At 49.4% G+C, this 131,567-nt stretch overlaps 2 protein-coding genes and 1 long non-coding RNA gene across 9 annotated transcripts; 2 read left to right on the top strand and 1 right to left on the bottom strand.

The window, feature by feature from the left end:
• The first annotated feature begins 10,168 nt into the window (after window positions 1-10,168).
• MYH10 (myosin heavy chain 10) lies at window positions 10,169-98,220 on the top strand. Its single transcript, XM_058852127.1, has 41 exons — window positions 10,169-10,234; window positions 12,677-13,054; window positions 25,649-25,805; window positions 42,116-42,143; window positions 51,942-52,044; window positions 60,463-60,555; window positions 62,608-62,671; window positions 64,415-64,513; window positions 65,410-65,553; window positions 65,866-65,961; window positions 69,341-69,459; window positions 69,895-70,047; window positions 70,417-70,590; window positions 71,863-72,036; window positions 72,749-72,863; window positions 76,313-76,506; window positions 76,734-76,855; window positions 77,179-77,248; window positions 77,347-77,507; window positions 78,034-78,142; window positions 78,228-78,359; window positions 79,149-79,355; window positions 80,359-80,496; window positions 80,925-81,048; window positions 83,261-83,432; window positions 84,147-84,359; window positions 84,457-84,601; window positions 85,658-85,864; window positions 86,778-86,882; window positions 87,868-88,020; window positions 88,332-88,580; window positions 89,117-89,329; window positions 89,967-90,179; window positions 91,323-91,484; window positions 92,092-92,220; window positions 93,341-93,429; window positions 93,716-93,839; window positions 93,924-94,132; window positions 95,057-95,165; window positions 95,408-95,580; window positions 96,621-98,220. The coding sequence occupies exons 2-41, from the start codon at window positions 12,710-12,712 to the stop codon at window positions 96,763-96,765; spliced, it is 5,931 nt and encodes a 1,976-aa protein (XP_058708110.1). The 5' UTR covers window positions 10,169-10,234; window positions 12,677-12,709; the 3' UTR covers window positions 96,766-98,220.
• A 1,172-nt stretch (window positions 98,221-99,392) lies between these two features.
• Window positions 99,393-122,958, bottom strand: NDEL1 (nudE neurodevelopment protein 1 like 1). Of its 7 annotated transcripts, XM_058852138.1 has the most exons (10): window positions 117,810-118,270; window positions 114,264-114,361; window positions 112,773-112,926; window positions 111,494-111,642; window positions 110,378-110,514; window positions 108,212-108,385; window positions 107,377-107,468; window positions 105,205-105,356; window positions 102,416-102,450; window positions 99,393-100,720 (listed from the first exon to the last, which is right to left on the bottom strand). In XM_058852138.1, exons 1-10 carry the CDS (start codon window positions 117,834-117,836, stop codon window positions 100,713-100,715), a joined length of 1,026 nt encoding a protein of 341 aa, XP_058708121.1. In that variant the 5' UTR covers window positions 117,837-118,270; the 3' UTR covers window positions 99,393-100,712. The 7 variants fall into 7 exon arrangements, with proteins under 7 accessions (XP_058708121.1, XP_058708115.1, XP_058708120.1 ...); XM_058852132.1 differs by lacking the exons at window positions 102,416-102,450; window positions 117,810-118,270 and adding an exon at window positions 122,877-122,958; XM_058852137.1 differs by lacking the exons at window positions 102,416-102,450; window positions 117,810-118,270 and adding an exon at window positions 122,382-122,531.
• Window positions 118,547-121,424, top strand: LOC131585735 (uncharacterized). Its single transcript, XR_009279029.1, has 2 exons — window positions 118,547-118,683; window positions 119,034-121,424. It is a non-coding gene; the product is annotated as an uncharacterized LOC131585735 (long non-coding RNA).
• Window positions 122,959-131,567: the final 8,609 nt, after the last annotated feature.

Here is a 131,567-nt window from a genome sequence, read left to right as displayed (position 1 = left end):
CATCCATGTGCCCAGCTGGGGGACAAATATCTCTGTTGCAGGGACACTGTCAAAGTGGGGTCAACATTTCAAATACTCCTGTGTTAGTTGTTTTTTTTTGGTTTTTTTTTTTGTTTTGTTTTGTTTTTTTGTTTGGTTTTGGGTTTTTCTTGGGTTTTTTGGAGTTTTTTATTGTTGTTTGGGCTTTTGGAGTTTTTTGGGGGTATCTGTTTTGGGGTTTTTTTGGTGTTTTTTTTTTGTTTTTTGTTTGTTTGGGGTTTTTGGGGTTTTTTTGATGGGGAAACAGCCCTTTTCTGGAGTTTGCTGTAGCCACAAGCTGGGCAGAAGATGGTTTCACACTCTGTGCTCCCAGGTTTCCAGAGGAGGCAGCTGCAGGTGCTGCAGAGGGGGGTTTCCCTAGGCTGGACCCACTGAGGGCTGTGGGATTGGCGTGGCTGAGCCTGAGCAAACACTCCGAGCTCTCCCCACAGCATCTGTGTCCCCAGTGCCAGGAGCAGGGGACAGGCTGCCCTGCAGGGGGGTCAGGGCACAGCCCCTCAGCCCCTGAGCTCTCAGAGCTGGGCACAAACCCGGCAGATTTCCAGCAGAGGGGAGGGGCAGCAGCCAGAGATCCCCTGCCTGGGAATCTGCAGGCTGGGACGGGCACTGGGATGTGCTGGGAATCACATCCTGCTAAAGCAGCCCCAGGGAGCCCAGGGCACGCTGTGGCTGTGAGGACAGGCTGGCACTGCCTCCCTGCCCAGCTCTGCAGCTCCTCCGGGGGAAATGCTGAGCCCTGCATGCCAGCCCAGGCCATGCCAGCATCCACACGCTCCTGTGCTGCTGCCCTGCCTGCTCCCTGCTCCCAAGGGCTTTTCCCTGCCTGCCCCTGGCTCCCAGCACATCCCGGTGCCCAGGGTGTGCCTTCTGTCCCCACAACAAAGCAAACAAACAAAAAGGGCACCAAACAAACGCCCTTGACCCCCTCAAGGTGGCAGTTTTAAATATGAGAAACACATAAATTGCATTCTGCCTCCCAGGCTTTGAAGGGACTCTTGGCTCCAAGAGAGCCCATCAGCCTTTCCCTGTCTGTGGATCTGCAGCTGAGGGTTGTGATTGCTCCTGGAGTGGGATTGTCTCCCAGACATCCTGCAATATCTTCACCCCTGTCAAGCTCTGCCTTTCTCTCCTCCAGCGCTCGGGTCTGGCCAGGAGCCAGGGCCTCTTTAAACATTACCAGAAGGGCTGGCAGGAATTCAGCCCTAACTCATTACAGGTCCTGCAGACGTTCAGCTGGGGGTGAAGATTGGCCTCTTTTGGGACCCTGACAGGGAATTTAAATTGAAACTGGAGGATGGAGGGGAAAGAGCCCTATGGAAAAATGAAATTCCTGACAAGGATGTGTATGTGAAACCCCCACTGGCTGCTGTGAATCACGAGCTCTGCTCCCTGCTATCCATTCCAATGCTCAGGGGCTGTCTGGATGTGGCACAGTTACCCTTTTACACACCCTAAAAGAGTGGCTTTGCTCCCCCCCTGGGTATTTCCAGGCCCCCAGAGCTGAGAGTGCAGTGGCCCCGTGGTTTTTGTCAGTGATTCCTCATTGCCTTGCTGCAGGGCTGGAATTGGGGGATTCCTTCACCTCGGAGCTCGGCTGGCTCCTCCTGTGCTGCTTCATCTCCTTTGGTGTTTTTTGTGCCATGCAAACCCAGCATTGCTCAGCACTATTCAAACACAGCCCCTGTATGAACACTCCCCCTCTATGCTGATTTCCACATGATTTAACATTGAAAAATCCCTTGACTCTCTGCCCTTCAGGCACAGCAGCACCTGCAGAGGCTGTTCCAACAACCCAGAAAAAGGGCATTTTATTCTTTCTAGAATCAGGTTTAGCTTCCACCCTGCTGGTGATTGAGTAACAGCACACACATAAAATGGCAACTAAGAAATAATTAATAAATAAACCATGACAAAGAGCTGAGCTACCAAAGAGACATTCACTTCAGCCTCTTAAAACCCTGGGGTGGAAATGCAGGCAGAGGAAGGCAGTCTGTTAAATATGCAGCACCAGGATCCCTCAGCAGAGGTGGGGAGGCCCCAGTGGCTCCATCTGCAGATGACCTTAAATTCCTGTGCCAGGCAGGCTCATGGAACTGGTGCCACTGGGCTGTGTGGGCTCTCTTCCATGGGGCTGTGGATGGGTTAAATGGGTTAAATAGAGGTGGTAGCTCCTGTGCTGATACACAAACTCCTGCATCAGCACTTGGCCACTGAACCCACCAGGGATCGTCCCTGAGGAGCAGCACTCCTTCCTCCAGTGCCTTCCAGCCAAGGTTAGCATCCAGGATAATTAATAGCCTGTTTGTTTGTTTTACAAACATCCCTTTCAGAAGCTCAGACCAATCTCATCCATCTTAAACAGGTGAGGAAAGGCACGAGTCCAATTAAAAACTAAAGCATTGAATCATTTGCAAATCACCTTTGTCTTCTTGATCCTAAAGCTCTGCTGAGCATGGCCCCTATGGTGCTGAGCCCTCCTGTGTTTGGGAACAGTTCCTGAGGAGCAGGTGAGCTCCTCCATCCCACTAGCACAGGCTGTGCTGCTGCCAAGGTGGGGTTTGGGAATGCTGCCTGCGTGGGAGCAGGGCAGTGCTCATGGGAATGGTGAGATGCCCACAGCAACAGGGACAGGCCCATGAAAATGTTCCCAGAGGAGCTGGGAAGTCACCAGTGGGGATCAGGTGATGCTGATGAGAGGGGTGGGATGCTCATGTTGGCAGCACCCTGATCCCAGGTGCTCTGCCCTGTCAGCCCCGATGTCCCGCTGCAGGAGCTGTACTCTGCATTTCTGGCACCCACTTCTGTGCTACCCAAGAGCTCCAGGCTCTGGGCTGTGGTTTTCTCCCACTCCTCCCATGGCAGCATCTGCATTTTCCACCAGCAGAGCTCAATTCAGTGCCATTTGCAGGGTGGGAACAAGCACTGAAGATATTTTAGAAGTCATCCCGTGGCTGAGCTGCTCCTGCTGGGATTGCTGAGGGAGTGCTCTGCCCTTTGCCAGTGCTGGGTTGCTCAATGGGTGGAGGGGAGACTGAAACTTTCCCCACCCAGCCCAGGCAGCTGCTGCAGGTCCCTTTCTGCCAGCTGGGGACTCTTCAGCACCTCAAAGGCTTTTGAATCTCACCTGGATGAGTTCCCTGCTCAGGGTGACCCTGCCTTGGCAGGGGCTGCATGATCTCCAGAGGTCCCTTCTAACCCTGATGATGCTGTGATCCTTTGAGGGCTGTGGCCTGGGGACAAGGTAAAAATTCACAGGGTCTGGAGAGGAGCAGACGCTGCCAGCAGGGTCCCAGGGCTCGGGCCACAAAGAGGGACTGGCCCTGACAGGGACACCGAGCCCCTTTTCCCTTTGGAAGCCCCCATGAGGCTGGGGCTGGGCTGATGAGCCGTGTGTGCTGTGCCAGGGGTTAACTGCTCCTCACCCTGCTCATCCTCACTGCCCCAGGCACCCATCGGCTGCGATTGCTGGGATCGATCCCCAGCCGGGGAAGGGACAGTGTGTGAGTTACAAACTCACCCACAGCTGATAGCTGACTATTGGCTGCTTAATTAACCCTGCAGGCTTCAGTCGATCATTAAATCAGATTGAATGAGGTTGAATGAGATGGTGGCTGCCATCCCAGGGCGAGTCTGGCTGCCAAGGGAGCTCCCGGCTCACGGCCATGGGAGCAGGAGCAGGGACATCCCCAGCCAGAATTTATCTCCCAGCTCACAGGCGCTGGGTGCTGCTGGGTTTCTGGGAGGAGGCTTTCTCCAGCTGGCACTAACCAGTGTCTGGAGCTGGTGCCCACCAGACCCTCCTGCTTTCAAGCCAAGGATGAACAACCACAGAGGAGACTCGTGAAGATCGATGGGCTCCTTCAGAACATGGTAAAACTGTGTTGGAGACCACCCTGCTCCCTCTCGGGCACTCTTCATCACAGCCCTGCACAGAGGAGAGCTGGAGCAGGACCCTGCGTGCCCGTGAAACGCGGTGCTGCCACGGATGGGGACTGAGCTGCAGCCAAAGACACATCCTAAAGCCTCTGTGCCTGTCACAGTCTCTGCTGGACACAGGAGGGTGACAGCAGCTGGCACATGCTCCTCTGCCTCCTCTGAGCTGCGAGTGACCCGGAGCTCCAGCCTGGAGCCCATCTCCTGTCCCACAGCTGCGTTTCGCACCCTGGGAGGGTGAGAATCTCCAGGCAGGAACCTCGAGGCCAGCCTGGCAGGTCAGAAAAGCCACGAGGAGCCCCAGAGCAGCGGCTGAGTGCTGGCTGTGCTGCAGGAGCTGTGAGCAGGGCTGATCCCTCAAACTCACACAAACCCTGCCCGGTGCTGGTCAGCTGGCCCCGAGGGCACCGTCAGCTCTCCAAAGCTCAGGGAGGAGCTCTGGTGCCAGGCTGCAGCTATAAAAAGCCCCGCAATTGCCTTCCAAGCTGGTGATTCAATAACAAAATGCAAAAGTAATATTAAAGCTGCCTGCTGTGCCAACTGCTGGCTGTCTGCAGCAATAAAAATGCCGTAAATCAGCTCCAATTAAAGACTGCAGAGTCTAACAGGAGGCTCCAAGTGGAGCTGGGAAAACCCCCAGCACACTGGAATTGCCTGGGCAAACCCTGCACGCCGTCACTTGCCACTTGCAGGCCACTGGAGCTGGTCAGAGGCGCAGGGCTGGGCAAACGCACACTTGTGAATTGTGAGAGGCTTGTACAGGGTTAGGGGAGCTGGCAGTGCCTGTGCCCGTGTCCAAACACGAGGCAGGGCTTGGGAATGTTTCTCTGTAGTTCTTCAGGCAGACACAAGCTCCTGTGGTCAGGTCTCAAGGAGCTGAAGGTGCTGCTGGCCCTGGACACTGCTGGTGGTGTGCTGGGACCTGCTCAGGACAAGCTTCCTGAGGAGCTCACGCCTTCTCACAAGGCAGGGAAACTTCCCAAAAGCATTATTTGTATGTAAAAATGGGGCCCAGGCTTCCAAGGCACCCCAGCAGCCATCAGATCTCCATTCCTGGGATTCTCCTCTGGGAGAGGAAGAATGGAAGCTGTCCTCGCTCAGTTCTTGGGTGTTTGCTCCTCAGAGGGGTTTTTCTGAAAGGGTTTTTCTCCTTTTTGGCATATTTGGGCACAAGAAGAGCCTCTGCTGGCAGGCGGGAGATGTGCAGGGGGAGGCTTGGCTGGCAGTGAGGTCCCCTCAGGCCCGAGTGTCCCCTCATGGCTCAGCATCCCACGGCCCCCCCAGCAGAACATTCCCGTTCTCCTTGTCCACAGGGCATGGCCAGGGCTCCCAGCACGGGCACTGACAGGAACCTTTCCGCACTGCTTCCTCTTTATTGATCCCTTCACTGGCTCAAAAATGGATGGGTTCAGTTAAGGCTTCTCCACAGAGGAGTGGCTGCTCTCGACTGGAGGTTCTGGCTCAAGAGGAAGGATTTGGTCCCTTCAGCCCAGCCAAGGGCCACTGCAGGGTGGTGAGAAACCCTGAGCCATGCAGGGGCTCCTGTGCCTTGGCACCACGTGTGTGTTTTTATGTAACAATTTCAGATAATCCTGCTGGGAGTGCCCAGGTACAAACGGGACATTTCCCCCCATTTTATGGGGCATTTGTCTCCCCCAGCAGTGTGGGCAGAGGGACAGGGCACAAATGGGATTTCCAGCGAGGGTGGTGGGTGCTGGACCAGGACTGAGCCCTGCCTGTGGGAACTGAAGATGGGGCACGAGAAACCAGGCTACAAACAAACCTCACAGCCAAAATGTGAGGTGGGGAATCTTTCCCATTGGGAGAGCTCTGCATGACAGGCTCATGCTGCTGGCATCCACACACCTAATCCTGCACTTGTGCTGAGTAAAGGCCAGTTCTGGCCATGGCAGAGATCCCTGGGAAATGTGCCCTTTGCAAGTGGATCCATGGGAAACTTCCACCATTTTCTTTATTTAAGTCTGCAAAATCCTAGTTAGGTTGAACTCAGTGATGTTGGGATGTTCATTACAGCTCAATTTACTCTCTAAGATGCCAAATAAAACTTCCTTCTGGCCTTTCTACTGTGTAATAAGTAAATAATTTCCCCTAAAAACAATATTGCAAGTGACGAGTGCTTCACAGTGCAAACTGGTGTAACTGGGATGAGAGCTGAAAGCCCTCAGTCACACACAAGCACCAGGGCAGCTTCCCAGACCTGCCACACGTGGTTTTCCTGGGACATTTCCAATCCCAGGCTATGGGGAGGGCAGATCTGGCGGACAAATTCTTGCTGTGAGGGGAGAAGGGAGGTTCAGATTTCTGGATGGGTTTAGGCCGAGATTTGAGAATGAGCCCTCCTTTTCCTTGAGGGAAGAGCCCTGCACGCCAAACCCTTGTGCTGAGAGTGGAAGGCACTGCTGTGAAAATCCTGCTCTGCTTTCCCAGTTTGCTCCTTCCCAGTGTGATGAGCAGAGAGGAGGAGGAGGACACAAAGCAAGGAGCAGCTGAGCACAGGTCCCCCTGCACAGCCAGGTCTTGCTCCAGCATGACTGATCCAGGATGGATTTTAGTCCTGTCCTCTGCTCCAGCCCTTCCTGCTCCAGCAGGCTTCACGGAATTCCCTTGAGGAAAGCTCTGCAGGGCTGCTGAGGTGTGCTGGGAGCCAAGGCAGACCCCAGCCCCGTCCCTCTGGAGCTCTGTCCCTGTGCAGGTGGCTATTTCTGCTGCTGTGACATCAGGCCCCTGTGCAATCCCCCTCCGAGAGGAAGGGCCAGACTTTCCATTCCTGATTTAGAGAACTTTTAAAACTCTCCAGGACTGAAATATATGCTGGGTGAGACAATGGAGCTCGTGTTTGGTGATGCCTTCTGTTTGGGAACGTTTCCTATTGAAATAACCGGTGTGGCCCTGGAGGACAGTCTGCTGCAAGAAATAAATGTAACCTCATCTTACTGCCATTTAGAACAGCTCAGGAAGCTTTGAAACTCAAGCATCAAGCATGAGGCTTGAATTTCCCATTCCTTTCAAGCTTCTCACACAGAAATGTTTATTATAAAGTAATTTTCTCGTGGAATAATTTATCTTTTATCCCTACACCTCTCTGTTTTGATCCCACACAACAAAGCAGACGGTTTGTACAGGAGCAATTCTGCCTTTTCCCCCACCTTCCTTCGAAGGAGCCACAGCACCCAGTGCCTCAAACGTGACCTCAGCTGTGACATGGCAAATGGGAGCAGTGACATCTCCTCCCTGTGGCAGGGGAGTCTCAGCAGGTCAGGGTTTGAACTGGGAAGTGAATTCACATGGAATTAATTTAGGTGTCCTCTCATCACTGCTAAGCACAAATCTTGTTCTCTGCATATCCAACTCCTGCATTTAAATACTGAATCTAAACCCTGGCTCAAAATTGTTCAGGGCTTGAAGTTATGGGGGACAAATCTGACCCTGCAAGAGGCCAAGATGTTCTGCTCTGCAGGGGCTCCTGGGGGGGCCAGACCCAGGTCTGAAACTCCTGGGGATGCATCCAAGAGCTCCTGCAGATAGAAAGGGAGGACACCATCCTCTGCAGGAAGCGAAAGTGCTAAATAGTCAAGGAACGAGTTTTTTTTTTTGCAGATTTGTGGATGCTGCAAGGACATGGGACAGAGCAAGCAGCTGTGGGGTGTCAGGGGTGTCTTCCCCTTGCAGAAGTTTGTCCTGGTGCTGTCCCAGGCAGCCTGGGGAGGGAGGGGAACATCACCCAGCATGGAAAGGAGCTTCACAGGACATGCCAGCAGTAGCAAGACCTCTAAATTAGAAACAAATGGAGCATTTTTTGCTTAAATTCTCGGTGTTGTTTTAGACACATCAAGTGCTGCTTCAGTGTTTACCTGCCTGGTCCCAGCTCTGGAAACACCCATGGGACAGGCTTTGCCTTAAGCACGCCCTGGTAGCCACGGTATCAAGGGACTTCTGTGTAAAGATACAGGGGCAATTTTAGGATTAGTGACCAGCTGAGCTTCTTTTTAAATAAAAATCCTATATGTAAGATATTTCTCTCTGCTTCCTCCAGCCTCTGCTCTTTCCAGTCTCCTGGGTTAGACAGAAATATTATCTTTCCCTCCATGGGTTAAGGACATTGAGTGGATTTGGAGAATTCCTTCCTAACAGGAGCTTGGATAAAAATAATTGTGTGATAAAAATAATAACCCAATGCTATACCCTGTCACGCTCCACATGGCATCCACAGGATCCTCAAAGATTTTCCATGAAAGTAATTTCCTAGAAGAAACTAAACTCCTCAAACAGCTTGTGCCTAGATTAATGTTTTCTGGGTGGTGTTTCTGTTTCTCTTTTAAACCATGCTGAATGTCTAAAAATGGAAGTTTTCTGGAAGCAGGGAGATGTGGAGGTGCTGCCCTGGGGTGTGAGGGAGTTGAGGTTTGGATGCTGCACCATCCCTAGGCCTTGGCTGCCTTGAGGGGTGACCACAACTGGTGATGCTGCTGCTCCTGGTGCTGCTCCTTGTGCCCGTGATCTTTCCAAAGGGAGCAAAACACTCCTCAGGTTTCTCTGCTGGAAAGTTCTGGCGCTGCCAGGGAGCTGGTATTGCTCTGTGAACACCGGCTGAGCCTCTCATCTCATGGAGACCTGATGGCTGAGCAAGGAAAAAATGTAAATCTTGGGACATGGCCGTATTTAGGCAACCCGAAATGCACGTGGGGTTGCCTCGCTCAGCTGCCTCGGGCTGCTCGGGGCAGTGGCCACCGAGCTGGGCTGCCCGGGAGTGGCACAGTCCTTGCACAGCAAAACGCAGGGGAGGAACCAGTTGAGCCTTTTGGCTTTCATCTGCCTGCGAGTCAACACCCTGATTTTTCGGAGAAACAGGACGTGCAAGACCTCCCACTGCAATGGTAATTACGGGGAGACTTTCAGAGAAAAGCTCTTTCAGGAGCTGCTCTGGGGCCGATTTGAGCGCAGCCATGGGCTGGGGTGACCCGGTGATTCCCAGCTCTGTGCCAGCAGCCTGGCACCCCCAGTTTGTCTCATTGCCTCCCTTTAAAGCCTGCAACCCGTCCAAAAATGCTGAGTTGGATTGTAATGGCAGGTGTGATTTGAAACACTTCCGTTTGAGATCGTAGAAAGTCCTTCTTCCTAAGCACATGGAAAACGGGAGACATCGCTATTCCTGCCCCCAGCCAGGCCCAGCATCCCCCAGATTCCAGCTTTGATGCTCCCTCCTGCCACAGTCAGGAGGATCTAACACAAATTCCTGTCACCAGAGCGGCTTTAATTCCCGAGCCCCGGCTGGGTCCGGATGGGGAAGGCGGGAGCTGCAGCAGCCCCGGGGGCAGAGGCTGCGCCCACCCCGCCGGCCTGGAGGCACCACGGGGAGCTCGGGCAGGGAGGAACCAGGGGAAGGGCTCAGGAAAGGTCGGGAAAGGCCGTGGAGCCGGGAAGCTCTCCCGGAGAGTCCAGCAGTCCCCCGCGGCATCCCCTAAGGCCCGGGGGCGCTGGCAGAGCTCAGAGAGCCCGCGGGGCGCTCCGAGGCTCCGGACGCCTCTGTCCCCCCGCGGCAGCTCCCGCATCCCCGGCTGAGCCGCGACCTCGCGGTGATGCCTGAGGACGGGAAAACAGGAGCCGGGCCGGGCGGGCTGCGGCAGCGGGGCTGCAGAGGCGGCACAGGGACACTCGGCCGGGGCACCGCGTGTCTGCGGCCGTCCGGGGAGTGACCCGGGGGCGGTCACCGAGGGCTGCGGCCGGCTCCGCACGGCCCGGCTCCGATGGCGGTCGCATTCCCGGTGGCGGTGCCTGGGACGGGGATGGGCGGCGGGGGCGCGCGGGCGGGTGCGGGGGAGGCGCGCTCCCGCCGCTCGCTGCAGCACCGGGGACGCGCCCCCGCCGGCCGTGCTGCAGCGGGGGGCGGGGTCCCTCCTGACGGGCGTGGCCGCCACCCAATCAGCGCCGCGCTGCGGGGTGACGAGAGCCAATAGGCGCTCAGGGGGCGGGGCGCGGCGTGGGGGCGGGCCGGCCCACGGCGTGCGGAGGTTGCTATGGCTGTGGCCGGAGAGCGGCCGGGGCGCAGACCAATAGGAGCGGGGGTAGCCGCTGACGGACGCGGCCGCGGACCAATGGGAGCGCTGCGCGCGGCGGCGGGGGCGGGCGGTGCGGCGGGGGGCGGCGGGGCCGGCGCGGCGCTAAAGGAGCGCGGCGGGCGCGGGGCGGAGCGGGCGCGGCGGAGCCGGCGGGCGGCGGGCGGGCGGCGGCCGGCGCTGCACAGGTGAGACGGCGGGGCCGGCGGCGGGGCCGGGGTACCGGGTGGGGGCGGCTCGGCGGGGGCCCGCCCGCCCGCGGCGGGGGTGTGGCGGGGGCGGCGGGCCCGGCACACAAAGACCCCCTTGTTGGGCCGCCCGCCTGCCCGCGCCGCCTCGCCGCCCCGGTGCCGGCCGTAAGAGGAGGGGGCCGTTTTCGGCCATTTTCTGCCTTCCCCGCGGGCTCCGGGCGGGGGGCGCGGGGCTGCGGCCGCTCCGGGCGCCGCCGGGCCGAGCCGCGGCCGCCTCTTTGTCCTTCGGGCCCGGCGAGGGGCAGCGCGGCGGCGGCCCCGGGGCGCTGCTCGGCCGCCCGAGGCCCGGGGGATGCCCCGCTGGCCCTGCCCCGCCGCGCCCCCCGGGCCGCTTTTGTTCGGAACGTGTGCGGGGGGTTTTTTTGGGGCTTTTTTTTTGCCTTTATTCGCACGTCGTCTGTTGGGAGTGCTGGATTCCTGCATGATAAATGTGCTCATTTGTGTGTTTCATTTGAATGCCATTGTTAGCGGAGGAGCCCTGGGTAGGGTGAGCTGCAGCTTGCTTTGCCTCTGCAGAGGGTCTTTTGTGATGGGCTTTGTGGGATTGGAAGCCCGAGTGGAAGAATGACCCTGAAGGTGCTTATGATCCCCCGATGTTTCGGTTTATCATCAGGAGCTGCTCTCAAGTCAGTTACACCAGCCGTGGATGACTGGTGCGTGCACTGGTGTGTGAATGCGATCATTTCACTCGTCACCCTTTCATTCCGCTGAGGAGCAATAATGGTTAATTTTGTCGTATGAGCTTTGTTTGACCTTCAGGTTTCGCTGTCTCTTGGTGTGTAAAAACGGAGTCCTGGCTGCCTTGGGCTGTGTCTCACCTGCCCAGGGAGCGCTGGGATCTTACACCGAGGGGCATTGGCACGCCAGGGTGGCACTGGCGTTCCAGGGCTTTGTTGGCGCTTGGGCTGGAGCCTGGCAGAGTCACCTTTCTCACTTGGGGTTCAAAGCTCGGTTATTTAATCTGTGGGCTTCTCCAGCTAAATGTGGCATTCATTGACTAAACCTTCATTTTCCTGGCGGAGGAGTTCAGCTAGCACTTAAGGTGTCCTCTTGACGATTCCATCTTTGTTCATGGAAATTTTCTCTGAGAGGCTCTTCTAAAATACTTTAAATGTTGAGTCATCATATCTTGATTTGAATTGAGCCATCTGTGCTACGGGATCTGCTCCTCACACCTCTGAAGGCTTCAGTGACTTCACGCTTGCTTTGCACTAAAGTTGGACAATGTAACAAATCTCTCTGCCTTAGATGGAGACACAATTATGCTGTTTAATTACGTGCCCTTCTCGGGAGGGTTGGGTTGCAGAACTTCCATCAGGGCGCGTGCCTTGCTAGGAAAGGTGACAGATGCAGTTTGGGAACCTCCCTGGCTTTATTCCCAAGCTGACCTTTGGGTTACCTGCTGGAAAAGGATTCCACAGCCAATGTGAGGTTCTTCAGCAGGGAAGATCTTGAGTGTTACAAACCAAGTTATTTAAAGTCCCGAGTACGAAGGGTCAGGCTTTCCCTTGGTGCTCCCTGGGCAGTTCAGATGGATCTGCCAGCTCCAGGAATCCTGGCTGTGATGGCAGTGCCTACAGAAGGGAGAGGGGCCTCTCTTGGGTAGGGCAGACAGGTAAAATGACTGTGCAGGGGCTCTTGTCACTCAGTGGTTTTTCTTTCTGCTTCAAATTACCCGTGGAGCTGTTGGAAAATCCAGCATCATTCCTTGCGGTGTTTTGAGCCGTGAGGTAAACTTGAGATCTGGAGACATTTTTTGGAATATGATGATGTCAGCACTCAGGACTGAGAGCAGGAGCAGGCTGTAGAAATGCAAAGCTTTTCAGGAAGAACATGAGCAAGGTTTAGCTGCCTTGATGGCTTGAAGAAACCCCAAGCATCCCAAGTTCTTGTCTGCATATGAAAATCCACATTTTTAAAACTCGTCCTGTCCGCCTTCTGGTTTCTGCAGCAGAATCCACTGAGCAGAGTTATGGGTTTGTATCTGTATTTTTGTTTTTCGCTGTTCCATCACAGCTGAGTTTAGTGCCAGGCTTCTGCTCTGTTTGCTCTTGTTCCTTATCTAAGTCCAGCACAGAGGTGCGTGTTTTTCCTGCTGCAGCTCTTGCTGTGATGTCTGTCCCTTGCTGCACAGCTGGAACCAGTCCCTGCTGGCTGTCCTGCACTGGCTTTGGGTGACACTGGCCAGGTCACTGAGCTTTTGTGTGGCAGAGGTGTGTGAGCAGGGGCTGGGCTGTGCAGCAGCTCCTCCAGGTTGGGAGCAGTGCCTGCTGCCGCTTCTCCCAGGGAAGATATTGGTGCTGGATCGTTCCAGTGCTGTGGCACGGCTCGGGGTGAAGTGGTTTAACATTCTCCTTGCTTTTCCCTCTCTGCTGACAGGGTGACTGGCAGTGGACACCTTCTCTTCCCGGGATGGCGCAGAGGTCGGGGCAGGAGGATCCGGAGCGGTACCTCTTTGTGGACAGGGCTGTCATCTACAACCCTGCCACCCAGGCTGACTGGACTGCTAAAAAGCTGGTGTGGATCCCTTCGGAGCGCCATGGCTTCGAGGCAGCCAGCATCAAGGAGGAGAAAGGGGATGAGGTGTTGGTTGAACTGGCAGAGAATGGGAAGAAGGCGCTCGTCAATAAAGATGATGTTCAGAAGATGAATCCTCCCAAGTTCTCTAAAGTGGAAGACATGGCAGAATTAACCTGTTTAAATGAAGCCTCTGTATTGCATAATTTAAAGGATCGCTATTACTCTGGGCTCATCTATGTAAGTACTAATTATGGAATCCATTCTGGGTGCTAATTCAGCTGACCTTACCTGATTCCCATCCCTACTGTTTGAGTAGGTCTTTGATTTTGGCAGCCTAAATACTTTGTATCCCCAGCATTTACCTGAGTCCAAAGTCTTTTCCCATGCTGTGTACAGGTCAAGAACTCTTCCATAAGATAAATGCCACAATTCTGTGAGCATCTTTCAGCCACAGAATGTGAAATGGCAGCTTGGGGGCTGTGCTGGTGCTGCTCCTTGGAGCACTTGCCTTCTGCTGAACTGATCCAGTGAGCAGTGGCAAAGGGCTTCCTTGAGCTGAGGGAGGTGACAAACCCTCACTTTGCTGGATTGCTGTGTTTAACTGCTCATGTGAATGAGCACATCTCTTGTTTTAACTTGCTGCATGCTAAAAATGGCAGTAAGAGGCTCTGCTGGTATTTAAAAGATGAAGTTTGAGAGTACTGGGAGTGCAAAATGTCTTTTTGGAACTGAATATCAGCCTAGTGGCCAGGAAGGGATGTGTTCAAGTGCTTAAAATAAACCAATAAGATAAAGCTTTTTTTTTTCTCAGTGGTTTTGAAGCATTAATTGAACATCTGGCTTATCACCATCTTACTCTGGAGCTGGGAATCACAGCGCCCTTGGTGCTGTGTCTGACCCTGCTCCTTCCTTGGGCTCTGTCCCAGGTCTGTGCCTGCAGTTGGGAGCAGCTCCTGCTCTCTTGGCAGACTGATTGCACAGTGACTTGGGTCAGGGAGTCAGGAACAGCTACAAGGAGACTTTGTGTCTCACAAGACACTGGAACATCTGCTTAAATGCTTGGTTCACTTTAAAAACACTTAAAGCTTAAACCCATTTTATTTAGTCCTGATAGTTGGCTTATTTTCTCCTCCATCTGGGGATTTGGGTGTACATTTTTAGCTTGACCCTTGATAATATTTGGACTTATTAAAATTATATACAACTGCAAAGTGGTTTTTTGTATTTGTATATCTTTGTCAGCTGCCTCTTCCAAGGCCTTACACCATGGTACTCACAGCAGAGCTGTGTGAAAAATGCTTCTGGAATGATTCCTGCATTAAGAAACTAATTGGATAATTAATGGGGACTAGATTGAAAACTAAAAGTAAACAGGTTGATAGGTCAAAAGCTTTCAGTCTGTGTATCAATCCTAATTATGGCTGTTAGGAAATTCATTACAACTATTATAGCCCTTTTCATTATGAAGGTTAAAAACCTTCAGGCCTTAAATGTCACAGCAAGCTGTAGTGCAGGGACTGCAGGCAGCAAACACAGCCAGGGGTGTTCCTGGGGGTGGTGCCAGAGCCTGTCCCTTGTGTGCACACAGGACTGTGTCACCCTGACAAACCTCCCTGCTGAGAGACTGGCTGCTCATGGATGTGGAGTTTGTGACATCCCACAGGTGACTGAGCTTTGTTCTCTTCCCAAAAGGATTCATTGTTCCTTGGCTTTGTGATGCTGCTGCCATGCAGGGGGATCAGTGCATGTGGATTTTGTGGCAGACCTCTCTGTCCCCAGCTGGCAGAACTTGGTTGGGGTTAAGAAACTCTGGGATTTGTTGGGATTTGCTTTACTGGAGGCTGGAGTTCCAGGGACATTGCCAGAGGATGCTGCCCTTCCCAAGAACAGTGGTTCAGTGCAGCTGTAAGAATTGGCTTCTGGGCTCAAATTCAACCTGGCTTACTTGGTGAAGGTGTGGAGAAGAGATGTGTTGAGGACTGAACCCTGCAAAGATTCACAGGCCAGAGAGACCCTACAAGAACTTGAGCTGGTGGGGTTTTAGTGTCGGGGTCTCTGTTGGGCATCCCTAAACTTCATGAATGTGATGCTGCTGCTGGCACAGCCCAGAGCCATTGCCCACCATTCCTGTTTGCCTGGTGTCAAGAAAAGAACCAAAGCAAACTGAGCTGAAGTGAGTTCTGGTGGTTTGGTCATTGTGATAGGAGCTGCTTGAAGTTCTGTTTTTATTTCCAAATTGTGCTCCCCTAATAACCAAATGAGAGTTGTATATTTTGGTGTTGGTCTCAAGCAGTTGAGGTGCAGGTGGTGAATCTGATTAGGTCTCCTGGAATTTCCCAGCAGGCAGCATGGAGTGCTGCCTTTCTAGGAAGTGGAAGATGTAAGAATGTCAGCTGAAATAGACCTGTTTCCTTTCAATCCCTAGAAAGGAAACAGACGAGTTGAGGGATTTGGTGTCACCTGTCTGTGATTTCCATGTCCAGATGACGCTGCTGCAGGAACAGGGAGGCTGACTAAAGCCCAGAGTGACCTGGGCAGTGATGCTCACTTCCAAGAGTTTCATGTAGCATCCAAGTAGGGATGGCCAGCAGTTTCTGGAACTTGCAGCATCTCTAATGCCTGCCAAGTGACATGATCTCAGGCTCTGAGCATCACTGCTGAGCTGTGGGAGATGAGCACAAGTGAAGAATGTGGAAGATCAGGGGTCTGTAAAGACATGGTGTCAGTGCTTGGTCCTGTCTTTCTGGGCTCTGGTCATGAACAGGACACGGAAAGGAGCAGGAGTTGTACGAGAGCTGCTGGGAAAGGTGGTTGGAGTTTAAATTATGGTGACCCCAGTTTTGCTTTGGAGATGAAATAACTTTAATTTCTTGCCCCACTTTTAACAACATCTATTCCATTGATTGCCACAAGGTTTATTTGGAGTGTAAGTGCTGGTTCTGTGAAGGTGCAGCCACCTGCAGCAGGTAGTTTAGTTTATTTGTTGCTTCTGCCTTTGCTTGGAATTTTCACTCTCCCTTGTGTTTCGTAGCTGAACTTCCCCAAATCCTGTGCTTTTCTAGGGATATCAATGTTTCTTACTTACCATTTGAGTCACTAATGCTCTAAATTAATCCTTCATATCCTGCTGGAGTGGGTTTTGGTTCCTGTAAATGCTTGTGATTGTTGATTCTCCAGCTTCAAAACAGAACTGTTGTGGCTGCCCTGCTGTGGAGGGGCCAGCTGTAATCCTGGCTTCAGGCTGCATTAGTGACATCCTTCAGCTGCAGATCAGGAGCTGGAGGTGGTTCACTGGGAGGGCACCCAGGAGGAATACCCACAGGCTTAGGAGGTCCTTTGAAGATTTGGAATAAACATGATTTTGCTCAGACTGGTTTTCTGGTGGTTCTTGAATATTCTTACCCTGTGAACTGAGTTCCAGGTGACTTTCTGGGGGTGTTGGCTTAAGAAAGGAGTAGTTCTAGTCAGAGGTTTTGGGTCACTGAGATCTGTACCCTGGGTGAGGAAACATCTCTATTCTTAGAAGACCTGCATGTAAAATGCCACTGTGGAGGCTTCTGGATATTAGCCTAGAGTTTGGTGTGTGCTCAAGTTCTGTGTGCAAAATACGATTTCATGGGGGGAAGAAGTCTTTGAATCAAACAATGAGATGGAGAAATGAAATCCACTGGGAAGAGGGGATGGTGAGGGTGCCTTAGCCCTGCATGCTGCTTTTTCAAGATCACACTTACTTCTTTGTCATAAGCTGTGATAGGCAAAATTACTGCTCCAGTAATTTTCCCTTCATGAGGTTTGGGGTTTTTCATGAACCACCTTCCAAACTTGTCACGTTAATCCTTTTTTTCACTTTAAGAGCAAAATGGCATTCTTCCTTTTCAACTCAATACAAATTTTAACACAATCTATGCTACTTTTAGAGCTGTAAAAAGCAAAGTGGTTCCTAATCATTCTAAATAATGTTTCAATGCTTTGTTAAGCAGCACTCTGGTTGTAAGTTTTGTAGTATTTTGAAGTCATAAAACTTCAAAATTGAGTGGATTGGGTTGGAAGGGATCTTAAAGCTTATCTTGTTCCAAGCCCTGTCATGGAAGAGACAACTTCCACCAGACCAGGTCAGAGGCCCCATCCAGCCAGAGTGTTAAAAAAAGTATGAAAAGCACTTCTGTTGATGAAAATGCAGGTAATTGTATGGATAAGGAATGAAAATACCTCATTCCTACTTCCATGGAAAGCAGCTTGTTCTTGACACTGCAAACCCTGGCTGGAATTGGAATGAGGAAACTGCTGGCTGTTAATGCTTCTAAGTCAGGGCTAGGTGACACTTTACCCAGCAGTTTAAAGCTCTTTTGATGGAAAGACTTTTCAATCCTACTTTTAAAGCGTATTTTAAATTTAGAAACCTCACCTTATGTACCTCTTGTGGACAGAAATATTCTGTCAGAACCGGTGGGTGTCTCCTAACTGTGCAGGTTTGCCACAAAATTCTGATTTTCCAGGGAATCCAACCCCTGAGCTGCAGATGGCTGTGTTTTCATGGTCTGACTGGTGAGTGCAAGTGAACATCAGAACAGTTTTGGGATGAATGGCATTTTTCTCACTCGGTGGGTCTGTAAACATTTGAGTCTGAGTGCCATTTCTAAGATGCTCTGGCAGGGCCAGAGTTGTGTGTTGTGCAGTCAGAAGTTCCCAGTCCTGTGCCCACTGCAGTAGGATGGGATGAAGGAATTGCTCACTCAAACGTAGGGTGTAGTCAAGCTGCACTAAAAGCCAAGGTATTCCAAATTCAATGGCCTTTATAGTAATTTGTTTTAAAAAATGTTGCTGTTGTATGCCCAGCTTTCCTGGAGGAAGGCCCTAGCCCACAGGTGTGGCTTTCTGATACCCCCATAAATCATTGCAGCTACTCCTGAACTGCTTCCTGACCTCATTCAGTCAGAAGGATTAAAATGAACACAATTTCTGGAACGCTTGGCTCTGTGCCAGTATCCAGACCCTGTGCCTGGTGGGGATGTTGGGGAGCCCTGGGTTTGGGGGCTCAGGTGGGCAGGGCAGGGGGGACAGGTACCCACAGTGTGTGTGCTGTGGGGAAAGTCAGGTTACTGCTGACAAGTTCTGCTGTTCCTTGAGGAAGGACAAGAAGCTGGTGGAGCTTGAGGAAAGGTTTAGATTCAGCTTCAGAGTCCCCCCAAACTCCAGTGAGCTGTGCATTATCTTCCCTGCCCACTCCCCCGTGTTTTTTTAAGCCAAGACTTTTGAAAAAGCGTTGGAAGCTGTTTATGTGAGGCTTAGAGTTCCTGGAAGCCTCCTGCTGGTTCTGCTCTCCTGGCACAGGGCTGCTGGGTTTTCTTTCCACCAGTGAAGTAGAAAACGAGCTCACTGTTGTGCAAGTAAAATACCACAGCAGGTATTTGTTGATAATTGCAAGTGTTACCTCTGTAATGGGTCTGCAGCCCTGTTATTTCGTTTTTGAATGTACTTTCCATTCTGTTGGAATAGAAGAGGGAAAGAATGAGAGCTATGCCATAGTCCCCAGTTCCAGAGCCTGCAGTGGGTGGCAGCTCCTACAGCCCTGCACTGGAGGAGCTGTCTTTAAGCTGTTCCTTCTGTTAAGCTGCTGCCTCCTGTGAGGCCTGAGTGTAACCTAGAACAATCTCTGGTATTATATAAGCATCTGTGTTCTAATTGCTTTAATTTTCCTGCTGGTCCAGTTGGGAATGTTTCACGTTACTGAGTGTCAAAGATTGGTAATAAAAGAAACCTGCAAGAAATGGAGTTTGTTATTTAATTCTGTCTTTTTCCTACCACAAACCAGTCACTGGATCTAATACCCAGCAGAAGTGCTGGGGCTCACATTGGTGGAGCTGCTTTGACACAAGAACTTTTTATTATATTGACTCTGATTTTTGGAAGACTCATAAATGTGATCAAGTTGAGGGAACTCTGTGCATGGTTAGAAATGTCTGAGGGACTTCAGGGAAGTGAATCAGGCAAGCAGAGGGATGAAAAGTGCTTGTTCTTGTCAAGCTCTGTGTTCCCAGAAAAAAGGGTGGATTTAGAGTGTAAGAGGAGCAGGAGTTTGCATTGTTCCCTGGTGTGCAAACACTCACTGTGCTGCAGCCCCGTGCCCGTGTCAGAGCTGGGTAGAGCTGCTGTGCCACGCTCTGCCACCCTGCTCTCCTGGAGCCTGGGCAAGGAGATGAACACTCCTCTGGCCCTGCTGCAAGCTCAGCTCCTGTTTTAGCTCTGAGCCCAGGCTGTGACCCTGAGTGTGTCTGTCTGAGAGGAGGAGCTGGCAGGGCATGGCCCAGGGGGGGTTCTCTCTAAACACGTCACCTGAAGGCTGGGAATGTGGAAATTCAGCACATATTTACTAGAGCAATGGGTATTATCAGTTCTTTCAAAATGAAAATAACTTGGAATGCACATTTTACTGAAGGGGTTGAACATCAAAAGGTGTCCATGAAAAGCTTCCTTAAAAAGCTGCTCAGTTCCAGCTGTGGAAAACATTCACAGACAAATCATCTCTGTGTGGGCTCAGCCTTTCCATTCACAGCTGGTGTATTTGTTGTGCTCCTTCCCTTTCTCATTCTCCTCCTGAGCTGCCCTGAGTGAATCTGTGAATCCCCAGCCTCTCTGACCTGAGCTTCCCAGGCTGTTCCTCACCCTTGTTCAACACCCTTTGATTCCAATGTTGTCCCCAACACAGCCTCACCTTCATCCCCTCTGAGGCTGAAGAGCTGCCTGCCCTTCTTTAAGACTTGAATTGGATGATTTCAGGGAGAAAAGGTGCTCTGTGAGAAAACCATGGTCAGGGAACTCAGGAGGGCTTGGAGTGTGAAAGGTGAGCCTGTAACCTCAGGAAAAGAGGCAAATAAAATGCTCTGTTGAGGCAATTTATCAATTGGAGAGTGTGCTCCAGTCTATTAGGTATGGGACACTGGTTAAAACATGTATTGCTGGCTGGGCTGGGAAGGGCTGGTGTCTGTTTCAGGTAATAATGAGAGCTGGCTAGATGCTTCCTTCAGCTTGATTATTTAGGTAGTAATAGAGCGGATCTGTCACTTTTTATATTTGAAGAATTGGAGATAAACTTTGAGCCTGTGTTCTGGGGGGGATGCAAATTGTTACAAGTGCCCAAGCTGTACCTGCAGCTTGCTAATGTGCTCTCAGGTGGTGCTTTAAAGAGGCCTTTCCATGGCATGGCAGAAGAGACCAACCCAACAGCCACAACAGCTTGTTCCTGGCTACAGGAACTGTTAATCCAAGGTTTAGCACCAGGCTTTTTACCCTAAACTCCTCTGTGTGGGTATGCACAGGGAAGGGGTGATGTGGTTTTAAGGGAAGACAGGCCATGAAAGCCACAGTCCAGATGAGGAGCCTGAACTCCTGAGTGTGTTCACCTGGGAATAACTCACCCTGTTGTTCACTCACACCCACCTCCCTCCCAGGGTGGAGGGATGGAATGGAGTTTGAAACAGGCCAGTGCCAGGATCCTGAACGCTGCAGGTTGGGACAGCTTACCAGAACCCAAATTAATACATGATAAACTACTGGATACAGGCTGGAAACATCTGGAAACCTTCAAACTGCACACTTAGTGTCCTGAAGGGGAGCTTGTATAACCAAGCTCTCCTTTACTGTTTGTGTCTGGAGCTCTGCCTGGAGAGTGCATTCCAGGGTGTCCTGTGGCTGTGGGTTGCTGCTTTCTGTTCCTGGGAAAAGCAGGAATGTGTTCAAACAGCTGATCCATCAGCTCAAGGTGAATCAGCATCTTTGCTTGCCTTTCAATTCTTAATGTGCACATCCACCTCTGTCAGCTGAAAAATGAATGAAGGCTGGTTCTCCATCCAGACTGGGCTGTTACTGGAGCTCACCAGTGCTGATCCCAGCTCTTATTCCCATCTGACAATTCCATGGGTCCATGTGCTGCAGGATAGAGTTCATTAAATGGGGTGTCCATTTGTTAAGCAGGTGTGTATGTATTGCTGATAATTCCTCCTATGGCTGCTCACCAAGAGCTTTTTTGAGGGATTTTAAACAATCTCTACTTTTCATGTGTTTGGTTTCCATGTCCAAAGCCTTTTCCTGCCTTCTTAGGCACAGTGATGCACTGTGGGACTTGCAGTTATAAAACAGCTGTGAAAGATTTTGGTACCATTTGCCTCCCTCCCAATTAAATTTGGCTCATTAGAAGCATCCTTTCTGTGTTTCTCTGCCTGCCAAGCCATGAGGACAGCCCACCAATATGTTCATACATTGCTTTCTGCAATAAATGACAGTCAGGAAATTGGGAAAATTCAGTTCCATCTTCCTATGAATAAATTAAGGCTGTGCAGGGTGGTGCTGGTTTGGAAAAGGTCTAATTTTGATATTCTGCAGGGAAACAGCAGGAGAGTGAAGTGGGTAACATTTGGGAACCCAGGGCGTTGGGGTTCCAGGTGCTGCATGCAAACAGCTGTCATGGCACAGAGGGAATGGTCTGGGATAAAAGCCTCTCCTTTAGGATAGGATCAAATAAATGAACCCCAACACTGGCAAAATGTAGAATTTTGTGCTTTATAACTTCTAATTTGGTTCTATTCAACCTGGAGCTTCTTCAATTAACCCTTTCCAGTTGCCCAGGATATTTGTTGGCCTTCTTGGGATTGGTTATGTTGGGCTTTGCTTTTTCTGGTCCTTGCAGGTTCACAGGTTCTTCCAACTACTGCTTCAGGAGATAGCCTGGAAAGGCTTCCAGGTTTCCTATTACCAGTAGAGGTTTGAAGGATTGCTGAGTGTGTTTTTCTAGGTTATTAATTCTTTATGTAGCAAAAATGGTAACATTTACTCTGTGTCTGTGCTGGGGAAATAAACTGAAGATGCCAAAGCAGCTGGGGGGAGGAGAGAAGGATAATCTGCAGAGAACTGTTTTATCCCAGCACTTCAGATTAGTTTTGTTTTTAGTTATTTACTAGATTGATTTATTTATGTCTGGGGAAGGGCAGTGATTCTGGGGAAAAAAACAAGAGTTTTCCTTTGGGAACATAAAATGCCAAATCAAAGTCAAAGTTCTGGGTGAACTTGCAGAGAGATCAAGGTGTTGCTTTGAAAGGGGGTCTCCAGTGTAGGTGGGTTTTGCAGTAATTCCCTTAACCAGCCTCTGGTCTGGGAGTTCTGTCCTTGCTCAGGTGAGGAGCAGCAGCCCAGGGAGGGAAATTGGGAATCTGTGAAGCTGCTGGGTGAGGAGCAGGGCTCAGCTCTGCTGGGTGAGGAGCAGGGCTCAGAGCTGTGCTGGGTGAGGAGCAGGGCTCAGAGCTGTGCTGGGTGAGGAGCAGGGCTCAGAGCTGTGCTGGGTGAGGAGCAGGGCTCAGAGCTCTGCTGGGTGAGGAGCAGGGCTCAGAGCTGTGCTGCTGGGTGAGGAGCAGGGTTCAGAGCTGTGCTGGGTGAGGAGCAGGGCTCAGCTGTGCTGGGTGAGGAGCAGGGCTCAGCTCTGCTGGGTGAGGAGCAGGGTTCAGAGCTGTGCTGGGTGAGGAGCAGGGCTCAGAGCTGTGCTGGGTGAGGAGCAGGGCTCAGAGCTGTGCTGGGTGAGGAGCAGGGCTCAGCTGTGCTGGGTGAGGAGCAGGGCTCAGCTGTGCTGGGTGAGGAGCAGGGCTCAGAGCTGTGCTGGGTGAGGAGCAGGGCTCAGAGCTGTGCTGGGTGAGGAGCAGGGCTCAGAGCTGTGCTGGGTGAGGAGCAGGGCTCAGAGCTCTGCTGGGTGAGGAGCAGGGCTCAGAGCTCTGCTGGGTGAGGAGCAGGGCTCAGCTCTGCTGGGTGAGGAGCAGGGCTCAGAGCTGTGCTGGGTGAGGAGCAGGGCTCAGAGCTGTGCTGGGTGAGGAGCAGGGTTCAGAGCTGTGCTGGGTGAGGAGCAGGGCTCAGAGCTGTGCTGGGTGAGGAGCAGGGCTCAGAGCTGTGCTGGGTGAGGAGCAGGGCTCAGCTGTGCTGTTGGGTGAGGAGCAGGGCTCAGAGCTGTGCTGGGTGAGGAGCAGGGCTCAGAGCTGTGCAGGGTGAGGAGCAGGGCTCAGAGCTGTGCTGGGTGAGGAGCAGGGCTCAGCTGTGCGGTTGGGTGAGGAGCAGGGCTGGGCTCTGCTGGGTGAGGAGCAGGGCTCAGAGCTGTGCTGGGTGAGGAGCAGGGCTCAGAGCTGTGCAGGGCTCAGAGCAGGGCTCAGAGTTGTGCTGGGTGAGGAGCAGGGCTCAGAGCTGTGCTGGGTGAGGAGCAGGGTTCAGAGCTGTGCAGGGCTCAGAGCAGGGCTCAGAGTTGTGCTGGGTGAGGAGCAGGGCTCAGCTCTGCTGGGTGAGGAGCAGGGCTCAGAGCTGTGCTGGGTGAGGAGCAGGGCTGGGCTCTGCTGGGTGAGGAGCAGGGCTCAGCTGTGCTGGGTGAGGAGCAGGGCTCAGAGCTGTGCTGTTGGGTGAGGAGCAGGGCTCAGAGCTGTGCTGCTGGGTGAGGAGCAGGGCTCAGAGCTGTGCTGCTGGGTGAGGAGCAGGGCTCAGGAGTGCAGGACCCTGCTGGCCTCAGCATGCTGGGCTGCCCTGGCACTGGTCAGAGCTGTGCTGGGACAGGTCAGGGCTGGACTCTGCCCCTGGGAACTCCTCTCCAGGCCCAGCTCTCCCCTGCAGTCAGCAATATCCAGCTCTCTGCTGAGCACTGAGGAGCACAGGGGAGGTGCTGCCGTGGCTCTGAGCTGTGATTCTGTGGTGTGCTTGGCAAACGTGTCCTTTCTTCTGGTTGCCCTCATTCGAAGCCTCGACTGGAAGGCAGGCTTGTGGCAGCGCTCAGAGCCTCAGTGTCACTGCTGGTGGTGACAGAGGGACGTGGGTGCCCTCAGCTGAGCGCAGGGAAGGTGGCTGGGAGCGGGTGCCCGCTGTCCACAGTTAATTGGCTTCTTGGATGCTTGTACCAAGCTGCTGAAATAACTCTCCTGCCTTGCCTCCCTTCCAGTCTCACCAGTGACCGTGAATGAGTTTGGGCAGGGAGCTGCTTCTGTTCCCAAGCAATTGTGTTTGACATTTGTCTGCAGGAGTATCCAGGTCAGTCAGTGAGGGCAAGAGCATTGATGCTGGCAAGAGGGACAGTGGTAGGAGAGGAGGCTGGGGAGGAGCTGCCCACTTGCCAGCAGCCCCATGTTATGTTGAGTTAATGACTGATAAGTTGTTCTTTATGCTTGGGTCAGTTGCCCTGATAAGATCTGTTTCCTTTCTCTTGAGAAATAAATACCTCGTTTGGGTGGTAAGGCCCTGCAGTTATCATCTAGCAGATCTGACCAAAGCAGAGAGAGCATTTTCCTACAAGGACATAAGATGTCCCTATGTCAGGATGTCTGGCTTAAAACCAAGTTCTTTTTCTTTGCTGATGGTGCTCCTGGACTCAGTTCAGAGAACACCTTCTGCCTGTCTTTCCAGAACCTGGTGGAGGTGTAGAAAGGACAAGGGGGCACCTTTCCCTCCAAATAGAATCTTTCCTACTTACAAAAGATAAAAAAGGCTGATTTTGACTATCAGCTACTGTGTTCATACCAATGCAGCAGAAATACTTTTTGAAATGGACAAATGTTACATCCTGAGTGACCTGTTGAGTACTCTGGGTTATCAGCAGCTGTTAATCCATTCTTTTTCTCCTCTCAACCTGCAAAGGTAAGAAACGTGGCTCTCCTGAGATTCAGAAAGATCCTTCCTATTTCTGCCAAACCTGGTCTCTCTTGCTCACTTCCTGAGCTGGTAAAATGGGAATTTCAGTAAAGACAAAAGGAACCTACTGGCCATGTGAGCAGATAAGAGTGAATGGAGAGATTCTGCTTTCTTAAAAGCAGGAAATTTCAGTTGTGGTTGGTGCTGAAAGGGCTGGAGCCAAGCAGATTCCTTGGATAGGGAGCACCCTGGGAGAGCTGTGGGGTGTGCAGGGAGCAGTGGCTGGCTGAGCTCAGTCTCTGATCCTGAGCCAGGCCAGGCTCATCTGTCCCTCCCTCAAAAGCGAGTGGCCGTGGCTGCCTGTGCTCCTTCTCCTGCCAGGGATGTTCCTGCCAGAACTTCCTTAGGAATAACTGCTGGGGAGCAGGGATGGAACTCACTGGAGGAGTCTGTGGTACTGGGATCCCAGGGGAATGCAGCCCTGTGGGCATTGCTTCAGTGTGGGCTCAGCCCTTGAGGCATTTTGGCTGAGCAGAAGTGTCTCAGTGAAATCAGCAATGTACAATTTGTGCCGGTTCCTTGATATTCTGGTCGTCCACTTGTGTGGGGTGTCAGCTCTGAAAGGAGAGTGTGGAATATCTGCAGGGCTGGGTGCCAGGCTGTCCCTCAGGAATGACCCCTCAGTGGGACTGCAAAGGGCTGAGGAGCAGGGAAGATGGACAATATGAGACAATAGCAGGAAAGCAGAAATAGTGGGGGTTTGAAATAGGCTCTTCCCTCATCTAGACTATTTACTAGAGCAATGGATATTATCAGTTCCTTCAAAATGAAAATAACTTGGAATGCACATTTTACTGAAGAGGTGAACATCAAAAGGTGTCCATAAAGCTGGAACTTGGCAAACGGAAGAGAGATTTAAATGTCTGTGGGAAAGAGATCAGATACTCCTCTTCAAATTTACCTACACTTATTATCTTTAAATTACTTTTTATGCAGGTAATTAAAGAGCCTTTTAAGAGAACTAGAAACCAATAATTTGAATATAGCATGTACTTTGAGCTGCTCTACGAAAAGCACTTCAATTTTGTTTTAAGATAAATATTAGGGAACCTGTGAAAAAGCTTTCTGTTCTTTACGACTTTATTTCAATACTGTTTACTAACAGAAATGTTTGTTATTTTTTTTTTCCAGACCTATTCAGGGCTGTTCTGTGTAGTCATAAATCCTTACAAGAACCTCCCAATTTATTCAGAGAACATTATTGAGATGTACAGAGGGAAGAAGCGCCACGAGATGCCACCGCACATTTACGCGATATCCGAGTCTGCCTACAGGTGCATGCTGCAAGGTAAGGAGCAGTCACTGGGATTTCACAGCTACCTGGCAACTCCTTAATGTACCTGCAGCTTGGGCTTTCCTTATCCAGCTATGTGGAATCAGAATTTTAAGGAGGGAGGAAGGGAATCGTGTTTGTGTGACTCGCTGAGGCGCAGCAACAAAGCCAACACAGCTGTGTTGGGCCATGGGTGCTCTGGAAGTTGTGTCAGAAATACTTTGTTCCTAAAAAACAAAGAAGAGCTAAGTTGCATGTCAAAAGATGTTGTGCACTGGCTCTGGATGAAGGAAGGGTGAAAGAGTGAGATTGAAAAGGCAATGCTATAAAAATGTTGGCGTTTTGGCAGCTGAGAAATAATCTGAGGTGACAATGGAACAATGGTGTGTTTGAGTTCAAAAAGAGGTCAGAGAAATACTTAACCTGGAGGAATTTCTTTTTTTTGCTCCTAATTGATGTATGTCTGTAGTAGAATAGAGTGAGTTTATGGAGGGCTCATGGTTTGAATTTTGGCTTTAAGGCTGTGCTGGACAAACAGGAAAACTGACATGACACAAATTTGTTGAAATGAGCACATGTTGCTGAACTTGCACAGTTGCATTTCTGACACAGTATTTTGGAAGCACAGCTCATTCTGTCCAATACTGATTCATGTTTAGGGGGCTGTTAAAGATTGGGACAGCAGCATGTTGTCTCCAGACAGGTGTGTGGAACCAAGAGCCAGGTCTGCACACCTTGCTGTGGGTTGTGCTGCAGCTGTGGATGGGCTGGAAGGAGGGGAAAAGCTGTTCTCAACTTCACACAAACTGAGGGAAAGCTGTTTCTGCTTAACCAACCATTTAAATGTTAACTTTTTTTTTTTTTTTTTCTGATGTTTGGTATCTTTAAATACATCACAGAAGCCTTTGCTTCTTGAATTGTGACTTTGTCTTTAGGGGTGCTTAATAATCAACTACAGGTTGCTGAGTGTCCTTTCACCTCAGGAGAACTGTGCCAGCAGAGTGGGGTGATGCAGGGACAGGCAGGGGAAGAGCAGAAAATTGAGGCCACCAAAAGTTGTTTTGCTTCCCAGTGGATATTTGGGGCTCCATTTTCACGTGTATTTGGGAAAGAAATTCTGACTTCTTGACCAGAAAAGCAGCCTCTAAGAGCTCAGATCAGAGGACCTAATAACGTGGAATAATAGCAAAGCAAACCTTAAGATTTATTTTAAGGAGTTTATTGTAGCAGTCTCAAGTGGCTTGTGATTAAGTGCTTCCCAATCTGAAAGCACCTCTTGAAATGGTCCCAAGAATACACTGCAATGTTCTTGAGACAAATGTCCTCTAATAAAGTAAGTCAATGTCAGCAGTTACCACACCCCGGCTGCTCCATATATTTGCTCACATACCCTGCTGGTACTGATTTGTATCTCTGGAGATCTTGCTACATGGACAAATGTTACTATTTTTGGAAGATGGAATTAAAAAAATGCACCTGGTGGTGTATGTTTGGTTACAGTCCTCTTTCCTTCTGATGCATGGAGGTTTATGTTTTGTATCAAATCTCTCTGTGCTTGCTCTCTTTTTGGTTTTAATCGTCTGACTTTTTGTGTGAACAAATGAAGGCATAGCTTGGAATAAGAATAGATGAAACCCATGCAATGAGATCCATTATTTAGGGAATAACTTGTTTAAGGGTAACTAAATCTGTGTTCCCAGTGCCCTTCACCTGTATGGAGCCACTCCCTGTTTATTTTAGGAGGCATTTTTAGGAGTTAGTGAATTTCCCATTGATGATTTGTTTGCACAGCTTTGTTGCAGGGATAAATAAAAACTCCAGCACAGGCATTAGTGCTGGTGAGGGTGAGCAGGGAGTGTGTGTCAGGTGGAGTGGGGAGCTCTGGCACTGACCCTGCAGCTTCTGTGCTTCCAGGGCCTCGGGGTGCAGAGACACACTTCAGGGAACTGAGTCTGTCTCCATAAAAATAAAACTTACAATTACAACAACCAAGGTTTTGTAGGCATTAGAGCACCAAATAATATTTGTCTTAACAGTAGCAGATTATTACATTATTCCGTTTGTTTTCTGGTTATCAGTGGCAGCACAAGGTCAGCTACTGAGTGTGCCCAGGATTTGGTGAGGATAGGTTTTCCCTATCAAGTATTTAACACAATGTGCAAAATGTCTTTAATCTTCTGACTCTGCCTTGTGTTTTAGCTGGCATTCAGTCTTCCATGAAACAGAAAATACATCTCAGAAAGTTCTGCCTGGTAGAAATATGTCTCTAACCAAGAACTAGCTGGCTTAATCAAAACACTTCAGATTAATCATCAGAGGTCTCTGCAAGCATTTGTTTGCAGCAGAATCCTTGGCCAGGATGCTTTTGCTGATAAGTTACTGACACATACTTATAAAAGTGTTGTTCTGCACTTCCTGTCTGTGGCTGTGCACGTAGCTGCTGTGGCAGATAGAGCTGGGATGGCAAAGAGAGGGCTGGGGAGAGGAGTTTTTCCAGTATTATTGCAAGTCATGCTTCTGCTGTTACAGCATATCCATAGGTTTCTTTTGATATGAATGACTGCTGCGTTTCCAGTATTTGACGTCTGGAGTTTAATTATTAGGATTCAAACCTGAAATTGAAACCGTAGGAATGCAATTCCTTTGGAGACTATGACCTTCCCCTAGTAGAAATATCCTGGCCACTAATTTAGATTAATGAAAGTGGTTGGCTGGATTTTCCTGGCCTGTTCAGTGGTATTTTGTGCAGTATAATCATGTTTATTTTCCTTGCAGCTAATTACAAACTACTCATTTCCAGGTGTTTGTGAGCTGTTTACTGTGATTAACAGGATACCTGGATCTGAGCTGTGACTCTGAGCAACCTGATTTCTTAAACCACAATTTTTCTGTGCTGAGAATTGGGCACAGTGAGTAAAGTGTTACTCAGTTTCTTAGTGCTTTCATGCCTCTAATTCAGAGCATGGACTGTCACAGCTCAGCTTCCAGTTTCTGCTTTGCTGAGGTTTTGTATGTTTAATATTTGTGCTTAAATAAGAAGAGATTTTATTTAAATTTTCTGGTGCATGTGCATCTCCATAGTTATTCTTTGTCTTAAACATTGCTGGAGCATTCTGAATTTTCCTAAACTGGGGATACAAACAGATCCCTGCAGTTCTCCATGTGTGCTGTGGTGGGAAAAGTCTGTGTGGAAGCATTGCTGACTGCCAGCCATCAAACCCTGCTCTGTTCTTGGCCCCCTGAAGAATTTCCTGTTTGGGGGGACCTCCTGCCCCTCTGGCTGCCCAGCTCAGCCCTCCCTGTGCCCTCTGGGGAGGGAAGAATGGGCTGGAAATGTGGGTCAGTGCTCGCCAAACACAGAGGGCAGAGGGTGGGGGAAGAGCCCTGACACACAGAATAGGTCTGAGAGCCCAGTTTGGAGGGGAATGGATTCCCCAGGGAGACAGAAAGAGCTCTGGAAGCTGCCACAAGAGAGGGAGGTGCAGAATTGTTCTTCGTGGCTGTGTTGCAGATGAACGGGTCAGTGGTGGGGATTTGGGGCCAGTTCTGCAAGGAAAAGCAAAATTCAGGCAGTGCTGGATCTCCTGAGTGCTGCCTTTGCTGCAGCAGCTGCAATAAAGATTGAGTTGAAGGTCCTCTTTGAGACAAGCAAGACTTGGGCTGCATTCTAGTTATGCCAGTCAGGATTTCTCTTCAGGAAAAGACTCATTACCCAGTGCCTGACCGCAGAAGATAATAACCTGCAATTCAGCTTTCCAGACTGGATTTCCCCTCTCTTTCCCCCAGTAATTATTTTTCAAAGTGCTGTGGTAGCAGGGTGTTACTTCACAGGTGGTTTAGTGGATTTCTCCTGCACTTTCCCTTCATTTCCCTGAGGAGAAGGTGAAGCAGGGAGTACCCAAATCCCAGGGGTGATGGCCTGAAATGAAGCCAAGCAGTGGGGTCGGGCTGGTGGCAGCCCCACAGAGCATTGCTTGACATGATCATAAGGAATTGCTGTCCTAATCCCTGTGACCATGTTGACCTTAATTCTGTTTGGTTATACAATTTGCAAGCCTTGCTAGTGTTCTTCAGTCCTGCTAAAAGTTATGGGCCATAAAATTTTGCCACAGACTAGGATTTTCTTTAAGAAAATGAATTTTCTAGGGCTGTGACAACACTTTACCAGCAAGGGAGATTTGATTGTGCAAAAGCAGCACTCATAAATTTTTCTCTAGTGCTTTTTCCACAGCTGACTTTCTCTTTTCCCTCTTCCCTTCCAATTTTCCCAGTGGATTTCTAGAGGAAGTATGGCTTTGTTTTATTGTTCCTCTTTATTCAGTGACGTACAAGTGCCTCGGAAGAAATATTAAGAAAAACTTGTTGACTTTTTGTTGCTAAAGCCCAGCTTGCCTATTAATATTACACTTGTATAATTATGCTTAGTCTCTCCTTTTTATCCTGTTTCCCTGAGGACATCTTGATGAGCACCAAATTAGCACTGATATTTTAGGCCTGCCTTTAATCCTGTTGCAGAGAAGGTTTATCGGAAACAGCGTAAGACGGGAAGGGAACACTTGGTGTTGGAGAAGCCAGAACTGCATACAGGTGCAATACTTCTCTCTTAAAAACATCTTATTGATCTATATTTGTAGTTAATCTTGATTTAAATCCGCCCTCAGGGGCAGATCCACCTCCAGATACGGAAGAAAAGAATTGTAACTAAAATAAGACTTTTTTTTCTTTTAAAAGTCTGTTAAATCTTGAAATGGAAGAGGGAAAAATTGCTCTGAGACTGAAAAACTTGGGAGTGATGGTTGGTGTTCTCTGTTGTGAGGGGCAGGTGGAACCTGATAAATGTGCCATTAATGTTCTTGGTATTTTCATTATGTCTGGACTTCCCAAAAGAGCCCCCAAAGGCCTTTTAAAGAGTTACAGAATGCAGGATGATGATCCCAGCAGAACTGGCTGCTTGGTAAATGTCATGTGAAGGATTTATAGGTCCCTTTATTGTAATATTGAGAATTCTGGGGTTTCACTTGGTTCACTCAGGCAGGTGTGGAATATAAATACTCAGGTGACAATACTATTAACATCCAGATTGCTTGTACACCTCCAGGAGTGGCACAGGCAGTGTCTTCACAGCTGAGTGCAGGGAAAGAGATTCTTGAAGCAAGAAAACTTCAAATCCATCATGCTGAAACATTTTCCTGCCTCATTATTTTTGAATTTGAAGTAAAATGATAAATACTTCTGTCAGCTGAACTTGTTTTGCAATATTTCATCTGCTTTTGTGTTCTGTCTCTTGATATTAAACCTGTGTGATTCAGGGACTGGGAGTTGTCATGGCTGAAGTTATTGCACCTTGCTTGGCCAGCTGTGAATGGCATCAGTAACAAGTACTTATTGAACAAGCTCAGTTGAGCATACACAGTCTAGTTCTAGAAACTGCATTTTAAGCTTTTTTGTTATTGTTGGAAAAGTTTTAGTTCTTTACTGACCTTCTCTGTGTCGAAATGTGACTGGATCCCTGTTTATTGTTCAGCCTCAAGGTTGGACACTTAATTAAGAATTATGATATTTACAGTGAACAGCTCTCTCTTAAGGCTCATTTGCTTAGAAGTTGACACCTTTTTTTAATGTAATTTCAGTAACTTACTTGTATTTACAAATGAGACAGGAGTGACAATTGTTACATAAGGAATTTTTAGTTCCTTCAATGCCTTGATTTTCTTCCCCCTTCTGAAGTGAAATGCTGCAGTAGATGAACCACTTCCATGGGCTTTTTTGGTTGATATTCTGAGCAACCAGAGATGACTTTAATTTTAAAGCTTGCTATGCAAGCTGGCCTTATAATTGAATTGTGACTGTGCCTACAGACAGGAATTCAAGACTAAGTGCATCCAACTTGGGAAATCATTCATGAGATGAATCATTTCGTGCCATTACTCAGTCAGCACCTGCCTCCTGCACTGAAGCTTTAGTTTAAATTAAACTCCTTTTATTTCTAGGTAGTTGTGAAATGGATAATTTGCTCCTGCTTGGCTCAAGCCTGGAGATGACAGGCACAAGCAGTAATGCCTTGATGTAACAAAACCTTCAATGTGTTCTAATCTCGAGAGCAGCGTGAGAGCCGGGCCGGGCGCTGCGTGCTGTGCACAAAGCTGGGTTTGTCAGTCGTTCTTGCATTCCTCTGGGCTGCTGAACTAAGAGTGCAGCTATGCCATAACTGCCAGCACTTGCAGCAGCTCCTTTTTCCTCCCCCTTCCTCTTGACTTAACATTTCTTTGTTATCCTTTGGCAAGGAAGCAACAAGCAGCAGAGCAGGGTTTATCCCTGCGAGTGGGGAGAGGTGAGGGCTGCTGCTGTCCTGCTCCTTGGCTTTGACCTCAGGCTTCTGCTTCACATCAGCAGCACAATTGCCAATTTATATCTTGGTGTATCTCCAGTCTCCTTTCACTTGTCCAGGCTTGATGTTCTCAGGTACTTGGCTGCTCAGGAATTCCTGGCAGACTTTGTCAGCCTTCCTCAGAATTGCAAGGTGTTGTGCATCTGTTTCAGAGAACAAGGTGAATAAAAGCTTACGGCTTTCTAGGGCCTTCAAATTCATCCTCTTCTGGGGCTTTGTCAAAGTGGTGGTAAAGCCATCAGATGGTATGGAGAAAGAAAATGCAAAAGAGAAAGCAGGAGAAAATAGATGTCTACCTCTTTATGTATATCTGCTATGAAGCTGCTCAGGGAAGTTCTAGTGCAAAATAGCAGGAAATCATTCTCTGAAGGGTTAGTAAATAGAAAATGCTGAAAATAGAAAATGTTCAAGAACCAAATCCTTAATCTCAGAGATGGAATAGCTGATGGACTGTGCTGCACAAAAACACTTGGCACAAAAACACTTGGCAGCAGAGCAGCCAGATGTGAGCTATTGGTGCCATCTCTGAGGGTCCTGCTCGGATCTGGAAATCTGGAGACCACTGTACTCATGATCAGCTTTCCAAAAGGAATTAAAACCAGTCCTAACTAAAGGGGGATTGTAAGCAGTGTGAAGAAAGACCTTCATGTGGGCAAAGGACTGGTTAAAGATTGGTCAATCTTGCCCATTGTTTGGTGCTTTTTATGGTTTGGGAGTTGCTGCTGCAAACCCTGGAACTTGCATTCTTCTGTTTGTGCTTTTTGTGCATAAACATCTTGGGAAAGATGAATTCCCTTGGTGTAATGCTGGAGCTGCTGCTGCTTTAGCAGGAGCTGCAGGGATGAAGGGGCTGTGGATTTAAGTGCAGCTCTCAGCTGTGGTTGTAAATCAGGTAGAGAATGTGAGGAATAAGTGGAAAAGGGATCAATCTAGGAAACATTTTTGCCATAGACTCGGCACATTTTCTTTCTATTTTCATAATACATGTAATCAATCTATAATAATGTAATACTTTTATAATGTATAGACTTGGAGTACATCCCAGTCACAAACACAGGTGAGACCCCACCTGCAGAGCTGCCTCCAGCTCTGGAGCCCAGCACAGGAAGGACGAGGAGCTGCTGGAGCCAGGCCAGAGGAGGCACCAGGATGATGCTCTGGAACTGGAGTTATTCAGCCTGGAGAAGAAAAGGCTCTGGAGAGATCTCAGAGCCCCTTCCAGTGCCTAAAAGGGCTCCAGGAGAGCTGGAGAGGGACAAGGGATGGAGTGACAGGACATGGGGGAATGGATTTAAACTGAAAAAGCAGAAGTTTGAAATGCAGGTGAAGAAGAAATTGATCCCTGGCAGGGTGGGCAGGCCCTGGCACAGGGTGCTCAGAGCAGCTGGGGCTGCCCCTGGATCCCTGGCAGTGCCCAAGGCCAGGCTGGACACTGGGGCTGGAGCAGCCTGGGACAGGGGAAGGTGTCCCTGCCATGGCTGGGGTGGGAGTGGATGATCCATTCTGTGATTTAATCTGCACTTTGTACAGCCCAGGGCTGCCCTGCTTTGGGCAAAGAGGAAATGGAACAGGAGACATTGAAAGAACAACCAGAGTGAACAAAACTGTTCAGTAAGGAAATGGCAATTCAGGTCAGATGTAATAGAAGTCCAAATCTGAAGTGGCACAGGCAGAGGGAATAGGGAGCTTCCTCCACCCATCCCTTCCTATGCAGGAACAGTCATTACTTGATATTTGCAGTTAACATGTTCAAAGTAGCAAAAAGAAGCAGTTTTATTTTAACAGCAGAGCTAAACTGTGGTCGTCTGTGCCTCAGGATGTAGTGGGGGCTTGAAGGCTGCATGAGGAATGCATGAACAGGAATACATGGATCAGGAAACCACAGGATTTGATGAAAGTACATGGCTGGCTTTGCTTTGTGGGGTGATGTGGGAGGTGATCTGTGCTCTGTGCGTGGCTGAACACAGCACCAAACCATGCCCTGCTGTGTCACTGTTGTCACACTTGCTGTCTCTTCAAACTCGTGGAGTTGGGGCATGATCAAACAGCTTGGGAAAGAGGACACTGCACTGAGAATTGCCAGCCCATTTTGTTAAGTGGTTTGTGCTTGATTGTTTGTTTGGAAAGGAGAAGAGCAAAAGTGAAATGAGTGAGCTTGCATGGCAGATCTTACAGCTGAAGGGCCTCCTTGAGTCATTGTCTCAGTTGACAGTGTAATCTTTGTCTAAACAAAATTATTCTACGTGGGAAGTAGAACAACTTCAGCAGGATTGATGGAGAATGGAAACCACTGCTGTGCTGAGTGCTCTGCACTCCAAATAAACCATGTCCAGCCTGTGGCTTGCCAGCTCCTACTAATCTTGGGTTACTGCTAAGCAGAATGCAAATAAGAACTGGAATCTAAGTGTAGGGATGGCCTGTGTGGATTTTCATTTCTCCTGGGAACGCTCCTTGGGAGCCACAAACCAGGGAGGCAGAGCTCTGCTCCTCTGTGTGCCAGCAGCTCCACGGGCACTGGGAGCAAGTCCTGGCAGCTCTGGCCAGGGCAGCTGGAGAGATTTTCCCTCTGGATTGCTGCTGCCCTTCAGCTGAGCTGGTGAAATCCTCCTGCGTGCCCAGCCTGGCCCCGAGCTTGGCACCGTGGGCATCAGGAGCGCTCGCACAGCACAGGGAGTTCCCCCTGATTTTCTCCAAGCTGAAGCTGCCTCGTGTGCTCTGCTCATTTCCTGAATTACAGCAGCCCCTGTTTGAAAAGGCTGGATCAGTCAACCCAGAGCTGTTTGAGTTTGTTAGGGGAGCAGCACCTCACCTATGAACTGCTGTTCACAAATGTGGCAGCTCTGTTGTAATTCCTAAATTAGATCTACCAACGCTTCTCTTAATGATGATGCTTAAAAAAGGGAGTGAAAGACTGATAGTCAAAACCAAACAATATTTAAGGATCTTCCAACTTAATTTGGGCTAAAAAGTAAAAGAAAAGCCCAGTTGTCCGTGGTCTGCTGTGGAGAAGCTCCCCCAGTTGCACAGTGGGCAGGACAGAGTCCTGTTTGTTCTGTCCCCTGGTGCTGACTCAGCCCTGGCTGGCAGCGCTGAGCACGTCACAGTTTTCTCCTCAGGAATTTGGGGAATTTCAAGCTAACGTTGCAAATGCCTCACTCGTGATTTCTAAAATAGTCTCAATTCACAGCTTGGCTGAGTCCTCCCAGGCTGGGGCTGTGCTGGGTGAGGGAATAATGAGCGTGGTCACTTGGTGTGCTGCAGACACGCAAAAAATCCCTGTATCCAGTGCTGTGGGTCACTGTAACAAGTGGCAGGGTAAGCCATGACTGGGCTTTGGGTGACCTCTGCTATGTATCACTGCTGATTATTAACTTCATGTACTCAGCCAGCAGCAAACCTGGAGCGTGCCTGTTGTCATTAATCTCCAGTGTTCCAGAGGAAGGGATACAAACACTTTTTTTTTTTTTCTGTTTTAATAAAAGCTGTTGTTATTTTAACTTCACACATAGCAGGAACACCTAGAGTGTTTACATCAGTGCTGCACCCCACAGCGGTGTTTTATTGACCCTTCACTACAGGCCTGGAGCGCTCCTGCATTGAGTGAAATTCTGGTTTTTTACGAGTGTTTGTGGCAGCTGGAGCTGACAGCTCTCAGGCAGGCAGAGGAAATGCAGGAGACACTGGCTGTGTCTGTCCTGTGTCAGGCTGTGTGGGAAATACCAGGTGAACACCCAGAGCTGGGATTTAAAGCAGCACTGTTGGATTTGCCTTTGAAGCTGGGCTGGGTTGATGTAATTCTCCATGGAGTGTTGTCTGAGCAGTTTCAGTGTTCTGAGAGAAAAGTGTCTGAGCACTGATGAGGCAGAGCTGATAAATGTTATTATTCTAAGAATTAAAACCACTGGATACCCACGAGGAGTAGGCTGCACCTGAATTTGATCTTTGTTCTGGTATAAATTAATGTGACACCTTTTAGGACAGAGAATGAGAATTTCTGCAAGTTCATTGCTTGACAGTTTCAAAGAAATGAGAGTTGGATGTAAAACCTGGCCAATATATGAATGAGCTGATGATGACAAGGCAAGAAGGAAAAAAATAAATGCAGTTTGAAGGTGCACCAAGAGAGACGGCTTCTCCTGAAGTGTCCTTGAGAATTTTTGACTTCCAGAGGTTCCTTTCAGCTTTTGGAGGGATAGTGCAATGATCCTGCTCACCTTTCTTGGAGATTCCTGTGATGTTTCCATCCTTTAGACACCTGAAACCTCCTGAGGAGGGTAACCTGACCGTGCTGCTGTCCAGCACTGCTGCATGTGCCGCAGCAGGTGCTTTGGGCATGTGTAGGTTCAGCTTCTTTGAAACCTTAAACAGTTCTAACCTGGTGAAATTTAGGTGTTAAAACTTGAAATATCAACTTTGTATTGTTGGCAAATGTCCTGCTTCCTGCCCAGTTCCCTGGGGTGTTGGATGGCTCACTGGGGGCACAGTGCTGATTTATTCCTGCAAACTGCCCTGGCTTTGGGAAGCTGCACACCTGCACTGAGGAGGGAGTCAGCTGCCCATGGAGGGGAAATGTAGGATAACCAGAAATCTCGTGGTGCCCAGAAGTGTGTCAGGGCACATTTGGCCTGGTTGGTGCCCAGCAAACAAACTTGTGCCTGTCACTCTTCTTGCTGGCTCTGGGGAGAGGTGTTTGTTGCAAGTCACTTCACAGTGCTAAGTGTTTGATGATAGTTTAGGGAGTAACCAGGCAACATTTTAAAGACAAACACAAATTAAAAAGGCATGCTTCATCTCTGTAACCAGATCTCTTCCCGTGCTTATCAGCCCAGCAGGAAAATAGGAAAAAGAAAATAATTGGAAGCTTGAAGAGTGGCAGGTTGTGGGACACCTGTGTGCTTTCCTTGCCATGGAGCATTCATGGACCAGTCCTGTGAGTGCTCTGGCAAGAGTGAAATCTGTGCTGGTGGGCAGGTCTCTCTCCCCCAGGCACTGACCCGTTTTCACAGAACTTGTCAGGAATGCAATTTTTAAATGACCTTGGGTAGATTGATATCTGAGCCTGTTCACCTACAGCACAGGGCACATACACAACAGATCCCTGGAGCCTGCATCCACAACAAACAAGGCGTCCACCAGGGAGCTTTCCTGGGTGTGCTCCGTGGCACCTGAGGATGAAACACCACCTACAAATAAACAAGAGCCCTCTGTTCCCCTACACAGGGCCTCTTCTTAGAAACCCAGTGATTTCTCCTGTTTGAGAAACATTGAAGAACTTGCCTCCTCCACCTCCCAAAAAAGCAGGATTTTTTTTAATGTCTGCTCCAGAAATGGATCTGGTATTTTATCAGTGCTCTGGACAGGGAAAAGGAAAGGCAATGCCAAAGTTAATGATCCACAAGAATTTTGTGCTTGGATTTGAGGAAGGACAAATAATAACCTGCAGATAAGAACCATTTTCCTCTGCATGGTTTTCTGCTGGCTGGGGGTGTGGCAGCCCATTGCTTTCTCTACAGCCTGAGCTTGGAAAGCAGACTGAACTTCTTTCACCTTGGCACACTTATTTCATGTCCTTACCTTAAATAAGGGGATTGTGAGACCAGGCAGTGTCTGTATGAAAGTTACTGTTTGATAAGAATTGTAATCAGACAGAGGTTAAAGCTGAAAGCAGGTAAGGCACCTGTGGAATTGTTTTCATAGCTCTGTGGATGAATGCTAATTCATAAAATGCCTTTCTGGCTGGGCAGTTCTCTCAGGGATAGCTCCAGATGTTTTCTCCCATTCATTCCCAGTCAAATCGTGAGAGAGAACTGGACATTTGCAGTACTGAAAATATCAGTATAGTAAAGGGTAATTGGAGCACAGCCAGTTGTAGAGGCTGGGTATGTGTGTGCTTGTAAACTCCGTTCTGTGAGAGTTCCTGGGCTTAAAATGTTGCTGCCTTGGCATTTCAGTGGGAAACTTGAAGGCAGATTTTTGCTTTTGTGTTTTACTGTCTTATATCAGTTTATAAATGACTACAGTGTGACCAGAGCAGAACAAAGTCACGCCTTTGAGAAAAACTGCTTTTAAAATACTCTAATTCTTTTGTAGACTGAGTCTATAACTTTGAAGTAGAACTTTTCAGAACATCCTGCCTGAACCAATTACCCAACAAATGTTTAATGTACATCCAGAGCCTTCCCCTGGACTTGACAGGGGGTTTATTAGTTCTAGTCTGTTTTGGGAAGATACAGCTGGTGAATGAAGAGCTGTAGAGTCAAATGTTTTTGTATTCTGACAGTCAAAACTTCCTGCATTTTGTTAGAACGTCAGGGTCTCTTCTGACTGGGTTTTTAAAAACCCTTTTGCAGCTGAGCACCAGGTTTGTTTGAGCAGCTGCCAGCTGCTGTCCCCAGAGCTAATTCCTCTGTGTGGGGGAGAGCAGAGTAGGTAAAAATGATTTTTAGAGCTGGAATTCTTCCTGTGCTGTGTTCTGGCAGTTCTCCTTGGCCTCCCTTCCAAGGGTTTGTCCTGGTGGCACGGGGGGTTCAGGGGCTGCTGCTGCTCCTGCTCCTGGCTCCAGCCTCACCTGGGGCTCAGAGAGAGGGCTGGGGGGAAAGGCATTCACTGCTGGGGCTGGGAGGAGGTGGAAGCTTCTGCTGGGGATGGTTTGCAGCTCACCTGAGCCAGGCAATGTGCTTTCCACAGTGGCTTTTGGGTAACCAGAGCCTCAGCAGCTGGCACAAGAGGTGGTTCTCATTTTCCATATGCTCATTCCAGTGTTTGGCTCTGTTACAAACTCCACCAGGGAGCTGATCTGGTGGAAAACTAAATTTTGCCATTCCATCAGCTACTGTGCATGTGCCCAGTCAGCTGCTGGTTGCAAGGGAGGAATGGGATGGGACACGGGGCAGAGGAAACACAGACATCATCAGCTGCTCCAGCTGAATTACAGCAGCAGGGGAGCTCCAGCCTAAAGCTGGAAGCTTTTGGAGTATCAGGTTATATTGCCTTCGTGCTTCCAGATCCTTCTATTCAAAAGGATATCCTAGTCTATAGAAAGTGTTACTTCATCAGCAGAAAATCAATCTTACTTTCTATTCATAAGCTCTGCATAACTTTAACGCTGATTTTCAAATTAGGGATATTGTAAAAAACCTTTTGTGTGCAACTTGGATGTTGTGGTCTTCAGTGTAGCTTGAAGACCTTGGGTTATATTTAAATCCAAGCTGCATAAGGGGTAGATTCCAGTGGGACTTGCCTGTTTTGGTTTGTGATTGAAACCAAAGGGTTTGTCTCATGATGTTACTTAAATGAAGAGCTTGGTGTTATTTCATTACCCTTTAAATGTCCTTATCCTCCTGCTTCTATTCACCTGATTGAGCTGCATTGATTTCCTGAGCATCTTTGATTAGTGAGCTGCTTTAACCCCTGATCAGCCAAGCCCTGCAGTCTGCTCAGAGGAGTTCAAAGCTTCTTCCTCACCCCAGAGAACAAGTCTGGCAAGAGGCACACACGGGCTCAGCCCTTGCAGACAGGCTGAGGCAAGGGTAGGTGCAGTTCTGAGGAGGGGAAAGCCCTGCTCAGAAATCAGGGCTGCAGACAAACTTTGTGTTTGTGTTCTTTGGGGGAAGACAGGAGCTGCAGAAACCAGCCATAAATAACCCCTCCACACCAGTCATTTTGTCAGAGGCTTTTTCAGGGTGACTCTGGGGAGTTCAGCTCTTGCTTGGGCCAGAGGGCACCTGGCATTTGATGCTGAGTGAGGCTTCACCTGCAGCTTTGGGTGTTGCCACTTCAGTGCTGGATGCTGGAACTGACCATCACCATAAGGAGGGCATCACCAGGCAAAACTTGAAGCTTGCTGCTGTCTTCCTTCCACTTTCCTGGTCTGTGAGGTTCAGAGTCCAGATGGACACAGAGAGATGGATTTGGAGTGGCAGATTTGTGTGCAGATAATTGACTTTAGAAGGGCTGTGTCAATTCAGGCTCCTGAATAGAGAAAGTTAAAAAAAGTTAAAAAGCTTGGCTGCACTTGCTGGAGCTTCTGGCAATGACAAATAAACACAACTTTCTGGACTTGTAGATTTTCTCTAGGACTAATTGGGTAAGAAAATTCATTTGTAGTGTGCCTTGTGTGTTGTGGCACATGGTAAATGCACAGGTAACAAATGTCATGGTACAAAGCATTGACAAACTCACACTGTCTTTAAATAAATTAAACTTCAAGGCAAATGCTAGCTGTGTTAACTTTTTTGAAGTGCTAAACTGAAGAGGTCTAGCTTAGAGGAGGCTGTGTTTTCTGAGGTAATGACCCAGCTACAGTGCCAAAATTAGAGTGAGGTTATTCCTGGGAAGTAAGAAAGGGAAAAATCACCATGTCACTTTAAAGAAATGCTTCAGTAAATACTAAAGCTAAGTACTAACTTTGAACTCTACTCACGGTAGCAGCTTGGCTTTCATTCAGCTGTTTCTTCTGAAAGAACGAATGATCTGTGCTGTCCTGCGTCACCTTGTGCCGGTGCTGGAGCAGTTTCAGTGCTTGGGTCACTGCTGGCTGTGCTGCCATCAGCTCAGGGACACAGAGCTGTGCTGCTCTGCTGTGCAGGACAGCCAGCTGTGCCTGAGCCCTGCCCTGCCCTGCCCTGCCACCAAAAACTTAATTGGCATGGCTCTGCCATCACCTGCTGCTCGGTACCAAACCCAGAAGAACAGAAATGTGTTTCCTCAATGCTTCTCTTGTCCTACTCCCACTGCTTTTGCCCCTCTCACCTTTCATCTCTTGCAGTCCCAGGCTTCCCATTCCTTTTTCTGGTGCACAGGAGTTGCTGCACCTCATGCAGCTGTAGGGAATGATCCAGGAGTATCCCTGCAGCCTTGTCAGGAGGGTCACCAACTCTGGGAATTTTTCTTTCCCACTTTTAATAATTTAAACTAATATTCTTCAGTTCTGCTGCACTCATTCTGCTGTTTGTTACCCTTAGGAGGGATTTTTGGAGCTCACATTTGCTTGCAAGACTCAGGCACGGGCTGCAGGATTCACCTGGTGGCCCTGGTGAAGCACAGTGCCAGGGGACCCCTCCTAGATGTATTCTTTGTATTTTTGATATGGGTTCCAAATACAACTGACTGCATGTTTTTGACATTTTTCAGTCAGAAAGCACCTCCATTTTTTGTCATCCTTGGTGTTAATGCAGTCTAAAACTTGCCAGGGGTGGGATCTGCCTGCCCTGAAAGACTTTAACTGAAATGTTGCACTTGCTGCAGGTCCGTTTGAATGTTTTGATGATATAATTTTTAATATGGTGCTGAAATATATTCTGTGAAGCTCTTGTTATGATGAAATAGCCCTTGCAGGCTGTACCTGACCTTCAGGAGGTCTCTGTGGCACAGAAGTGCTGAGCCACAGCGCTGCAGCATTTTGTTTTCCCTGGGTGTCCTTTAGACAAGACTTTCATGAATAAGCTGAATTGTGGGAGCTCTTCAGGCCTGTGTGTTCATTTAAAAAAGAAAACAAAAAGCTGGGGAGGAAATCACTTGTTTGCTAGAGATGGCAATGCTCTTTCCAAGTGTTGTCAGTATTGTGTGCTTGAAACTGTTTTTCTCCTCCTGTAAGGTTGTATATTCTTTATGCATTCAGAATATGAAGTTCTAGGTCCAGTTTACCTGAAAATATGGTTAAAAACCTTACTCTGGATGCTTATTAAATTTAACCAGAATTTTGACTTCATTATCTGAAATGTCAGGACTTTTAGGGACTTCTAAGACTTGTTTGAGGGGTGTGTGCATGTGAAATGGGGATATTATTAAAGGGATATTATTAAAATTGCTTCAGAGTGTCCTTAGGATTGTTAAACTGGAAACAACTGTTAAAAATACTCAGTTAAAAGAAGCTGTTTTGCAGATTACAGAACAGTGGAAACAAACCCTTATAACAGTGTTTGTTCTTGTTTTGCAGACCGTGAGGACCAATCAATTCTCTGCACGTGAGTGACCATTTTTCATTTGGGCACTTTTGGGGATCTGTATTATGAGAGGGGGCTTCGATACAGCTGTGGGAGTCAAACCTTGGTCTTCAATCTTGACAGGCAATGGGAAAAGATGTAGCATGAAGTGATATTTAATATGGGGATATAGTCTTCTAATACTGTAATTCACATTATTGAATTTTCCAGGCATGTTCTACTTAAGAAATGTAATTTTTAAATGTCAGTGAAGATCTCTGCATCCAACCCAAAAAGCTTTAAGAAGTTCCCATCTCTGCAATGCTGTGCTGAAACTGCTCAGTGGGAAATGCCTGGGGAAGACAAGGTCCAAAAGTGGGTCTGGAGACCCTGAGCAGCAGCTCAGCTTTGCCTCCAAGGGGAGCTCTGAGGAAGGTGACACCAAGGTTCCCTTTTACCTGAACTCACCCCCCTGCAAAGAGCAAAGCTTCTTGCTGTAGCTGAGGTTTTCCTGGGAACTGCAGTGCTTGGGAAGCCAGAACATGAGTGGGATTTCAGGCTGGTGACCCTCCTGAGCTGCTGTGTGCTTGGAGTGCAGCTGGAAGGGGCTCTCCAGCTTCCTTCCCTCTCCCCCATGGACTGTGTGTTCCTGCAGCTTCCTGTGCTGCTGCTGGGAGTGTCAGGAGGGTGATAAGGATTCCCTGCGTGCTCAGGGAGCCAGGCTGGCCCAACCCCAGCCCTGCACAGAGCGCTGCTGGTCATGTTCAGTTCCCTGGGCCAGCACTCCGTGTGCCAGCCCGAAGGTACGAGGTGCAGGAGGGGAATTGTCCCTGCTGGGAACAGCCTGGGGTCAGGATCACCTGTGTTGGAAAGCACACCTTGGCTCTGTGCTGAAGCTGCCTGCAGTGAGCAGGCCTGGCTAGAACACAGCAAGCTCAGGTGTTGGAGGGAGAGGGGCAGTGCTTGGGTGCTCCATCCTGGGTGCCAGTGTGCTGGGGATGTGGCTTGGAGGAGCCTGGAATAGCGACTGCTGGAAGGAGGCCTGGGTTCAGTTCCCTTCTTGATGTAAAGGGATTCAGTTCTCCATCTTCTGCTTCCTACACAAGTGCCTTGACTCTCAGAGTCTGGAGAGGACTGAGGGTGGACCCTTTCAAGCCATGCTTTTTCCAGCTAGGGATACCATGAATACCATGAAGATTCTCAGGGCCTAAGGGTGCAAAAGCAAAAAGAGTTCTGTACTTAAGATAAAAGTTGTTCCAGTTAACTCAGGCTTGTCTAGGTCTGTGGTTCCTGCTCCTAGCAGGACTTCTGTTTTTGTGTGATGACTATTTCATGTGCAATGCACAAAGCAGCCCTTAAAGCAGGGATGGGATCCCAGAGTGAGAAGAAATGCTTTGTTCTCGTGTGTTTGTGGATGTTTTGGCAGTGTGTGCTTGCCCCAGGTGAATGTTTTGAAGTAGCTTCATGTTTTGTGTCTGTGCATGAACTTTATTCTCCTTTGCATGGTCAGCTGAGCCCACAGGGTTGGAATGGCAGTGCTGCAGGATTTGGTGAATGTCCAATCTGATCATTTACAAACTGGAAAGCCTCTGAGCAATCCTGCCTTCAGCTTTCTGTCATTACCTCTAAGGTTCCCGTGGGCTTTTGGCCCACCTGTACTGAGTGGGCAGTTGATCCCTGTTTGTATCTGGGACAGAGCATGGAATTTGGCATCTTGTGCTGGGTTCCACCTTGGCTGGCCTGGGCTCTGCCTTGCAGAGGAGCTGGGGCTCAGGTGGTGAGAGGTGGGAAGGGACCCACGTCCTTGCAGCCAGACCTTGGGAGAACACCACCATTCTTCTCGGGAGAGCTTTATTCTTTTGCAGGTCTGCATTATACACTGAGATTTTGGGGTATTAAATCCTCTTCATGAGTGGGACAAGGTCACGGGGAACTCACAGGCTGGAAAGAGATCCCATGTTTTGATCAGGAGCAGGAAAGTGTCCAGGACTCCCCTTGCATTGCTGCTTCTGGTGATGAAGTAAATTGTGTGTTCTCCTTCATGGCTCTGGTTTTGCAGGTCCTAGACTAAGGCAGGAATAAATAAAGAGCCAGGAGAGTGTTAGGCACACCAGAGGTGGTTTCAGAAACTCCTGTGGCAGCTCCTAAGACTCATCTTCTCATCCCAAACTTGCTGTCTCAGGACCTGGATCGCCTGATTGAACCTGATGTTTACTAAAGCTGGAATCCCTCAGAACACTTTCTCATTTCTGCAGTAGGAGTGGTTCAGGGTGGCTGATGGGGAAAAGGCACCTCCTGAGTGGTGCCCTCAGCTGAGTGGACAGTTGTGGTGTGCCTTCATTTCCCTGTCTCCAGCTGCCTGGACAGGAATTGTCTGGAGGCAAAGCTCTCCCACTGCCTGCTCAGGGTCTGCCTGCTTTGCATCTTCACCTCTCTGCCCCTGCCCCTGTTGATGAAGTTTCCTGGTTTTTTACCTTCCATGGCCTTTAGAGGAGGGGCAGTCATTTCTCCAGTAACATTATTTGAAGGACCTGGACCAGGTCTTTGGATGCAGCCCCCTTTTCTTCTTGACAGCCAGAGGTGCTGCTGTTGGGGGAATTCCCAGGTTTGGGATTGATGCTGTGACAAGCCTTTGTCTCTGCAGTTTTCCAGATGCCTTCCTTTGGTTCTGACTTGGCAAATGTCTGATCTGGTTGTACTTACCTTGGAAAAATTTTAACACTCTGGTCTTCAATTTTGTTGTCACCTCACCTGCAAAGTGACCATAAACTTTTGATCTTCTGAGCTCAACAGACAACTGAATGCTGAACTGAATGTGGCACACATGGCATTTTTATCTTTGGCATGAGAGTGTCTAATTAAATCTGGGGTTGAGGCAGTCTAATTGTCTTCCCCTGCGCAGATCTTTAGGAAACACCAGTCTCTTTCCTCAGAAAGGCCTGCAGTCACTATTCCAGTAAATAACAAGCTCTGTGAAGAAGGTGAGTGCAGATGGATCTTTTTTTGGGAAATAATTTTGCTGAAAGTTCTCTAAATATTTTTTTTAAGAGCTGTGCTGAAGAAAAACCTTTTAATTTCACTGAGCTGCTGCAGGAACAGGCATTTATCTCAGTGCATGCTTGGAGTGGGATAGCCTGCATGGATGGTTCTCCACACATACCTCTCATAACATCTCATTGTTTTCAAGGCAGTGGGATTACCTGGAGGTTTTCTGTCTCAGCTTCACCACCTGCTAATGTTCCATCAGGACTCCAGCATAAACTGGTGTTTCTAGAGTCAGTGATATTTTCCCAAAGGAGGTAAAAAAACTCCAGCAAATGATGCTGCTGCATTGTCTGGCTGCAGAACATCTTGTCCTGCCATGGAATCTGGTTCTGAGGAGGGGAATGCTGGGACTGGCAGCTGCTGTGCCTGTCCTGCCCTTCTCCAGCCCAGACTGAATGGCAGATGCCCTCCTGTTCCTGCTGTAGACAGGAGGTGTCCCTGAGCGTGCAGTGTTGTGCTGTCCTGCTCTTTTGTTACCTTCTTCTCTCTTCCCTTTCTACTCCCCTCTTTAGACACCAAATTTAGATGATTGTGTTGTTGCAGGGCCGGTCTCCAGGCCTTGAATGGGAGTTAGTGGTGTGTCACATGCACTGTTTCCCTTGTTCCTGATTTTTAAGTTGGTTCCCAGTGCTACCTCCCCTTCCTCATCTGTTTGTGTGAGTTGGGGAGTACTGAGCCCAGGAACAAGATTTGTAGAAGAAACTTCTTGATGAAGTTACTTGTTACAGATGGGCTTTTCCCAGAGTGAACCCAAAGTCCCTTTCCCATATCCAGCAGCCTCTGCTGCTCCATGGCATCACCCTGATTTCCTCAGGAGCAGTGATGGGATTTCTTCTGTGCCCTTTGGCCTTTCACCAACTGAAAAACCCAAATATGTCCAGAGACTGGAACATCTACAGCTCCCAAATCCATTGGACAATCCATGGGTGAAAGGCAGATTGTTGCCTGGCTGAAGATGAGATGGGAGGAGCTGAACAAACAGTAATGGTGAGAATTTCTTTTTAGCTTTGAAGCTGGATGGTTTAATCTTGGGCTGCTAACCACTAACAGATGGTGAGAAAGGCTGGAGCTCTCCTCTGCTTTGGAGTTTAGTTCATCCAGCTTTTCAACAAAAAGCAAACGAGCAGCCCTCAAAACCAGCCCTTTTCTGGGAAGCTGGACTTAACCAACTTCCATCTCATCATTCCCCCTTGACTGGACATGAGAGTTTATTTTGGACCTTCTCTCTGTAAATTCTTGGTTTGCTGAAAAGAAAGGAAAATATGTGTAGTTCCAGAAACTTCACGTTCCTTCTAGCTTATAAGTAATATATATATATATATACATATATATATATATATGTAACAAATATATAAATATCTAAAAGCAGTGGCTTTCAGGCTGTGTTGACTCAGCATCCTCAGTGATTTGTACATAGATATGATGCCAACACTGCAGCATTCCCAGACCTTCCTGCACATCTTCCTGTTTCTGTGGGATGTGAAGCTGTGCTGGAGAGCTTTTCAGGGTGTTGTTTTTTCTTTTTTTTCTCTTGGAGAAGCTGCAGCTGCTATTTTGTTAAGTTTTGGTGTTTCTCTGCTCACTGGGCATGCCAGGCTGATGACCAAGATGAAGAAATTTGTGTTGTGGTAATTAGGAATTTGGGAAATACTGAAGAAAGTCAACTCTGGGAATGTGCTGCAGTGCACTTTTAAAGCCAGTGTGTTCTGAAGTGGAGACTCTTACCACAGACTTCTGGTATTCCCAAAACTGGGCCTGGGCCTGATTAAAAGGTGTTCAGCAGATGCTTGCAGCCCTACAAGGATATCTAATCTGAACTGGCTTCCGTAGGAGTGATGGGGTGTGGAGGGAATAGAGGCTGCTTATTAAAGGCCAACAGCAGCAAATACCAAACATTTTTGTATACAACCCCTGGCTGGAGTCCAGCTGGTAACATTCCCATGGCAAGTGGTGTGGAGATGATGGGAAGCATCGGGAGGGGAAGGAAGCGGCCACGTAAATAGTAAAGCCAATTAATGACTCCAAACTATCAGTTATACCTCTTGCAGAAAATAAGCCAGGTGATTAAGACACCGTTTAATTACAGGTCTTGTCTGTAAATATCTGTTAATTTGTAACTGGCAGATGATCTGCTCAGTTGTGCCTGTGAATAAGTGTCTCCTCTGTTCTTTGCAACTGCTGTTGTGACAAGCACAAAAGGCCATTGTTGGGGCTCTTACATAGGCAGTTACTTTCTCCTCCAAACAATTTAAGTGCATATTTCCATATTTCCATGGTTTGGGGCCTTCTGTAAGTGGCTGCTCCCGTGGAAGGAGGTGTAGCTGCCCAGGGGAGCTGGGTTCTGTTGCTGGGAACTTGCCCAGGTGTCACTTCTTTACAGGAGGACCCTCTGCTGCCACATGAGCTTTTCATCCTTGATCATTTCATGACTGAAATTCCTGGGGCAGAAGAAGGGTTTGAATGACCCAGCCACCCAAAACATAAAATCCAGACTTCGTTTGGGTTAGTTTTTCAGGAATTTAAATCACAGAGATGGTCTCCAACTGCATCTGACCATCCTAAGCCATTCCAATCTTCAGGAATATTGTTAGTCTGCAGACTGTGCCCAGGCAGCGAGATAAAGAAAAGCCTGTCCTGGAATTGCAAAGCTTTCTTTGGACACGTGGCTTTGTGTCCCTGTGTCCTGTGCTGCTCGTGGCAGTTTGCACCTTCTGGGAGCCTCTGCTGGTGGAATGAATGGCTCTCTGGGGAAGGGAGCTGGAAAGGGGCCAGTCTGTGCAGTGAGCCTTCAGTAAACAGCTTTACCCTCATCTGATTTCCCTGAGGTCCATGAGGCATTTCCCAGTCAGGGAGAGGTGGTGGCCCTGCCGTGCCGGCTGCTGTCACAAGATGTGTGAGTGCTTCAGACCTGCCTGACAGTGAGGAAAGCAACTGTTCCACTGTTCCCTCAGAAACGGTGTTTCCTCCTGGAATAGACCCCTTGGAAGGGGCTCTTGCCCTGTTTCTGGGATAGCACCTGCCACTGGAGGCTGTGCTGTGGGGAGAGAGCAGCTCCCATCCCTGCTTGCTGCCTCTTTCCTTTATCACCTGTGAGTGCTCTCCCTCCCTGAGCTGCCTGTTCTCCAGATGAGAATCCATTCAGTGCTGGAAGTGCTTCTAGTGCAAGATTTGGGCTCGAGCTGCTCAGGGAAAGAGCTGCAGCTGGTTGAGTCAGTGCCTGGATTTTCCTAACCAAATTGGAGCTGGGATGAATTTGCCTGGAGAGTTCTCCAGAGGCTTTGCTGAAAATGACACTCCAGCTTTACATGCAATGAATTCAAAACCATGTTAAACTTTAAAGTGCTCATGCTGGCCAAACTTTTCCTATTTTAAATGTGCATGAAGCTGCTTCAAAGCAGCAGCTTTGCTGCTCCGGGGAAGAGCACTTGGACACGGGATCCTACATGAATTCAGCAGTCAGGCTGTGTTTGACCTGTCTCTGGAAGGTGGCTTCCAAGGGAGAGGTCCCTCAGTTAATTGATGGAATAACCTCGTACTTCCAACTGGAGGCTGTAGCTAGGGAGGGTTTGCTCCATGGAAGCAGCCATGGCTGGAGCTGAGCGTTCCCAGTCAGTCCCAGAAGGTTTTGGTTCTCCCAGTGGAGCTGAGCCTGAAATGAGGGAGGTGAAGTCATTTAGCAGAGCTGCCACTGACTGAGGTGAGGCTGGTTTGCAGCCCAGGGCTTTAGTTGTTTAATTTATGGTAACAGATTGAGTTGTATTAAAACAAGGTTTTGAAAAAGTTAAGCTTTAGCTTTGTGATTCCATCCCCATTTCATATGTACTGTATGTGGTGTTACTCAGAGTTTACCTTTTTTGGGCAGGTTGATAGAGGTAGAAGATTTTAATTTATTTTTATAATCCGTGTGTTTGCATTCCTGGGAAAGAACCAAAGTATGCAGATGTCATTATTCCTATAAATGCAAAGGACTTTATCCTAAATCTTCTAATTCTTTCATAGTAAATGGCAGCAGAGCTATTTGCCACGATGCTGCAGGAAATATTTGGCATTCTTGTAAGCTCCAGGGAGAGCAGGACTGGGATGATAACATCCGCTAGTGCTGCTTTTGAATGAGGTCTTGCATAAAGCCTCTCTCTAAAATACCCCTCTATTAGATTTAGAGGGTTTTTAACACAAGGAATGTATTTCAAGCTGCTGCTTTTCCTGTGCTTGTGCAGCTTTGCTGGTGTCTGCAGCTGACTCTTCCAGCCCTGTGCTGCCCTTTTCCAGAGCTGACATCTGAGCTGTGTTTATTGTACAGCTTCTCTGCACTGCATGTGTTACAGGAGATTTTCCTCCTTTAAAATGTAATAAACTTTCTTCTTGTGATCTGACAGAAAAGATTATTTCTCTAGCTTTACAGGCACAGCTAATAGTGCATTCCCAAGCTCTGCTGACAATAAGAACAAATTGTATTGTTTTAAAATGTAAATGTATATTTTGCTGTGCTTCTTACTTCTCTTACCTGCTGGAATAGTTTTAGCATTAGCATATTTTAATACACATCTAGAAACAGGCAAAGCTGCTTTTATTATTGCTCATGGTCATGAATTATGTTAATGTAAACACTGCAGTGAAAGGGAAATGAGAAATAAAGACTTGAGAAGCAAGAATTGGCACCTGATGGTTTAGGGGCCTTTTTTCTGTTTATCAGCATTCACATTTCTCTTGTTTGTGGGGACTCTGGGCTGGGTGGAAATGGGATTTTTCATTAAGTCAACGGGTGTTTTTCCACTTGTAGCGGTCCCAAAGTACACCCAGTTTCTGGGTTTCATAGTGATGGTATCTTGGCAAAAAGGAAACCCAGTTATCCATTAGCCAATTCTCAGAGTAATCTCCTTTACAACCAGCTTTTCAGGTAGCACCTTCCAGGTTTTTCCATGCACTGAGCAAAGCCAGCCCAGTCAAGAAATCTGCAGGGAACTCCCCTCTCTCTCCCTGGAAAGCTTTGAGTCATGGAGTGCAGTGCTTTCTAATCTTTCATATTCTGTGTTATTTTGCAGTGATTGTGAGGAGGAATGGAACCAGAGTGGTTTCACACAGACTGATGGAGCTGTTCCCAGGAGCAGATGCCATCAATAGCACAGGGGCCCTTGGCTGGCCCTCTGGAGCTGCAGCCACAGCTGGGCACTGAGGCTGTGCAATACCCCCAGCTCATCTGCAGGACCATTTTGCCTGGCCAGGCCTGGGGTTGCTGCTGTTCTCTCAGGTCAAACAGAAGCTGTTTCACCTGAATCTCTTGTGAGGAGTCCCACAAGCTGCAGTGAATGAAGGTTCTTGCTCCTGGGTGCAGAAATGCCCATCTCGCCATCCCTTAGCAGAGGTTCCCCTCTCTCAGGGCCATTCCCTTGGGGTTTCTGTGATTTTAGGGTGTTGGAAGATGAGCAGCAATGAGAGTTTTTGAGTCTTAAAAATCTGGGGGAGTATCCATATCCTTCCTGTATATGCAGAATTGAAATTCCAAGTGCTCTCTTGTCTCCTCTCTGTAGCTGCTGAGTGCAGTGTGAGTATAGGGATGCTCCTCAGCTCTTATCTGATCAAGAAGTGCAGGTCTGGAGGTGCTGAATCCCTGAGCAAATGCAGATTAGCTACAAAACTGGGGTGTATGATGAAAAAGGCTGCACAAGAATGTGCTTAAATTCCCCTGGTAAATGAACATTTCCATTATAAGTAGCTTAGAGCAGAAATAAGCAGGCAGGGAAAATGTGTGCTTGTCATTCTTACAAAGGAGCTGGCTTCCAAACTGTTAATTTTTGAACAACTGTTGAATGACAGGAGTGCTTCCACACTTTCCATGCAAATCCTCATAATAAAATCCTTTTTAGCTTCCCACACTTGAGAGGTGCTCACGGCAGTCTCCGTCTCCCTGGAAATCTCCCTCCAGTGGCTTGCACTGTTTGAGTCCTGCCTAAGGCACCCCTGAATCCTTCTGGGGGTGGATTTGTCCAGACCTCAGACCTAGGTTAGAAAAAACCCCCAAACTGGTATTTTTAGAGCTGTAGTAACATCATTTGTGATTGCAGGGACATGAACTTGGTCACATTTCCTGCCTTGAGTATCTCCTGTAAATCTCCCCATAAATTCTGTCTAAACATGGTCTGCTTTAAATCCACTTAAAAATGCTTAAAAATGAGATGTGCATTTGCTATCTTTATTGATCTGTGAACTCTGCCACTCTTTACTGATAAATTCATTTCTTCATGGCTTCATGTAGCCCTATTTTTAACCTAGCAAAGATTCTGAGGTGAGTGGAAAGAATCTCTTGTTTAAAGTGGGTTTTCCTGCCCTGTGCTTCTGGCTCCTAAAGGTACCGAGTGTTTCCCTTAACTTGGTAACCCCCATAACCAAGTCCTGGTGTATGAAAATCATGCTAAGCATGAAAGTGTGTGTGTGTGTGTATATCTCATGATTTAAAAATAAAAATGTATCTGCACCCTGAAAAATTCTGTCTGCAGTGATCCTAGCAGGGGACAAGTGTTTCATGTCACCTTGGGTAGCAAAGGACAGGCATAAAGCCAAAAGCTCTTAATCAAACTGCTCTCACACCTTGTATCAACATCTTAAAGCTCAGGAGATCTTCAGGATGAAGGAAGGATTTTAAACAAATACCTTTAGTTCCCTGCAGCATCCCTGCTTTTGGCTTTTTGGTCTGCTTCATAGTCAGAGCTGTAAATGGGATGAAGTGAGGTGCTGTAAACAAAGGGTTGCTGAGTTGGTGAAGATGAATTTTGAAGGAATTTCTGTCCTCTTTTGCAGAGGTGAATCTGGTGCTGGGAAGACTGAGAACACCAAGAAGGTTATTCAATACCTTGCTCATGTTGCTTCCTCCCATAAAGGAAGAAAGGACCATAATATTCCTGTAAGTTGGGGTATTTTCTCATTTGCTTATTGTTCTTTTTGCAAATTACCATCTTTGCATTTAAAAAAATGACTTTTTTTTATTTAACTGTAATATAATTGTGTAATTTCGTCTCAACCATTATTTTCTCTTTAGCAGTGGCTGAAACGAGCAGTTACATCAAAATTTCAAATCAAAAGTTTGTGTCAGCTCCCTAATTTCTGTTGTGAAATTAAAGGCTTTATACAAATAAAAGCAAAGCTTTCTGATGCAATAAACCCCATTTTTCCAAAAGATTCAATAAACTCAGGCAATTCTAACTGAATTTAGTTCCCACTGGCTGCAGTTTTGTTTGTGAACAAGCTTTCTGGGCTTTCAAAAATTAACTTGTAGATGGGAAAAATCATCCAGCTTAAAAACTGCTGTAGACTTGCTATATCCAGCAGCCAGCATCTCATTAAAGGCTCAGATTTTGTTACTCTATAAACAAGTGAGTATATACTTCTATATCAGAGAATAATGGGCTTTTTGGTAGCTTGGAACCAGCTCTGATTTATATAGAACTTTCTTCAGATTTCCTGCCAGGCTTCAACGTTTGCACTGAATTTTTAGTGATTCTTTGCTTTTAAAAAGCAGGAAAGGGTTTGAATATTTGTTATGAGCACTTGGATCTCTTTGCAGTGAGGTTTTAATTCAGCTTTTCTACAGTCTCTTGCTGTAATCACAAATGGCAGGTGCCTGGTTTTCCAGTGGTAATCCTGGTGTCTGTGGTGGCTGGAACCTTCAAACTACATTATCTTACTATATTTTATTAATTATGTTTAACTAATTATAGTTAGAATTAGAGATACTTAGAGTTAAATATATTAGATTATATATATATAAAATATATATTAGAATATTTTAAAACAATTATATATTAGATTATATTAGAATAATACAACATTCTAATTCTATGATATATTCTATAATAATTCTATATATTATATTAGAATAATATAAATTATAATATATAACATATGTTAGATTATATTAGAATAGAATTTAGAATTAAGTATCTTAGAATAAAATTAAATATATTAAGAATAGAATTAGAGACTTACAAAATCATAGCAAAGACCTCTAAGATTAAGTGCAGCCTTTGACCAATGCCTCATTCCCACTAAGCCATCCCATGAAGTGTCACTTTGAGCCCCCCCAGGGGTGCTGGTTCCACCTCCCTGGGCAGCCTGGTCCAGAGTTTAACCCAAATTTCATCAGAAATCTCCCCTGATATCCAGCCTGACCCTCCTGGGGCACAACTCGAGGCCATTTCCCTGTTTTGGCAATTATGGCAGGGCACTTCACATTTTGACATTGCTGAGTGTGCCAAGGCTCAAAGTCGTGTAGGAACATGAGGTGATGTTTGACCAATCTGTGAAGGGAAAAAAGGCGAGTTTGGACTGGGAGAGAAGGAAAGGTTGCAGGTGGATTCAGGAGAAATCTCCTGAAGTGTATGGGAAACTTTTTGCTTTAATCAAGAGCAAATAATGTGAGCCTGTGCATTGGTACTGGTTCGAACTGGTGCTGGTTTGTCACAGAGAAAAGATGAAAATCAGTCTTTGCAAGTGTTTCCTGAGCAGCTGGAGAGCTGCAGGCCTCAGGAGGAGCTGTCAGCAGGGTCAGGGCTGTGCTGGGAGCTTGTGCTGGTGACACTGGACATCACCAGGAGTGATTTTCTGGGGAGCCTTTGGCTTATGCATATTCTTGGCTTTACCACTGTGCAGCCTTGAACAATCCCAGTGTTTTCTCAATTTCTACAGAAGCAAAATTGCCAACAGGTTTTTGGAGAGAAGGGAATTGTGCAGGGTTTGCACCAAGTATTTCTAAATACACTGCTGACAACATGGAATACCTCAGGCTGAAAGACACTTCTGGAAGCTTCTTGTCCAGGCTCCTTTCAAAATGTGCCTTCCTTCAAAGTGAGACTGCGTTGCCCAAGCCACACAAAAGCTGAGTTTTGAAAATCTTGAAGGGATGGAGATGATGCAATTTCTCAGGAAAGAAAGGGGAAAGCTGGGATGTGAGCAAAAAGAACAGGGAGCGTCCTGAATAAAAGTCTTGGATCCTACCCTTCATTCAGTGTGATGCCACAGTGGGCACTGGATTTGCCATTTATCCATGAAAAATGCAGAATGTTTATCACCAAACTAATTTTGAAAATATAAATGAGTCTTCCTTATTCTGCAGCAATTAGTTTTTGTTTATGTGTTGGAAACAAAGAATGTCTAACCCTCACAGGTGCCACTGGAAAGGTGGGAAGTGTCAGAATGGGGGTTATAGAAGCAGCCCTAATTTGGTCCTGTTTGCATATTCATTAGAAAGCTTTAGAGGGCTGATGGTGATCCACAGTCTGTGCATTACCCTGTGCACAAGGAGATGCTAAATAGGCTTGTTAAATTAATCCATGACTTGCAGTCTGTCTGTACCCATCCTGTTACAGATAATTATCAGTGACACGTATGTTTCTGAGCCTGTTTGAATGTCTCATTGATTATTTTTTTAAACGAAGCAATTTGTATGCTAAACCTGGGGTTAACTTTGATTTGCCTGATGGAGTGCTGTAAAAATAGAACAAACCAAAGGAGCCCAGTCTGACACCTCAGAGCAGCACTGATGGGGCTCACCAGGTACCTTCTCCAGCTGGGATGGGAAGTGTTCAGCCTCTGTGAACTGGGAAATGTTCTGCCTCCACACAGCCTGGCATGGTTGGCATCCAGCTGCCTGCCCATGAGGCTTTTCTATTCTAAAATCTCTCTTTCCTTAGAGCTGACAAAGTCCTGCACAGCCCTTAGCACATCATCCTTGGAAATGGTGTCACTAAGACAGGGGCTGGAATTCCAGCCTGAATAGCAACGATTGCTGGTTTGTGAGTGTTGGAATCTGTGGCCCCAGTGGCTCATTCCTGAGTAATCCCAAGATGTTGTCTTGGAAGTGTGGGCAGGAGGTGATGCTGATAGAAATGTACATGAGAAACTTCAGTAAAGGTGGGATTTGGCAGAGCCAGGTGGGACTGCAGCAGTCCCTAAAACTGGGAATAGAGGCTGTGCTGTGCTGAGCAGTGGAGGGGAGGCAGAGGTGCCTGCAGTGGGTTATAAACGAGCCCCTCTAGGGCCCGAAGGTGGGGTGAAAGTGAGCCTTGCATGGTGAAACCTTTAAATCAAGTCAGATCACAGAATCCCAGGATGGCTTGGAAGGGATGCTAATGATGATCCAGTTCCAGCTCTCCTGCCATGGCAGGGACACCTTCCCCTGGCCCAGGCTGCTCCAGCCCCAATGTCCAGCCTGGCCTTGGGCACTGCCAGGGATCCAGGAGCAGCCCCAGCTGCTCTGGGCACCCTATGCCAGCCCTCCCCACCCTCCCAGGGAAGAAATTCCTTCCCAATATCCCATCTATCCCTGCCCTTCTTCACCTTCAGACCATTCCCTGTGTCCTGTCCCTCCATCCCTTGTCACCAGTCCCTCTCCAGCTCTTCTGGAGCCCCTTCAGGCCCTGGAAGAGGCTTTAGGGTTTCCCCAAAGTGTTCTCACCCCAAACTCCCTCTATTTTCACTAAACCCATCTTTCATGTTGGTGCTATTTTAGACTTTAGAACTCATTACTGGTACTTTCAGGTTAATGATTGCTTTCAGTGGCTGTGTTTGCCTTGGTAGCTGAATTGCTAAATTGCTTAAGTTGTTTTGTTAATTTCTAAAGAAACAGAATCAGTGTTTGAAGGACAGGACCTGAGACAGGATCACTCAGGCTAAAGCTCCCCTGGGTTTCCCAAATGGGCTTTAACTGCCCTAATTGAAACACAGAGAAGTTAAATCTGTGCCTGATTGTGCTCAGTTCTGGTTCTAGTAGGACAAGAATGGACACCCAAGAGTGCAATTCATCTTTTCTAAATAGAAACAAATGGAACTCCTCTGAATTCTGAGGTGTTCCTGTCCTTCCTCAAGATTCCAGGAGGGGCAGTTCTTTTCTTGGCAGGTAGAGTGCAGCTTTGAAAATTCACATTGCTTACCTGACCAAACCAAACCTCTGCTGGCTGCTCTGCAGACCTCTGTCAAAATCTGCCATTCTGCACTAATAAAATGAGAGTCACAGAAAGAGGGAGTACATTTGGCTTGGCATAAAAATCTCTTGTTGTGTGTCTTTCTCCACAATATTTTGCCTCAGGCTCTCAGATATGAAGTTTAAGATTATTAAACTCACAGGCTGAGCCAAGGAGGAAAGGATGGAATTGAAAATTTCTGCTGAAGCTGTGCAGATTTAAACTTTGAAGGGTTTTTATTTTACTTTATTACCTTCATGTTCCCTTTCCCTTCTTGCTGGCAATATTTCCAGTGTAAGGTTGTGCTGCTGCTGGTGGTGGTGCTTGAAAGAAGCAAAGGTCTTGTCTTGAATGTGGACTTGCATTTCTTAAATATTTGTAGCACAGTGCAAAACCAACACCCCTGACTCCTTTGTGTCGCCTTGCTGGTGTTGTTCCATCCCCTGTGTGGGTGCTGAAGGACAGTGATCATCTCCTCCATCCCCAGCACCCAGCAGTGCCCAGGGCTGGCCAGGAAGGGCCGTGCTGTTGGGGATTGAAAGAGGTGCCCCAATAACGCAATTCCTGCCCTTCCCCTCGCTGCTCAGGGCCTCTGTCATCCTGGCTTTAATTAGTCCTTGCATAAACACAGGGTGCAGTGTTTTGCACATGCCAATAACTTCTGTTCTAAAATGAATTTGGGCAGTTTCTGTGAAACTTTCTGTGAAGTGAGTGTGTGGTTAAACGTGCTGACAGTGCTAATTTGGGATGTGACATGCAGCTGGAATGCCTGCTTGCTAACTTATCATTTGTTTGTTTGCAATGAACAGCCCGAATCACCCAAACCCGTGAAACACCAGGCAAGTGGTTTTTTTTAATGCTTTTAAAGTTATGTAGGAGAACTGATGTATATTCTTCTCTTTGTGCTGATAATGTGGGAAACCTTGAAGGAACACATAGCTAATAGAGAACTTTGGAAATACTTTTAACTGGCTTTGAGAGAGGGAAGAGTGAGCAGCTCATGAGTTTCTCAGCATTGCAAAGGATTTTAACCACTTTTAAGCCCTGAAATGAAAGGTTTGCCCTCTCTCCAGCCACCCTCCTCCAAATACCGTGTGTATATTGGGTAATGTGCTGCTGAGAGAGTGCAGAACACTTTTTAATTATTAAACAAAGCACTAAATAAAAGATTTGATTAATGGAAGCTACCGAACTCTTTGGATTAAGTGTTTTGTCTGAATATTTTTATAGCTCTGCAAATCACCAATGAAGACTTTGATCTCAGGTGTAAAAGGTTTGGCATAACCAAAAGCCTTTTGAAATCAGGAGTTTCCCCTGACTTTCTAGGACAAGTGGTGAGGGCAGGGTGGGATCTGCTGCCTGAATGAATGTTTGCTCATTTGAGCTCCAGCAGCTCTCAGTGCTCAGGTTGGCTGGAGCTGCTGGGCAGATAACGCTGCCCATCCCATGCTCCTGATCCCCCCAGGATCCTCCAGAGCTCACCTGGAGGAGGCTTAGGTGGAAGTTGCGGGCAGGACTGTGGAAGGAGATAAACAATTACTGTCCCAAGATAAATGCCCCACTCTGACCTGAGCTGGTGGGTGATGCTGGGCATGAGCTTTTAAATAAAGAAAAAGCTTTGCCCCAGCCCCTCAGGGGGTAATCAGGGAAACTGAGGCAGCTCCCCTGGGTTAGTTCAGCTGGGTGAATTCCCCCCTCGCATTTCTCTGAAGCTGATCAGTGCACTGTAACTGCAGTGCAAAGGGGAATAGGAAAGGAACCTTCAGGTGTTATATATTGGAAGCAAAAAGCAGTCCCTGGACAGCTGTGATGCCTCTGGGAGTGTGTGGTACATGAATTCATTCCTCTGCAACCCAACTGTGTGTCTGAGCCCATGGTCTCATTTTCAGAAGCTGCAGACATTCCTAGTGTTTAACTTAATCCTCCCTCCATGCACACATCAGGCAGTTTGAAGGGTTTTTACTAAAATATTTGTCAAGTCCAAAACCAGACGGAGTGGTGTTTGGTTTAACCCTCCTTTTGCTTAGAGCTGGCATGCCAGGGTTGACATAAAACATTTGTTGGTGAACATTTTGACTGTGTCTGTGGAAAATGCTGATCCCGAGCTGTTGATACTGTGTAAGGCATGGAATCATTAACATCTCTGTTTCAATGTCATTTGGAACTCCAGAGTGGATCCCTGCTGTATGTGAGTAGCATGGAGCTTCCTTCCCCTGCCTGCCCCAGGCCTCCCCCAGACCCACTCACTGGGCTGCTGGTTTTGCTGAAACTGAGACAATAACCTGGCCTTGTCTTCGTGGTGCCTGCATGAACTCTTGCATGACCTCGCTTCTCCCACAGTTCCCATCCTGCTTTTTCCAAGTGCTGGGGCGATGCCTACGCAGGAGCCGTGCCTCTGGAGCTCAGTGTCTTTGCAAAGCACCGAGCTCTTCTGAAGGAGCTTTTGGCTGAAAGCAGTCTGTGGAGAGAGGAAAACTCCCAGCTCAGGAGGCTCCCACAGTGAGGGAGGGGTGTGCTTTCCTTGGTGCCAGCTGTGACGAGTCTGTGTGTGCAGCACCGAGCACTGCTCGTTCCCATGGTTCTCACCCACAGCTCAGGATCCAACTGCTTCCTTCAGCTCCTCAGAGATGGTGGAAAAGCGAGCTGCTGAGCCCTTCCTGCCTCCAGTCAGAGGCTTGGGATAAATGTGTGTATCCACATTCTCTGCTGGTTTATTCTGGGTTTATTCACAGCCCCAGCCCAGGCGGTGCCGGTGGGACTCAGCCGTGCCCACGGAGCAGTCACTGTGCAGGCAGGGGATTTCATTTCCAAAATATTTCAGAGTTGGACATGCCAGCTGTGCCACACTCCCTGCCTTTGCTGGACATGCAGGGGTTTATCCCAAATCAGTGATGAGGGAATGAGTGCTCCCTTGGATCCTGGTGTGCCCGCAGGAGGGAGAGGGGAGGGAAGGTGGGAGCATTCCCAGGATCTGAGATAGGAAATTTGGGGAATATCAATTGCAGACAGCACACAGTGGGTATAGCAGGCACCCAGTTTCTGTCCAGTTGCAGGGCTTTTGTCAAAGTGCTTTTAAACTGTCACCTGGGCAGTCCTGCCATGGCACTGCTGGCTCTGCTCTAAGACTCAGATTTATTCCTTCTGCATTTATTCCTTCTTTACTTACCCCAGAATTCAGGGAATGCAGAGTCCCAAAGGGAATGTGTTTGGAAGTAAGCAACTTCTGAGCAGATAACTTGAGGTCACATAAAAGAAGGAGCAGCCATTTATTTCCAGGAGAGCTTGAAATATATTTCAATATACAAATAAAACTCTTTTAGGTGTTAAGTAGTGAGTTTTTAAAATTCCTGTCTAAGAATTGACCCCGTGTGGAAGCCTTAGGAGACTCAGTGCTTCCTGTTCTTTGATGCTTGCTCTGGGGCCTTTATTCATCAAGACTATAAATAATTGGAAAAAGCAGGTTCATGAACACAAATGTCAGATTTGGAGACTACATTCCAGACAGCTTCACTTAATTTTTTTTCCCCTAAACCATCCTTCAGAGCAAGAAGACAGTATATTTTCCTGTGTACATTTGTGCCTCCTGGGCTCTTGGAAGCAGCACAGACTTTTTTTGTTAGCAGACCTGCTCACAGACAGCACTTGTAAAAGCTGTTGTGCAATTTCCTCGAGATAAGAACTTCAAATTCTAAACTCATTGGCCAGAACTTACAGAAACATTGAACAAATGCATGAAACATCCCGAGCAATGCTGGCTGGATTGAGCAATTTGAAAGCAGAGTTTGTAATTGGTGTTGCTCAGTGGCCCTCGCAGGTGTGGGCAGGTCAGAGGTGATGCAATGAGAGGAGTTTCAGTCTGGCTGACTGAGGGGAGTTTCACTCGCCTGAAAGTGAGTTTGAAAGTAGGTATTTCTGAGTTTGAAAATAGGTGTTCTGAGGTAGCTGCATTGTCAGCACCAAGTTTAAATCTAAAACCCTGAATCACTTAAATTGCTTTCTTCCCTTAAGCACTCAAGGTCTGTGCCTGATTTCATTAGCCCTAAATGTGAGTTTTCTTTCCCATCTTCAGTGACTTTCAACATCCATCAAGTCCTATCTGGTCCCTGCTCTGTTTGTGTGTGTCTGTGTGTGTTTTAATAAACAAACCCCTCCCAGAAAAACACCACCAAAAATCCAGCCACGTTCACCCCTGGATGGAGGAGCCTCTGCAGGTTTGGCAGTGAGGGGAAGGAGGAGAATCCCCTTCAGGAGTGGTGGCACTGCCACAGCCAGGGGAAGTGACTGTCAGGAGAGGCAGAATGCTTGAGCCCTGCACAGGTGCTCTGTGATAAATCTCTTTGGTTTTCTGTCTCTGTGGTTTTTAGGGGGAGCTGGAGCGGCAGCTTCTTCAGGCCAACCCCATCCTGGAATCCTTTGGGAATGCAAAGACAGTGAAAAATGACAACTCCTCCCGCTTTGTGAGTACCTCCTTCCCTAGAGTCTGTAAATCTGATTGCTGTTTGTGGGGAAATTACCTGTTTTAGGTGTTTCTCTGATTAGTATCAGCAGATTGCTCTGTTCTCTTCCTCCATGAATCCAGGTTCTCTTGTAAAGCCTTCTGCATTTTTGGGGTCACTGAAGACACCTCCTCACTGGCTCTTGGCAATGATTTTATTCTAACTCCAGCCATCCCTGAGCTGACAGCAGTTCATAATCTAACAAATCCAGCTGAGCTGGGGCTTGTGTGCACAAATCCTGCTGGGCTGCTGTGAAAAGGGAAGGACTGTGGTGGCATTCCCGTGGAAGTGGCAAAGCCTGCAGCCTTCTTGTCTTAGCTTGTGACTTTGTCCACTGAGTGGATTGAAGAGAACATCCTGAATCCTATAAAAATGCAGAGCTTGCACATAAAACCCATCTAAATGTACTGATTTACTGCAGGAAGGTCAAAGAGCCACTGTGTGACTTAGCCCAGGTGTCAGGCACTGCTGTAGCTGCTCCATGTTTATGTTGGGTCCCTGCCTGCTGTTCACAGAGTGTTTTGGTGGCTGATAACCACTTTTGATGGGTTCCATTGTTTTAAAAATTGTGGTGAAACTCAGGATGAATAAATAGCTTTTTACCACTTCTTAGAACTTCCTTTCCTTTGAAGGGAAAAAAAAAAGCCATCTCTTATTTCAGGGAGAAGATGTTTTTAGTACAACTTCAAAAGTGTACAGGAGGCATTAAATCTTTTTGCTTGTGAGAACAGCACTAAAATTTACAGAACAAATGAAAGATTTCTTGTCTGCCTTTGACATTTCAACAGTTGCTTGGATTTATAATGCATGAACTCAACTCCATGATAAGAACTCTGGAAAACTGTATGACTAAATCCATCAGCCCTTGGAGCTGAGAAGGGAGAGCACAGTTCTGTGGCAATTCAGCTTTTTAAATTTTACAGCCCTGTTATTTATAATGTTTCCTGATGCTTATAGAAGCTGGGTACAGGATTTATAACATCAACAGGTTTCACTGCACAATGATCCTACTTTGTTACCTGTCTTGAATCCATCAGAGACTGTACTAATTTAAAGAGAATACTTTTTCCCCTAAAAGATGTTAGCATCTGGTTTGTGTTATTTTGAGCTCTGCATTGCCATCATGAACATAATCACTCTGATGGCTCCAGCTCTGTTTTCATAAAGGAACAAGTATAATTCATTCCAGATGGTCTCATCTCATGCAGAAAAAAAATCATCTTTAACAGCCATTTTAAAACCTGATTTAAAAAAAATCTCCTCCCACGAAGTGAGAGGTGGTGTTGTTCAGCCATGCAGGTTTGACAGCCTTCCCCTGCTCCTGATAACCCAGGGAGGACTCAGAGAAGCCCAGTGGCCAATGAATTTTATTTTTTCCCCATTTTTCTTCAACCAAAGGCAGTTCTCTTGTGTTCCAGGGAATAAATCTCTGGTTTGCATTGGACAGGAGAGTGAGCTTGCTGGATTTATGTGGCAGCACTGAATGCTTCCCTCTGATGTGGTTTTTCCAAAGCCCTGGGCTCAGTGCTGTGATGGTGTCAACAGAATTCAGCCCTTGGATGAGCTGAAGAGAGGCCATGGAAGCCTTTTGGAAAAGGAAGGAGAAATCTTTTGGGCCAGGCAGCACCTGAGATCCAGGAGCTGAAGCCCCTTCAGGCACCAGAAGATGCTACAGAAATGTGCACACCTGGAATCTCAGCATTGCTTCCCACCTCAGCCAGAGGGTTTGCTCAGGGAAAGATGAGCCTCACATTCAGAGGGGTTTTTCCTAAGTCCAGATTCCAAATAAATCTGCACTAGGAGTTCTCTGTCTTTGGAGTGTGTTTGTGCAGCCTGCTCTGTTGGAATGAGGGCTGAGCCTATGGAAGGGGAAAGGTTTCCTTTGAACTTGGGGAATCCTGGATCTATGAATGCATTTGGATTATGTTTGGTATAGGCAACATTGTCTTAATTAGAATTTAAAAAAAAAAAAAAAAAAGAAGTAATTATGAAAAAGTCTTCTTTTCTTTGCAGGGCAAATTCATCAGGATTAACTTCGATGTCACTGGTTACATTGTTGGGGCCAACATTGAGACCTGTATCCTTTTTCCTGCCACATCCTTCCAAAAGGCAGCTTCCCTGCTTTGTTTTGCTTTTAACCCTAGAATTCATTGGAATGCAGTGAAAGGTTGGACATTCCTTTGACAGCACCCATGTCTTCCTCTGTTTCAAAATAACTGATCAAATATCACAGATTCAGCAGCTTCCTCGTGCTTGGAAATCCTCAACTCCCAAATTCCACACTCTGAAACCTGCAGGATTTTCAGACTGGCCTTAAACCCAGGGTGTGTTAAAAAGGGAAACCATATAAAATGTTCTTGCTCTGGGAACATTTCTGAAAATCCCTCAACTCCTTCCTAAGGAGGAGCTGAGCCTGTGCTGGTGCCAGAGCTTGGCTGGGAGCAGCCCCTGCCTGGAGAGGGATGCTCCTGGTCCAGGGGCAGAGCTGGGCCACCTCCTGCTTGCTCAGCTCTGATAGGTACCCCTGAAGGTTCAATAACACAAGGCTTTCTATTGTACTTAATTAATTATAATTAAAACCAAAGCAAATTTGGTTTTAGCTCTAAGATTTGTTTTATTTATGAGTGTAAAACTGAGTAAAAATACTGGCACTGAAAGCCCCTCCCTGAAGTCGTTTTCTCTGTACTAAAAATGTATTGTGTAATTTTGAGTTTTCTGGGAGAATACCAGTGGAGTGGTCATAAAATGATGATGTTGGAAATCTTGATGAACAACATTAAGTGAATATTGATCATAAACAATGCTGGTGTTAAGTTTCCATTTGGTTGCTGTGTTTCGAAACTGCTTGATCTGAAGTGCATTGAATGTTTGGAATTGTCAGAAAATGTGATTTCCCAATAAGGCTGGGAAAGATCTATAGTTATTCAAAATATGCTGCAATGATAAGTGGTTTTTTTTCATTCACCACAGCACAGGAATGAAGGCAGCTTTTAGGAAAGTCCAGATGAATTGTTTTGCCCAGAGCTTTGTGAAAACAGGAGGATTTAACTCTTGGGGAATTTCTTCTTCATCACAGGAACTCATCCTTGCCACTGTCATTTCAAATCCCTGTCCTACATTTGCTTTACAATATGGAATATCAAGAAATAAAAAAAATTAAATAAGATTACAGCTCATGGCAGCTAATCAGGCACTACCTGCTGCAGAAATTGAATCTGGGAGCTGTTTAAAGGCAATGTGGATTGTTATGGAAGGACTGAGAAATGCACTTGGGATGATAAAGGATTTCTGAGTTTAGCAGTTGCTGTGTTTTTGGGCTTAAGAGTTCAGCTATGACCTCAATAGAAGTGATGGAGAAGGATGGCAGCTCCCCCTCACCAAAACTGCAGCTGGTCCATGGCTGACAGCAGTGGCTGCAAGGGAATTCAGGGGGATGCAGGGAAAAACAACCAAGGGATGGGAGTGTTGAAATGTCAAGAGTTAGCTGCAATGAAATGTTTCTACCCATGTCAGCTGGAAATGTCTTACTTAGTCACTAAAAGTTCATATTGGACCTGGTCCAGTCACAGAATGCCAGACTGGTTTGGGTTGGGAGGGACCTTAAAGCCCATCCTGCCATGGCAGGGCCACCTTCCCCTGTCCCAGGCTGCTCCAGCCCTGCCCAGCCTGGCCTTGGGCACTGCCAGGGATCCAGGGGCAGCCACAGCTGCCTGGACATTACTCCTAAAATTCTCTTTGCTCTCACACTGATTCCATATCCTGCTTTGGAGCTCTTGTTTGCTCTGTTTCTAAGCAAAACCTTGACTCCAGGTGTTCCCAGACTTGCTGGAGAAGTCTCGTGCTGTCCGCCAGGCCAAGGACGAGCGGACGTTCCACATCTTCTACCAGCTCCTGGCTGGAGCAGGGGAGCACCTCAAGTGTAAGCTGGGAGTACCAGTTTGAGGCCTGTTGGGTGCTGCAGTTGTTGTTTCAGTGGGATGGGGTGGATTTGAATTATTCTTTGGTCGTGACTGGTGAGTTTTGAAAGAAGGAGAGGCCAGGTAGCTTTGCTCTGAAGTAACTCCTGTGTCCTGTCAGATGTGCTGGGAGCCACTCTGGCAATTCAAGCCAATGTCTCCTCCATGCCAAAGCCCAGCCTGGGCAGGCTCTGGCTGGGGGTCCCTGCACTGGAGCTGCAAAGTTCCCAGCTGAAAACAGCCAGCCCTGGTCAGCACAGGCAGCCCCATCTCCCCCAGCCTCCAGAGGAATTTTACTCAAACTTAATGAAACCCTGGGGCTTTCTTCAAGCCATTGCAGTGCTGGGGTGGTTATCTCAACTCTCTTTGGGTTTTTTTTTCCCTCCTTGGGAATTTCTGGTGGGTTGTGATAAGTGAGGCTAATAAAGATACAGACTTCAGAGAACTGATCCACCCCTCCTGTAGGAGATAAGCTGGTGCTCAGCATCCTTGATGTGGTCATCAATCCCAGCTCCATTTCTGCCTGGGTCTGTTACCTTTCAGTAGAGATTTTCCTTTTAGGATATTCCAGATGAGGATTTGAGATGATGCTAGATCTGGGTAATGTTCTGTGGGCTGGTTTAATGCATTAAAGAGCTCATGGAGACTGCTGCAGAGAGAGAATCTGAGTCTGGCCTCAGCTTGGGGGGTGCACTTGTATTTTTAGGGTTTCAGAAGCTTCTGTCCTGGCTTGTAGCCATATCTGAGGAGCTGATTTCCTAAAGCAGAGCTGGGGAATTGAGTGAGAACAGAGCACGGGTGGGTGTGAACAGAATTTCTGAGCTTATTTTTCTGTCTTTTCCTCTTCCCCCCAATACAGCTGACCTGCTGCTCGAAGGATTTAACAATTACAGATTTTTATCTAATGGCTACATCCCTATCCCTGGGCAACAAGACAAGGATAACTTCCAGGAGACAATGGAAGCCATGCATATCATGGGCTTTTCACACGACGAGATCTTGTGTAAGTTATGGGACCTCTGGAATTTTCAGTGTGTCCTTTTCCCTCTTTTACACACACACACACACCCTGCTAATTTAATGTCACCAAATTTAATGTTGCTTCAGTGGCTTTGACAGCCTGAAGAAAATGGTTGCTTAACTCTAACTGGAGTTGAATTCAAGCCATTTGCCCAAAAAGCACAGTACAAACTGTATTTCCTCCCTGAACTGCTCCTTGGAATCTGGAAGGAAAGTGACACAAGAAGCAGAAGAAAAATTTGCTCAGCTGAGCCCTGTGCCATGAAACTGATGCACATGTCTCTTGTTATCACAGCAATGCTGAAAGTGGTGTCCTCAGTGCTGCAGTTTGGGAACATTTCCTTCAAGAAGGAGAGGAACACAGACCAGGCCTCCATGCCAGAGAACACTGGTGAGCTGCTCACGTCTGCAGGGTGTCCTTTGACTTGTGCTGAGTTCTCTCCCTGCCCTTTGTCCAGTGCACGTCTTGCCAAGCCCAGAGCAGTGCTGAGCATCCTTGGGAGTGCTCTGGGCCAAAATGGGGCCAGGCTTGGGCTGATGGCACCAACAGGCAATTCCTAAACCTCTCCCCTTCCCTCTCCTCCTGCAGACAAATGCAAGTGTCCATCAGGGGAATTGATGCTGTTTGCATTGCTGCTAAGCTTTGAACAAGTATTTGGGTTGTAATCTTGTTTATTGCTCTCTCCAAAGACTTAAGCCCTAGGAAGAAGTTCATGCTTAAATCAGTTTGTTTTCTTTGGTTGCTGAGAGCAGTTTTGTTGCCAATGATAAGAGCCCTGGAGCCAAGCACAACTTCCATGGTGCAGTGGCTGAGGACAGGAATGCTGCTTTTAGAACAGGCTGATTTCTGGAGTGTCCTGGCAGTGTGGCTGACACTGAATTTATCAGTGCCTGCAATGCAATCAGCATTTTGAAGGATATATTTCTTCCCCCACCCAAAAAAAAAAAAAAAAAAAAAAAAGCTGCTGAGGCACATTTGAGGTTTTTATTGTTTTTATTTAAGGATTCAGTGCCAGCCTTTAAAATGTTTTCATGGAAAGACAGTTTGGAGAGCAGACACCAATGGGAAGAACAGTGGGATCCACCATTCCCAGAAGCTGCTGCACATGGGCAGCTCAGGCTCTTGCCTGGGTCTCATTCTGTGACTGTCCCAAATTGCTGAGCACTGGGTCCCTTTGGTCACTTGCAGTGCCCAAAATTGTCCTTTCTGAGGGCAGTGGCTGCTGCCCAGGCAGGGATTAAAGGTCAGTAGTTACTGACCTGGCTTTTGGCACCTTTTGTGTTGCAAAGGAGGAGAAAAGATGAGTGAGGAGTTTATCTTTTGGCTTTTCCTGCTGGTTTAGAGAACCCACCTGGGTCATTGCCCATGTGGAAGGTATGATGTGGAAAGACAGAGGTGCTTCTTGATTATCTTGACTTTAGTTGCATTACCATTGGTTTTTAGACATCAGTTCTGAATTACAACACTGGCTAGAAATATATTGGTACTCTTGGATATTTATGGTACTGGATACAAAATTCTCACTTTTAAAGCCAAAAGGATGAAAAGCTCAGATCACAATTAAAGCATATTTTTGTCTCTTGTATTTAAAAAATTGGTGATGTGGTCTGAGCTATTGCACCTTTCTGAAGAAATTGAGTGTAACTGATCTCTCTTTTCTTGTCACATCTCATTGTGAGGGTTTCCCTGCGGCCTCTGGAGAAATCAGTTTGTCCTGACAGGGACTCCTCTTGTTTAGTGATACAGGCCAGGTATTGTCTCTGTGGATGGGAAGGAGTTTGTGTGGGCAGTGGAGATGGGAACCAATTCAAAGAACACGAGAGACAAATTCTCCCCTGTAGATGGTAAATGTAGATAAACAAATCCTGGGTTCAAGTACAGGTGTCAGAGAAGCCACAGAGCCTTTGGGGGTTAGGAGGATGGAGAAGCTGTACTTGGAGAATCATTCCATGCTCACCAGATTGGGAAGGAACCTTTCTGCTGAGAGGGCAGAAGTTCAAAGCAATCTCATAAAAGTTCATGTTCACCTCTGATAGAAGCTTCTCAATGTCTTGGCTTTATAATTCAGAATTTTCTGTCCATACCCCATCAGTAATAAAACATGAGTCTGGACAGTCAGGATTTTCTCCAGTCACACCTTTTAAATGGCCCTTTCTCATTACAGACAAACGAGGAGGTGCTCGTGGCAGGGGTGGGAACTGGGTGATGTTTGAGGTCCCTTCCACCTCAGATGAATGATGCTTATTTTGAAATGCAAGATGAATCCAGCTGAGATAGCATTACCCAGTCCTGCCCTGAGATGTGGCAGTTTGCACTTGGAATGTCACTTAGGACAAAGTGGGATTGTTTTCTTCAGAGGAAGCTCAGAGAGGTCTCTTCCACCCCAGTTGTTCTGCTGAATTCTGTTGAAGTGCTGGCTGCAGCCTCCTCAGTGGCTCAGCAGATGTGATGGCTGGGATTACACCTGCTGTGGTTTATTGGTGATATTCTCACCTAAACTACAGCTTCTTACTGACTGGAAAGGCTGGGACAGTAAATTCCATGTCCCTGGTTTATGCAAGGAGCTGAGTGTGGTATTTGGGGTACTCTGGGAGAGGGGGGACCCTCCTTCCTTGTACTGGAATATCATTTACAGTATCCCATGGCTACTTAATATTTTCAAGTTCTTGTTTTATTTGTTTGTTTGTTTTAAAGATCCTGGTAGCAGTTTCTACTTGGCCCCTGAGGTTGTGAGTTTTATCTGATGTGCTGGTGCATATTTTTATATTCAGAGCCCAGAAATGCTCCTGTTTGTAGCTCAAGTGGAGGAGTGCTCATTTTGTGGCACTCCCCTAATTTCACTGGTTGTGTGTCACGTCATGAACCCTTCTAGTGAACATATGGCCAGACAATCTCAGCATTAAAGAGCAATAATAGTTTTTTAATACTAAAGAAAAAAAATAATGCAGCAGCAACTCTCATATATTTAGTATGAAAGTCTGTTTTCTAATGCCAGTTTGAAAAAACAGCTTTTTATTTTCATTTTGACAGTGAAAGAAGCTATCAGATGATAAAGGGGCCAAGTGCTTACTGGGTGGTGTGGAGAGCTTCCTGCTAAAGGGCAACACTTCCCTGGACCTAAAAATATCTTCAGCGTCACTGTCATTTTTAGAAGTGTGGAATCACAACCACCCAACTCCTGGGCCACGGGTTTAGGGAGAGGGATTGATGCAACAGGAGTGTGTAGGGCTGGTGTGGGTAATGCACTATTTAAATGATGAGATGAATCAGGAGGATTCTGCTGTTAAAGTGCACTGATGCCTGGGGTGTTATTCTGTGTCAAATACTTGGAATCCCAGACTGGTTTGGGTTGGGAGGGACCTTAAAGATTTTCCCATTCCATCCCCTGCCATGGACAGGGACACCTTGGATGCTCCAAGCCGTGTCCAACCTGGCCTTGGGCACTGCCAGGGGTGGGGAGTCCTGAGCTCCCTGGCCAAAGTGCCAGATCCCTGCTTTGTGCTGGCACAGCTGCCTGCAGGGCAGTTTTTCTGCCACCTTTAGGATGCTCCCCATACTGTCCCCATCTTTCCTGGGGGTTCCCTTTTTAAAGTAAGGAAATGAGCCCTTGTAGCTGAGCTGTTAATGAGCTGCCCCTGGTGAAATGTGGTGTTTCCCTGCTCCCCGAGGACTGTGTCCCCCTGGAGAGCTCTCTCAGCCTTGGGGACAGAGCCCAGCTCCGGGGGGTCCGGGCAGGGTCTCTCAGCTGCCTCCCTTTGTCCCTCTGCAGTCGCACAGAAGCTCTGCCACCTGCTGGGAATGAACGTCATGGAGTTCACCCGCGCCATCCTCACCCCCCGCATCAAAGTGGGCAGGGACTACGTGCAGAAAGCCCAGACCAAAGAACAGGTGAGCTTTAAAAGGTGCTTTAAAGACCAAAAAAGCTTCCTCATCCTCATTAGCTCCTAACAAAGAAAATTGGCTTTGAGTGTTTGCTGCTCTGTTTAAGCTTTACTGCGTCTACGAAATGTTCTTATATGGTAAAAATCATTTGTAGGATAGAAGAAACCTTTCCCTTTCCTTGACTTTCTCCTCCTGGTTTCATCCTTTCATGTTGTGACATTATCAAATACTTGGAAATCTTTTGTTTTTGTAGAACAGTTCAGGAAAAAAAAAACTTAACATTGATCAAACTCCAACCATTCCTACTGCTTGTTTTCGTTCCTCACTGGTATTAACTCCATCCAACTTCTTCTTTTACTGAGTTATTTGGGATAACATCCATGTCTGTGTCCTTTTGATGGCTTTTCCAGGGTAAATAAATTTTCCTGTTTGGATTTTCAGGCGGACTTTGCAGTGGAAGCTTTGGCAAAGGCCACCTACGAGCGCCTCTTCCGCTGGCTCGTCCACCGCATCAACAAAGCCTTGGACAGGACCAAACGTCAGGGAGCCTCTTTCATTGGGATCCTGGATATTGCTGGGTTTGAAATCTTCGAGGTACTTGGAAATATCCCTACTCAGATTTTCCTTTTCCCTGTTTTTGTGGGATCAGGACACGCTGCAGGGGCTCTGAAAGCAGCATGTTCCGAGGTTACACAATGGGTTTGTTTGGGGTGGACAAAGGCTTTGACAGCCCAAAATGATGGTGCCAAAAAGTCATAATTTAATCTTTAATCCTTCTTTTATGTGTGATAGCTGTTCCTACTATAATTTATGTGATGAAGTTTTGTAGAATTGCTTTCCAGTTTTCTTTACATTATATTCGAACTTTGCAAAGTTTTGGAGAATTTCCTTATAAAGTCAAATTTTTGACTCCCAGATCTGTGGTATCTTGTCACTGAGTCATTCTTGATGTTATTCTTGTAGCTGAACTCCTTTGAGCAGCTGTGCATTAACTACACCAATGAGAAGCTGCAGCAATTATTCAACCACACCATGTTTATCCTGGAGCAAGAGGAATATCAACGAGAGGGGATCGAGTGGAACTTCATTGATTTTGGCCTGGATCTGCAGCCTTGCATTGACTTAATTGAAAGACCTGTAAGTTTGCACATGAATAATGCTCTGAGGAGGAGAGCTTGGAGTGCTGACTGTGTCTTTTGCTGCCTGCAAATGAGACATTTCTTGTGGAGCTGTCATTAAAAGGGAATTAACTGGAATGCTGAAATTCAAATCTAAAATACTGTGTATTGTTAATAAAAGGATTTATCCAGAGGGGATTTTGCCCTTAATGTCAGTGTAAAACACTGAGCTCAAGACATGAAGCTGCTATTTTTATACCTTTTTCCCAGGACTAATGAAGTCATTAATCCTGTCAGTGTCATTAAACTGTGCCATTGTGGTGGAGGAGCTTTGGGACTCAGGTAGAAAGTTTTTCCAAGACTTGTGGTTGACTTCCTTCATTTGAAATCAATAGCAAAATTCCTGAAACTTTGTGTAGAGTTTTCTCTCAGAAAATTGCATTACAAATAGGAAAAGAGGATCTGGTTTTAGTCATTGTGGTTTTTAACATCCTATGGCTGCTCAATTTATGGAAGCTGAAGAGGCCTTTAAAGAGCAGGAGGAGCAGATGGGGAGAGCAGAGACTCCTGAAAGTTTGTTCTTTCCATCTCAGGACCTGTGGCCTTTTAAATTACACCTGGGCCATTGCAGTTACTCCTCCCTGCCTTTCTGTGTGCCCTGGGTGCAGGTGAGCTCCCAGGGCTGCTGTGCATCCTGACCAGCAGAAAAGCTGCACTCCTGTTTTCCTGTGGGAAAAGGGAAATCTTGTGTCAGATATCAAAGGTCTGCACTTTGTGTGTGGAACTTAGAAAGTTCTGTCTCTTTGGAAGGTGAAATCTCCTCCAAAAAGCCTCAGGGGACAAGGGTGGCTGCCCTCAGTGTGCACATGTTTAGATGAATATCTTAAAAGACCTCAGGTTATTTTTCAGTGTAAAAGCAAACCTCAGTACCCTCACAGTTGTTCTGTAGCTGTCATGCCAGGTACATTGAAACATCTCTCACCAAATGTGTGAACTTTGCATTCCCTCAGATCTTTTTAGGCATAAAACCCTTACAAAGCAAGGCTCTGGGCAGCACTGCCCAGCCCAGTGGTGTCTCCATAAACACTGGAATGGGTTTGTTTGAACCAGCCATAAAATCCTTCCTGAGCTGGACCCCCCCACAGCTTGTTTTAACTGAAATTAGGCTTGAATCATTTTGGACTACCCTTATTGTGATGTTCAGTGTGTTAGAAATACTAAACTTTTAAATATATATATATATAATACATATATATATAAAACATGAACACATTATCAAACTGCATTTCAGGCAAATCCTCCTGGTGTGTTGGCATTGCTGGATGAGGAATGCTGGTTCCCTAAAGCTACTGACAAGACATTTGTGGAAAAATTGGTCCAAGAGCAAGGAACTCATTCCAAGTTCCAAAAGCCAAGGCAACTAAAGGACAAAGCAGATTTCTGCATTATTCACTATGCAGGGAAGGTAAGGGTTCAGCATTTAATTCTTGTTTGGAAAGGTTGGTTTGGGGAAAGTACTCTGCTTTCCTTCCAAAGCCTGGATGCAAAAATAGACAACTTTTGCCTTGGTTGAAGCAGAACCATGCTAGTCTGGGGGCTCCCTGGGTTGGGATGAAACCCAGGTAGGTATCAATGATTTTTTAGCTGCTGAGCTGGGGTTTATTTGGAAACCACAGGTTTGGCTCTTTAAAGATAAGAACTTTGTTTTCGGCATAGAACCAAATGTTTAAATGTAAATACTGTAGAGAAATTTTTAAAAATCATGTTGCAGCACATCCTTAATTTACTCTCCAGTAATTTAGATGAAGTAATTGGTGTCTATTCTAGAGCTGGTTTTACATCTTAACAGTGAAACCTTATTTTGACAATAAACTGGGCAGCAAATAAACACCCAGCTGTCAGGAAGAAAGAAGTCAGATTGCTGAATTTTCAAGAAAACTCCCATTTACTCATTCAAAAGCATAACAAACTTGTGGTACTTTGAACTGTTCGAAGGAGGCTCAGCAAGCAAATGTGAGCACCCAGGTCTGGTGTGGGCAGGCAGGGTTGGACTCCAAGCTCAGAGGTCTTTTCCAGCCTTTGTGATTCTGAGCATTGACAGTGAGAGGAAAACACCACTGATGTTTGATGGTGGTAAATAAAAACCTCTGATCCTGTGGCCCTTGGCTGCTCTGCAGGTGGATTACAAGGCAGATGAGTGGCTGATGAAGAACATGGACCCCCTGAACGACAACGTGGCCACGCTCCTGCACCAGTCCTCAGACAAATTCGTGGCTGAGCTTTGGAAGGATGGTAAGAGAGTTCTGAGCACAGATTGTTGGTGATTTCACCTTGCTGGATGAGTTGTTTGGGATTTTTTTTATTCCTGTTACTTTCTCACCCTCCATTTCTCCATTGTAAATATCTACAGCATTTTAATCTCATATTTAGTACCCAAAGTACACCAAGGAAGCTGAATTGCATCTCTGGTCCCTTGCACATTTACCATTTCTGAGTAGCTGCTTCTCATGTTCATTACTGGAACTGATAATCACTTATTACTTGTTTCTCTGTCAAATTTCATGTGGAATTTTGCCCAAACCTCTTGGTTGGGACTTGCTGCAGTGGAGTCCTGAGTGTGAACAGCTGTAGTGGTTCTTGCTGTTGGTAAAACATTGTAAACATTGTCTCCTGTGAGCACCAGCACAGTTATTTCCTGTGCAGTGGTGGGTGGTACTCTGTGAATCCACATCTCCTAAAATGACTGCATTAACAGCTGCAGCAGTGCTGAGATATTGCACATTAAAATCAAATCCTGTTTTAGCTGTACACTGCTGCTCAGCCAGGCTACCTGCCCAGCCCCTGAAAGTACTTCTCAGTACTTCTACCAAATGACTCCAAAAAACAGAAATAGCCACATAAATACTTAGCAGTGACTTCTGTTCTGCTTTCTGACATCATGGTCTACTGATTAGAGTATATTTACACGTCACAGGATATAAACCCTGTAGTTTGTTACTTGAGGAGGAGATGAAGCTTGTGATTTAGGTGGTGCTGGAGGTTAATGCTGAGTTTCCCTCTTTGGGCAGCCACAGAGAGCAGCTTTAATGAATCTGTAAAGAACTTTTTGGTTGGGGAGATCTGCTCCTTTCCCTTGGAGGACACACACAAAGCAATTGTGTTTTGGTCCAAATCCTCCAACCCTGTTCCCACAGACCATTGAAATGTGCATGGGATATGTTGTGGCCTGAGTGCTTTTGTAGCACAGTGAAGTGTGTTTGCAATTGATGAACCTGTTGTTTTTACTAACTCAAGTGTCTTGTGTATCTGCTCTTCTGTCTTTCTGTTTCTGCTGTTTCTCTGCCTTAGAGATTCAGAATATTCAGAGAGCCTGTTTCTATGACAATATTTCTGGTCTTCATGAGCCACCAGGTGAATGGATATAAAACAGTAGGCCTCCTAAAGGCAGGGCTGTACCTCCAGGAGAACCATTTTTGCTCGTAGGCTTGCATGAACTTCTCATTTCATGCTGAATTTAGGTAAAACCCCCCAGCCCCCATGGGGCCCCCAGTGCATTCCTGTCCAGCTGCTGCTGCACACACACAAAGCATCTCCAGTTATGCATTGCAGATGAAAAGGTTTGTTGCTTCCTGGTTCCATGAGGAGATGTGGAATTGCCTCTAAGTGACAATTCTGGTAGCTCCAAGCATTTGAGAGAATGCAAAAGCTTTGTAACACTATCAAGCTTCTTTCTGCAGTCCAACATTGACAAAACTCTGGGATGTTTGAGGACGTGGCTGTGGCCTTTTGGGAGGAGAGCTTGAGAAGGTTTTGAAGTAATCAGGATGAGTGCTGCAGTTTTAGTGGGGGTAGAAAGTGGAATAAACTTCTTCCAGCCTTGCTGGAATTGTTCTTTTATTTAAAAACTTCTTAATTTTAATATTTATATAAGCTGCAGATGTTTTTTGGGATATTGAGAAATCGAGAAATGCACTTGGAATGTCTTTGAGGACACTTTAGATATTTAATTCAACTTCCTCATCCTTCTTGGATTCCTCTCCCCAGTTTTAGAAGCACATGGATGTGAAGGTTGTGCCTTCAGATTTTGGGTTTATCTTTCACTATTCCTGATACATCCCATCCCTGAGGAAACCAGGGGTGTTCCCAAAGGAATTCCTGGAGACCTTTGTTCCTGGGGCTTCAGCCAGGGGTGATGGTCCAGCCATGCAGTTCAGGCTTTAAACTTACAGGCAGAGCTCACATTTAACACCAATAATCCCATCTGAAATATAAATCACCCTCCTGGAGCTGGAGCACAGAGGGGAGAAAAGCAAAACTGTGCAAGATCACATCTGTTTGCCAAATTTTAGGAAGGACACTGTGAAAAAAAGCTGAGTGGTTGCAGTGCTCAGTGGGGCTTGGTGGGTGCAGGTTTCTAATACCAACAATCATTTCATCCTCTATAAAAGTGACTCCTTGTAATCTCTATCCTGTGTCTGATTTGGGACAGAATTCTGCTTCCAAACAGTTTGGGCTATGACCTTATAAACACCTTACCACCTACTTATTTCTCCAACTTAAATAAGTTTAATTCTTGTGTTCAAAACCCTGTGGGGGATCTGGACTCTGCTCTACATGCAAGACTTACTGAAATTTGCTGCCCCATGTTTCTCTGCTTTTAATTTTCCTTTATTTATTTATTTATTTTTAATAGACCTTTGACCAGTTGAATATTAGGAAGAAGTTAAATAGTGTCCCTTATTTATCAGATAATTCTGGTAGGAAAGCAAAATTCTCTCTGCTTTGGTTTAAATGAATTTGAAGCTAACATGACAAAATTGAAGCTGTAGCCTACAAATAGTTGCTTGTTTCTGGCTGCCCAGCTTGGATTTCATGGAGAACCCACAAATGTTGGGATTTGCTCAGTCCTAAGAAGCATCAGCTGGAATTATTGAGGTGTTAAGCCACCTGTGTATCTTTTAGTGAACACTTTACATAGTTCTTGACATGCACATGGAATCACCTTCAAGGTTTTAATAATGGCAGTCACATTTCCAATTGTGCTTCTGAAAAATGAACCCTTGAGATCCTTACCCAAAATGTTCCAAAGAATCAAAGAAAAATTTCTGTTGTGATGCTTTCTGGTAGCTTGGAAGTGCTTTGGGGTGGAGTTTTCCTGGTTTGAAACTTGTCTTTTGGGTAGGGAGGTCTTTGCAGGTGTATTTAAAAATGAGAAGAATTCTACCAAACAACAGCTGAGCACAAGTCTGACAGATACTTTTTCCCCTCTTGTCACTGAAACAACACTATTTCTATTTCCAACTTTTCTGTAAATTTCTATTAAAACATGAATTAAACTCAGGTTTAATCAATCTCATGGTCATAAGTGACTTTTCATGCACAGATGTGTAATTCCAAAAGCTCAGCTCAGAAATACTGTACACCTTAAGAACTCAGATAGAAAGCTGCCTGGAAAGTGGAATTTACATCTCTGTAAAGTTGACTTAAATCCAGAAAACAGCTTTCCCGGTCATGTAGAACTGCAAGTAAAGAGCTGGATATTTCAGCCTGTACCTCCTGAAGCTACACTCTTGTGCTGGATGAGTCTGTGGCTTTTGGTCCCCGAGCTTGTGCACAGTGTCCCCGGTCCCCGCTGCGGCTGCCTCGCCCTGGCGTTGTCCCCAAGCTTCCGCTGCTGCTCCTCCGCCGCTGCCGCCCGCCAGCCCCGGGGCCACTCAGCCCTTCCCTCTTGTCCCCACCAGTGGATCGCATCGTGGGGCTGGACCAGGTCACCGGCATCACCGAGACGGCCTTTGGCTCTGCCTACAAGACCAAGAAGGGGATGTTCCGCACCGTGGGCCAGCTCTACAAGGAGTCACTCACCAAGCTGATGGCCACGCTCCGCAACACCAACCCCAACTTCGTGCGCTGCATCATCCCCAACCACGAGAAGAGGGTAGGGGCTGCAGGCCACTCCTTGTTCTTGCCTCTCACTGCTTTTCACCCTCACTGAGTCCTGCACCCTGCCCAGGTCTCCCTTCTCCAATCATAGTTTGATTGTCCCAGTGAGCGAGATCCTCTCAGAATTCCCTGCACGCCCCCTGAGTCACAGTTAGCCTGAAAAGCTGAACTACAGTTTGCCACCAATACCAATTAAAATCATCCTTGTTTTGTTCTGTCCAGGCTGGAAAACTGGACCCACATCTGGTTCTAGATCAGCTCCGGTGCAATGGGGTTTTGGAAGGAATAAGGATCTGTCGGCAAGGATTCCCAAACAGGATCGTGTTCCAGGAATTCAGGCAGAGGTAACAGCAGCAGCAGGCTTTGGAGGTCTTAGAAGCTAAAGTTCCTTGTTAAATAATTGAAGGCCCTACACTCCTCCCTCCTCCCCCAGCTCAAAGGAAATCAAAAACTGATTTTGAGGCCTTGAACTTCAAGTGTTTAACTACTGCAGTTTATTCTAAAGACACCAGGGAAGGGGAAACAATCCAAAACTGGCTGCTGGAAAAGCTTCCTGGAGAACTTCCCTAACTGTGCACTTGGTCACTGTAGTTTAATCTATAAATTTATACTATAAATCACATTGTTTCTTGTTGAACATAAAGGTGTTATTTCATTTGCCTTCAAGGTATGAGATCCTCACTCCTAATGCAATTCCCAAAGGTTTCATGGATGGTAAGCAAGCCTGTGAGCGTATGGTAAGTGTTTATAGCTAAATATTGTCAAAACATTGAAAAAATTCCCCCAAATTGTCCTTTCATTGGTGTAACAACAATGCCCTTCCCTGTCTGTTCAGATCAGAGCCTTGGAGCTGGACCCCAACTTGTACAGAATTGGACAGAGCAAGATCTTCTTCCGAGCTGGAGTCCTGGCCCACCTGGAAGAAGAGCGGGACCTGAAGATCACAGACATCATCATCTTCTTCCAGGCAGTGTGCAGGGGATACCTGGCCAGGAAGTGAGTGTGCTCCTGGGCCTGGGTCTTCCTTTGGGTCTCTCAAGCCTCTCTGACAGGGAGCTGTGCATTAAAACTTGTATTTCAGGACAGATTTCCTGAGTGTGTTGCCTGAGGGGCTGTAATTGTATCCTGGGTATTAAGTAGATTTTTGCCTGGGGAGAATTTGCTCCTTCATTCCTTAACAATCTCTCTGCTCTTGCCTTTGTGGCACATGCAGCTCTTGAGAGTAGCTTCAAAATTCCTTTGTCTCTCCTCCTGTCCCACTGGAGGTTCCTGGAAGTACTCTGAAAGCTGCTTTTTAAAAATTAAAGTAGTGAATCCATCCTGATTTTGTCTTTCTAAGAAAAAACCGTGTCGAAAGTAAGAGCAAACAGCATTTTTAATTATTGGAAATGGTGAATCCAGCTCTTGCTCTGCCTTTATAGGAGCAAGAGCTCATAAATCCGGTGTTGTTACTGAAACTGTAGAGTTGGGTTTATTAAATGATGGTCAGCTGTATTTTACATGAACTTCTTGCTGTCTTCAGGGCCTTTGCAAAGAAGCAGCAGCAGCTGAGTGCACTGAAAATCCTGCAGAGGAATTGTGCTGCATATTTGAAGCTGAGGCACTGGCAGTGGTGGAGAGTCTTCACCAAGGTTCCTTCTGTTCTGTTCTATTCTGTTTCATTCACCCATAAATAGGTGAGGGCTGGGTCTCACATTTTCATTTGAACCTTTGCAGGTGAAGCCTCTTCTTCAGGTCACTCGTCAGGAAGAGGAGCTTCAAGCCAAGGATGAGGAGCTGATGAAGGTGAAAGAAAAACAGACAAAAGTGGAGGCAGAACTTGAGGAAATGGAAAGGAAACATCAACAGGTTTGTGTCCAAGATCAGCTTTTGATATGCAGGACATGAATTATGCTTTGTCCCATGTGAGGGAGCCAAATTGGGGAGCAAAAGAGAATCAGGTGAGCTGATTGTCACTGCTGGAATATGGAACAGGAAGAAGCATGAGCTGTTCCTCCAGGGGTGCAGAGGCATGTAAACAAAACAAAACCTGATTTTGTGGCCTTTCCTGGTTTACAGGAGAAATTCAGTGGCAGTGTCACTCTGTGCCTGAGCTGGGCAAGCAGTGGGCAAACACTTGGGACAACTCTACAGATTTGGTGGCTTTCTGTGATGGCAGAAATTCAGTGAATAAAGGAAGAGCAATTTCAGTATCATCCATCTGCACTTGTGCATTGGGCAGTGTCCCCTGTGGCATCCTGGTCTCTACACTGGAGACACATGGAGTTGATGGGTGGATAAGGATCTGGCTGGGTGGGGACACTCCCAGGGTGGCAGTGGGTGGCTCCATGTCCAGTGACAAGTGGCATCCTCAGGGATGGGGATTGGGACTGGCCAGAGGTTCCAGTGACTCCGGGATCAGCCCATGGCACTGCTCTGCCACTGTGCAGGGAGCAGAGCAGAAATACAGCTGGAGCCACAGCTGCTGTCCTCTGCACTGCTGCTAAAGCCTCTTCTGAAGGTCTTTGGGGTGGGATGTGGACATGGGAGTCAGGATTTGGAGCAGAACACGGCCTTGAAGTACCTTTGTAGCTGTCATAGATGTAATCTCTCACTGAAGTGTCATTTTTAAAGCTTTCTTGCCTTTTGTATTTGCAGGTTCTGGAGGAGAAGAACATCCTTGCAGAGCAGCTCCAGGCTGAGACAGAGCTCTTTGCAGAGGCTGAGGAGATGAGGGCTCGCTTGGCTGCCAAAAAGCAAGAGTTGGAAGAAATTCTCCATGATTTGGAGTCCAGGGTTGAGGAGGAGGAGGAAAGAAACCAAATATTGCAGAATGAGAAGAAGAAAATGCAGGGCCATATCCAGGTATGGTTCTCAGTGGCTGGAGGTGGAGAAGTAAGATTGGGAAGCTCCCTCAGCATCTTTACAGGACAGAGGAATTTGGCTCCTGAGTGGAATAAGATGAATTTTTTTCTCTTCTCTCTCTGTGTTCAGTGTTATGAGCTTTGTGTGGTCTCAGGCAGGTGAGGGTGAGGACAGAAAGGAAAGCCAGGATGCCCTGTCAGGGTGTGCTGAGAGATAATTAAAGGCAGCAAAGTGCTCTGAGGGCAGAACCAGGCAGGACTGCACAGACCTTAGAGACAGACTGATGGGTCCCTTGTGAGAGAAATGTTCCTTTTGGACTGAAATCCAGCAAACTTCATGAAGGATATTCCTCATTTGACTTTACTAAGACAATGTCATTTCCTCCAAGTTACTTGACTGAGGGTTTTTTTGAAAATCAGATTATTTAGATATTTAGATTGCCTTTCATAAATGTCTATTAATTATATTTAAATGAATCCTATTTAAACCCTCAGAAGCACAGTGCATTATTGCTTTTCAAGTCTTTGTGTCAATAACTGAACTCTCAGTTGTGATATTGAAATAAGGGGAGTTGTTTCCTGTGGAATCTCTTCCCAGATCCTGGCATTTTTCCACCAGGTGCTCCATTCAGGTGCATTGTGCTGGGAAGTCTCTGACATAAAACCTGATCTGATTTGGATGTCATTGATTACAGCTGTTTTATTTTATAGTTGGGATTAGGAAGGTGAGGACTGTGGCAGTGAGTGTGTGTTTCCTAGACAGCACATTTCACCCAAAGCTGGAATTCAGAGCATCAGAAATTCCAGGTGTATCCCATGGCCCTTATTTCCTTACCAGATCATTCATCCTGTAAATGAATCTAACAAAGCAAATGGGGGTTTAGTGTGTGTTAGGACAAGAGGCTTTTCAAAATAGCACCTCTTTGTCACTAAGCTAAAAAACCCCAAATGTTCCCACATGGCTAACCTGGAAAATGCACAGATGCAGTTCTCTCTCTTGCCAGGACCTGGAGGAACAACTCGATGAGGAGGAGGGAGCTCGGCAGAAGCTGCAGCTTGAAAAAGTGACAGCTGAAGCAAAGATCAAGAAGATGGAGGAGGAGATCCTTCTGTTGGAGGACCAAAATTCCAAATTTCTGAAGGTGAGAGCAGTGTGCAGGGTGGAGATGCCAAGGGACAGCTCCCAAAGCTGCAGTCACAGCATCTGGGACATTTGCACCTGGACACTTGAGGGGTGTGGCCAGGGCAAAATCTTTGAGCTGGAAAAACTGTTTATAGCTGCCATTGCTCTGTGCAAACAGATTCCCACTGCTGCCCTAAAGCCAGACCTGCTGAGTGCTGAATTCCAGGTCTCTCTTGGAAATTAAGTGTTCACATTTCTAAACAATTCCAATTGATCCTTAATATTGATAAGCAGTTGAAATGAAATCTGTATTAAAAACAAAATCTGTAATAGAATATTGTGCTCTATGACACCCTTCTGTGGGCTTTGTACATTCCTTTATTTGCATTACTTAGGGACTCTGGAAGTTGTGTTTAAATTCTTTTTCCTCCCCTTTCTCCTCCCCAGGAGAAGAAGCTGATGGAGGATCGGATTGCTGAATGCTCTTCTCAGCTGGCTGAAGAAGAAGAAAAAGCCAAAAACTTGGCCAAACTGAAGAACAAGCAGGAAATGATGATCACTGACTTGGAAGGTTTGTTGTGCCTGGGAAGAGCCTGGAGCTGCTGCCAGGAGGGAATGGATCCCTGGGGACAGGGCTCAGTGTCTGCTCAGCCTGTGCAGAGTAACCTGAGCTGGGGATGCTCCAGAGCTGCCATTTCAGCCAGTTCCTGAAGGAATTCTCTTGCAAGACTTGTTGCATCTGGCTGCTCAGTCTCTCTCCTGTTGAACTTTCCAGGTTTTCATTTCTGAGAATCCATTTCCTTTACAGACACTCAGAAATTCCTGCTGCTGCCTGTGTCCATTAGCACCAAGGGAAAACATCCTGACTCCTGGGAAGTTTCTCCCACTTTTCTCTAACACCAGAGAATTCCTGCAGCAATGGCAGCAGGCACTCTTTAGGCTTCCAGCGTTGTTTTTCAATAAGCAAATCTCAACTGTTTTGCTTTTCTTAATATATATATATATTTTCATTATATTTATAGATTTATTTTATAGTGCTTTATTTTTGTTGAGCAGCCTGCTCTGGTGGAAGGTGTTTTGCCCAAGGCAGGGGGTTGGAATGAGCTGGGATTTAAGATCTCTTCCAACCCAAACCATTCCATGATTCCATCTAAAATGGTTCCATTCCTTCCCATTTGTTTTGGATTGTTTTGCCAGTGTTGTCACAAGTTAAACCTGCCCCACATGCAACCTTTCTTGATTTTATGTTGTGTTTTTTTTTAATTACTATAGATACTGTGCAACATTAATGAGCTGCCAAGTCAAAGTTGCAAAATAATAGAGAAAGTTGTTCTCTGTGCCCTAATTTGGGAACAGCTCTTGCACTTGCTGTGTTGTGGCCTGTCTTGCTACATATTTTAAGGCTGATGTGCTTCTGGAAGAGTATCAGAGTTTTACCTTATCTGTGTAGGAAGGTACTGAGCTAACAGGGCTAGATTGATGAACCTTGTCTTTAGCAGTTGTATTCAGAGACTTTAAGATGGGTCTAAGTAAGCTTTACTCACTGGAAAATACTGCTGGAGTAGCTCTGTGCTTAAATCAGGCCTAGGAACTTGACAGATGTGTTTGGTTACAGAGCCATTTCAAAACTGATGACCTTAGAAGTGGAAATTAAAGCTTATATTTTAAGTCATGCAATTTCTTGGCTAGGAAAGCAGAGTAAAATGATATTTACTCTTGGAGATGATTCAAGAAGCCATTAAGGTCTCTCTTCTAGAGTCTTGGCACTGCTAGGCACTGATATTTGGGGAAAAAAATTAATTCAGTTTGCTGTGAACTTTCTCAATTACAAAACTGGGTCTTGTGACACTGCTCTAACTGTCACTCACCAGGAACTTCATGTAAAAACAGAGGGAAAAGTACAATTCTTTTGGAATGTGAAACTGTTTGGAGAAAAGCAGTGTTACTTTAGGTTGTCTGGAAAATCCCAAATAGCCCAGGGTGGCTCTGAGGTGATGCTTGACCACGGCTCCCTCTCCCTGTCAAAGATCCTGGTCCAGAAGGAGGTTTAGGAAGGGTGTGAGGGAAATCTTTGCATTGAGGAGCCACAAAGCATTGAACAAGGTTAATAACTCCTGCTGTCACTTAGAATTCTAAATTGATGCCAGTGCCTTTAGAACTGTGCTGAGGCTCTGCTCAGCAAATCCTTCTGTGGCTGAGATCTGCTCCACATCCTCACCCGCTGCTGTGGGCAGCACAGCCAGGACCTGCTGTGATTCTGCCATGGGCTGATTGCTGATGGGATGAATCCCAAAGAATTCCTTAGGGCTGGAGCATCCCAGCCACACAAATCAATTACTGGGAGGGTTGCAGAGTTTTGCTAAATATTGATTATGATATGTGATAAAATAGCACAGATACTTGTAAAATGGTTAATTCAAGTTTACCTTAAGGTATGGCATTTTCCAGTAGACTTTTCTTGAGTCTGGCCTAGCCCTTGCAAAGCCATGCAAGCCAGCATTTGTTCCAGGCCCCAGTTTATCTTCTTTTTTTGAGTCTGTTACTCCTTATTTTCTACCAAATGTTTCTGTTGCCTCATCTCAAACTATTCACAGTTGTCAGAGACTTTCCCCTGACATTCTGGCTAAGCCATGAAGTTCTCCTTTGCTATTTCATTTTTCTGCAGACTGGAGAAAGAATTGAAGCAGCATCAATTAAACTTCCCACCCTTCCTGCCACCCCAAACTCCCTGAGGGTGACAAGAGGAACAATTCCATAGGAATTTAATTCTTTGCTTCCTTTAGAACGCCTAAAAAAGGAGGAGAAGACCCGTCAAGAATTAGAAAAAGCAAAAAGAAAACTGGATGGGGAAACAACAGACCTGCAGGACCAAATAGCTGAGCTGCAAGCCCAGATTGAGGAGCTGAAGATCCAGCTGGCCAAGAAAGAGGAGGAGCTGCAAGCTGCTGTGGCCAGGTCAGTGTGGGACAAACTCCCCCCAGCTGAATTTCCCCAGAGCTGGGAATGCTGCAGGAGCAGTTCTGGAGCAGCTCTGGACCCCTGTGCTGTGCACATGGCAAATCCAAAGGGATTCAGGTGTCCCTCAGCATCCTTGCTCTGCAAAGAGAAGTTTCACGTGGTCTAACAGTGTTCAAGCTCTGGAAGCTTTTTTAATCTTCCAAAACTCAGCCTCAGGAGGGGAAAAATGTGTATTTCTCAGTGGGTCTTGCCAAAGTGCTGGGCAGGAAAGACTTTATCTGGGTTTGTGTGATGTCCCATGTTATGCTGAACACCATCTGTATTTTTTAAGTATAATTTTGTAGAGAAAATCCTACAAATGGAACATTTCTTGGGCGGTGTTGAGATCTACAAAACTGGAATACTTGACCTAAACTAAAACTTGACAATTCTGCTAGTGCACCTTGGTTTCATCTGTGGTATCTTTCATCCACCCCTGGAAGTGTCCAAGTTGGATGGGCTTGGAGCAACCTGGGATGGTGGAAGGTGTCGCTGCCCATGGAAGGGGTGGGAATTTGATGATGCTTAAGGTCCCTTCCAACCCAGCCATTCTATAAATTTCTATATTTATTTTATTTTAGTGGAAGAGTTAAGCTGTTTTTGTAGGTAATTGAAGCAGATGATTGTGAGAGCAGGTGAAATCCCAGTAACTGTGGTGGCTCTGTTTGACAGAGGGGATGAGGAAGCAGTTCAGAAGAACAATGCCCTGAAAGTGATCAGGGAGCTGCAGGCTCAGATTGCAGAGCTCCAGGAGGATCTGGAGTCTGAGAAGGCGTCACGGAACAAGGCAGAAAAGCAGAAAAGGGATTTGAGTGAAGAGCTGGAGGCTTTAAAAACTGAACTGGAAGATACTTTGGATACCACTGCAGCACAGCAAGAGCTGAGGTAGGATCATGGTCTGTGTGAGAAAGCACCACTGAAATTCATCTTCGATTTACAAAAGAAATGTTGATGTTTTGGTGACCCTTGGTGCTTCCTCCAGGACAAAGCGAGAGCAGGAGGTGGCTGAACTGAAGAAAGCAATTGAGGAGGAAACCAAAAACCATGAAGCCCAGATCCAGGAGATCAGGCAGAGGCATGCTACTGCCCTGGAGGAGCTCTCTGAACAGCTTGAACAGGCCAAAAGGGTGAGGAGAAAATGAACTTTCTGCTTCAGGGGTTTTTCCAAGTACCATAGGCGTGGTTCCTTCCAGGATACCTGAGCTGAGGTTTTCCATGATCACAGGCTAAGCTGTCCTCTAAAAACCTTTTCCAGTTGTTGAGATTTATCACGTTGGTTTGACAATATTGCAGCTGATCAGCAGCACTTCTGTGTCCTTTGGTCAGCAGCAGCAGGCACAGGTGGATCACATGGCTCCTGTTCTTGTCCACAAGGAGAATTATTCCAACGAAAGAAGTGTTTAGTTTTGGAAATTACAGCTGGGGCCATTTACCAATGTGTGTGTGGACAGTTCATATCCTGTGGTGATGTTTTTATGTATTCTGAATACTGCACAAGCTTCCTTAGTATTCTAAATTAAGTGAGAAATGCAGTAGTTAAACTGTGATTTTCACCAGCTTTATTCACTTGAAATTCTTCTGCATGTCTTCTGGTCCTTATTCAATAAACACTCTCACTAAGAGCATGAAAAGATGGAAAAATACCCTGCAATCTGAAACAAAGCTCCTGTGACAAGATGCTGTCAGCTCTGGTGATACAGCAAAAATGACACTTAAACATCCCTTATGCCAATTATTGCTTTTTAAAGGCTTTTGACAAATGTCAGTGCAGTGCTGAGGATTGCTTTGTTCTGCACTTCCAGGCTGCTCTGCCTACTCAAATCAGGGCAGCTTTGGTTCATATCTTCCCTTTTATTTCTGTGAGATGAGCCATGCTGATCTGTTAATGGGCACATTCCTTCCTCCTTGCAGTGCTACCAAAACAGTCATTTGCAGTGCTGCCATCCCAGATCCTGCCTGTGCTGCTCCTCACTGCACCTGGCACAGAGCGCCCCGAGTTCCCTCAGCCTTTCCCTGACACTCCTGGGATGTTGCACAGCAGCATCCTCAACACTCCCTACTCACACCTGCCTGAGCACTTGGCTTCTCTCTGAGCATGGCAACCTGATCTGCAGAACCATTTTTAGCAGGAAATATTCACCTGCAACAAAGAGTTTAATTTTCTTTCCTTTTGCCTTTCCTAGTTCAAAGCAAACCTTGAAAAGAACAAGCAGGGGTTGGAGTCCGACAACAAGGAGCTGGCCTGCGAGGTGAAGGTGCTGCAGCAGGTGAAGGCAGAGTCTGAGCACAAGAGGAAGAAACTCGATGCTCAGGTGCAGGAGCTGACTGCAAAGGTGTCAGAAGGGGAGAGGCTGAGGGTGGAGCTGGCGGAGAAGGCCAACAAGCTGCAGGTAAGGCTCTGGAAGTCGTAAAATCCTGGAAAACAGGCAAAGAGCTCAAAGTTGTAACCATGTGCAGAAATGGCTGACGTGGGAGGTGGCCTCAGCGAGGGCTCTCATGGACTTGAGAGGCCTCAGAGTGGTGATGTGCCTCAGGTGGGGAGAGCTGGACAGCTGTGACATCAATCCTGAACATCCTGGGCTGTGTTGGAGTTCCAGTGGCTCTGAAGGATGTGCCTCCCATCCTGGAGAGCAAATCCTGCAGGAGCTCTGCACAGGACAGCTGGAATACAGGATTTTATCTTGGCTGGGGAATTGAGTAGATTGGGCTGAGCTTTTCCATAGGCATGAGCAAAAACTGATGGTGGCCACAGGTTTGCTTTGGTGCTCCAAGCAGGGAGGGCTTGCAAGCACAGGCCCACATTAATGGGAAATGGAGCAAACAGGCAAAATGCAGCCATGGCTGATTTCTGAACCACAGCAGTGAGGGCTTCAGGTAGATCCAGCTAAAGCACTTCAAAAAGGGAATGGCCCAGCTCTCTGTGGAGGAAGCTTTCAGGCTGTCTGTGTTTATAAAGTAGTGTAGCCCAAAATAAGCAGCTGGCACGTGGCAGTAACCTTTCCTCTTGCTTTGACCCAGCTGCCACCCTGATGATCCCTGAGTTAATGCTTCCATGAAATATATGGTCCTAGAATTGAAAACAGCATTCAAGTGTGAATGCAGGGATCAGAGCCCAATAGCCTAACTCTTGTTTTGTTACTGCACATTCTACTTCCATTTGGTAGCCAGGCTTCAGTGGTTTTAGCTCGTTGTCCCTCTCTCTTGGGCTCTGTTGCTGGGATTTGCTGAGGTTTTGTGCTGTGCATTTCCAGCCCCCAGTGGGATTTGGGCTGTGCTGTTACCTTTGGGCTGCTTGTTTTGCAGAATGAGCTGGACAATGTCTCCAGTCTGCTGGAGGAGGCAGAGAAGAAAGGCATCAAGTTTGCCAAGGATGCAGCCAGTTTGGAGTCTCAGCTTCAGGATACACAGGTGTGTGTGCAGCAAAGCTGAGCTTGGCTCTGGAGCTCTGCTCCTCGGGGAAATGCTGACTGCTAACAGAAAATACATTTTCATTCATGCTTTGGAAAGTCCCCTGGGTAGAAGCTGAATTTCCTGTTCAGTCCAGTGAAATGGGATGGATTGGGATGGCTCAGCTACACGGGGAACCAAGTTTTCATTATCTGAGCTTCACTACCTGATAGCTGGTAGTTCTGTTTCATGTCTTTGTCTCCAACAGAGATAAGAGTCAAATGAAAAAACCCTTTCCAGGCAGAATTTAATGTCAATATTCTTGGGATATATGATAAACAATACCCTGTCTGCTACTGAGAACTTCAAATTCTTACAGCTGAAGATCAAACTGTCAGGTTTTGATTCTTGATTAAGAAAAATCAGCTTTCTGCAGATATTCATCAATATATTTTCTGTTCCCTGTATTAAAGTTCTAATGGTGACCACTTAACTCTGGATGATGTTAATCACAACTGGAGGGGTTTGTAGGGAGCAGGATGGGGGTTACACCTTTCATTACTTTGTTATAACAGACATTTCCACCTTTAAAGTGACCTTTATATTTAAACAATGCAGAAAACCTGGAAGCATGCTGCCAGTGCAGGAATTGCTGCTCCATGTTCTTCCCAGATGGTTTAAAATAGGTGCTCTATTCCTGTCTGAAAAAAGAAAAAGTACATTTTGAGAGTGACTTCTGTGCTAGTACCTTGAAAGATGGAAAAGTATCATCCATTGACTTCTAGACCAGACTCTGGTATGGGTTCCCTGACCAGAAATATGCTTTATGAAGGTTTAAGTGTGCCCAAAATGAATGGTCGGTGGCTTTTTGAAAGCCCAAATAACAAATGTCTTCATAAAGCACATCCTTGTCCCAAAATCTGAGGGAAAAATAAACCTGGAGCTCCCTGTGTGGAGCTGTGGGGGTTTCAGAGCACACTCAGCTCTGCTCATGCTTGTGCTCCAGGAGCTGCTCCAGGAGGAAACCCGCCAGAAGCTCAACCTCAGCAGCAGGATAAGGCAGCTGGAAGAGGAGAAGAACAACCTGCAAGAGCAGCAGGAGGAGGAAGAGGAGGCCAGGAAGAACCTGGAGAAGCAGATGCTGGCCTTGCAGGCGCAGGTAAGCTGCTGTGAGTGGCAGCACTTGAGAGAGGAGCTGTCCCAGGCTGGTGTCCCAGAGCTTTGGGGAACACACCATGGAACTCACACAGGTGCCGGAGCAGACTCGGGAATGAAGTTTCCTGTGGTGTTTCTCCACTGCAGTAATGATGTGTACACTGAACTGTGATGGGCAGCCTTTGCCCTGCTTGGCACCCTGAGAATTCTCAGTTCCTGTGTTCCCTTAGCTTGCAGTAACACCTGCTCTGCTCTTGCTCTTTCCTCCCTCTCGTGATGCACTTAGGGACTTCACTTGCTTTTATTGAATTTCAGTTGGCTGAGGCCAAGAAGAAGGTGGATGATGACTTGGGAACCATTGAAGGCCTGGAGGAAATTAAGAAGAAGTTGTTGAAGGACATGGAGGCCCTAAGCCAGCGCTTGGAGGAGAAGGCTCTGGCTTATGATAAACTGGAGAAGACCAAGAACCGCTTGCAGCAGGAGCTGGATGACCTGATGGTGGATCTGGATCACCAGCGCCAGATTGTCTCCAACCTGGAGAAAAAGCAGAAGAAGTTTGACCAGGTACTCCAGTTTCCTGTCATCTTCCTGGATTTTTAGGGTTTTTAAATGGAATCTTGTTGTTGTTGCTGAGCCTTGTGTAAAGAAGGGTCTGACTGGTGTGCTGTAGTTGATAAATCTGGGAGCAGCTGGCCTTTGTCAGGAGTAACTTGTCACTCCCAGTTCTGTGAGCCAGATGCCACCTCTGAGGCTTGGCAGATCAAGTAATCAACTCTTCATGCAGAGAAAGAGAATTATGCTGGAACAAAAATTTAAGGGTTTTATTGTAATCCCTCAAAGTAGACTAAAAAAGGATCTGAAGAGTGAAAGATGGAAGTGATAGAAAACTCAAGTCTTGATGAGTAGCTTGCTTTCCTCCTCTCACCCCAGAGGAGCTGTAGCTGTTCTCTCACTGGCACTTCCATCATGGCCGAGGGACCAGACAGCTCCTGAGGGCCAGTTAAACCCAGAGCATGAACCACTTCCTGAGCAAAACACCTGAGGCAGGAAGGACCTGACTGTGGAGCTAAAGAGATGGATTCATTGTTTCTTATGTTCAGATGCTGGCAGAAGAAAAGAACATTTCTGCCAGACATGCAGAGGAGCGAGACCGTGCTGAGGCAGAGGCGAGGGAGAAGGAAACCAAAGCCCTGTCCCTGGCCCGGGCCCTGGAGGAGGCCCTGGAGGCCAAGGAGGAATTTGAAAGGCAGAACAAGCAGCTGCGTGCAGATATGGAAGACTTGATGAGCTCCAAAGATGATGTGGGCAAAAATGTGAGTATGGTTCCACAGCCTGTTTGTCTGTGCACAAGAACAGAACCCAAAATGCTGGAGGAATTAATGCCCAGCATAAGGGGGTGGTCCTTGTTAACATCAGGCCTCTTCAAAAGCTGTATTCTCACCCTCAAGGAGATCCCAGATTCAGTTTTATACTTTGGATCAGTGCAGGTGGGACTGCAGTCTGATGGCACTGGTCATGTGCTGCAGCTGTGATAGGTGGGGGCAGCCATTTTTTTGCTCATTTTTGTGTTGCTGGGTATAATTTTTGTGTGTAAATGAGGGGTAATGAGGGTTTCTGCCACCTTTGGTCAAGCTGAGTTGCAGGACATGGTTGAACCGAAGGCAGAGCAGAGCTGTGACCCTTCAGTGTCCTCCCTCCTGCTCCCAGCTGGGGCAGCAGCAAAGGCCCCCTGCCCTTCCCTGCTGGTCTTTGCTGTGTCACCGTGTCCCAGCCCCTCATCATTACCCAAAGCCAGATCTCCCCTCTGCCAGGCCTGCTGAGGGAGGGAGAGCTGTGCTCTGGCACCGTGGGGCTCTGCTTCAGCCCCAGCTGTGAGCTCAGTGTCCCCAGAGGCAGGCACTGCCCTGCCAGGCCCTGAAGGACAGGCTCTCAGCAGGGTCTGTGCCTTAGGTCCACGAGCTGGAGAAGTCCAAGAGAACCCTGGAGCAGCAGGTGGAGGAGATGAGGACTCAGCTGGAGGAGCTGGAAGATGAACTGCAGGCCACAGAAGATGCCAAACTCCGTCTGGAGGTGAACATGCAGGCCATGAAAGCGCAGTTTGACAGAGATCTGCAAGCCAGAGATGAACAGAACGAGGAGAAGAAGAGGATGCTGGTGAAACAAGTACGTCTGTTTTACTTTGTGATGTAGTCAGAAGGGGAGGAAGGTCTTTTACCAGAATTCTGAGCCTTCTGTGCTACCAGAAAAATAATTAAAGATTCCATCCTATGGAAATCCCAAAGCATAGCATTTTTACAAATCATACCATAGTTCTGGCTGAGGGTTGGCCACTGTCACCAGGCAGTGTCAGGTGGTGCTGGTGCCCTCCAAAACCACTCCACGAGGTCTGGCTGTTGCTGCCTGGGTGTACTCCCAGGACAGGGATATCTCAGTTGCATTTTCAAGCCCATCCTATTTGCTGTCCAGGAACAAATCCATGGATGCTTGAGATAGACCCAAAAATTAAGTGAACAGTTTCCTAAATGCGAATCATGGCAGAGCTTCCAGGTTTGCCAGACTTGAGAATTCTGTCTCAAAGGTCAGAACAGCCTCAAGAAATTCCTTTAGAGGATCATAATTGTAAGAGATGTTCTAAATTAAGTGTTGAGGAATAAACCAGCCGAAATTCAAGATTTATCCCAAGAAAACAAAAGTGAGGACCACCAGTGTAGAGATATCTTGGGAATAAACCTGGCCTGCAGGGTTTGGAAGGCCACTGCAGTACAAAGTTACTGTTATCTGAACTGGACAAGAGCTCCTGACCTTGCACTGGGAGGGAGATTTGCTTCAAAACAAAATATTCTTTCACGTTGGTAACCTGTGGCATTTCTGGCTCAGTTTATTTTTGCATAGGTTTGGCTCAGTCCATGTGGCCTGGCTGTTCACACACTCTTGTTTTGTTTTGTGAAAAGAGGTTGTTGGTGTATAAAGCCAGTAAAGGGCTGTTCAGAGGGAACAGCTTCATTGTTTTCCTGAGACAATGAGGTGATTCTGCTTCCATCAGAGGTTGTGACATCTGCCCTGGAGATCCCTCTGAGGATGGGAGTGGTGGGCAGGGGGCTGAAATGATGCTGAGCTCTTTCCTGGGCTTTCCCTTTTGCTCAGTGCTGAGGTCTCTGCTTCCATTTGGGATTTGGCCTTGCCGTGCCCTCCCCTTAGCTGCCTTTTCCCGTGGGGAGGTGTCCCTGTGGCCTGGGCAGCCCTTTTGGGGTGCCTGGCCTGGGCTGTGAGCCCTGCAGGGGCTGATCCTGCCCACGCCTGGCCCAGGTGCGGGAGCTGGAGGCCGAGCTGGAGGATGAGCGCAAGCAGCGGGCGCTGGCCGTGGCAGCCAAGAAGAAGCTGGAGATGGATCTGAAGGACCTGGAGGGGCAGATCGAGGCTGCAAACAAGGCTCGGGATGAAGCCATCAAACAGCTCAGGAAGCTCCAGGTAGGCACAGCTGATCAGGGAGCTGGGTTCTGTCCTGGGAGCTGCCCAGGGGCCGCTTCCATCCAGTGCAGCTGAGGGCAGGAGGAGAATCAGACTCATCTGCTGGGTCTGAGAGTGCCCAGCCTGGATTTATCCTCTACTCAAAACTCCTCCTTTTATAGAATCACTAAATGGTTTGTGTTGGAAGGGACCCTGAAGTGAATCTTGTTCCAAACTCCCCTCCCAGAAAACCACTTTCCACATCCCTGGAGGTGTCCAAGGCCAGGCTGGACAGGACTTGGGGCAGTCTGGGATAGTGGAAGATGCCCCTGCCCATGGCAGGGGTGGCACTGGATGATAATTAAGGGCCCTTCCAGCTCAGGTCATTCTGAGATTCCACTCTATAATTCTGTAGAATGCTTGAAGTCTTGGAATGTGTTATTTCTGACCAGGCATTGAGGGGTGGAGAGATGAGAAAATGCAATTTTACAGTACAGAAGAACTGGAAATGCCTTTAAGTGGAATGAAGCCACTTTGGGAGAACAGCCTTATCTCTCAGGGGCTGGAATGGATCTTGTGCTGGTGCTGATGCAGCCTGGCTGTTCCTCACCTCTCTCTCCACCTGCAGGCTCAGATGAAGGACTACCAGCGGGAGCTGGAAGAGGCCCGAGCATCCAGGGATGAGATCTTTGCCCAGTCCAAAGAGAGTGAGAAGAAGCTCAAAAGTCTCGAGGCAGAAATACTCCAGCTCCAAGAGGTGAGATGGAAATCCTAGAGGTTGGTTTTTCTTGTTAAGAGTAAGGCAAAGACAAGAGGGTAAAAAAAGTAAAAAGTAATGTGTTGAACAGAGAAATGGGAGCCAGGAGAGCTCTGGTTCCCCTGCTCCAGGTCATCAGTGAGTCCTTACAGCTTTGTAGGAGTCTGGACTTTCTGGACAGCAGGGAAGCTTTACTACTGCTTAAACACATTTGAGGCTTCCCTACAGTGTGCTGGGTGGCTCAGGAGTCTCTGAGAGGTGCAGTGCTCAGTGTCAGCACTGAAATGGGTTCTTAGGGCTATATTTATTTACAATTGTAACAAACTGTATATATTTACAATTTATACCATTTCTATTTCCAAGTTAGGGTTTATGTATTGACAATTCCCTCTCTGGTGCCTCATTCATGTGTGTGGAGGTTTATCCCTCTGCCCTCTCAGCCCTTTCTCGAATGGGCATGTTTCCCCTCACTGAGGACAGTTTATGTGAGAGCTCCAAGTCCTGCTGCATCTCTGCTGTTCCACTGTCCCTGTGCTGCCACAAGGTGGGACACTGCAGTGTCACACAGACTCACCACACTTCCCTTGGAGCCTTCACAGATAACCTGGCACTGCCTGCAGCTTCTCCAGGTGGGCTTGGGTGGCCTTCAGACCTCACTGTGGCGCTTGTAGAGCATTTCATTGTCCTTAGGAAATGTTTGAGTGTTTCTGCCTCTTAATGCAGATGTATAATCTGAGGTTCAGTGCTGTTGAGCTGAAGCTTTTAAATTTTTGTTCTTTCCTTGTCTTCATGCTGAGAACTCTGTGAGAACCTAAAACATTTGGTTAATTTAGCACTACTTTACACAGACTGTGTCTATCTGCACATGTGGCACAGTGGTTTCTCCTGCTGCTGAGGGCTTGGCTGTTACTGATCTTCATGGGTTTTTTCCCTTGCCTTGTGTGGGGAACAATTCAGGGACAGGGAGAGGTAACTCCACTGCAGTCCCAGCTGGTGTGTCCTGCTGCCTTATCCATTATAACCCCCAGGGACAGCCCAGTTCACAGCACCTCCCAAGGCTGTTGGGAGGCCGAAGCTGTAGCACTCCTGGGGCTGCACTGACTGTTTCCCACCCTGGCAGGAGTTTGCGGCGTCGGAGCGCGCCCGGCGGCACGCGGAGCAGGAGCGCGACGAGCTGGCAGACGAGATCGCCAACTCCGCCTCTGGGAAGTGAGTCCAGACTGGGGCTGGGCTGGAGGCTCAGGCTGGAGATCAGGGAAGGGTTCTTCACTCAGAGGGTGCTGGCCCTGCCCAGGCTCCCCAGGGAATGGGCACGAGGCTGCCAGAGCTCCAGGAGAGCTTGGACAGTGCTCCAGGGATGCCCAGGGTGGGATTGTTGGGGGCCAGGAGCTGGATCTTTGTGGGTCCCTTCCAGCTCAGGAGACTCCCTGATCCTAAGTGACCTCCCCAGAGCTCTGCTGGCTCTGGCCATGCCCTGAGCCCTTCCCCTGTGCAGGTCAGCGCTGCTGGATGAGAAGAGGCGGCTGGAGGCTCGGATTGCCCAGCTGGAGGAGGAGCTGGAGGAGGAGCAGAGCAACATGGAGCTGCTCAACGAGCGCTTCCGAAAGACCACGCTGCAGGTGAGCCCAGGGGCAGCTGGTGCTGGGTGTGGCATCCAGGGAGGCTCTGGTGGCCCTGAGTGAGCCCTGTCCCCTCCCTGCCAGGTGGACACGCTGAACTCGGAGCTGGCCGGCGAGCGCAGCGCGGCCCAGAAGAGCGAGAACGCGCGGCAGCAGCTGGAGAGGCAGAACAAGGAACTCAAGGCCAAGCTGCAGGAACTGGAGGGCTCTGTCAAGTCCAAATTCAAGGCAACAATTTCCACTCTAGAAGCCAAGATTGCACAGCTTGAAGAACAGCTGGAGCAGGAAGCCAAGTAAGACCTGGTTGCCTGTGTGGGTTGAATGGCTGAGAGCTCCATGCTGGGAGTTTCTGAAGGACCTTGGGTTTATTGTCTGGAGACTCCTGTCCAGGGGATAAACAAGGCAGCTGTTGAGTACCTGGGGCTGGGAGTTCCAGAATGGATTTGCTTCCTACCAGCTGGATGAACTCTGCAAGGTATTAATGTTCCAGAGCCACAAGGTGCTGCTGGAGTTTCCTGGGACAAGGTGAAATGTCCCCGTGACACCCCTGGTTGCTTGGTTAGAGGAACACGTGATACAGTTTTAGATGAATCCTGTGATCCCCAGAAGTCTTCCTGCAGTGAATTATCCATCTGTCCTTGTAATCCTGTTTTCAAAATTCACTTTTTTAGCTGGTTCCTGCCCCCATTTACAGGTGGGGCTTGTCCCAGCACCATCTCTGTCCTTTCTGAGCTCTGCAGCAGGATTGTGTTACTGGTTAAGCAGCAGCTTTAAAGCTGCTCTGTCCAATCTCCTTGTGAAGGCACCCTCTGAATCCTCTTCATCCTATGCTCACATCACCCCAGGGCTAAGGCTTTGTGCTCTGAGAGCTCCATCCCTGCATCCTTGTATCACTGCATCCCCCCTCCCTGCACCCCTGCACCCCTGCATCCCTGCACCCCTGCATCCCTGCACCCCTGCATCCCTGCATCCCTGCACCCCCCATCCCTGCATCCCCCATCCCTGCTTCCCCCATCCCTGTACCTCCCCATCCCTCCATACCCTATCCCAGCACCCCTGCATCCCCCCATCCCTCCATCCCCCATCCCTGCCAGCCTCTGGCACAGGAATCACTCCCATTGTTCAGAGAGCTCTGTACCAGTTTCACCTTCAGGGGGAAGTTCTGATGTCCCCAGCCCTCAGGCACTGGGACAAACGCTGGCTTTGGGTTGTTCCAGGGAAAGAGCAGCTGCCAATAAGCTGGTGCGCCGCACGGAGAAGAAGCTGAAGGAGGTTTTCATGCAGGTGGAGGACGAGCGGCGCCATGCGGACCAGTACAAGGAGCAGGTGGGTGGGGGCTCAGTAAAACCTCCTTGGGGTGGGAAGGGCTTGTGAAGAGGAGCTGTAGTGGGACAGAATCCACAGCGGTGTGAGCCCAGCAGGGACTGGATTCTCCCCGAGTGTGAGCTCTGCTGGGATGGGCTGCTCCAGCCTGCCCTCCCAGGGCCGGAGCTCGCGGTGTTGGGGCTCCAGGCTGGAGCCTGCAGGAGGGGGAGCAGGCAGGGGCTGCAGCTGTGGGCTGGTTGCAGATGGAGAAGGCCAATGCCAGGATGAAGCAGCTGAAGCGGCAGCTGGAGGAGGCGGAGGAGGAGGCCACGCGCGCCAACGCGTCCCGGCGCAAGCTGCAGCGGGAGCTGGACGATGCCACGGAGGCCAACGAGGGGCTGAGCCGGGAGGTCAGCACCCTCAAAAACAGGCTAAGGTCAGTCAGTGCCACTGCAGTGCTGGGACTGGGGCTGAGCTGAGCCCTTCCCTGCCCACACACCCTCCATGGGGCATCATCCCTGGGGAACTCCAGCTGGGCAGCTGCTGGGCTTAGGGAATGGGTCAAACTGGAGCCCGGTGCTGGTACCAAGGAAGCTGCCAGATATTCCCCAGGGGTATTTCTGACAGCTCTTGGGCTCAGAATCCACAGAGTTTACATTGGCAGGTTCCCTGGGTAGCCAGTCCAACCCAGCCACAGTAAATGTAAAAGCTCAGTTGTGCTTTTCCAGTGGCTGATCCTGTTTGTCCTGACCCTGACTTTTGTGAATGTTGCAGCAGTTTCCTTGAGAGCAGATCTGTGGGATCCAGGTCAGGGGGCCAGGGACAGGGGAGAGTCTGTCTCCTGCAGCCCATGAGCCACACTGAGTGGCACAGAGGGGCTCAGCCTGGCTGGAGCTGCTGAGCTGAGCTTCCCTGAGCAGCCCTGGAATTTTGTACAGAGCCTGCTCTTGTCTGTGCTTGGTGCTCCTGCAGGCACAGCATTTTAGATTGAGACTTGCAAACCTATGTGATGGTATAAAGTACAAACTAAGCAGGAATTCCAGTGTGCCAGAGATGTTGGAGCTCAGGGTTCTGGATCCTTGGGGAGGGAGGAGGGTTTGAGACTCTCTGTGGGAAATGTTCCCCCCAGGCAGCCTGGGGCTGAGCAGGGAGGGCTGCAGCAGGACCTCGCTGTCACCTTCCAGTACCTGAATGGACTTGGGACAAGGGCTGGAGGGACAGGACACAGGGAATGTCTTCAGACTGACACAGGGCAGGGCTGGATGGGATGTCGGGGTGGAATTGTTCCCTGGGAGGGCGGGGAGGGCTGGCAGAGGTTCCCAGAGCAGCTGAAGGGCCCAAGGCCAGGCTGGACCCTGGGGCTTGGAGCAGCCTGGGCCGGTGGGAGCTGTCCCTGCTGGGCGGGGCTGGGCTGGGCCGAGCTTTAAGATCAGCCCAGCTGCAGAACCCCGGCCCAGCGCTGCTCTCGCTTGGCAGGAGGGGGGGACCCATCACCTTCTCCTCGAGCCGCTCGGGCCGGCGGCAGCTGCACATCGAGGGCGCCTCGCTGGAGCTGTCGGACGACGATGCCGAGAGCAAAGGCAGCGACGTGAACGAGGCTCCGGCCGCCCCCGCCGAGTAGCGCCCGGCCCCGCCTGCATGCAGAGACCTTTCCAGCCCCGGGCCGGAGCGCTCGCAGCGCCCCGCCTGCCCTCGGAACTGCCTTGTGGCCGGAAAGCTGCCTTACGACCCTCGGCATGTGCTACAAGGTTCCTTATCATAGGTCAACCATGTCTTAAGGCTCTCCAGCCTCACCACACTGTACCCTGCTTCAGATATAGGTACAACCGCTTTTTTATATATAGTAAACAACCGGGATCGTCTCTGTTCAGTGCATCTCTTTTCCAGATACTCATTGTAAAGCCATTTTATAAAGCATCATGTGAAGGATGAAACTTTTTTTTATCAATCCAGAAGCGTCATTCCCAGCGGGTGGGTGGCCAGGACAGACCCCTTGCCGTGGCTGTGCATGCCTTGTGTCCAGCAGCATCCTTCAGGCCCCGGGCTGGGCGCAGCCTCTCGGATCAGTGAAGACCAAACCGCACCCGTTTCTTTCTTTGCTCCCAATTGTTGTGATCCGCACACGACCCCTGAGTGAACTGTGAAAAACGGCCTTGGGAAGTGTTAGAGGGAAGTGTAGGGATGAGTGAGTAGCGTCCATTTTTATCCTGCAGTCCCATTTGAAGTGTTCTCAGCACCTGCTCCATCCGTTCGTGTCCATGCAGTCCAGGCACTCCGAGGTGGGTCCCGTCCCCTGCGCAGCCCCGAGCGCTCAGAGCCCCCGGGGCCCTGCAGACACCCGGGCTGGGATAATGTGAACACCAGTGGGAAATAAACACACAGCACAGGCAAAACTAATTTATTAATGTGAGCCAGGCCGTGGGAGGCTCCGGGAGCCCCGGGGTCCTGTCTGGATGGATGGATGTTGCCTGCCTACAGTTAACATGCCAGTGGATGTGAATCCTTTTTTTTTTTTGTTGTTGTTTTGTTGTTGTTTTTTTTTTTTTTTTTATTTTGAGCAGTATTACAGTGAGTAGTTAGCGTTCTTTTTGTTTAAATAGCTGAAAACTGACATTACAGAAAGTGCCTTAGACACTACAGTACTAAGACAACGTTACATATATAATTTGCCTATATAACAATGATTTAATGTATTAATTTTGACTGTGCTTCATATCATGTACCTCTCTAGTCCAAGTGGTATTATTGATATTAGTGACAATGAATCAGTGTTAACTAGGAAACTTCCTCTGCCACATGCTCAAAACCCATGGATTTCCCCTTTTTGGTTAAAAGCTTTAACATCTGTCGCAAAGGTTTTGTTGTGTGTGTTTGGATATTTTTAATCAAACTGGCTGTTGACCACCAGGCGTCTGACTGCAAATATCTTGTTTTCTTGTATACCCATATTTCTAGACAATGATTTTTGTAAGACAATAAATTTATTCATTATAGATGCGGCCGCCTGCTCTGTTTACTTACTGGAAGAGCTCTCCCGAGGCTGGCATAGACCTTAATAAACGAGATATGACTGGAAGCTGCCTTTTCCCTTCTTCCTGTTTTGTTTGCTTGCTTTTTTTTTTTATTTTGACCTAAATACAGCATCAATGGCTTGGTCCAAGCTGAGCCTTTGCTTTGAATGCCACTGGCAGGGCCCAGCTGGAGCACAAAGCAACTCTGAGCACTCCTGCTGCCACTCAGTGCTGTGGCACAGCCCCGCTTCTGCCTCCTGCAGGGCCAGGGCTCCAGCCTGAGCAGCTACATCCTCTATTTTGGGGTCTTGGTGCAGAACCTGCCCTGCAGCCAGTGCAGGAAAGGCCTGGGAGCTGCAGGAGTCCAGGGTGGGAGCTTTTGGCTGGGTCTGAGACCAGGGTGGGCCAGAGCCAGGTGGGAGGGGAGTGAGGGAATGAAAAAGGTGAGGGAATGAGGAGAGAGCAGCCTGAGGGGCTGGGCTGCAGCTGGGCTGCAGCTTTCCTTTTCCATGGGACCTGTGGTTCCAGGCTTGGGGCTGGATGGAAGCTGGGTCAGTCCTGGGCACCTTTTCCTCCTTCACTGCTGTGGAAAAGAAGAGATGAGGAAGGGCTTTCCCTGCCTCTGGCACGGCTGGAATCCCTACCCCAGGCAGACAGCCCGGGCCTGGGGTGAGGCTGAGCTGGGGTGGTCACAGGGAGGGTGACCCTGGTGGGCTGGACACGGGCAGGACACTGCCCCAGGGCAGGACAAAGACACAGCCCCAGGACTGGACACAGCCCCAGGATTGGACACAGCCCCAGGATTGGACACAGCCCCAGGACTGGACACAGCCCCAGGACTGGACACAGCCCCAGGACTGGGCAGCAGCTCCAGTGGGAGCCGAGCCGGGCCGGAGAGCGGCAGCAGCAGCACAGGCACAGCCCCGGGCACAGGAAGGGATGGAGCAGCCCGGGAAGGGCCCCAGCCCAGCTCCCGTCCTCTGGAAATTCCTTCCAGCTGCTCCAAGGAGGCAAAAATCCCCCGGGAGGCAGCTGGAGGCTTCCAACACTTCCCCAGCTGAAATTCCATGTCCCCCCTCGGTGCCAGCAGCAGAGGCTGGGATGGCCCCAGCAGTGCCCGTTCCCCAACATTCCCAAGGGAAGGGGTGTGGGATAACCTGGCATTGCCTGAACACTGGCCCAGCCCTGGGGCTTGGCAGAAAACCCTCTGGGACAAAGGACGAGCCACGGCCACTGGTTCTGCAAAATCCACTGATTCCACATTAAAAGAACTTTATTTTTGGAAGATTGCTCTCATTTGTTTTCATTCTTTTGAAACCACATCATGTCAGTGGCACCAGGGTGGAACGGTACATCCTATGGAAACATGCCAGAGAGAGGCTGAATAAATAAAGCTACAAAGCCCAAGTTATGTACAAAGACCTCAGGCAAAGGTATTATGTTTACAAATCTATGTACAATAAAACAAATGTAAACAGTCAAATGCAGCAGAGGATGCACAGGAAGGAAGGACCTTACAAACCCTAATGGCAAAGGGACAATCCCACCTCCACTGCTGGGCCAGTGGGGTTTTTTTTCTCAGCATTTGTAACTCAACCACCTGGGAGCTGCAGAGCCCCTGAACGACGATTGCTGAACCCTCAGCTCCAACCCTGGCTCCATTTGCTGGTTCAGTCTAAAAATCCACTGACTCTGAGGCACATGGACAGAGAAACCACACAGATGTGTTGCTTGAAAGACCCACAAGGTTCAGTCGCCCCAAAGTGTCACAGAAGCCCGCAGGTGAGGCTGCACAATCCAGTCCTACAGCAGGGGGGTGATGGGCAGGGGGTTCTTGGGGCCAGGGGGAGCAGCAGCTTCCTAAAGCTCCCATGGGGCTGCTGTGTGTGGGGTGAGGGACGGAGGCCGAGTCCAGCAGGGCTGGGGAGCTGTGGGGCAGCCCTGGGGGCACAGCCCCTGCACACAGCACTGCCCCAGGGCAGCGAGGGCAGCTCAGCCGGGCTGGGCTGTGACCCCCCAGGGCAGAGGGGATGGAGCTGCTCACCCTGTCCTGGGCCAGGAGCTGGGGCCGGCTCCCAAGAGCAGCGCTGGCCTCCCCCGGGGCACTTCCACGAGGTCTGAGAGCAGCAGGGCTGGGAGGGGACGGGGGGGCCGGGAGAGCAGCGGCCCCGGCTCTGCCAGACCTAAGTGAGAGGAGAGGGAGAGCCAAGAGGGCGAGGCTGGGCCTGTCCCCCAGGCAGAGCAGGACTCGGTGTCCCCAAGCACAGCAGAAGGTGGCAGCCCGTGGGGCCGGGGCAGAGAACGTCCACTACAGCGACAGCAGAAAACAAACTGTATTGACAGGACATGGAGGGCCGTGGGCTCGGGGTCTCCTCTCAGGGCCATGTTCCAGCGGGGTGGGTGGGAATGGGGAGGAATCGGGAGCAGTTCTTCTCGAGGTGGGCTGAGAAAAGCATCCAAGTCCAAACTCCCGCGGCTCATACGCTCAGGGGGAGCATTCCCGGCGCCGAGGACGGTCGGGAGCCCCCCAGGCCCGGGGGGCCTTGGTCAAAGCCGTTCACTGCCCTGGGAAGAAGAGACAAGAGTCAGGGGTCAGGGGAGGAGCCCTGAGCCCACTCCTCCCTCCCAGGGGCTCAGGGACTGTCCCAGCCCCGGGGCTCCGGGCAGAGCTGAGCCCACAGCCGCTCACTCCGGGCTCAGCAGAGCCGGCTCTGCCCCACCAGCCCCACCCGAGCAGGGGGGCTCTGGCTGCCTCCACAGCCCGGGGGCCACAGGCTCCCCCTTCCCCTGCAGCTTTTCCATCCGTGCTCTGGTGATAGCATGGAAAGGCACCAAAACAAGAGAAAGAAATCAGCATTACTGCAGTAGGAGACAGAATGAAAGGAAAATAAAATACCTTAAACACAGCAACTGTAAAAAAATACTCAATAAAAGGTCCTGCCTAAGCCTCCAGGAGTGAGCTGGGAAAAGCTCCTGTGCTCCAGCTCCAGACTCAGGCAGCTCTGGGAGGTGTCTGGAGCCTCTGCCCACAGTGATTGACCCCAGCCAGGTCCCCTCCTGCTCCTGCCCCCTTTCCCTGGCCCTCAGACCAGCCCAGCACTCTGTGGTGCCTGTGCCAGACCCTTGTGCTGGGATTCCCAGGAAACCAGACAGAGCCAGGAGCAGCATTCCCTGCTGGAAATGTCCCTGCAGTGGCTCCTCAGGGATGTTTCTGACTGCCTGTCCCTGCAGTGCCATGGGCTCTGTGTCCACATCCAGCCACTCTCTGCCCTGATTACTAATTTGGATTACTCATTAAACTGCATTTCAAGCTGTATTTTGTACTTGGCACCTTGTGCCCAAGACTTCCTCAGCTCTAAGTATCTGACAAATCCTCAGTGGAAGATTCTTCTGGAGCTGAACAGCCTGGCCTGAAGGGAAAATGGAGCTGGTAAAGCACACTTGGAGCTCTGGAATTGCACAGCTCTGGAACTGCACACCCCTGGAACTGCACAGCTCTGGAATTGCACAGCCCTGGAACTGCACAGCTCTGGAATTGCACAGCTCTGGAACTGCACAGCCCTGGAACTGCACAGCTCTGGAATTGCACAGCTCTGGAATTGCACAGCTCTGGAATTGCACACCCCTGGAATTGCACAGCTCTGGAACTGCACAGCTCTGGAACAGCACAGCCCTGGAACTGCACAGCTCTGGAACTGCACAGCTCTGGAACTGCTTCCAGCTGCTGCAGCTGAGCTGGGCAGGGACAGTGACACTGAGCAGGGACACTGCTGTCCCTACCCACACTGTCCCCTCCCTGCTCTGCCCCTGGCCATCTCCCAGCCACATGTGCCCTTGTTTGCTTTCCTGTCAGCCACAACCACACCACTGCACATCAGCGAGTCAAGAGCCACAAAATGCTGAAGGGAAATCACAAGCCAAGGGCAAACCTTGCAAACGGACTCCATGGTGAAGCCACGCTTCCCCTGCATCCCTGCTGTGACCAGTTCCATCACAAACATGCACTTCTTTGAAGGATTAAACAGGAGAAGAAAGCAAGCAGCACTCAGGCTTATGTTTGCAACAGGTCACAGCAGCAGAGAGGTTTATTCGAAGTCAGGAGAAAGCAATTGCAGGCTCAGGCTTTGGTCATTAATTTGATCGGGGCCCATTAGTGTGTGGCACTACCAACTACCTCGTGCAGTTACCAGAGCCCCCAGAGCTGCCCCAAGCCCCAGGTTACACCACATGCAGCCAATCAGTGCAAATGAATTCATTTACCCATGACCAAGGTGGGGAATATGACCTTCTCACGCCTAGTGGAGAGAAAGGGAAAGTTTATGCACACAAAAATGACATTCCTGAGCACAACCCTTGAGGCAATAGCTGGGGCCAAGCACAGGTGTTCAACCAAAGCTCAGTCTGAGCTCTGCAGGGGCAATCCAGCACAGCACAGGCACAGGATCACCACCCCAGGCACCCACGGCTCCCTCTCTCCCAGGGAAACCTTTAAATAAGGTTTAAATAAGGTGGATCAGGGACTGGAAAAAGACCCAGATTTCCCAGCCTGGTGTAATCTGGCCAGGGCTGTGGGTGACAGAGCAGAGACACCTCTGACTGCTGTGTGTGAGCACAGGCACTTCTTACATTAAACTTCAGCTCATTCATGAAAACAAAGCCCAGGGGATTCACAGAAATAACCAAGAATAACCATCAGCTGTGAGGACACTGGCATTCAGGACTGCAGGAAGGGGTAGAAGCACCTCAGGCTGGCTTGTCCCAGTGCCAGGGCCCTGCAGAGCCCAGAGCAGTTTTGTTTCCTGGACATTAACAACCAATTAACAATAATTACAACAGCAAAAACCAAGTATCCATCCTGTGGACCACCCTCAGGTGCTGTTCTGCCATTCCCTGGCACCTGGACAGAACCTGCACATTCCTGAAGGGCAAATCTGCAGGAGACTGATCTTACACCAAACACTCTGAGTTTTTAACAAGCAGGTAAAGCCTGACTCCCCCAGTTCTGCTGCCAAGCTTTGGTGCAAGCCCTGCTGTGCTCCAGGCCACCCTGAAGCAGTGCTGCCCTGTTCCCCTCCGAGAGCAGGGCCTTGACAGGAGCTGGAGATGCTCAAATGTTTCAACCAAGGGAATGGCAGAAGGAGGAAAACAAACAGGGTGTGGCTGAGTTACCTCTGAGCCAACCCCACCACTCAGCCACCAGCTGCTCCTGGCTGCAGGCTGGAGCTGTCACAGCTGGAGCAGGGTCACACTCACACCTGGGTCAGGGTCACACTCACACCCGGGTCAGGGTCACCCACTCACCCCTGGGTCAGGGTCACCCCTGGGTCAGGGTCACACTCACACCCCTGGGTCAGGGTCACCCACTCACCCCTGGGTCAGGGTCTCACCCCTGGGTCAGGCTCACACTCACACCCCTGGGTCAGGGTCACACTCACACCCGGGTCAGGGTCACACTCACCCCTGGGTCAGGGTCTCACCCCTGGGTCAGGGTCTCACCCCTGGGTCAGGGTCACACCCCTGGGTCAGGGTCACACTCACACCCAGGTCAGGGTCACCCCTGGGTCAGGGTCACACTCACCCCTGGGTCAGGGCACAGCCAGCACAGGCTGCCCTGGCTGGGCCCAGCTCCCAGCCAGGCTTTCCCCAGCAGGGATGCACACAGCTGGAGCACAGCACAGGCACTGCCAGCAGCTCCTGGGCACAGAGCAGGGCAGCAGACTGCCTGAGGGACAGCCTGGGAGCAGCACACGGGGACAGGGGACAAGGCCAGGACAGTGGGGCCATGCAGCACCTCTGGCAACTTGCAATAAGCACGTGAACCACTTCCAGCCCTTTCCCTGTCCACTAACACCTCCAGCTCTGCTGCAGCAGGCTTTCTAAGCCTTCCTCAGCTCCAGCCTGCTCCTCCCTGCAGAGGAGTGTGATGACAATCTGCATAATTAAAAGTGACCCTCACCCCACAGAGCAATCAGCTTATTGTCACACCACACCTCAATATAGCCACTCTGCCTGCTCAGAGCTGCCATAATCCCTCCCCAGCACTTCCCTGGAGCTGCAGGAGCACTGCTGGGGGATGCACAGCCCCCTCAGCCCTGCAGCACACACAGCCCAAAAGGCTCATTTGCACGTGACTTCAAAGTTCTGAATTCTTCCTTTCCCAAAGCAGCGAACACCAGTGGCTCCAGAAACTCTCAGTGCCAGTTTTTGAGGTGCAGCTTGCCCTGCTCCCCACACAGCCCCACTGAAGATGAATGTGGAAAGCTCAGCTGGCTGCTCTGGTACTTTCAGGTTAGAAACAGCTCATTTCATTCTCTAAAACAAATGTAGGATTGAGGAAGTGCTGAATGTCAGCATTAAACTGCACTGAGGTTTAACGTGAAGACACGCAGGGAGCACGGAGGGTGCTCAGTATCACTGAGTGCCATCCTCAGTACCACTGGAGAACTCTGTGCTTTCCACCTTGCACACCCCCAGGGCCCTGTGCTGGGAGGAACCACGGAAAGGCTCCTGCAGAAGCATTCCCAGCATCCCAGAGGGAGCTCTGAGCATGGCACACACGCGGGGTCCCTGCTCCCAGGAAAGCAATCCCTGGCTCTGAGACTGGCTCTCAGCAGGGAGGAGCCACCCTCAGCAGCCACAATTCCACACCAGTGGCTCATCCCTGAGCTCCCAGAGGAGGTGTGAGCACCCAGAACTCCCTCCCTCCCTCCCTCCCTCCCTCCCTCCCAGGGAACATCCCTGCCTGCCCTCAGCTGCTTTGAGGCACTCTGCAGGTGAGGTTCTGCACTTCCCCAGAGCACACCAAGCCCTGCTCTGCTCCCGAGATGCTCTCAGAGGGCCCATTCCTCACTGCCAGGCTTGCTTACAGCCACCGAGAGATCAGGCAGGACCCACCCCCCACACCTGCTTTTCTCCCTGCACCACAGAAATGCCCTGCAGGCTTTGCTCCACCGGGTGTTTCTGCTGCAGGATGGAAGCTGTGCTGGCCTGGGGCCATGAAAGGTGCCCCAAACAGCCCCGGCTGAGGGCAGAGCTGTGCCCTGACTCACCCCTTGTCGAAGAAGGAGGTGTGCCCTGGGTGTGGGTACTTTGTGCCGTTGCTGCTCATCACGGCGCTGTTGATGTTCCCTGAAATGTAGGATTTCCGTGATGCCTGGTCCTTCGCAAAATTCCTGCAAGCAGCTAGTTTGGATTCTAAGGCCTGTGAAAGGGGAGGGCAAGAATAGTAATTAAAAAGAAAGGTAATAATTAAGGGGAAGTATTTTACTGCTCAAGAGCCCAAGATTGCCATGGTCAGGACTGCAGTGTGATCACCCTTGGCAAAAAAATGGGAACAAAGCTGTCATTTCCTCTGTCACCCAACCACAGAGGAAACACACAGATGCTGATGCAGACTGCCAGACATTACTCAGCTCCACGAGGGCTCAGATTCTAGAACAGATGAACTCTGAAATAATTACCCAAGATAAAGAAGCCAAATCCTAGCAGAAGTTACCCAAACTCCTTGCTTCAGCAGCTGCCTTGAGCTGATCAGAAGACTGAGAGCCTCAAGCAGAATTCTCAAGCTTTGAGAGGGACTGTGCATTTGGAAAGTTGGGTTTTTCACCAGGACAATGCCTCCTGGAATTTCTTTCTTAATCTTGCCTTGCAAAATAAAGTCAATTTCTAAAGCTTCACTGCCACCCTTCCAAACAGGCCTGGTGAGGTCTTTTTCCCCTCTGTAAAGTGACAGTGACTCCTGGAAGGAGGAACAACATCCTGATTCTCTCCTTTACTCCAGAGCATCACCTGCCCTTTCTGCCACCATCTGATTATCCCCCTTATCCTGAATTTCCATCTGGTGTAGCAGAAAGTCCTTACTCACTACACCCCCCCAGTGCACAGGGGGGTTCAGAACATTGCAAATGCTGCACTGGAAACTGAAATTCATCTCCCCAAATGTGGGATTTGGTCCTGCTCTGCACAGAATATTCCATTAAGGGAGCACTGACATGCTGGCACAGGTAAGTGAGCCCTGTGCAGCCTCCCAGGAACCCTTGGATTTAGGAATTATGGATTTACAGGCAGCTGCAGGTAACTCTGGGTGTCACAGATTGTCCCCTGGCCACAGGCAGTGTGGTCTGATCCAGGGACTCCCTGTCTCAGCTGCAGGCAGGAAAGCAGAGGGGAAACTTCCTGCAGGGATGGGGAGTGTAAGGCTTGGGATGAGGCACAGCCAAGCCCCAAAGAACCTGAGCAGCCTCTAATTGGAGCTGGAATCGAGCTGTGGCTCAGGGCAGGCTGGGAGAGCAGCTTGCTTATTTGGCATTTCCTGTCCTCGCAGAGTAATCACATGGGATTGTCACTAAGCTCCCTAAATCCCCTGCAGACTCTTCCTCACAATGATCCCCTTTTGAACGTGTCACTGCTAACCCCGAGCTGTCCTGCTGCCCTTTCAGACCGAGGCTGAGCTCGCTGCCTCCAAATGGGAGCAGCCAGGCAATTTTTCGTGTCTAACTTTGCTAAAACAACTGTCTGTAGTGCAGCTCCTGCCAGGCCCAGGCCCAGGCAGCCACAGCTCCCCTGTGCTCCACTCACACACAAACCACCACCACTCAAGGAGCTCCTGGGAGCTCAAAAGTAATTTCTTCTTCCAAGAGGAAATCCTGGGTCCTCAACAACACTGCAGCAGATGTTTAAAGCACTTCTTCCCTGCTAACAGTGTAATCCATTTAAAGGCTCATGCATTTCACTTCCCCACCAGCCACAGATGGGAGCATTTGGCTTTCTCCTCATTTATTTTCTCACTTTCTTACCAAAGGTTTCTAGGCTGGTTTTTCTTTCAGTATCTGTGGCAGATCTTCATGGGAGAGGAGCTTTCCCCCCAGGAGACCCTGGCAGGGTGATCCCAGCTCCTCCCTTACCCAGGGCCTGAGCTCCAGCTCTGCAGCCCAGACAGAGGAAGCTGCAGGCCCAGTTAAGGTAAGAACAAGTTGGCAGGGTCTAACCCAGCACTTGAAAAATTTTTATTTCAAATATGAATTTTGTCACCTCAAAATTGGATCAGAACCATAGGATCAGGCTTTAAAAGTCAAAATAATTGAAAAAAATAATAGGAATTATCAAATACTAAACAGTGAACGTGGATGATTTGGCATCTGCAGAATGTACCCAGCACAGGCTGAGGCTGTGTTGTGATGGAGCACAAGGACAGAAGCCCCAGGAGAGCTCAGAGCACTCACCCCCACTTTCCGTAGCAGATCCCCCACAATGTTGAGTGCAGATATTCGAGCTGAAGGAGTCAGTGGGCTGGTACCAAACCCATTTGGTATAGCTGCAAACACAGACACATCTTATTATTTCACTCCTCCACAGTTCAGGTTTTTCAAAAATTTAAATAAATCAGCTTCTACATTAAAAAAAAACAACAAAAAACCAAACATATCCACAATCTTGCCGCAGACATTTTGTACAGTTACCCACAGTAACTGCAGGATCACAGCCAGGGAAAATGATAAAGCTTAATTCCTGCCCACTGCCCTGGTTCCCATTAGCCCCCCCAGCAGAGTTCATGCACTCTCCATCTACAAGGCCACTGACTGCAATCCATCTAATCCAGCCAGAGCTCCCTCTGGAATCCACTCTTCCTCATCTGAAAAATCAAGTATTAATCCCTGTGACTGTCCAGAGCCTTCCAGATGGGAAAAGGGGCTGGACTAAGACCCCACTGCATCAGGGAGGAAACAGGACCCCTGGGAAGTCAATGTGGTAGACAGACTTCTGACCATGCTCCCCACCACTGCTGCTGCACATCTGAACACAATTATCAGTCCCTGCACTTCCCTGCATTCCCAAATACCTTCAGGGCTCTACAGCAGGCACCCAGTGCAGAGTGCAAAGCTCTGCCTGCTCCCAAAGGCAGTGTCAAGGCTTCACTGTCCTTTTCCATGCTGCTCCCTCCTGACACAGCTGCCCTGGGACTCCAACACACCCCATGAAATGTGTGAGCTCCACACCCCCACAGCCACCTCAGGTTCCTTAAGGAGCATAACCAGACCCCATTCCTATGGATGATACCTTTTGGGGAAGGAAAACTATTTTCTGATCCTTTTCCAACGGGTGTAGCTGGCAAGGAGAGAGAGGCCTGGACAGCTGAATCCATCTTCTCACAGTCCAGAGTGGGAGAGCTGGGTGCTGATTTCCGGGTCACCTCCTGCTGCCGTTCCCTCACAGCCAGCTCCTGCCGCAGGTCTGAGGGTTGAGAGAAGGGAAAAACCCACAAAATCCCATATTAGTGATTGATTCTTTCACAAATGTTTGGGAAGGGCAGCAGGAGACACTTCCCAACAATCCTGGGTTAGTGCCTGCTGCTGCCTCCTCCAGCAGTGGGGACACCTCTCAGAGCAGCCCCATCCCATCCCATCCCATCCCATCCCATCCCATCCCATCCCATCCCATCCCATCCCATCCCATCCCAGACAGGAGGGAGCACACAGCTCCCTGTCCCTGGATGGGGGTAGCTGATTTGCCCCAGGATTTCTGCCCATTTGCAGTCACCAAAACTGCAGCTGGACACAAAGAGCTGCTGCTGCTGCTGAGCCCAGCTCCTGCTCAAACACAGCTTGGAAAAACAGAGCAATGTTTTTCACTCCTATTCCTGTGTTTCCCATTCCCTACATTCTCCTCCCAGTTAATAATCCACACAGGCCAAAGGCAGTCCAAGGGTTGCACCCAGTTTCTTGATGCCCTGACAAGTGAAGGAACAGAATGGAGGGCAGTCCAAAGGACAGAGAAAAGCCTGGGCATTAGAAAAGCCTGGTCTTATTCTCACATCCCTCCCCAGACTGAAGCTTATCCCTACCCTGTCCCTTCCCTTTCCACAGCTTTTTGTTACAAAGAACATCCAGCACAGCTCAACCATGGATCTCTCAAGTCCTCAGAAAGACGCAAACAAACATTACAAGTGAGTTGTTCCTTTTTTGGCAGAGCAACTGGAGATTTCACAGATCTCCTATTCCTTGCCTCAATCTGGTACCAAAGCAAAAATTAACTGCACATCACAGCTTTTAAGTTGTAACAAATATTTAGAACTGATTTTAGGTAAAACAGCAAAGCTGAAGGGAAAATCTGTCTGGGCTCCCAGAAGAGGATCTGAGGCTGTTCAGTCAGAAATGTCATATTTGAGTTTGACTGTAGCAGTTCTTTCAGAGGCTACTGTTCCTTCTTGCTGCCAGGGGGAATAACTCACAAATGCTAAAAATGTCCAAATGACTCATCTAAGAAACAAGATGTCTGTTTTGCTGATTGTTCCAGTGTTCTGGAAAACAGTCCTCTGGGTTTTGCTGGTTTTTCCAGTTTGACTGCTCTAATCTCAAATTACAATACATATACTTCCTCAGAAAATTTCTTTCTTCATATTTACTACAAAATCCCTGCGCTTCCAATAAAGCTCCCAATTTCTGGGGCACAAACTCGCTTCAAAATGATTCATAAAGGAGACCAACAACAAAACAATCCCAGCCTGCTGTCAAGGTGTGTTCTTACACTCAGGTCCAGGCCTTAAACTAGAAAATATTTTAGAAAGCTTCATTTAGGGAACAAAGTTGCAAACCACCAATCTCTAAAGTACATTATTGGCTGGCACAGGCCTATGAGCAGATCACTTCCCCAGTTAAGAGAAATCAGTTTATAACATCATTAAAATGCTTCCCCAGCATCCTGAATGTGAAATCTACTGGGGAATTCCCAACTCCCAGAACTTATCCTAGAACACCATCCCAAACACATCCCACAGGTCTAAACACAGCCTTTACCAGAGTATCTTAAATAATATATTTAAGGTAACTTCCAAGGGGCTTAGAAGGAACACAGGAGAGATTTTTTGAAGAGTTACTTGGTCATTTATCCTGCATTTCCCTGTCACTTCCTGTGCTTTCCCTTCCTATAAACCCACAGCAAGAGGAACTTCTGAAGCAACTTCTTCAGTTCTCTTCTATCTGTGAAACAGAGTATTTTTGTGTTAAAAATCCTGAATTCATCTATTATTAATTCTACCCTAAATGAGGAAATTTTTCTTTTTGTCTACACTGGACATACAAAGAACACACTGTTAGTAAAACCTAAAGCATCCAGTTCAAGTCTCATCATGTGAGGCTTTCTAGAAACATGAGCTTTGCTTGCTGCACATCTCTTTTAGCAAACCAACCCTGCACCAGGAGCCAGAACCAACCAGACCAGCCATACCTCTTGCTTCATCCTTTAATCTCTGTACAGAGACCAGCAATGACTCCTTGTCATCCAGTTCGCTTTCTAAAAATGCATTTCTCTCAATAGCTTGGTTCAGCCTTTGTTCAAAGTCTTCCAATGAAACTATTGTTGCCCTAGAAACAAAATCCAGAATATTAGGTTCTTCAGCTCAGCCAGAATAAAAGCTTATTCAAAAGCATAACAGAAGGTAAATGTTAGCAGGGCTATGTTCAAGGTAAGCATTTGAAGGCCATGGAAATGCTCCTTAGAAAGGAGTAATCAACTCCAAAAAACAGGAGAGAAAAAGTTGAGAAGAACACGAGAGCATCTGGCTCTCAGAGATGGACCAAAGCTGTGGGAAAGAGCCAGGCCAGAGCAGGCAGCTCCTTTTTCCCCAAGCCATGCTCCAAAGCTGGGCACTGACCAGAGCCCCAGCTCAGGTGGGGCTGGGCTCCCAGGGCTCTGCCAAGGTGGGCAGCAGAGCACTGGGACATTGCCCATGACCCAACTCCTCCCAAAATCAGTGTCAGAAGTTACTCATGAGCCATGTGGGAACAGGGCCTCAGCTCTCAGATCTTTTTGCAGATAGCCAGAGGCTCATTCCTGCTCTCCCTGAATCCATGGCAGAATTCCCACTCAGCAGAAGGGAAGCATGACCTCCTCCCAAACTGGGTGTTCCCACAGCAGCCAGGGCTCATTCCAGGCACTTGGAAAGGGCAGGATTGTTCCCTCCAGCTGTTCTGCAAGGGACCAGGAGACTCCTTTGGCCTGTTTGATTTAACAGGGACTATGGAAAGCAGGAGCTTCTGACTTCAAAGGGGCTCTGAGGCAGCAGGAGCACAAACAGCAGTCACTCATCTGGGGGTACCAAGGGCAGTGCCATGGCCTGGCTGGCTCTGGGCTTGCTCCTCACAGCAGCACAAACCACACTGCCCTTCCTGCTGATGATGAGGGGCAACTGCACTGCTCAAAGAATGCAAAGTCTTGGGGGTGTTTGGGGTTTTTCTGATTGTTATTTTAGCTTTCAGGAACACTGAAATGCTCGAGCTGAGTAGCAAAGAAAAGATCTTTGTGGTGCAAACTTGAAGGGAAGAGGAGCTTAGCAGCCTTCACCTCTTTGCACGTTCCAGGTCATCATTGGCCTGTTCCAGCTCCCTCACATATTTGTGCAGCTGATCTTTGATGGCTCTTGTCTGGCTCAGGTCATCCTCCAGCAATGACACCTGCTTGTAACTCTGGGCATACTGGTGCTCCAGCTTCTCCTGAAACAAAGAACAGGGGGATAAACATCAGCTGCTGGCACTGGCCAAGTCATGGGCAGGAAACAGGGACAAGAAGCATCACTCTCTTTGCAGCATGCTGGTTTGGGACTGCTGGTAATTCAGAGCAGAAACTGGAGAGGGAGAAGGAACATGCTGTGAATGTCAGAGCTGGCCATGGTACAAAATCCCAGCTGCCTCTGAGGGATGCATCCCTGCATCTGCTCCCCACAGCCTGCACTGACAGCTGCTCCAGGAAGGCAGAGAGAAATGCAACTGGCACAGCCTCCCCTTCTGTGCTTCTGCCTTGACAACACCCACCCTGACACCAGAAATGCTCTGATGTGTCCTTTGGCAAAAATGGGCCACTGAAATCTGTCACAAAACCTCCAGGCCCACAAACTCAGCCTGAAAAGACTGAAGAATTCACTGCCAAACACCCTCTAAGGGCACTGATCAGGGCCTATGGAGAAACTACTGACCTCATAAAACACATCCTGAGCCTGCAAGAGACTGGAGACACAAAGTAATCCCATAAATCCTCCTTGCACTGAGTGAATTTCTAACCTCTGTCTTCACTAAATAAGCCAAGATTGCCCAAAATGATGCTTTTGCAAGATTTCAAGAGAGACAAGAACTTGTTAACACAGAGGCATCAATTCAGAGCTACCTTCTGCACATGCAGCTCCTTAAGCAATTCCTGGCTCCACAGACACGGCTGTGAATGGACGTGGAGACTCCCTGAGAAATGTGCACAAATCACCCATTTTCTGGTTTCTTTGGGGTCTCATAAAACCAAGGAGACCCTGAGGGCAAAAAGACTGGTTTGCAAAGAAAGGTGACAAGGCAGTGGCCTGACAAAACCCCTGTTGCTATGCTGATGTTCCCTGTGGAACAAATAAAGCCCCAGGAATTCAAACCAGCACAAACTCCAGGAGGAAGTTTCATGACGTGAACAAGAAAAGTTCTGCCAGAAATGTCCCTGGCCTTATTTGGGGTACATGCCACACTTCAATGTGGATCTTAACCAGACAACTCTTTTTTTATTTGGATATTCAGTGCCCAAGAGCAGCCCAGATGAGATCCAAGATGTCGCTGAAAGGAAAAGCAACACTACGACAGAGAAGACTTACCTTTAATGTTTCCACTTCATATTTCAGTCTTTGGTTATCTGCTTGCAAATCTCTGTTCCTCTGCTCAGCTTGCACTAGCTGTGCCTCCAACTCAGCTTCTAATTCCCTGCTTCCCTCCTGGAATTCAGCCAGCTCTTCACGAGCCTCCTGGAAGCTGCAAGGAGAAGATTTCATCAGTGGAAAATCCAGCATCTCCCAAGTTAAATCAAAGCCTGCAGCTCTTCTAAAATAAAAAGCTGAAAAAACCAGAGTTTTAAAACACTTTAGTGTCATCCATAGACCTCTAAGGTGAAAAAGAAAAATGGGGAAAGAGAGAAATTACATTAAGCTAAGCTATTGAAGGAAATTAATTCTCTTACATCAAACCAAACAGCCACCTTGAATGCCTGTGTGGATCAAAGCTATTTACAGGATTCATGGGAGCCTGAGAAGCACTTTGTGCTCCATTAGCTCTCACTGCTGGCAGACTTTATGGAACAGACAATGAATTAAGCAAACATTTAACCAGATTGTGGTCAGAAACTGAAGAGAACAACAGTTTCTGCACCTTTGCACTAGCTGGAAAATTAAAGTTTGTAAAAATCATGCAGAGTCAGGAAGGCAGGACATGGTTACCTCACACCACCACAAGTTATTAAATACTAGAAGTAGCCACTCCACATACTTTGCTTATTAAATTTGCATCTTTACCACAGGTAATAGCTCAGCCCTGAGCAAGCAGCAGAGAAAACCACTGAGGCTTTAGGCAACAACACATCCAGTGGTGTCTCAGGTGGAATTTCTGACACACTGGAACAGCTTAGGGTTCTCCACAAGGACAGGCCCCTCCACATTCCCAACATGTCCCTCCCAAAAAACGCCAAACCAAACAGAAAAAGCCACTTGGACCTTGGGCTCTTAGGGCTTGAGAGGGATTTAACCCCAAAAAAAACTCAGCCCACCCCCCAGATGCACAGCATTACTCCAGAGAGCAGCTTCTCTTGGCACTTTTGGTAACAAAAAGCCCTGTGTCCCCTAAGAGATGCAAACCACTGGTGCAGGGAGGACCAGGAGCCACAAAACACTTGAATAAAATGCAGCAGACACCAAATCAGCCACTTTTCATACCAGTAATTCCACTACAAGAAGCTTGAGGGAACAGGAATGATACAAGGCAAGCCCAAAGGTGCCTTCTTATGATAAAATATCAAGATACCACTTAAGGCAGCACTTTAATTACACAAAGGTGCACATGATCATAAAAAGGCTCTGCTCTTGCTCAAACATGCTCAAAACATAGCCTGCAGTTCTTGGCATGGTGACACTGGGCAAGAAACACTCAGCTCCCACAGAGATGGAAATTTTAAAGCTGGAAATCCTTTCCAGAGAATTCTCTTCTCACAGGATTTCTCTAAAGTATCGAATAACCATCTTGGTGTGGCCTTGTAGAGGAATAGATTAAACAGCGTTCCGATCATTAAGAACCAAATTCAGCCTGCAAATCCACAATACCTTTGTTTGTACTTCAAGGAAAGCTCTTTCCAATATGCAGTTTCCTCCTTTGGACTCGAAAAAGTAGGGATTTCTTCACTGTCCATGATCAACACGACCTGCAGGACACAAACACAGGAATACACTCAGGACAAACCCAGGCAGAGCACCCCAAAAACCTCTGCTCAATCCTGGCCTTCAGCCACAGCACCAGGATGTGGCACCCACACCCAGAATGTCCAGAATCTCGCCCAGGGCTCATCCAGCAAACAGACCTGCCCCAACGAGCCCCAGGATTTTACCCAGCCTCTGGAAGTGCTTGTGGAGCAGCCTGAAATGAGCCCAGAAGTTTTGGTTGGATTTTGTACCTGCCACCAAAACTCCAGTTGGTGCCACAAGCCCACCCAGGCCCACAGCTGGGAATACACTCAAATTTACAGCTATCAGTTTCCACTTTAGTTCATTAAATGTTTTTAAGAGATTTTGCCCCCTGCCACCACACAGTGACTGCACTAGGGCTGCTTTTAGAGCTGCAGAGGTGAGTAGTGAAGGAGGATGAACACTCCAAGTGAGGTAATTACAAACAGCTCTGTGTGGAGATCAAAACTCAACTTATTCTTCCTGCAGCAAGTCCTGGCTAATTCCTACTTGCGTCACATGCAGGTAACAGGAATTATCCAGGTAGTTCTGCTGCCTCAAACAGACACAAGCAAGATCAGCCTCTCCCATAGATGTCACAGAGGACTGTTCCCAGCCTGGAGGTGTCCAGAGAAGTTTCCCACACCAAGGCACTGCTGTGCCCTCTCCATGAGGATCCTCCTTTCTTGGACCTCCCCAGGCAATCAGCCAGCACAAGAAACACAACCCAACACACTTTTTGTATGGTTTTCTATGGTCTGGGGGACATTAGAGGCCTCAGGTCTGACAGGTGATGAAGGAGATAAAATGCAGAGCAGGACCAGGAGAATGCTCAGACCCCAGCCAGGAGAGGCACCATTGCTGAGCCCTCCCCAAGCAATCCCACAGCTCTTTAAGGCATTTTTTTTTTCTCCTCAAAAAGCCAAGCCTCAAATGCTGTCCTTAACACCCAGAAAAAGAGCAGGGTGAACCCAACCTCCCCTGTGCTCCAAGCAGAGGCTGTGAACAACGCCTGCACCAAGCCCATTGATCAGAAGAGCTGATCTAAAAAGTCCTGACTTTCACACTCTAACAGCCATCACTTCTCTGTCCCTTCAGGCTAAAATTGTCACACTGATGTGTTCTGTATCTCAGTGACCCACATTTTTGACACCTAAAAGTGGGCCAGAACAATCCCATGCTTTCGTCAGAGGGCAGCCAGGCCAAACACAGCAAGGCAGAACTGGCACATTGGCTCTCCAGCTGAGCCTGCAGCTGCCACAAGCCAAGAGCAAATTTATCCAGAGGGTTCCAAGCACCTCAAAAACACCTCCAGTCTCACACTGTGTTTATTTAACTCCACAGCTTTACTGCAGAAGCCAATGTGTCATGGCTCAGGTCCTCACACTGCCCAGGAGAACGGATGGTGATTCCTTTCCTGCGCTGAGCAAATGAAAAGCACCTGTGGAGCCATTCCCACCACAAATTTCAGACAGGATTTTCTTTGGGAGCACTTACATCAGCCATTACCAAGGCAGCTCAGTCACTCCACAGGGATGAATCCCACACCCTGTGCAGAGGTTGTGGATGTGGAGCTGAGGATTCCTGCCCAAACTGCTGCAGTTCCTCACTGGGAGCTCGGAGGGGAGCAGACACCTGGCAAAGCTCTGCTGTGCCCAGTGATTCCCAGTGCCAGGACAAGGCACTGCTGGGTGCTGTCCACAGCTCTTGTCCAGCACTGATCCAAGCCTTCCATAAATGCCTCCAACCTTTCCCTGCACAGCTCTAAACCAGCACAGCGCAGAGGCTCTGACCAGCAGGACACACATTCATCCCAGAATAAATCAGATAAAGCACAACACAGGCTCAGCCCCCACAGCTCCAGAGGGGCTGAGCTCAAAAGGTGAGCAGCCAAGCTGGCTGTCAGTAAAATTCGGATATGGCAAGGAAAAACCTTGTACAAGGAAGCATCTTACATCATTTCCTAGAAGTAGCTGAGATAAGGCACAAGACTCCTTCCTGTCTGCTCACATGGGGCACACCCTTGGAAATCAACATCCACGGGATCTCTGCAAGCACAGCAGCCCTGCAAGGACAGGAAGGGCTGCCTGGGGCTCCCAAGGACAGGGGGTGTGTTTGCCCCCCACTCCTTGTCCAAACACCTTTTCCTTTCAGACACTGGAGGGAGGAGATTCAGGCCCTGGGCAGGAATTCCTCCTTCCCAACGCTCCCAGATCTTCTCCAGCTCTCTCATCCTGCCTTGGTGAAGTGGCTGGTAGGTCATGATTCATGATTGCCCCTGCTCCGTGTTCCCCACCATCCCTAATGCTATCAGCAGGGATTTGGGACCTGCTGACTGCTCTGCATAAACCCTGCTGCAGATGCCATGCCAGCCTGCACTGCTGAGCTCCAGCATCCCTATCCTGCTATTTATCACTTGTATTCCCGTGGGGGGCAGGAGAAGGGCACACAGACACCCTACAAACACGATGCTTCACAGCCAAAATATCAACCTGGGAGATGCTGACAGCTTCCAAACCTGCTCCCAGCACACATGTGGCCACGGGAAAATCCTTCACTCTGCCAGCCCCTGCCCATTCCCTCAGAATGACGGCACAAAAACACAGACTGTGCAAGCAGAGAGCAAATCCCAGGAGTTATCAGAACACAACCAGACAATTCCACACATCTCATGTGTGGGAGAGAGGATGCCCACGGAATACCACGAGTTTAACAAAAACTGCTTTGCCTCAGCCTGTTGTCCCAGCCCCAGGAATTCTGTCAGGAGCTGAGAACCAGCACGGCCAGCCCTTCCTATTCAGGGCTCCTTTGCATACGTGGCACTTGCAGAATCCAGCCTTTGACAAACAACACTGAGGCTTTCAGGGGGCAGACAAGACAATGCAGCAGCGTCTTCCAGGGAAAATGAGAGCAGGCTTATACTGCTGCCCACTCAAATTCATTCCAACACAGCTTAGCATTCACACAGTGCCCTGGGAAAACACAGCTCCGTGGGCACAGCTCCAGCTCCAAAGCTGCTCCCAGACAAGAACTACGTTCAAAACACCGAGGCTCCTTTCAAGCCCCCCCCAACAAAGTCAGCAGGACACAGCAACTCTCCACTGTGAAAAGGAAAGAACTTTTCCACGCTGCAATGACTCTAAAAAAACACAGAGTGGAGGTTAAGAACTTGTCTAAATCCAGAGGGGTTTATACAGCACAAATCTGTTTTCCCACCTCCAAAGCATCCTTCAAATGAGGAGCAGTATCCTCCGGATATCACGAGAGCCAAAAGCTCAAGAATTCACCAGAAGGAACCCAACTAACATGCAGACTATTTTTCAAGTAATTTAAGGAATCTTGCATTCAAGGCCAACCCCAAATCTCTCTGGAACCACCTCCCAGCTAAGCCATGAAAACACAAACACAGCTTGAAGCGTAACACGGTACCTTAAAAAAGCTTCCCGGGCTCTCCATGTGACGGGAGACTGCAGCGAAGCTTGGGATGAAATCTAAGACCAAAACACTCAGCCTGAAATCCAACACGACATCTCAGCTGGGACCCACCCCTTCCCACAGTGGGGAATCCACTCCTCCCTGCTCTCAAAGTCACTCAGTCCCTCACACGTCACACCAGGGATGACTTTGAGCACTGTAATTCACCCTGGATGTACCTGCAGCATCTCAAGTGGCTGCAGAAAGAATTCCTCCTGATTTTAATTGCCTCACACTGTCTCATTTAAAACCACCTCATAAATACTGCCATATAAAGAGAAGGAATATTATTCGGTCTTCACAAACAGGTCATTTTTCTGCACATTTTTCTGCTTTCTTCCTCACAACCCCATTTGCCCAATATTTTCAGACACCAAACATGAAAAACTAAGCAGAAGCAAAAGCAAGGCCACTCAAACAGGACGAAGCACAAGGCTGAACTCCCCCAGCTACGCTTGGCTGATCCCCCCTCCCTTCAAGGCACCACAGAAGTCCACTGACCTTTGGAATTAAACAAGCAACCAGCTCAGATAGGACTGGATCAAGAAGTTCTGCCAAGCTCACATGTGGCCTTCAGTTCTCGAGATAACAACCCAGTGTGGCTATCACAAAATGTCCAAGTGCCTGTTGGCTGCCAGTCCCCCCTTCTCGGAGGCAATGACGCCGTCACCGAGTGCCAGCACCACCCAGGGCTGCCACCCACAGCAGGAAGGACCGTCCACAACCAGCTCCTCTTCCTCTTCCCCCTTTTTGCTAATTCACAGGCAGAAAAGCAGAACAAATCTTGTTTCTGTCATTCTTCACCTTCTCAAACCATGAGGACCAACAGGTAAGTTCCAGCTCTTGAAGCTCTCAATTTTTACCCCGCAAACACAAAACTCAAAGCAAGGTAAGCCCAGCACTTCAGCCAAAACTCAGAGCAAACGTGCACTGTCTTATTGGAAGATGCAAAACAAACAAGCAGAAGCCGTGGATTAGATTTCACCGATCAATTTGGGCTTGTTTTGCTCATGCTGGAATAGGAGCCGGCGGATTTCCATACGCCTTTGGATGTGTGCCTGCATCCATTGCTGGGATGAAACTGAACCTCTGGGAAGTGAACCTTCTCCTGCAGTTCTATTTTTGAACTGAATGTTCTCGAGTGAACCACAACAAATGCCTCCTCCTCTCTTACAACAGCAGCACGGGAGCTTTCAGGAAGAGAAGAAAGTCACCGAGCACAGCGTCAGCACAACGCTCCTTGCTCTGCTGCAATGAGAAATCCTGCATTTCCAATTTGGGCAGCACAGGAGACAGGAAAGAACCAATTCCTACCTGCAGGAACTTGGTGCCAAATTCAGAAAAGCCTTTAAGATAAAGCAAGCAGCACACAGCAAAGCCTTGTTATCTCAACAGCCTCATTAATCAAATATAATATGTCTGCTTTGCACCACATGGCCAAGACTCATCTGTCTGGTGAATATTTGATATCCAGTCACAGGAAAACCCTTGAAGAGTGAGCCAGCACTGGGTTAGAAGCCTTGAAACCAGAAGAAATGCACTGATGCAAAAAGCCTCTTCTCAGAAATCAAGCTACAACTACCAAAAGTATCAGAATTTCATATTAAAAAATGTATCTTGCTTTCACAAACATGGAAAGTTTCAGACATTTGACCTCTGTTCCTTCCCAAGTAACCTCACTGACTAAAAAAGAAGAGGTTGGTGTTCCTGCTGCAGGTTCAGTACCTGCAGAGGTGAAGGAAAGGCTCCTGGAGCTGTGAATGTCCCAGAACACCCTGGCCTGAGCACGGGGACAGTCTGATCCCAGCTCCGAACCCAGGAACTCCAAAGGGATGAATCCACACAGAGAGGAGTGCACAGCAAACTGAGAAGGAAATCCAGGCTGTGGAAAGGATATGCTTGTCACTGCCTGAGCCTCTCTCCCTCCTCGGCAGGCTGGTGAGGTGTGCCAGGCAGCAGCAGCTCTCATCCTCACCCACTCCAGGCTGCCACGGACCTGAACCCCTCTGGGGATCACCCCACCTTCTCCAGCTCTGCCTGCTTCAAACCTTGAGGAATCCCAGGGCACCCCACCCAGCAGCTGTGATTTACCTGAGAGCCTGAGAGCTCCCTGCTGCCCCAGCAATCCATCCCTGTGACAACACCTCCTGGGAAGGCGGTGGCCAGAGGGAGAGATGCTTCTGGACACCACAGAATGAGCAAGGAATTCCAAGGGAAAAACACTCAGCATGGATTTCTGCCAAAAGAACTGAATTCTGTCGCTTTTACATCTCTGAAGTTCCACCAGTGCTGGGGGGGTAAAATGGATTTGAAAAATCCCCCCCAAAATGGCACCACAGAGCAGCCCCCAGCGGAGAGGGGCTCTGCAGTGAGCACTTAACAACAGGAATATTAAAAGTAACCCCCCAAACTCTATGTTGATCAGGAGAAGGAACCAGCACAACCTTCCACTGAGCTGTGGGGACAGAAAAGCCCTCGAGGGACATAATCACATCATGAAAAATCTGCTCTGTTGGGTCTGGCTGGCTGTGCCCGGGGGTCAGGGCAGCACAGCAGTGCAGGCAGTTTGCTGAACACACTCCCCAGTTTATCTTGATTATGTTTGTGGTGTCACAAATATCAAGGGCTGCAAAAATATCATTTCCCTTCTGCAGTCTGACTTTCCTGGCACCTCAAAAAACCAACAGTAATGGACTGAGGGCATAAACTGTACTTTGTTGCTGTACTTCCTGGCAGTCTGCTGCCAGCAGCGTCTCCAGAGACAAGATTCCTTGTGACACCAAGGTCACAGACATCATCAGTCTCATGCTTTCTCTCCACTTTCTTATTTTCCTTTCTCTTCTCTGTCCTTCTCCACCAAATGAGGAATTATCTTCCATACCTGCAAACTGTAAAGAGTCAGGGGGAACAAAAAGAGGGTTTTCCCCTGGAGAGGAAGGAAGACAACTCAAACACTGACTCAAGCACTGTCTCTGAACACTTCCTTCACTTCTGGGACTCCCAGTGACAAGTGGGATTAAATCTTCTCGCCTGGGCTCTGCCTCCACATACACAACAATACAGAAATGCAGTGCCCAGCCAGAAAACAGGACAGGGGATCTCTTCCAGGGCAGACTTAACACTGTTAATCCCAGATCCACACTATTTACCCACTTCTGCCACATCCTGTGCAGCCACAGTTAACTGGCACCATTAACCAGCCTGTCTGTGCAGTCACACCGCAAACACATCAAAATGACATTTAAATAAATAAATATAGAAGCACAGGAATCATTCAGGTTGGAAAAGACTTCTGAGATCATCAAGTCAACCTTTGACTAATCACCACCCTATCAACCAGACCAGAGCATTGAGTGCCACATCCAGGAGCTTTCTGAACACCTTCAGGGATGGGGACTCCACCATCTTCCTGGGCAGCCCCTTCCAAAATATCTAAAAGCCTCCCAGGCTCTTTTTTGCCTTGGGACAGCTTCTTCCCCTTACAGTTACTTTTATCTCTAACAAAACACTGACCTTGGAAAGGCCACCAGCTCTCCACAATGTCCAGGAATTGTTTCTCGGGGGGGTGGGGGTGGGAAAAAAAGGTAAAGGAAGAAAAAATACTTTTCTGAAGTATCCAAGGAACTCTTCTACAGCAGTTTCTTGTATTTAACCACCTCTCAGGCAACAAATGCCAGCGGCATCCAGAAGTGCCCTTCACCCCCGCACTTGTGAGCAAGTCAGGAGAGTGGAGAGGGGAGAGAAGGCCTGAGTCACTGCCAGCGCAGACTGGGCTGTGGGTGGGAGAGCAGAGCTCTCCTCCTCCCCAGGAAGGACAGGGAAGGGTGGGGGGCACCGGGCTGAGGGAAGGCTCGGTGGGAGGCACCGGGCTGAGGGAAGGCTCGGTGGGAGGCACCGGGCTGAGGGAAGGGTCGGTGGGAGGCACCGGGCTGAGGGAAGGGTCGGTGAGAGGCACCGGGCTGAGGGAAGGCTCGGTGGGGGGCACCGGGCTGAGGGAAGGGTCGGTGGGAGGCACCGGGCTGAGGGAAGGGTCGGTGAGAGGCACCGGGCTGAGGGAAGGCTCGGTGGGGGGCACCGGGCTGAGGGAAGGGTCGGTGGGAGGCACCGGGCTGAGGGAAGGGTCGGTGGGAGGCACTGGGCTGAGGGAAGGCTCGGTGGGAGGCACCGGGCTGAGGGAAGGCTCGGGAATGGCTCTGCTCTCCCGTCACCGCATCCTTTCCAGCACGTCTGCTCGATTCGGGTCACGCTCATCACTCGGCCACGGGCTGCTCGGGGCTGGCCACCTCCAGACACAGCACAGCAGGGCTCTGTGGGCTCGGAGGGGATAACAACCCCGGAGAAAACCCTCCCTGGAGAAAACCCTCCCTCCATCACTGACAAACACCCAGCGGAGAGCACGGAAGCACAGGAATGGAGCTGTAAGATGATGGAGCCGTGAGGAAACAGCCCGTGTCCCCCAGCAGGGCACTGCCCTGAACACCCCAGGGATGATGACTCCAGCACCACCGCCCTGCCCGCTCCAATCACCAATTCCGGGAGGGATCTCTTCCTAAAAAACACGCTGTGCCCCGGGCATAGGATCGATCGGGGATTTTACGAGAACAGAGGCAAACCACGCGTCCAGCTCCCTGCCAGTGACGGGAAATCGCCCAGGCTCGGGGCAGAGGCCGGCGGAGCGGCGGCCAGGGGCAGCTCCGGGCCGGGGCAGCTCCGGGCTCGCTGCGGCCGGGCCAGCCCCGCACCCGGCGCGGTCCCGGCAGGGCGGCGGCCGAGCGGGGCCGCGCCGTGACTGACAGCTCGCAGAGCCAATGGGAAGCGGCGGCGGCGCGCCCGCAGCCAATGGCGCGGCTCGGAGGCGGGCCCTGCCCCGTTGTCAATTTGCAGCCAATCGCGGCTCGGAGCGGGGCCCGCAGCACCCCCGGCCCCGTCCCGCCCGCCCCGCGCCCCCCGCCCGCCGCGCCGGGCCCGGCCCGCCGAGCCCACCGCGGGGACCCCCGGGCCTGCCCCGACCCCGCCGCTCACCTGAGCGCATCCCCTGTCACAGCCGCCGCAGCGCGCGCCGCCGCCGGGGCCGCCTCATCCGGGGACTGGGGGGCGGGGCCGGGGAGTGATGCAAGAGCCGGCGGGGGCGCTGTCGTCACACGGGGCGGGGCTTGGGCGGTGCCGGTGGAGGGGGCGGGGCTTGGGCGGTGCCGGTCCCCGGTGCCGGTCCCCGGTGCCGGTCCCCGGTGCCGGTCCCCGGTGCCGGTCCCCGGTGCCGGTCCCCGGTGCCGGTCCCCGGTGCCGGTCCCCGGTGCCGGTCCCCGGTGCCGGTCCCCGGTGCCGGTCCCCGGTGCGCACAGCTCGTCCTCGTCCCACCGGCTGCCCCCGGGGTGAAGTGGTCTCGCATTCCCCCTTTGCGGCCTTCGGAAACTGCCCCCTGCCCGTCTTCCGCCGCTCTGTCCCCGGTGACCCCGGCAGGGGCACATCCAGGCACGGACACCGCAGGCCCGAGCACATGGACACCATCCCTCGGGCCCCAGGACATCCATCCCTCTGGGCTCAGGACATCCATCCCTCTGGGCTCAGGACATCCATCCCTCGGGCCCCAGGACATCCATCCCTCGGGCCCCAGGACATCCATCCCTCTGGGCTCAGGACATCCATCCCTCTGGGCTCAGGACATCCATCCCTCGGGCCCCACTACATCCATCCCTCTGGGCTCAGGACATCCATCCCTCGGGGCTCAGGACATCCATCCCTCGGGCTCAGGACATCCATCCCTCAGGGCCCAGGACATCCATCCCTCGGGCCCCAGGACATCCATCCCTCGGGCCCCAGGACATCCATCCCTCTGGGCTCAGGACATCCATCCCTCTGGGCTCAGGACATCCATCCCTCTGGGCTCAGGACATCCATCCCTCGGGCCCCAGGACATCCATCCCTCAGGGCTCAGGACATCCATCCCTCGGGCCCCAGGACATCCATCCCTCGGGCCCCAGGACATCCATCCCTCAGGGCCCAGGACATCCATCCCTCAGGGCTCAGGACATCCATCCCTCTGGGCCCAGGACATCCATCCCTCGGAGCTCAGGACATCCATCCCTCCGGGTGATCCCTGGAGCGGGCAGGGGCAGCTCCTCCTCTTTCCTCCGCATCCCGCTCCCGCTGCCTCGCTCCCCGCACGGCTTCTGTGTCCATGGAGCAGGGAACTCTGTGAACAGAGGATTTCGGAGCTCCCACAGGGACCCCCGGTGGCCCCGAGCTGAGCTTCGGAGAGCTGTCAGCCTCCACGGCCGTCCCTGTCCATGGTGGCTTTGTCATTCCCCGTTTTCTCGTGCCCCACTGGCGGGGCTCCCCCGCTGCCCCGTGCCCGGCGTGTCCCGCAGTCCCTGGGATGCTCCGGTTCCCCCGCACGGCTTCCCGGGCGGACCCTGCCCCGCAGCCGGCCCGCGGCTCCCTGGCACTGCCCCGATACTCGAGCTGGCTTTGCGTGTTTCATTCCTGCCCTGTAATTAGCTGTCCGGGCTGTCATTAACCCTCGTGCTTCCCTCGCTGCGGGCCGCTGCTGCCGGCGGAGGCCGTGTCCCAAAGCGCAGCTGGGACAGCTGGGACAGCTGGGGTCCTCCGTGGGCACCGTGCCACCGTGCTCTGTCCCCATAGCCGTGTCCCATCCCTTTGTACATGGGATTATCCGTGCTTTTCCTGCATTTCCCATGGATTACCGCAGACAACCCGAGGATGAAGAGCACACGCCTCTCCCCAGCCGGGTGTCCAGCCAGCCGTGGCTGTCCCCTGACACCTGCACGGGCCTTTCTGGGTCACCCTGTGTGACCTGGGTGTTGCACAAGGCCACAAATGCTGCTGAGCCACGTCAGAGCACCGGGCCGGGACGTGCAGCACAGCACGGCCCCGAGACACCTGAATTAGAGGCTGTGCCAGGAGGGGAAGCCGCAGCGTCCTGGGAGCAGTCATCCTTTGGTGACAAACTGCCCTTGGAGCCACCTCATCCCTCCTGGGAGCAGAGCCCTGCTCCCAGTGCACCTTCCCTGTGTTCTCTGCTCCCAGAGGCTGGTGCTGCCACAGCCTGGACCAACCCACCCTCCTCTCACCTTCTCCCTTCCACTGGCCATCCCCTTGGCTTGCTGACAGCCTCTCTGGAGGGCAGGGAGGGACATCGAGGTGGCTGTGCACTATCTGGGACAGTATCGCCTTTCCTAGGATGCAGCTTTGAGCTGCTCCAAGTCGGGAAGAGGCAGAGCTGGTGGTGCTGAGCCCTGAGTGAGGCTGGGCACCCATCCCTGTGCTCTGAGTGAGGCTGGGCACCCATCCCTGTGCTCTGAGTGAGGCTGGGCTCCCCTCCCTGTGCTCTGAGTGAGGCTGGGCTCCCCTCCCTGTGCTCTGGAGCAGGCTGGGTGTCCACCACTGCAGTCTGGAGCAGGCTGGGTGCCCAGTTTTCCCACTGCATTTCAGAAGCCATAAGGAAATGTCGTGCACTGTTTGCCATGTAAGTCCTGCATGGTCTTGCTGCAGCTTTCTCCTCTCTCTTCAGTGACAGAGCAGCCCTTCTGAGGGGACAGAGGTGTCCCTGCGAGGGAATGAGGTGTCACTGGGAAGCTGTGGGGCTGAGAGGGCACCCTCTGCACATCTGTCTGCACATCTGTCTGCAGCTCTGGCTGTTTGTCCATGGGAACAAGGGGTCAGTGCTGCTCCGTGCCAGGAGGTTTGGGGTGCCTCGCTCTGCTGGATAATGCTCCATGCTGGATGTGCATGGACCTGCAGCCATCCCATAATCAGAACACAGATCCTGACTTGGAAGGCAGCTGGAAATGAGCTCTGTGAACGAGGAGATCTTTATAAATAAACCAAGGCTGTGTCTATTCAATCCTAAATTAATTCCCCAAGGAATTAATTTACCACTGATCCAGGGAGCAGCACACCCCTGGTTTCTTTTCTCTCCAGTGGGATCCTTTAAACCCCAACCTGTGCCTCTTTTCCCAGGACCAGGCACGGATGCCAGCAGCTCCATCAAAGCCACCTTTCCGAGCCGGCTCTGTCCCAGCCGCCGGTGACAAAAGCTCGGCGCTGGCGCTGGCGTTTCCCAGGGGTGCGGGGTGCCCGGCTGGTTAACAGCGGGTTTAAGTCAATGTTTGCTCCGAGGTCAGCCCCGGCTGCCCCGCATTGTGTGCGGGGCTGTTCCCATGCGGCCGCCGCGGGCCGGCAGCACAAAGGAGCAGTCACTCAGCATTAGCGGCCGCACAATGCGGCTCCTGCTGCACCCGCGGCTTCCCCACCAAAAACCCCTCCCGGAACGGCCAGCCAGAGACTCGCATTCCAGAGAGAGGAATTCCCACTCCCAGGGCCGGGGGAAGCCGGTGTGGGAATTAGCTGGGGGTGTCCCACAGTCCGTGTGTGGCTGGGAGGATTTGCGGGCAGGGTGGCTTTGTCCTGCTGCAGGGAGACCCGGGGGGGGGTGAGAGTGGGGCCCTGGGGGATCGGTTCTGGGCTGGGAATTATGGATCCAGACGTGGGGCCCTTCAAGGTGCAGTTACACCTGGGAATTACCTTGGAGAGGCACTGGTGGAGGTTCTGGGGGTGGGGGAATGACCAGTGGGACTGGTATTTGGAGAAAAGCAGGGACTTCCTCGCTAATCCCTGTCCTGGAGGGTGGTCCAAGACCATCGAATGCAAGCTGTGCCCAAGCCCTTGTCACCTTGTCACCAGCCCGGGGCACTGAGTGCCACATCCAGGTGTTCCTTGGACACCTCCAAGGATGATGATTCCACTGATTCCCTGAGCACTCTGTTCCAATGCCTGACCACCCTTTCACTGTAGCAATTCTTCCCCATGTCCAGCGGGTTATCTTTCCCTTATCTGGACTGCAGGCAGCCAAAATGCACAGCAGACCCCAATGGACAGACCCCTCCTGCCTTCTGCCACCAGGGCTGGGCTGCTGCACTTTGTGCTGAGCATCCTTCTCTCAAGAGCCCACTTGGTCACTGAGTGATCCTGGAGGTGGTGGAGCAGCTCTGCCTGCAAGCTCTCCACTCACAGCACTGTGTTGTCAAATGATTGGAAAAATCATTAAATGAACTAAAATGGAGTGTTTGGTATTACTGAACCTTTTCTTTCTGTGCTGCTCCAGAGCTGCTGTAGGGTGAGGAGTTGGCCTGCACATGTTCCCATTATAAAGGCAGCAGCACCTCTGCAATCCCAGCCCTGCAGGAGCCAGGCTGGAAGGAAAACCCCAAACCACGACACCACTGGGCAGCCTAAACCACAGGGAGCATCCCATTTGGGTAAAAGGTTCCAAATCTCCAATTCCAGTAGGTCTTCTCTTGGAATTGTGGCGTTTCTATGCCTTCCCTCCTGGAATAAGGCTCGAGGGAGCTGCCTGTGAGAAGGCAGCCAGAAGGGATGGTGGAAGGGGGTCAGGCAGTCCCCTCTGGGCAGGGGACATTGGGGACACAACGTGGGGTGGCAGGGTCACATCAGGCTGCTGTCATTCCCCAAAGGGGCACCGGGGCAGGGGGACAAGCAGGGGGACAATCCGGCCATGTGTGATGGTTTGGTGCTGGGCTCCCCTCAGGAGGGATTTGCTGCTCCCCATGGTGGCCCTCGGAAGAGGCTGCAGGGTTTGGGGCTGGGCAGGAGCAGCCTGAGCCCCGGTGCAGGGAGAGGGAGCTGCCAGCCCCAGCTGCCGCTGCTGAACAGTCCCTTCTTGTCCCTGAGCATCTGCCCGCGGCTCAAAGCCGCATTGTTCCCCCGACAGGAACACGGGGCTCCCACTGCAGCCTCTCCATCCCGCTGGGAGCCCGCAGGGATGGGGAGCAGGGGGAATGCACGGGAGGGGCAGCCCAGGGCCAGGGCAGGGGGACAGATCGTGCCTCTGCCACATGCAGGGGACTCGTCTCAGCCCCTCGGGGGCTGCGCTTGGGCTGCCCCAGACTGGCTGGAGGCAGCTCCGAGGTGAGGAGAACACCTCTGGGGGGGAACAGCTGCTGAAGGAGCCCCTGGAGACGGAAGCTGCCCTGGCAGGAATGGGGAGCCCCACGGAGCGTGGGGCTGTGCGGCTGGATGGGAGCAATCCCCGATATTCGGTGTCAGAACCGGAGCCAGGGCCATTCCCGAGGGGATTTGGTGGCAGCAGCAGGGAGGCAGGGGCAGGTCAGGGCTGTGACACCACACGGGTCCCTCTGCAGCCTCTGACAGGATCACAGCAGGGTTTGGGGTCACATCCAGCTGTTTCTCGGTGTGGGATAAGCATTCACCCCCGGGAATGGCAGGAGGAAGAGCAGATCCCATGGATCCCGGTGGGAAGGGGCAGCACCCCAGCTGGAGGGCACTGTCACCTCCTCGCCTTGGCACCCCGGGCCCAGCCTCCTGTGCCTGCGGTGCCAAAGCACATCCGAGAGCTCCATCTCCTGGTCACGGGAACCACGGAGGAGCAGCGGAACCAGGAGCTCTCCTTGTGCATTTCGGGCTAAAGCGGCTCCGTCCTGCCAGGTGCCCGAGGAGCAGGATGGACATCCCCAGAAGGAAAAAAACGCTGATTTTCCCACTCTAATTCAAGCAAAGCAAGGGCAGCGGAAGATGGATAAGCTTGTGTTACTTTTAAAAATCTTGGATTCCCTTGAAGTTTTCCAATTTTTCCAGCTGTTTGAGTTTATTTTGACAGCATGCAAGTGGATATAACCCAGGGCTCAGGACTCTTGGGCCCTCCACCACCACAGTGCAGCCCTGGAAAATTAATTTTTCGTCACTGAGCTTCTTCTCCAGCTGGGAATATCTCCCTGGACTGGGATCAAACATGGATTTACTCTTCTCCTGCCTTCACCTCATACCCAGCAATGCCAACACTCGCTGTGTTTGAGCTGGGGCTGGGAAAGGTGGGAGGAGAATGAGTTGAGCAGAAACTCCTATAAAACCTCAGGTTTGCAGGTTGAACATGGCCAGGGGAAAAGCTGAGGGGGTTTGGGAGGACTGGGTGTGAGCTGGGAGGGATGGGGCAGGCACCAGGCACCCCCAGAGGGATGGGGAAAGGGTGCAAGAGGATCCAGTGTGGGAAGGATGGAGGAGGCAGCCTCCCTTTCCCTCTGCCCTGCCCTGCCCTGGGACACACTGGGGCCACTGGGCACGGCCAGCCCCCAGCACAGCCACCCTTCCATGGAGCATTCACAGCTCTGGGACAGGAGAGCATGGACACGGGCATGGTGGGCCCTCAGCAGCTGGTGGCAATGGCTCATTGACACAATTCCCAGGACACAATTCCCAGTTGTGTCCCACACACCTCACCCAGCCCAGCCCTGCCACGCTGGGGGTTGTGCCTGCATGGCAAAGCTGCCACCAAAATTCCACCCGGGATTGTCTCCCCAGGCTCCTGGCCCCAGCTGAGGGCAGGGATGTGGACACTGAAACACTCCTGGTTCATCATTCAGCATCCAGGGAACTGCAGTGTGGATTTGATATGGGAATATTGGGACCTGTAGTGATTTTTTGCCTGGCACCAGGCTCAGATGTGGAGCAACCTTGTGGCTTGAAATGTGCTTTGAAAAGAAACACTTTCACACAACTCATTGTCCCTCCTCCACACCCGGCCAGGGGAAGGTTTGGGTGCTGCTGTGGAGCTCCAGGGCTGTCTCTGCATCCTCCTGTCTTTGCCAAAGGCTGCAAAGCTCTTCCCAGATGCTGCTGGGGTTGCAGGGAAGGGACCTTGGCCACCCCAAACCCTTCAGCGAGGGCTGTGTCCTCCTCTGGGTCAGAAATATCCTTTGGTCACTGGCAGCCACCAACCTCAGCACAGGGAAAGTCTCATCTGTGGTCTCTGGAGAGGAGCTGAGCCTGGAGCCACTTTCCTGCTTGGATCTGAGGATCCTGGAGCCTTGGCTTGAGGGGACTGAACCACTGGCCATGAGCTGCACTTGCTAAAACCTAGGGAAAGAAAATGCAGGCAGTGTTTAGGGATTTGCTTCACCCATGAATTTGATTTCTTGTCCTTCAGGCACTGTCAGACTCAGCCTTGTCCCTCAGGAAATGTTCTGCTGCTGGAAGTGAGGGAAAGGCACTGAGGAGAGCCAGGCCTGGGAAAGAGTGAAACTGCTGACAGAGCTGGGGCTCTGATATGCCCAAATCCCTTTGATTTTGGCGTGGTCCAAGCAGCAAAGGGAGGCAGACTCGTTTTTCCAGTGCCTATGTATAGAGCCATGAGCTCATAGTTTCCAACTGCGGAGAGCATTCAAAGTATGGGAAACAGGAATTTCCACCCCACCTTGGTGCCAGCAGGGAGCAAACCGGGCTTTGGCTGCCCCAAATCTGCTCTCACTGGCCCAGATCACTCACAGGAGATCTGTGTGGCTGCAAGCAGCCCTGGCACCTCCAGCAGCTTCCAGAGGGAGCAGGGGATGGGGATGTCTGTCCCAGCAGGGGATGGGGATGTCTGTCCCAGGAGGGGATGGGGATGTCTGTCCCAGCAGGGGATGGGGATGTCTGTCCCAGGAGGGGATGGGGATGTCTGTCCCAGCAGGGGATGGGGATGTCTGTCTCAGCAGGGGATGGGGATGTCTGTCCCGGGAGGGAAGGTGCAACCCCAGTCCTGGCACAGCCTCCCTGGAGAGGTTTCACCTTCATTTTTAGATCCTCTCAGCAAAACTGGGGTAACAAATGGAGCAGCCCGACCCCTGAGGCTGAGAGGTGAGGGAGGTGTTGATGTGCTCAGGGTATCCTTGCAGGGAGGGATGAGGATTCAGGGCCCCAGAGGACACCCCTGAGGGCACCAGGGTGCCCTGGTGGGGCTGCACCCACACTTCTCTTTCCAGAAACCAGCCCTGTGTTGTAAGCCCTGCACTGATACTGCTGCCCACGCCCGAGCCCTGCCCGAGCCCTGCCCGGCCCCCAGAGGCACCGCAGAGCCTTTCTCCTTGGGCTTTGGGTACAGGGGTCACCTGCAGGTCCCTGCGTCCCCCAGAGCCCAGGGCAGCTCCCTGGAGCCGGGAATGTCGCTGCAGAGCAGCTCCCATGAGAGAGAGCCTGGGGGAGAGAGGGGAGGGGGCTCGGGGGAAGGATGAGGGCAGGGTGAGGATGGGGCGGTGCAGGTGAGGAGCCCGGTGCCGGGGCAGGACCTGCTGCAGCATGTGCAGCTCACCCAGCCCTGCAGCTCCAGAGGGTCCCAGCACCCCTGCAGTGCCGGATTCCTCGGACTGACCCCACAGCGGCCAGCGGGGACACGGAGGAAGGCAGGACCGTGCCTCCCGTCCCTGCCCCCGACGCCTGACGCCAGCTCCTCGCCCACTCCCTGGCCAAGCGGGCCAGTGGGAGCCCTTTAAAGGGCGAACGGGTTCCTCCGCATTCACTCCGCGGGAGCTGTCCCTGCCCTGTCCCTGCCCTGTCCCCGCTGCAGCCTCTGCACGACGCGCCCTGCTCGCAGCAGCCGGCACCTGGTGGCCCCAAGGTTGTCCCCAAGGTGGCCCCAAGGTGGCCCGAAGGGGTCCCGGTGGTGTCCCGGGCCAGCCCCGTGTCTGGGGACAGCCGTGCATGGAGGGGCCGCTGCCCCGGGGCCCTACAGCAGGTAAGGGGATTTTGGGGCACGGGGGCTCCTTGGGGAGCAGCAATCCCCGATAAAGCACAGCAGGAACCTGGATCTGCTCTGTGCCTGGGGAGGGGACGGCTCGTGGTGTCCTTGTAGCCGTGCTGGGGTGGGGTGGAGGAGGAGGAGGAGGAGGAGGAGGGCAGCCCCGC

The sequence above is a fragment of the Poecile atricapillus genome, chromosome 17 (genome assembly GCF_030490865.1).
Source record: "Poecile atricapillus isolate bPoeAtr1 chromosome 17, bPoeAtr1.hap1, whole genome shotgun sequence".
Classification (NCBI taxonomy): domain Eukaryota; kingdom Metazoa; phylum Chordata; class Aves; order Passeriformes; family Paridae; genus Poecile; species Poecile atricapillus.
Note: the sequence above shows the minus strand (reverse complement) of the source record. Positions and strands in the feature narration are given on the sequence as shown.

Bases quoted from the DNA above. Each gene is read 5' to 3' on its own strand.
- MYH10 (XM_058852127.1), top strand. From the start codon at position 12,710: ATGGCGCAGAGGTCGGGGCAGGAGGATCCGGAGCGGTACCTCTTTGTG. The intron at 72,037-72,748 runs GTAAGGGTTCAG...GCTGCTCTGCAG, and splicing joins TTATTCACTATGCAGGGAAG to GTGGATTACAAGGCAGATGA. The intron at 76,856-77,178 runs GTAACAGCAGCA...TTTGCCTTCAAG, and splicing joins TTCCAGGAATTCAGGCAGAG to GTATGAGATCCTCACTCCTA.
- NDEL1 (XM_058852131.1), bottom strand. From the start codon at position 117,836: ATGGAGAGCCCGGGAAGCTTTTTTAAG. The intron at 112,927-114,263 runs GTATTGTGGATT...TTCTCCTTGCAG, and splicing joins TCCTTGAAGTACAAACAAAG to CTTCCAGGAGGCTCGTGAAG. The intron at 100,721-105,204 runs GTGAGTCAGGGC...TCTTCTTCCCAG, and splicing joins ACCTCCTTCTTCGACAAGGG to GGCAGTGAACGGCTTTGACC.